General features: G+C 42.4%; 1 protein-coding gene across 1 annotated transcript; it reads left to right on the top strand.

Annotated features, from left to right (window-relative positions):
* The first annotated feature begins 82,821 nt into the window (after window positions 1-82,821).
* LOC126426874 (serine/threonine-protein phosphatase 6 regulatory ankyrin repeat subunit C-like) lies at window positions 82,822-143,541 on the top strand. The gene is made up of 6 exons (XM_050088917.1): window positions 82,822-82,910; window positions 95,966-96,095; window positions 96,219-96,266; window positions 118,545-118,794; window positions 123,872-123,970; window positions 143,007-143,541. The coding sequence occupies exons 2-6, from the start codon at window positions 96,008-96,010 to the stop codon at window positions 143,485-143,487; spliced, it is 966 nt and encodes a 321-aa protein (XP_049944874.1). The 5' UTR covers window positions 82,822-82,910; window positions 95,966-96,007; the 3' UTR covers window positions 143,488-143,541.
* The last annotated feature ends 638 nt before the right edge of the window (window positions 143,542-144,179 follow it).

The raw sequence follows: 144,179 nt of genomic DNA, 5'->3' as shown, positions 1-144,179 counted from the left end.
AGGATCTACTTTCTTCCTTTCTCCATACTCATTATACCCCACAATATCGTCTTTCTTTCTGCAGTAACATATAGTCATGTCACTTTGCTCGTCGGATTCATATTGCTCTTTACCAATAAGAGAGATAGCTACTGTTCTTCCCCGCGCCACAATGAGCGCTTCACTTCCAAAATTCACTTTTCCTTTCTACTTTTGTAAGATATCTGCTCCCCACCGGCAGTACCACGCTTAAGCCATTTACTATCAGAAAACTCTGGTCCAACTGTACATCACCAATCCTGACAGGCAGCATAATTTCATGTTTAACTACTTTCTTACTTTTCCCTGTGGCTACAATAATATTTATGCCATTCACTGGCATTATAACCACATCCTTACTAACAGTGAGAGCATTCACAAAACTCTGTGACACTGCTCATAAATCGGAACTATTATCCAGTAAACAGTTGTTACTAGTTTTAATGAGAAGATCCCAACATCTACCATAGACTGTCCTGAAGTTTTCTCTGTGACTTCAGAATGAAGTTCGTTTAACAAATCTTGCACTACATCACGCCTACTGAATCCTACACCTTCTTTGGAAATTACACACGTATTCAGGGAGTCTTCTTCCTCATTAAATGTGGCAGCATTAATTAGTCTGTCCACTACTGACAAATCGAAACACTTCTCCAAACACTCTCGTTCTTTAATAATAATATCGGATTCTGCAACCCTTCCTATTATAAAAATAGCCCCTGCTTCCTCCACTTATGTTCCTTCTTCGTCACTATTAGACACAACTCCTTCTAATCTACATAAAACTTTCTCTGCTCTTCTACGTAGATTCTTCCTCAGACACCTCTAATACCGTCCCCCCCGTGCTAATTCTACAGATCACTCTAGGCTCCTCCTCTGCATTGCAGTGCTCACTCACACTAACATCCTGTTCTGAATCGTTATCTTCTAATAGCTGTTCCTCATTTACGTGGTTCCTGAAATCGCTATTATGACCTTTTCTTTCGCAAAAATCTACTACACGTCCCGCAAAAACGCATATTTCAACAGTTGCCGTCTCCTCTGAAACATCTGTTCCTGCTAAACCAATGCCAAGATTTTAATCTGGTGGCTGCCTTACAAAACGTATTGCTAGTGGATTTAACGTGTGCTGCCGCAGCCTGCAATTGCTAGCACCAATACAGACTGACTTCCATTAGTTTTCCCCCCTCTCCTACGCGGTCGTAGGCACTGACATTTCTTTCGGCTGGCTGGCTACGCCACTCCACCCAGTCAGCTGACTGCTTCTATCTACATTCAACGTTTTGGTCTCTGCCATTATGTCTACTTCCAACAGGACCCCCTCGCCCGCAGTACGTGCCCCTGTAATTACTGGATCTTTGCACTCCTATTCTACCTACATGTGCCTCGGCTCTGTTTCCATTTTGGTTAACGGGAGGCCTGTAATCCCTCCTAACATTCTCCTCCTCCTCTAGAAGATTTTCTACCTTCTCAGTGTAATTAATAAATTTACCAATATCGTCCCTAGGTGCCGAGATTTTTTTATTACGCCAGTACAAAGGCAACTCAATCTCTACCCCCATAATTATCTGTTCTATCTCTCAAATAGGACAAAGTTGTAACCCATTTTTGCACAAATCTCTTATTAGTATCTTTCTTCGGATCATTTTTTTCACCTGACCAGAATTTGTTCAAAACTTCCCTCTGCTTCCGTTTTCCCTAATATTCCTCAAAAAATGCCAGTTTAAAATCCTCTATCCTATTTATCTACTATCCAATTCCCCCCCCCCCCCAACACACACACACACTCTAGCTTCACCCATCAAATATGACGCTATAAAGTCAATGTTTTGCTTATCATTCCATGATTTGGGCAAATCGTCCTCAAAATCATCCAAAAATTCTTCACAATGTACTTTTTTACTGGGATCAAATCGCAAAAAATTGGCGATGTGTCACATATGCAATTTCTGATGAATTCACAACACCATTAGATATTACATAGCCACTACTGTTAGTAGCACTTTGTTCTACTCTTTCCAGTCTACCATCATGGGTACGCAGTTGTTCAACTACATCTGTACTAAATTGAGTTATGTTTGTTTCCAGGTAACGAAATTTAGCAATGAATTGCACATTAAATTTCTCACACACATCCTTTCCTTCCTTGATTTCATTTCCCATTACCGTGTGACTATCCTCATATTGCTTTTCCACATTATTTACTTGTTGCTGCATTTTATTTAAATCTCCATTTACTTGTCCCGCTAAGTGTTTGCTGTCATCAGCACCTTGCTTAATCTAGATGTCAATTCATTTTTTACTGTTGCAACAGGATTATTACATTCTTGTTTTACTTTACTAGTTTCACTTTACACTCTGTCACTAAACAAGGTCATATCGTTTTTCCACGAATCTCTTAGAAATTTTGTTTTCGATCTTGGATTCTGTTTCTATTGACATGTTAGTAACCCCTTGATTAGCTTCAGACACCAATCCGTCAGCTTCAGTATACCACGCATTTGTTTCAGAACTTAAAGAATTCTTTATATCAGAACCCATTTCCTTCATTTTAATGTTAATGTCAGAGGTTAATGTAATTTTAATTCTGGAACACAATCCATTCATTTATAGTATTTATATCTCCCATAAGTTTCAAAATATTTGCAAACATTTCTGAAACGCTGTCTTTCTTCTCACAAGCTGGTGATATCCATAGGCCAGCTAGCAGTCGACTCTCCCGAGGTACATTCCTCTCTGCACACTCCCCTATTCGTGCGGGAACAGCTTATTTCTGATTTGCTGGCGAAACGACCAATCAGAACTTCCTTTCTGATCATTCTTGCAGCAAGTCTTGCCATGTCCAATAACTAATTTGATAGTAATTAATGTCAGCAAAACTTCAGTTTCTTGTATTATGTTTAATCCAAATAAGCAAAGTGCGAAGTATTCTTCAAATTGATAAATAGACTTACTCCGCCTCTAATTTCCATTGAGGCTGTTTTTATAGAAAAGCATGCTCACACAGACATACGTCACCTGAATCGTGGTGGCAACTTAACTTTCCCACGGTTCATTTGTACACGGTCTCACGTAAAAGATTACATTTTAATGTATGTGCCACATACTCTCTCTCAATTATTGTCACGCAGTCGGACTACAAAATATAATCAAATAATAATTTTGACCGAATTGTGTATCAAGTAATGCAAAGTGACTAGTTTTAAAAAGAAAATTCTAATTAATTGATTTTATGCACTGATAACTTTTCAATGGCTGATAATGAAAGTCGATGTGTTATATTTCCTAACCTTGTTTTAAAAAACAAGCATAGGTTTTAGGACTTTTAGGTAATTCTCTTTATCTCCGGAACTATAACAAATAAAAATCTGACATTTTGACGGCAGCACTCCATTAATAACAAAAGGCTGTGTACCAAATTTGAACAAAATCGGATAACAGCTAACATGGATTACTTAGATTCGTAGAGGGTATGAATCTTCGTATCGGCTGAATGTTACGCTATGCAGTTATCACGGGAGGCAGCGTCAGCTGTACTGTGAGCAGAGGAAAAAAAAACAGCCATCCTGCAGCCACTGTAGTAGACGGCTGCGTGCCTCACTGCACCGAGTGTTATCTCGTAATAACATGCTGCGTTACACTGTGACAAGCAATGATGGTTACTGCTAGTTTATTCGCAGTAATTTATGTTGTGCTCTTAGATTACTGTCTGACCACATACTCGCAAATCGCTACGTATTCGGTAAGAATGGAGACATATTTCTGACAAGAAAAAATATAAATATCGCTGTCATTTGTTTCACGCACAGCAATTTCATTTCTGAAACATACGGAAGTACTTAACTTTCACGAATAACGAAGTCTCAGACAGTGCTACAAACACGAAGAGGAAAGAAAATTATATTACCAAGTGGTATACGAATTTACGACCTTCAGCACTGCAGCTTAGCCGCTTTCTTTCTTTCTTTTCTTTTTTTTGTTGACCTCATATTGCTCGTTATTGATCGTTGCGTTTATTCGGTGCGGCCGGCCGCGGTGGTCGTGCGGTTCTAGGCGCTCCAGTCCGGAGCCGCGCTGCTGCTACGGTCGCAGGTTCGAATCCTGCCTCGGGCATGGATGTGTGTGATGTCCTTAGGTTAGTTAGGTTTAAGTAGTTCTAAGTTCTAGGGCACTGATGACCACAGAAGTTGAGTCCCATAGTGCTCAGAGCCATTTGAACCATTTTTTTATTCGGTGCGGGTGTCCCATGACACCCGTTCGCTCAGTTTACTATTTATTACAGAGGGCAGCTGACCCTCTGACCGAACACGCACAGCGAGCGTGCCGGCTGCCACACGGTTGCTGCTCTCCACAGCCAGACTGGACTTTTTTCTTGCTAATACTAATCGAGAGAGACGCAGGCTGACTTCGTTGCCGAATGATGCCAGCGTAAGCCCCACATTTAGGAAGGTTTCCACTATCAGGCTTTACAAAATTCTTTTCCACTGCTACTTAAAAGTCTTAAACGGCTTTCGTTAGTTGATAAGTAAACCATTTGCGGGAAAAAGTACGTGGAGTCATTAGTATTTCAGCTAACACTCATGTAACATACGTAAGCAGAGCCGATTTTTAAAATTAGATGATTTTTAAACCCTTGATTACGTAAAAATAACAGGTATTTTGTGAGAATATTAACGGAAAATGTTTTTTATATTACATTCACAGTAACAACAACACAACCCATATTCCTAAAAAAGGAAAAAAGTCTGTCATGAACTCACTTTCCACTCAGACGTGTCCTGGTGACTTTTCAGTAAAAAATCATCACTAAATCCGAAACTAAAACCACTGATTCTAGCTGTAAGCAAATCACACCGAACCTAACTACCTCTCGCTTCAGTTGCCCGAAAATCGACGGTAGGACTGATCGGTAACAGGTCTCTGAAGCTTACAGAATAGCAACTTCAAATAAAGAACAGAAAATGACGTCACTACCGAAGATAACTTACAGCACCGATCAGTGTGAACGATACAGAATAGGGCCAGTGGTACGGTGGTCTGTGAGAGTGAGATCAGTTACTTGGCCACTGGCCAAATAAAGACAGAATCTCACTACAAGCACGATAGAATAAGGAGCAGTTCTAATGTTCAACTGCTCTTAGGACTTTTCAATTCTCTCTCTGCTTGGACAGTGAAAATATACAGCTCACAAAGACGCCCTGGTACATCTACTCGATATTCGGTCGGATTCTAAGTGCCTCTCTGTTCTGCGTAAGACGGCACACACAGACACAGCACCTCTCTGCTCGCGGAGAAGGCTCAGATCCGACTTCCCTTTTACACAAAACTCACAGCTCCAGTGCTGCAAAAGAACAGCAGAAGGACCGCACTTTCCTGTCCTACCACAGGGCTTGTCTCTAAAAGAGTGCCCCTGAGTCATGCAGCCTTCAGCCAATCTGAGGTAGTCCACGTAGCAGTTGAGTAGAAGTTTCCAGCAAAGATCCCACTCCTGCCTAGTTTTACAGAAGAGCCAACGGCTGTGGTTACTTTCTTCCCTTTTTTCTTTTTTTTAAGCTGTGGATGTTGGTCTGCACTTGGGCTGGAGCGATTTCGTCCCAAGAGGCTTTGCTTCTCACTCCACATTCCACAAACTGTCACGGCCCAAGCCCATATAAGCGCCTACTGCTAAGAGACGGCTTTCAGCATGTTGGCCTGCGTCCACTGCTGTGCCACTGACTCTGGAACACGGCCGTCCCCACCAACGACACCTCACGGAGGAAGGCTGTGCCAGAACGTTCGATACCTGCCACGCACCGCGATGTGGCCCCCTAATTCGCAATTCCTGTCTTCATATCCTGGGGTTTTCCTAGCAAAAACACTGGGCCGTTTCTGACATCCAGTCATTTATTGAGCATGCAATACAGGTGATTGGTTCCGTCGGAGGTTCGAGTCCTCCCTCGGGCATGGGTGTGTGTGCTTGTCCATAGGATAATTTAGGTTACGTAGTGTGTAAGCTTAGGGACTGATGATGGCTAAAATGGCTCTGAGCACTATGGGACTTAACTACAGTGATCATCAGTCCCCTATAACTTAGAACTACTTAAACCTAACTAACCTAAGGACATCACAAACACCCATGCCCGAGGCAGGATCCTAACCTGCGACTGCAGTGGTTGCGTGGTTCCAGACTGTAGCGCCTAGAACCGCTCGGCCACTCTGGCCGGCAGGGACTGCTGACCTTAGCAGTTAAGTCCCATAAGATTTCACACACCTTTGAATATTTTTTTGATTGCCCACATATGTCAATGTTCTAAATAACTTGTACTCGATCTCCTACCGCAATTAAAATACAAGTGCTGTTCTAATTACTTTATGGAAGATGTCCATAAAATCCGACACCTTACGTCGTAGCCGCAGTTACTATCATGACAAAATGATCACAAATCCCAGTCTCTATACTGATGTTACCAATATGACCTGTCCTATTTGCTACTACAAGGTCTAAGATATTTGCATTGGGTGTATGCTGCCGATGTAGTTAAACACAGTTTTCGGAAAATGTTTTCAAACGTACTGCACAAGACTGTCTGTTTGCATCCCCTCCAATGAATCCTTAGACGTCGCAGTGTATACAAGTTAGGTTCAACTAGCCTTCATCCCCCAATACACCATTATCTTGTATTTACTCCCTTATGACCACAGACAACAGCGAAACTTTCACTCTGCAGTGGAGTGTGCACTGACATGTAGCTTCCTGGAAAATTAAAACTATGTGTCGCATAGAGACTAGAAATCGGTACCTGTGCGTTTCGCGGCCAAGTGCTCTCCAAACTGAGCTGCCCAAGCATGTCTCACGCCCCGCCCTCACAGCTTTACTTCCGCCAGTACCTCGTCTCCTACCTTCCAAACTACACAGAAGCTCTCCTCCGAAACTTGCAAGACTAGCACTTCTGGAAGAAACGATATTGCGGAGACGTGTCTTAGCAACAGTATGGGGGATATTTACAGAATAAAATTTTCACTTTTCAGCGGAGTGTGCACTGATTTGAAAATACTTGTCAGATTAAAATTGTGCGTCAGATCTAAACTACAGGTCGCGAACTCTGTTTGTCTCGTGGAAGTTTTCTACCAGCTGAGTTATGCGAGCACAGTACAAGACCTGCTTCACAGCTTTCCTTACGACACTGCCTCATATCCTCTTTCAAACTTCCGAGAAGCTGCCCTGCAAGACTTTCACTCTTGAATGCAAGTGGGTAGGAGACAAGGTACTGGCGGATGTAATGCTATGAGGATGGGACTTGAATCGTGCTTGGGTAGCTCAGATGCTACAACATTTGCCTGCCAAAGGGAAAGATACAAAAGTTCGTTTCAGTCTGGCCAACTTCCAATCTGCTATCAAGTTTCAGTATAAAGTATCTTTGCATGACTCTAGAACTGTCATAGAGGAATCAGTTGATTGTTAAAAAAAATGATGAGTTAACTAGTTGAACACGACCAAATAACTACATTGTCACACTCAATTTCAACCTCAAAAGAGAGAGAATTTATGTCATCTGCAATGAACACTCCCTCCTCTATGGCGTCTAATCTGTTTTTCCAATATATGACCCATGAGTTGCTAAATATCTCAGAGCTTTCTACTTGAGGTTTCAGCCACATCTCGATCGCGAGAATAGTTTGAGGCTGAGATCTTTCGTTGTGGACAGTAGATTCGAGTACTTTGATACAAATAGTTTGGTAACTTACTAATAAAATTTTAACACTCTGAGCGAGGTAGCGCAGTGGTTAGACACTGGACTCACATTCGGGAGGACGACGGTTCAATCCTGCGTCCGGCCATCCTCATTTAGGTTTTTCGTGATTTACCTAAATCACTCCAGGCAAATGCCGGGATGGTTCCTCTGAAAGGGCACGGCCGACTTCCTTCCCAATCTTTCCCTAATCCGATGAGACCGATGAGCACGTTGTCTGGTCTCCTTCCCCAAACAACCAACCAACCAAATCTGAGTGTCTTTTCTCTGAGCATGGTGTGAATTCGCCATATGCGTATAGGCTTTAGATTGTTTATGAGAGCACCTCCAACTACCATGTAGCTTAAATAAAAAAGCATGTGCGCCAGCTGGGGTGGCCGAGCGGTTCTAGGCGCTACAGTCTGGAACCGTGTGACCGCTACGGTCGCAGGTTCGAATCCTCCCTAGGGCATGGATGTGTGTGATGTCCTTAGGTTAGTTAGGTTTAAGTAGTGTGTAAGCTTAGGGACTGATGACCTTAGCAGTTAAGTCCCATAAGATTTCACACACATCTGAACATCTGAACCTAAGCTGTTAAGTCCCATAGGGCTCAGAGCCATTTTAACTATTTTGGAAAAAAACATGTGCACTCCACAAATACTCTGCTAACATAGAAGCTGCTTCCTCTGTGTAGTGCACTCCTGATCTGTCAACAGGAGTCCTACAGTTCCCCACCTCATTACACAGATCCAGATATCTGCAGCCAGTTGTGTCACAGAATCAATTAAGCCTTTGTGCAAGACCCTCCACTCGGCACCAAACCAAAGGGTCCCGATCAAATCTGCGAACTATGCTGTAAGTAGCGAGCTGTCCTTGCACACTGGGCACTAGGACTGCAACCTTCAACATCTCCACCAGCCGCCTGTACACTCTGTGGATGGCCTCAGAGGCCAAGCGACAGGCGTCGTTGGTGCCAATGTGAGCCATAACTTGCAGACGACGGCACCCAGCAAGCTCGATAGCTGCAGGCAAGGCCACCTCCACATCCAGGATGTGGCCCCCCACTGGTAAACTAGCCGATTGCACATCTAGTTTACACTAGAACCCCTCTAGCGGGTGACCTGCCCATGTGGCCCACAAGCGCATGCGCTGTTCGAGTGAGAACGCGAATGCGCTTTTTGAATGTCAGCAGAAGTTGCTGAAGAGAACCGGTGCTGATGGCAGCCGTGTGGGCATACGCACACCGGCCATGCGTCTGGTAGAGGCGCGTGGGCGCTCGCCTGCAGCCACGCGGATTTCACGCGCCTGCCCTCATTTGCACGTAACCGGCGCATCCGCAGTGTGCGCATGCACAGTGCACTTCGCTTACCACCAGCGCTCGGCGGAATTTACACGAATGACGAAGAACGAATTCAGATATAAGATATGACTCGTTATTATCGAACAACAAATATATTCTAAACATCATTCTCCTACACTAATAACAACATTTAGTCATTCTGTGTGAATAAAAGGTGGTAAGAATAATAATAAATCTGAAGTCCAGTTCCATTTATTGCCCCAGTGCTTGGCCATTTATTGTACAGATGTACTTTCTACTTCTTTTTAACTAGTTTTAGGAACAACTATTATTTTCAAACATGTCATCACAAGCTGTACTTGGTTTTCTAAGATTTGCCATTGTGACACTAAAGAAAATACTCTCTACATATGCAAAGAGGTTATTGATGCATTATGTCTCCTGATTTCGTCTTTATTTCATTATAATGATACATGTCCTGCACAACACAGTATTTGTCAGAGAAAATTGAGATATCATCTATTCTGCTGCAGCTTTTGGCAAATACTTCGATCTCGATCTGCTGCCACATCAGCTTCACTTCTCAAATTACACTCCAAATAAAATTTTCCTTTTATGTTGTGATATAATTCTAAACTTGTGATCAGATTTCTTTGACTTTTTTTAGGCTGTGTCTCTGATTCGTTGTAATCCTCCTTTGGTTATGGATAGCTATACAGATGAATTTCTTCTTTTTAAATCTTTGGTGAGAGCTTACTGCAATAAGTGCAGTTGGAACAACTATTCTTTTCAAGCATGTCTTCACAAGCCTTACTTGGTTTTCTAAGACGGAAAGGCGAGAAACGTCTTACAATCGTCTCTTGTTTCTCCCAAAAGTTTTGAACTTAACATAAATTTATGTACCGTGTTTGTCATATTTATTGATGATTTGTGCGAGAGATTTCTCATAACATCAACATGCTTGCATCAGCAGAAGCTATGACACCTCGATAGTGATGTCATTTAATATAAACTCGTGCCCAAAATTAAAGCAACAAACGATAATTGTGCAAGGTTGCACTTTTTTGCCACAAAACAGTATAAACAGGTGATAGTAAAGTATAAACAATGTAAATAACACAGAACGGAAACAACTGAAACATGCATAACGGTAGAGAAAAATGTTATTCGTTCTTTGAACGTAACGGATAAGCATAAACATTCAGACAAGTGGTTATTGCGCTCAGTACGGATGTTACCATCTCTGGCACCAATGCACGCCTGACAACGACGGAGCATGTTGTGAATGATGTCGTCACTCTCATGTCGGGCAGTAACGCCCAACCTTTCTGCAGAGATGCTCGCAGTGTGGGAGACAGTTTGGTGGATGTTGACTCCCTGGTGCAATCCAGTAATGCAAGTTCCGTGCGGTACTACAGGGGTAATGTCGTATCCTTACAGCCAAATAGCGGTCCTCTCTTCTGAAGTCACATGTGATCGGTCCCACCCTTGCCTTTGGGATAAAGTTCCGGTTTCTATGAACTATCATCACACAGGAGGAACATTAAGCCATCAGGCCAATTAAGTTTTCTACTGTGCCGATTCCTTGCTTTGTACGGCTCTCCACCGCAGAGGACCTGGTAGGCATCTTCTCCGTGCCATACTGCACCGTCTGTGACTGCATACACAGCGAGTGTAGATGTGGGACTACCCAGCAAACACCACCTGGTTTCATAGATGCTCTGACTTTATCGTTGAGATGGTTGCCTGTAGACCAGATATCTTCTATGAGCAACGCGATTGTGTGGACATCTGGTTGATAGTTTGTATGATTATATCGTGAATTAGACGCAGAATGGGGAAACTGCGCTTTGTTGATTTAATTTTGGACACCAATGTATTTAAATGATCACATGCTATACAACACTTATCAGCCGGCCGCGGTGGTCTAGTGGTTCAGGCGCTCAGTCCGGAACCGCTCGACTGCTACGGTCGCAGGTTCGAATCCTGCCTCGGGCATGGATGTGTGTGATGTCCTTAGGTTAGTTAGGTTTAAGTAGTTCTAAGTTCTAGGGGACTGATGACCACAGATGTTAAGTCCCATAGTGCTCAGAGCCATTTGAGCCAACACTTATCAGTTGTTTTAAGTTCAGTAGAAACTGCCGTTTTGTAAAAGAAACTGAGCGACACTGTCTCATTTTTAATTATTTTTGATCAGTAAAACAAAGTAATTGTACTTACGAAGTGGATACCCTTTGGGTTCTCTTTATGGAAGACAAGGTGACCTTGCACCACAGAGCCGCGGGTAAAGCGAGGGAATGTATAACTGATGGAAAACAAGTCATGGATGCGGGTGCGAGTCGAGATCTGATGTCATCGAGACATGTTGACAGTTCTGAATTCTGAAGTAACTCACCCAAGCTGATATTTAGAAATGGCAGCAACAGATGTGATGTGAAAAACTCGTCTCCGTTCTTGAAGTTGTGCAACGCCAGAGTTTCCGAACTTAAATTGATGGCAACGTTGTTTGCAGCTACCTGGGGCATAATGGCGGGGACACGAACATTAGTGGACTCCCACACTGAAACGTTGAGACGTCGTTCATCCTCTACCTCATCACAACGGCAGCAACTCATCACCTAGATGGGCCTATTTGAGCCCAGGAAAATCTTGTACTTATTAACAGCTTCAGAATTGTTGTAGGGAGCTCAGGTTTTAATTCAGAAAATGTGGTGCAGTTTGGAAAACAGAATAACATAAACTAATTGCTTTAAAATGTTATTTGCCTTAAAAAGTTCCAGGTTCTCCTATTCAGGTAAAAGTAGGTAACATGTTCGGGTGTATAAATGTTTTTTTTTTCCAGCGGTCTACAATCAGCACATTTTACTTATCATCATAAACATCGCGAGAATATGATTTTGAACGCTCCCTCAGAGCCAAAGAATTAATAACATATTCAGTGGTTTCTTTTATTATGCAAATTTTCTGAGAACATATTTCGGTTTGAGTAACGTCATTAGGTAGACTTTTCGAAAGTGATATTTGAGCCGATACGGCTCTTTAAATTGTGAATAGGGGAAACCAATGAAGTTGATGGCGGAAAACGTGTGTCTGACGGCAAAGTGGTCTGTATCGTAGTCCGAGGTCTACATTAGTATTGAATTGAACATTCCGGTTATAAGTTGGCGAAACCCACTAACGTGATGCCCAAAATTGTGCTTATGACGAGAGACGGGTTTGTAGCGTAGACTTAGGTATAGGTTAGTTTAGATTTCAACAGTTTCGTTGTGAAGTGCCGAAATTATAATATCCAGAAACCTACGTTATAGTGCAATGCAACAGTTTTCGTGTTGGCTGTCAAAGTATGTCATAGCGAAAATTTGTCTAAGGTGATATACTGACCTGTAAATAGCCCGATGTTTAGACTGGGTTGGAAGGCTACAGTTTGGTTGTGAGATACCGGAGCCAAATTTTTACAGCGTAAAAGGTGTCTGCTGAGTTTGACTGTTCTGTATCATAGGCCGAGGTTTAGATTCATTCGGATTGTAACAGTCTTTTTGTAAATTGGTGGAGACAGCGAATGTGATAGAAAAAATGTGTCTGTGCTGACAGGTTGCGTCGTAACCCGAAGTCTGGATTACGTTCAGATGAAACGGTTAGGTTGTGAGTACACGAACCTAACGAATGTGATAGCAAAAAAAAGCGTCTGTAGCATCAGACTGTTGTGTACCTCTGGCGTGCCACAGGGGAGTGTTATGGGACCATTGCTTTTCACAATATATATAAGTGACCTAGTAGTTAGTGTGGGAAGTTCCATGCGGCTTTTCGCGGATGATGCTGTAGTATACAGAGAAGTTGCAGCATTAGAAAATTGTAGCGAAATGCAGGAAGATTTAGAGCGGATAGGCACTTGGTGCAAGGAGTGGCAACTGACCCTTAACATAGACAAATGTAATGTATTGTGAATACATAGAAAGAAGGATCCTTTATTGTATGATTATATGATAGCGGAACAAACACTGGTAACAGCTAGTTCTGTAAAATATCTGGGAGTATGCGTGCGGAACGATTTGAAGTGAAATGATCATATAAAATTAATTGTTGGTAAGGCTGGTACCACGTTGAGATTCATTGGGAGAGTCCTTAGAAAATGTAGTCCATCAACAAAGGAGATGGCTTACAAAACACTCGTTCGACCTATACTTGAGTATTGCTCATCAGTGTGGGATCCGTACCAGATCGGGTTGACAGAGGAGATAGAGAAGATCCAAAGAAGAGCGGCGCGTTTCGTCACAGGGTTATTTGGTAACCGTGATAGCGTTACGGAGATGTTTAGCAAACTCAAGTGGCAGACTCTGCAAGAGAGGCACTCTGCATCGCAGTGTAGCTTGCTCGCCAGGTTTCGAGAGGGTGCGTTTCTGGATGAGGTATCGAATATATTGCTTCCCCCTACTTATACCTCCCGAGGAGATCACGAATGCAAAATTAGAGAGATTCGAGCGCACACGGAGGCTTTCAGACAGTCGTTCTTCCCGCGAACCATCCGCGACTGGAACAGAAAAGGGAGGTTATGACAGTGGCACGTAGAGTGCCGTCCGCCACACACCGTTGGGTGGCTTGCGGAGTATACATGTAGATGTAAATGTAGGGAACTAGATTAGATTGGAGAACTATAGTATGTTTCACTTAGTGGAGGCAATAGATTCGATAGGGAAATACGTGTCTGAGACGACAGATAGGATTTATTGCAACAAGAGGTCTACATATTGTTGCAATGCTACAGTTTGGTTGCGAGTTTGTGAAACCAAGAAATGTGATAGAGAAAAAGGTGACAGAGCTGTCTGCACCATAGGCCAGGATCCAATTTAGGCTGGAATGCGACAGACTGGTATGAAATGGCGAAATCAACGAATGTGATGCCAAGAAACGTGTCTGTGGAAACTGGTCTGCAGTTTAGCTCGAGGTCTAGGTTAGACTTGAATGCCACAGTATGGTTGTGAGATAGCGAATCCAAATAATGTGATAGGAAAAAAGTATCTCTGATGACAGACTGTGTTGGAGCGTGGCGCTAGGTCTAGGTCAAGTGAAAGGATGAGGAATGCTTGCTAGTTGGGTTAAAGCAAAGAATGTGATGGCGAAGAGCATATCTGTGTAACAGATTGATCTGTTTAGTCGAATTCACCAATTTGGTTTTGAGAGGGCGAAAACATTGATGAGATGCCGAAAAACATCTCTGTGGCAACTGAATGGTCTGTAACTTAGCACATGGTCCACGTAATGTTCAAATGCAACACTGCAGTTGTTAGTTGGTGTAGCCAATGAATGTATGACGAAAATCTTGTCTATGTAAACAAAGTGGTCTGTAGCACTTTGCAGGGACTATGTTGGATTGAATGCAACAGTCTGGTTGTGAGTTGGCGATAACAATTATGTGATACTGAGAAAAGTGTCTTAGGCGTATCACTGCCCAAGGTCTAGGTTAGCCTGTAATGCGACAGACTGGTTGTAAAACGGCGAAAGAACAAATGTACGGGTGAAAACATATTTGTGGCAAATGTCTGGTCTGTAGCATAGCCCGAGGTGTAGGTTGGGTTTGAATGGAATACCTCATTTGTGAGTAGGGAATTCAACGAATGTCACAGCGAAATACGGTTCTGTTGCCACGGTGTCTCCTGTATTGTAGCTGGAGTTCTAAATTAAATTAGACTGCAATAGTTTGGTCGTTAGCTGGCGAAGTTAAGGAATGTGATGGCTAAATATATGTCAGCGATGACAGCTTTGTATCATAGCCTGATGTCTATGTCATATTGGTATGCAACAGACTGGTTGTGGGATGGTGAAACCAACGAAGGTGAAGGCTAAAAACCTGTTGCTGTTGGTAGACTGGTTTGTATCGTAGACCGAGGTCTACATCAGTTCTGTTTTGGAGAGTATTAGGTTCATTGTGACTTGGCGTAGCCAATGTACGTGATAACGAAAAACTTGTCTGTGTTCTGACTCTTGTCTGTACCGTCGTCTGAGGTGTAATTTATGTCTTGTTGAGAGTTGGCGAAGCAGACGGATGTGTCTGTGGTGAGAGACTTGTCTGTAGCGTAGCCTATGGTGTAAGTCAGGCTGCAATGCAACAGTGTAGTTGCGAGTTAACGAAGCCTAGGAAATGTGGTAGCAAAAAACGTGGCTACAGTGACAGATTGGTCCCGTCGTGTACCTGCGTCTAGGTAAGGTTGAAATGCAACAGTCGGATTGTGAGATAGCAGAACCAATGGACGTGGTAGCGAAAGATGTGTGTCTGGTGACAGACTGGTATGCATCATAGCCCGAGGTCTACATCTGTTGTGGATGCAACAACCTTGTTGTGAGTTGGCCAATCCAATGCACTTGGTGGTTAAGGTCGTGTTGGCGGTGACAGACTGGTCTGTAGTGTTGATCGAACTTTAGAAACCTTGTGGTTGCATCAGTTACGTTGTGATTTGGCGAAGCCAAGGTATGTGAAAGCAATATCTTTTCTAAGGTGGCCCGTTTGACTTATGTCTTCAATGGAATGCAACAGTTTGTTTTTGAACTGGCGATGTCGACGCTGTGATGATGAAAAACGTGTCTTTGGTGACAAGACAGGTCATTATCGTAGTCCGATGTCTACGTTAGGTTGGAATGCCAGAGGTTAGTAGTGAGCAGAATGAATGTGATACCGATAAACGATAAATTGGTGTGCATCGTAGTGCGAGGTCCATATTAGGTTGCAAATGAGACTTTACGTAGTGAACTGGTGCAGTCAACCAATGTGTATAAGTCCTGTCGGCTGGTCCCGGCGGAGGTTCGAGTCTTTCCTCGGGCATGGGTGTGTGTGTTTGTCCTTAGGATAGTTTAGCTTAAGTTAGGTTAAGTAGTGTGTAAGCCTAGGGACTGATAACCTTAGCAGTTAAATCCCATAAGATTTCACACGCATTTGAACATTTGAACATGGTCTGTGTCGTTACCCGAAGTCTAAGTTAATTCTGAGTGCTAGAGTCTGAGTAGCGCGATTGGCGAATCCATAGCACATTATAGGAAAAAACCTCTCCGTCGTGGCAGTGTGATGTCCATCGTGCCTCGAGGTCTAGGTAAGGGTGAAATGCTACAGTTACGTTGCGAATGTGCGAAGTTAGCGAATGTTACAGAGGAAAACGTGTCTGCGGTGACAGACTGGTCTGTTTAATTTCCCGAGGTCCATGGTAATTCAGAATGCAAAGGTTTGGTAGTGGAATGGTGAATCTAACGAATGTGATAGTGAAAAATATATATTTCATGACAGAGATATCTGTTTCGTAGCTGCAGATCTACATTACTTTGGACTGCACAGTTTGGTTGTGAGTTTCCAAACTAAAGGTATGTGATGGCGGGAAACATGTCTGTGGTGACAGACTGGTCTGCATCGCAGCCTGAGATCTTGGTTAGGTTGAATTCAACAGGTTGGTTCTGATTACGCAAGGTCCACAAATATCACAGCAAAAAAAAAAAAAACGTGTCTCTAATTACAGACAGGTCTATCGTAGCGCGAGTTCTATATTACATTGGAAAGAAACAGGTATGTAGTGAGTTGGTGAAGTCAACGAATATGATAGTGCAAGACATGTCTGTAGTGAGAGACTCATCTGTACCATAGCTTGAGGTCAACGTTAGTTTGGAACTGAACAGTTTGGTTGCGAAATGGCGGAACGTAGGTATGTGACAGCGAAAAACATGTCACTGGTGAAAGATTGATGCTATCGTAGACCAAAGTGCGAGTCAAGTGGGAAGGAACTTGTTTACTTGACAAATCTAATGAATATTGTAGCGAAAGACCCGTCTGTGGTGACAGTCTGATATGTAGCTTAGCCCGAGGTATAAATTATCATAGATTGCCACAGTTTTGTTATGAAATAGCAAAACTGACAATACATTTGCGACAAAAGTATCTATGGTGATACACTGGTTTGTGGCGTAGCCCATGGTCTAGAACAAGTATAGGCATGCAATGGTTCGATTGAGAGTTTTCGAAGCGAATGAATTTCATAGCATAAAACTTGTCTGTAGTGGCAGACTGGTCTCTGTCGTAGCTAAGATCTAGGTTGAATTCAATACAACAGATCATTCTGAATTGGCGAAGCCAATGATTGTGACATTGAAAAACGTGTCTGTGGTAGCGCAGCTATTGCAGCATGAGGTCTGGGTTAGGTTGGACTGCGAAACTTTTGTTGTTACTTGTCAAAGCCAACGTATGTGATAGTCGAAGACTGATCTGCATTGCAGCCAAGGAGTACATTATGTCATAATGTAGCAGTTTGGTAGTGAGCTCACGAAGTCTACGGATGCGTTAGCAAAAAACGTGTCTTTTGTGACCAACTCTTCGTATCGTACCCCAATTTACGAATTCACGGATATGATGTGTAAAAAAAATCTGTGGTGACATTCTGGTCTGTATCGTAGTCTGAGGAGCAAGGTCTAGGTTAGGTTGGAATGCTACAGTTTGGTTGTAGGCTGGCAAAGACAAAAAATGGGCTAGGTTGACACAAGGGTCTCTCACGTGAACTGAGGTCTAAGTCTGGTTGGAGTGCATTAATCTGTCAAAAATGGTTCAAATCGTTCTAAGTACTAAGGGACTTAACAGCTGAGGTCATCAGTCCCCTAGACTTAGAACTACTTAACCCGAGGACGCCCAAGCTTTTTTTCTGACTTGGACGCCTAGGGGGGGGGGGGGGGGGGGGGGTTTGGCGAACCCATAGGTATTAAATAAGTTTACTGATGAAAAATTACAACTTTCAAAATGGTTTATGTATTTTAACTAAGACATCGGTTTATAAATGTTGTTAATTGTTATAAATATTGGATTGAGTGAATAAAAATTGACATATTACAATACAAAATACAGATGTGTTCATGAACAATAGACTACTCTGTGTCCTCAACTTCAAGGCAAGAGACACAATTCACAATTTTTTCTGAATGTGTGTTACATACATGTTTATGACACTGTCCACAATACTGTTTTGGTTTACTTAGATTGTTGTACTTCTGCTTCTTTGTTTTAGCTTCTCTTACACAAATATGGCACCGACCTTTCCTGCAGGAGGCTGACGTGCTTCTGTTGTTACTTCTTTGATTTTCTTTTGTAGAATAGCCTCCATTGATTGAAGAATCTGGTCAGATAACCCTCTTGTATTGGCACTTCTTTCTTCTACCTGCAATTTCACTAGTTCCCTCCCAGATTGCAGAAGATAAAGTTTTCATTTGTTGTGTTTCTTTTCAGTCCATCTTGGATGTTGCTGAATGAATATGATGGTTGCACTGAGAGCACAAATGTCGGTGAGAGAGTAAAATACAGATAGAGGCCATCTCTTTGTTCCCCTCTTCCACCTTTAGTGGAATTATAATAGCATTTATCTCGGTTTTATTCTTCTCTCCTCCAGCAGTGCCTTTATCTTGGTGCATTGTTGACAACATCAGTAAGTTTTTACTTGGTTTCGTTTTTGCTATGTAGGGCACCAAAGTTACTGGAGGCCTACCTGTTGATGGGTCTGTGAACAAGAACATTGATGAATATAGCTCTCGATATGACGTGTCCTTCATTATGTCTGGAATATGCTTCCTGTTTGACTGAAGAGTTCCTACTGTAGTAGCTTTGTAGTCTTTGTATAACTCTTCCGCCAAATCCATCGATGTGTAGTATCGGTCTGTAGTAATATTTCGACCAGTATTTGTCACAGGTACTACCAGACGTTTGACGACAGCTGCTGAACCCTGTTCTTCTTTCGAGAAATTCTGAACATTACCTGCATAGAGTTCCATATTCAAGACGTATCTGTCTACTGCATCAGACATCATGCGTATAAGGATGCCATACTTGGCAGGTTTATCCTTCGTAAATACTTTGAAGGGACAGTGCCCTCTAAACAAGCTGTGTGTCAATGGTGAGGTCGACCCCTGGTTTATACAGTAGTGGAAACCTATCATTCACTTTGTAGAACTTGTCTACTTCCCTTCTTAGCTGGCGGGTACTTTTGTCATCAAACCTTATGATTGCAATAAGTTCCTTGAAACGTTCTCTAGCCATAATACCATTGTAAACTGGCCGACCCATTAGATCTGATCAAAGATCGTCTACACTGACAGAATTGTCCTTATTTGCCCCCATAAGTGTCAGGATTCCTATAAAGGCATACAATTCTTTCTCATTAGTCAAAGTAACATTTCGCCTAACTGCCTCTTCATTTGAATGTTATACTATAACATCCATGATGTCAGGCATAAGAAGTAACTTCAAGGCTTCTCCAGGTGAATGGCAAACACCACCTGGAGTTACTCCTGCCTGCTGTCTTACTATATTAGCAACAGACCTCCGAGGAATTAAAGGCTGTGTGGATACTTACCTTCTGCCAGACTCAGCCACAATAACATCCTGGTGGTCACTGCTTGAAGCTGCGCTATCTTCATCTTCTCTAACATTCACATCACTTTTCCGATCTGAATCATACTCCATAACACCATCCTCATATTCACTTTCACTCCCCAAATCAGAATCGTCATCTAAAATTTGATTCAGAACACTTTCTAAAGACGAGTCACGTATTCTTTTAGTCATTTCTAAGTGTGGGTGTGAACAGAACTGCACTAACTAACTGCAAATTTACAAGATAAATAACAGCTGACTGACATCAACAATCACTTCCTCTGAAAGTAAACCGATTGTTGTGAATATCAAGAATACCAACCAACAAGAAACTAGCTTGCATTGTTGTAGAGATGAGAAATATGAAATCCTAGTAAGGGAAATTTTCTATAGCATGGAGGCCTAAGGGGGGAGGGGCGTTGTAGGACCCATAATAAGTCTATTTATTTTTTGAGTGGTGAGTCATAAAAAAAATAACGATTTTGTCCATCTCTACTGCTGACCAGTCGCCTCACATGTGTTTGTTCACATCAGCATCGTTCTTACGGTGAATACAGTATGGAGAAGCAGTAACGTACATGCTAAATATTTAAATCTAGTCACGTCAGTGTTCACTGGAGAATGAGGATATAACTCCCGAAGACCAACATCTTAGGTTACGTCCTATGACGCTTGCGCAGACATCAATGAATCGAAATAGTAAGTGTAATATGATGCAGTTCAATCAGAAATAACATCGCCAGGAGGCTGTGAACTGTCAGATGTCGTATCGGACGTAAAGAGAGACAGGTCAACACTACACTTTGCGCCCATGTCGTCTGAAGTCGCCGCTATACATTCTCCCAGCGTTCTGGACAGCTAAGGTGGCCAGCACGCGGTGTACAAGAGCCATGAGCGCTGAGGAGTGACCCATATTGTCTCAGGTTATCTAGTTAACCCTCCTCAAATACTGTGTTCGTTCATATCATATGATGTGTCTCTTAGACCCAATTTGCTCTTATCTCCTATCTTTTAATGACTCAGAATACACACAGGTTTTACATTGATTTAAGTTGTACATATAATGCAAGCAAAAACGTTTTGCTTTGGGTTTGAACAAATATTTGTTTGTTTTACTACTTCGTTGATGGTTCTTCAGAAGTGACAGGGCCAGTTCGCAGCTCGTAAAACGGTTTCCCGCGGTTCTGTTCCTAGATGTTTTGGTTGCTCTCCAATGAACTTCCTAATTTGAGGTGTAAGCTGTTCTTGCACGAGCTAGACTGAACACATTCATTCCGTATTTGCCAAGTTTGGAAGGAATATACATTTGAAACCTACATCGTCCTCGAAATTTTACAAGCATTTCATGTGCAGTCATATATTCTCTAATAGAATAACGTGCCATGGATTTTTCTGTGAATAAATCATAGATATTTCGTAAAGGGGCTAATTTATACCGTATTTCTCTGTCACACCTAGTTGACTTATTATCAAATCATAGACATAATACCAGAAGACTGAACCTCTGTAGAGTCATTGCAGTATAGAACATTTATGATTCTGTGTCACTTCTGCCCCAGAGTTCTTCTATATTTACCCTAAGCATCCTTGTATGTTTCACCCAAATACAGCAGACCAATATAAAATTGATTTCAACTCTCTCTGTCTCATGAATAAAGGACTGAGAAGAAGAATATTTAGAATTAGCCGAGATTAGACCTCCCATTGCTTCATCCAATATTTCAGCAGTGAAATACATCCGCCATATTTCTGTTTCCGACTGCGCGGTGTAGCCGCACGGTCTGACGTGCCTTGCCATGGTTATCGCGGCTGTTTCCGTCGGAGGTTCGAGACCACCTCGGGTGCGGCTGTGTGTGTTGTCCTTAGCGTAAATCAGATTAAGTAGTGTGTAAACCTAGGGATAGATCATCTCAACAGTTTGGTCCCATAGGCACTTATCACCACCACTGTTTCTGTCTTTTTTTTTCCTTCGCAAGTCCAGTCACACCTGAAATATGTCGTAAAATATTGTGTGACCTAGTCCGGAAATGAGGATTAGCAATATCTTTCATCCATTTAGCATGACAGTCCTTACCAAAAACCTATGTATTGTTATTCCGATTTGTATCGCTGTCTTCACTTTCCATATCGTGTGTACTATATAGTTCAGAGTCTGAGCTTACGCCTTCTTCACCTGATTCTTCACTAGCCATTTCATTTATCAATTTATAGTGCAGAGAAGTAACTTTCTCATCCATTTTAGCTCCCATCTAAAGTAAACAGGGTGATACAGTGTATTTAATATGTGCAAAAATCGTATTTATGTTTCAAAACAAGATATCAGAAGTGCTACTGTGGGTCCTGTAGACCCAAACAGTACTTACGTGCTTGCTACCGGCAGTTCTGTCAGAATCAGACACGTCAAATTCACTCCTCGCCAGTTGAATTCAACCCACATCGACAATCAAATTTCACAACGGTGGAAGATAAGAAGCTTTAGCAGATATCGGACGGTGATAGTGTTCTAAACCTAACGAAAACTGATCACCAACGTAGAGCTGTGTCTGGCAGACCCTACTATAGTAATGGAAGGTAAACATACATTTGGCTAGTCATGTGTGTCTACTGAGAATTAGTCCAAAGTACCGACCTGCGTGTTACACGAGCAACTGAAAACATTCCCTGCTTTAAATCATAAACTGAGATTTCACTGGGATGAAAGAAAAATGAAAAAATTAAAACTGCAGGCTTTCTTTATATATTCTTAAAATTTTGCAGTCATGATTTCTTCCCCTGTTTCGTGACTTACTCAACAGCGTCTTTTTATGATTTTCCTTTGTTGGTCGTAATTATCAGTTTTCTTCCTTAAATTATATCCTCATTCTGGCCTAATATTATTTCCAGCAGAATGGCAAACTATGAAGGACACACTTTCAATTTATTATGCTCCATCTTTACAACACAAAATTCGATACCAGACATACAGTTGTTGCCAAGCGTATTTAGTGCTGTTTTAAACCGTTAATTTGGTCCAAGGTCAGTGTTACTCAATATAGCTAATTCGCTGTCTGGGTACATTTTCTGGATCCCTGGCTAGCCAAAGCGAATTCGTGAACTGCGTTCATTTCCTGGATCCACTATCAGCCAAGTTTAAACAGTTGACCCCGACAGTTACATAGTTCCCTCAAACACGCTACAGCTTTCGTAGTTGAAATGCGATGTATTTTCATAATGGACAGCAAAATACTCGTCACATATTTGCTCATCATGTAATAATTTTTCTGAATTCCTTGCACTTTGTTTTTCATAAAGGAATGCGCGTCAGGGAGTGGACATTGATCTCGGCCTGTTAGCGACCACAAACTGTTTCTCAAATTCTGTTCATTCGACAAATCAAAACGGAAACGCTATAGATCAGACTGTCACCACAACTAAGATTTAAAGAGAGAGACACTAACAACTTCTCATCCAAAGTGACGTGTGATTCCATTTGTTATAACTGACGTCACATTTTAGTTTTCATCCACGCTGATTTCCACTGGGCTGATATGAGAATGGACTTGTATTGCTTACATAACGCTATTGTAATTTTAGACTTATTATCTACAGCAGTGGCTTCAGCTACTCTTGGGGCATTAAGAGTTAAATTAAACACCTAAATAAAGTTTGGAACGAAAATTGACGTAAAAATCATGGAGGAAGACAGCAACGAGACAAAAATACCGTTAAGAAGCTTCCTTGTTTCGACCTGACCTGTTTAGAGCCATTGTGCCCGCTTCCACGTGGCTAGAGATGTTTCACCGCACTCTGAGAATAATCAGCACCACGTCGCCCAGTCGACTATTTTGTTTTGATGAGGAGTGTTTTGTTCCTCTTCAGCTACTTGGAAGGAAGCGCAAAGTGTCAAAATGTCCGCAGCACACATAGCGTGCACAGTGAACTGGGGCGTTCGTCTCGATACTTGCAGCTTCAGAAATGATCTTTAAACGCAGCATTATTACCTGCAAGCTTATACACTAAACTAACACAAGCGCAGCCATCAGAAGATGGACATGACGGGCAATAGGAATAATGTCAAAAAAATGAAACTTCTGAAAAATATTTGTGGATGATCGCAGTCACCAAAATAGTTATTTGAATAAAGGGAATGGAGAGGACTTTCACTCTGCTGTGTAATGTACGCCGGTTTCAAACTCTCTGGGAGATTGATACTGCGTGTCGGACTGGGGCTGGAACTCGAATACTTAGCCTTTAGCGGGCAGAGATCTGCCGGCTGAGCTACGCAGCCACGATTCAGTAGGCGTCCTCAAGGCTTTACTTCCACCGCAACCTCTTCTGCTGCCTCGCAGACCTCACAGGGAAGCTCCTGCAAAGCTGTCGGGGACAGCACTCCTGGAAGAAAGGATACTGTGGCTTAGCCATAGCCCCGGGGATTACTTTGACAATGGATATCCACTTCGCGGTGGAGTGTGCTCGGCTTTGAAATACCTTGCATGTCTCGCGGACTGTTTCAGTTTGGTAGGAGATACAAAGGGGCACTTAGTGTGATTAACATATGGGATGGATAAAATATCGTCCATTTTTGAAATGACGAGACGTAAGGAATAACATATTTAACTGTTATGTGGAACCATGATATGTGCCAGCGAGATGATTGGGGCTGTGTGTTTCTAACAGTCTTTTCATAAATTCTAATTGGTATTTGTCAGTGTGCGCCGTCAGGGGTAGGGAACGCCCCACCTTGACTCAGCGCCTTCTTGGTTCCCATTGCACCTTTCCACCCGCAAGCACTGTAAGTCACGTTCATTTCGTAGTGTCGTGTCCGGGTCCTCTTCTCCCTCTATGTCCATCAGTGCTGCCAATGATTAGCAATTATATTACCCACCCACGATCGTCATATTACTCCATTTTACATCAAAATTCTATCTGTTTCAAAAATATTTCGCAGAAATGCTAACATACAAGAAAATGACCTTGGGTTACACGAAAAATTAAAAATTAAACATTTTACTTACCTAATCCTAGTTTCCTGGCTCTGAGCGATGCCAAACACTGCTTGGCATTATTTCTCTCTTCGATTCGAAAGAAACACATTCTCCTTCGCCTTCTGTCTCCTCTTTTGCAGCTATAAATGATACAATGGTTTCAGTTTTCAGTCTTTTCCTGTGAGCCCCTTTTAAGTTTTTAAAGGTACTAATTACTCGTTCTGCCGATGTACTGGAGAAAGGAAGACAGAAAAGAAGGGGGATTATTTTTCTGTAAATTTGAGAAATATAGGGTTTTGGCTGCTGATTTCGTATCAAAAAACGTTTTTCCAAACTACCGTCATAGGTTTAGATATATCTAATCTAAGTTTCTCATGCTCCAGCCTAACATGATTTTCCCACCCAGCATCCAGCTGCTAACAGTTGATTAATTTTTGCAGAACAGGAAACCCCTTTACGAAAGGGAGCAAGGATTTCACAGTGTAACATGGGGCTACGTTTGCTTCCACTATGGAAATTATTTCAAAAATGACATCTGAGAAGTCAAATCGTCTTTTGACCTGTCATACAAGCTCTCCATATAAATTCAAATACCTTTTGTAAAAGCTATTTATGTCCTGTTGCTGGTCTTCAGTGTTGGCTCTACGTCCATGAAATGCTTCCTCTGCAGTGATACCCAAGTATATCTTACCTAATCTAGCGCAGTGCTTATGATCTGTATGGTCTAAGAGAAAAATTGGAGTTGTCTTAATAACATCTAAATTAGTTCAATTAGAACAAAGATCTTTAAGCATTTGTGGTACTTCCGTTATCTTTTTATGAAGGAGAGAGACTTCACTTTGAAAAAATATATTGAGGTCTGTAAGTATGCCTAAGACATGAATACCAAATAAGCCAAAGTAAATGTGTTATCCATAGTTGAATGCATACTTTCTGTACCTGAAGATAATTTTTCCAAAACAAGATTTCTGAGGCCTACATGAAGTGCGTCATACTGTTCCAATACCCTACCCACACACGATCTGACAGGCAACTATCGAGTTTCGTAGGGGTATAGAACACTGTGTATTTCAGTACGAAAAAACACTTGAAATTCTTTAAATGTATCCTTCCTGCCAAAACATCTACTGAAATGGGAACTTAAGTTTCTCAGCAAATCCTTGACGCTTCTTGGAAGTTTTAAGCATACCTCTGAAGCACGAATATAAATCAAATCACATAAGCATTCAGTACGTGCTACATGCTGGAAGTCTCTTTTTAGACTTGTAAAAACTGAATAATGCTCTCCAACCATTAAATTGGCTGTGTCCGAGAGAAAACCAAAGAGATTATCAAGATTAATGCTCTCTGGTTTAAAAGAATCTTTCATTTCCTTGTATAAGGCGTCAGCAGTACCCGATGAAACTTCAAACTTATCAAAGAAATTAGTTTTAATCTGGCCTGAATTCTTATCAAAATGCACGATTGTTAATGCAAATTATTTATCAACAGTTAGACCAGTAGTTTCATCCATGATCAGTGAAGAAAACTTACCTGGATGTCTCAGCTTATCAAACAACGATCCTGAAAACGACTTCCCTAACACATTCTTAATAACGCTTGGATATCGTACACTTTACAGCAATCTTCTGAGCGATTGCTGAATCCTTGTATCCGAGGTGCAGAATGTTAAGTTATTGCCAGAGACAAGTGCTATCAATGTAATTTCTTCTCTATCTACGTCGTCGGCGTTGCTATTTAGTATTGAAGATATATAAGAAGTAGATTCAACAGTTTTCAGTTGATTAATATATTTGGAAAACTGTCATGCGTCTTAAAATTTCAGATTTATGTGCTGTTAAAACACTACCACATACCCTTTGTTTGTTGCTCTTCTGTGACCAACCAGTGCAAACGAGCACGCCTAACAAGGCGTCACAAAACCTGTTGATATCTGATTTGCTTGATTTCCCATTAGAAGAACACGATGTTGAGGTAGAGGTACCGTTATGGTCCTTCTCAATAAGCTCACATTGTAAATTAGGGATTTCAGGTAAGTTAGGTGAGACAGTAAATTCACGAGGAGTATGCAGATTGTCTACAGATTTTGCACTAACACTTTATATACGCCGGCCGAGTGGTTCTAGGCGCTACAGTCTCGAACCGCGTGACTGCTCTTGGATGTAGGTTCTACTTACTACGCCACTATAAATGAAACTTTAAGACATTTTGATGTATTAACAGCCATCAATGTTTTTCTTAATCATACTTTACCTACGTAATTTTCATTTCAAAATTCGTGTACGGTCACCGTCTTTTTCTAAGCGCTATTTGTGCTCTGATTGTCCTGCTGTACATACGTGCTTCATATGTGACTCTGCTTCCTGCTTCGTAGTGAAACACGCTGGCGGAACATCATTAATGGCTAGAAACAAGTTTTTCTTAATGTTTTTGTCAACATTACAGAGAAAAAAATCAGCGTTGACGTTTTGAGAGTAATATGATGTAGTAAATACACAGGACAATGTTGTACTATATTCATAGCGTAATCAGTAGCGGCATCAATTGGTAACGGAGGGGACTGATGGGCACCGGTTCGAAACCCGTTGCGATCTACGGTTCCTTGTTATTCGGTTTGAATACCTAAATTATTTAAATATGAAGTTTTCTCAAATACGTGGTAATTAATTCATGCTTAACCATCATTCTTCCAAGATAGACACATCTTCTAGTTTCTAATTATATGTCACACGCAGAATTCTAGTTATCGTTGCTAATACAAATTCTTAATTGTCAATATATTATAAAAGATAATTAAAGATTTTGAAGTTAAGAAAACATTACACAATTAAAGTTTTTGCAGAAAAATTAAATATCAAATAATCTTTGTCTGAATATGCGTCTTACTTTATAGTACAGAACTGGTCTCAGACGAGGCAGACGGCATGGAGCGCACAGTAAGAATGGTGCATTTCTACAGTTGTCACCTGAACGGTACAATCCGAACCTAACAGAATTGATCTGGAGCCTAGTTAAGGGTTATATCACGAGAAGCCGGCAGGAGTGGCCGTGCGGTTCGAGACACTACAGTCTGGAACAGCGTGACCACTACGATCGCAGGTCCGAATCCTGCCTCGGGCATGGATGTGTGTGATGTCCTTAGGTTAGTTACGTTTAAGTAGTTCTAAGTTCTAGGGGACTGATGACCTCAGAAGTTAAGACGCATAGTGCTCAGAGCCATTTTTCTATCACGAGAAATAACGAGACATTTAAGCTGCCAAACTTACTGGAACTAATGCACGAAGCTTTGTGACGCATCACTGTGAGCGATAGTGAAATGCAGAATGGCACGTCATAGAAGAGGAGGAGGAGGAGGAAATGTGGACTTTTTGGTATCTTGAGGTTCTATTGCTGATCACCTCGTTATCAACTTAGCAGCACTGAAATATACCGCATTCCTCGGAGTCCGATATGGAAGAAGTTCGGAAGCTTCAATTCAGCCCTGCATCGACTCGTGCTGCACCTTGTGTTTAGATTGCATTGGTTTTCCTTTTCTTCCCTTGACATTTTTTTAAATATGTTGTCTGTCATTAAGTGGCTGCTTGGTTGTCTTTTCCCTCTGCTATCGATATCTGCGTTTTTGCTTCCGGGAAACTGCTATGGAGGAAGCGAGATCTTAGACCAGTTGTAACCTCGTGTGGTGGCGCGCAAGTAGGGGGCTGCGTGCAGTGTGTGGTGGACACGGGAGGGCAGTGTGGCTCTCCAGCGCGAAGCAGGCGTGGTCGGCTGTACCGAGCCGCCACGTGGTGTGTGTCGGTTGTGTGTAACGAGCGGCTCGGGTCGGCGGAAGAGCTCCCCGCGTGTCGGTTGTATACAGAATCGCCCCACGAGTAGTTGCCGTTCATTTCGCCTTGGTGGGACGTTAGCAAGCGTCTTTAAATCCTCCGTTTCAACACTGGAGTTTAAAAGGAGACACCTAACGTGAAGGAGCGGTCACTACCCGTCGACGTTGCAGAGAAGACGTGAACTCCGGTGGCAGAGCGTGTTGTCGCGTGACCGTGGCGTGTCGGGTACGCTGGCGACGCGTGCGCAATCGGATGTGTCGATCCTTGCCATCGGAGGTCGTGTCCTGCCTGTTCGAGCATAATTGCAAGTTAAGTTCGTGGAATGTTTAATCATTAAGTAATGATTTTGTGTAACCAGCGTCTCTTCTGCCTTGTGGCCTCTGGCGACCGGGTTTCCTGTACCCGGCACCGTTGTAATTGAAGACAATGATCTTTCCACCTCCTCTCGTTACTGTCCGATGGGAGGTGTAGTTTTGGCAGTTTCATTGTTTCGCTATTCTGACGTGGGTTATGAGTAAATTCATGATTCTTGTTGGTTGATCATGTGGTCGCTCATTCAGGACTGTGCGGTGTAATGTTGCCTTGCACGAGGTTAGCTCTAATTCTGTCAGCAAGTTAAGCCATCTTATAACAAGTTTTCGCTGGCTAAAAGTCGGCGCAGTGACCCAGCCTAAGAGTGGCAATTGTGTTTACGGGCGTATTTAAATTGGTCAGTATTCTGCCTAGCCTGAGCATCCCCGAGTGGGTGATTTGTGGCCGCCTTACACGGGCCCGTCATATCTGTTACGTTCTAATGATATTCCAGGACACTTCAGTTTAAAATTTCTTTAAATTCCTCCAAGTTTGTAAATTCCTTTTATTGTCATTATTCGTGTGTTTGCTGAGACCTGTTTAAATTTTTTAATGGCGGTGTTGGTAGCTTCACTACCTCACCGTACTTTATTAACAAAATTCTGTATTTACTTTAGTAACCTGTGTAATAATGTTCTTTAAATCTTTTACATTCTTGTATTGCTATAAATTACTTTGATTGGCGTTAGCGACGTGTTTTAAAAGGTAGTTTATTGCCATGCTGCTAGCTTCTGTGTTTTTTTAAAAAAATTTTAAACTGTTGTATTGCTATGAATTACTCGATTGCCGTGATTCTTGATAATCAAAATATCCACGGGTGTGCTGCCGGTCTATAGTGTCCAACCGGCAGCACACCCGTGGATATTTTGATTACTTCATTGCCGTTAGCGGCGTGTTTAAAAGGCTGTTTGTTGCCGTACTGCTAGTTTCTGTAAGATACGAATAAAACATTTGTGAAAATCTCAACTCGACAGTAAACTACTTGAAATTTGGCGCCTTTCCCAACTTGTGGTGTGGCTTGTAGTAACGGTAACCACCGTGTGTCACCAATATTTAACTGCCAGGTGAAATCCTGGCATTGCGCTTTTACGCCGCACACAGCTCATGCTGGAAAATTACCCTTGTTAAAGTCAGGAACTTTCATAACTCCAGTTTTTAATTACAGTAGTGTGTTAGCTAAGATCGAGAGCATGTTATATTTTCGAGCAGATCACCTAAGAAGCGTATCACCTCAATTTTACCATTATTTCCTCCTGTTCAAAAAGTAAATGAGCTTCAAGGCTACATTGTTTCCAGCTCGTCTCTTTTTGCGTCTTTATTACAACGGTTCACTGGACTGCAGGTTTGTTGGACCAGCTCGCTGGCCAGTGCTGTCCAAGTTAAATGTGACAGTAAAGCTGTTGTTCCCTATTATCGCTGAGTCGATGTACGCGTAACGCACAGCACGAAACGTATCATGTAACTCTTCAGGCTTTCGTTGTCACTGAAGTTTTCTGTGTTATTAGGCCCCATCATATTTCATCTAACATAATCGACGATTCGACCCGCCAGCTGGCCTCTTCCTCAGGATCTCCTGGTGTCCACTACTGCTAGAACACTCTAGCAGTAGTGGACACCGGAAGCTCTTCATGAAGATCGCAACAGAGGGTTCGAAACGTCGATTATTTTAGAGGAAATGTAACACGACCTACTAAAACAGAAGATTTTAACTCCATAAAAGGTATCCTAATTGTCGTGGTTGAGTGTACTCGGGACAGCTTGGCTTCTGCTCCACGTGAACCGAATTCCAATGAGGTTCCAGCAAACACGGAAGAATAGATAGTTTAATGTTAACATGGGGTTTATTATTTTGGCGAATGGAGTATATCACAAGAATAACTAACTAATAGGTTTAAGAGTTATGACACTTACTAAATTTAACAGACAGCGATTTGCATACAACCAAAAATATTTGGTGTGAAAATTACGAAATTTTCCAGAATATAGACACCATTTCATTTTACTCTCTAAATATCCACCGACCACGGATTTACCCTACACTGGGTAATTACCCTCCAATTAGAAATATATCCGCAGAGAGGAGGCCCGCTTCCCCACTCCACTCCCCTCCCCTCCCCTCCCCTCACCGCCCCTCCCCTGCCCTCCCCTACATTACTGGGCTGGGTGCTCCGGCTTCTCAGGGAGCCATTTCACACCAGATGACGTATGAAGCGGGCCACTTCAGGACCGGACACAGCCACACACAGAGCGCCAATTGACGGCTCTGGAACGCTCGCACCAGCCTCTGTATTGTCAGCCGCCCAGGGCGGGCGGCCAGATGCGTATTTTGCTGGTCCCAGTGCACTGCGTTGCACACAGACTAGCAGTACCGCATTTGGCCGCTGTTACACTATCACATTTCTTTGTGAATGTTGATATGTCAAATATTTATGTGAAAGACATTTGATGGTGTAATATGGAACTTTGTCGAACCTTGCCTGTCGTCAAATAAATAAACTATGTGACCAAAACTATCCAGACACCCCCAAAAACATACGTTTTTCAAATTAGGTGTATCATGCTGCCACCTACTGCCAGGTACTCCATATCTGCGACCATTAGGCATCGTGAGAGAGCAGAATGGGGCGCTCTGCGGAACTCATGGACTTTGAACTTGGTCAGGTGATTGGGTGTCACTTGCGTCAAAAGTCTCTACGTGGGATACCACGCTTTTAAACATCGCTAGGTGCACTGTTTCCGATGTGATTGTGAAGCGGAAACGTGAAGTTACACCTACAGCACAAAAACATACAGGCTAGTGTCGTCTATAGACTGACAGGGACTGCCGACAGTTGAACAGGGTTGTAATGTGTAATTGGCAGACATCTATCCAGACCATCACACATGAATTCCAAGCTGCATCAGGATCCACTTTAAGTACGACAGTTAGGTATGAGGTGAGAAATCTTGGATATCGTTGCATCTTTCAACATGATCGAGCACCTGTTCATAATGTACGGCCTGCGGCAGAGTAGTTACACAATAACATACCTGTAATGGACTGGCCTGCACAGAGTCCTGACCTGAATCCTACAGAATACATTTGCGATGTTTTGGAATGCCGACTTCGTGCCAGGCCTCACCGACCGACATCGATACCTTTCCTCAGCGCAGCACTCCATGAAGAATGGGCTGCCATTCCATAAGAAACCTTCCAGCACCTGACTGAACGTATGCCTGCGAGAGTGGAAGCTGTCGTGAAGGCTAAGGGTGGGCCAACACCATATTGAATTCCAGTATTACCGATGGAGGGCGCCACGAACTTGTAAGTCATTTCAGCCAGGTGTCCGGATACTTTTGATCACATAATGTATGATCAAATGTACTGCCCCTCTGTAGATTTGGTCATGAAAGTCGTTTGTTTTCTGTTCGCTGCAATGTGAAGTGTAACCGCTTCGAGCGCTGGCGTCGCTACGGGTATTTGACGTCTCTGTAGTGTGTTTGTTTTTTTCTTTCAACACTTTTTTTTTAATAAACTTGCTTCGACTAGGATGGGGGGGGGGAGAGCAAAGGGCACAGTGCATGTTATTAGTTGTGAGTTGGTGGGTAGGTGGAATATGCTGCAGGCGACATATGCACACATCTGGAAACATCCAGGCAGCTTTTCAGTAAGTCGAGTTAGAGGGATGTTGTCACACTTTAAAATAAAAAGAAATTATGTCTTAGCTTTCGCTGGATGCCCCAAGTTGAAAAGTGCTTCACCTGTTTCGTAGTTTTTATTAATTTGGTGGTTGTTGGAAAATTAATAACATTAATTAAATTATTCAAATACTTCTAATTGCTCATACATTGTAACAAACATGTATCTACCTTTACATAGTCCCTTTTTAGTGCTTTATAAATCCCTTCACACCTTTCTGGAATTATTTTGGCAATGTCCAATGTGATATTCGAGTTCTGTGCCATAAACTAGAGTAGCTCTCTCCTGTATCCAGAAATCGCAGTGTCACAGTTTGCCTGTCTTCTGCACATTTAGGATTCCTCAAGAGAGTTTTCTCTCTTGCAATGTGAGAAGCCACTTTACTGATCAAATACTGAAATACACTCTTAAGTAATTTACATATTAAGCCTTGACTTCCTCTACTTGCACCTCTCGTAACGGATTTTTCCGAATGCTTTTACTATCGTAACACAATACGTAGGGCTTCATGCAAGTATGTTTCCTTTTTTCCGCCGCTTTTCTTCCAAATAGGCACAGTGTGTAATTGTGGTACTAGCAACTGCAACGTATTATAACAAGTTGTCCTCCATCATGAAATTTCACTAATAATATGAAGACAGTTTAATACCCCGTTTTAGCGCCCGTCAAAGATCATTGTCAAAGAAATTCGACGATTATTTGGTCATATTTCTCGCTCAAAGAAATATGATAGTGTAATACCGGCCTTAGGAAAGTAATGAGCATCTCGCAAAATATTTTCAGGACTTACTTCAGTCCTGGCCCACACGAGTGCTTTCATTTCGACTTATTACCTGGGCGTCGTCAGACGAAGTGTTTAAAAATACTGGGAAACTGAATCACAAATCAAATACACAACTACATGCAGTATAAAAAAACGTTACGTAGTAACTCATTAACTGCGCAGCCGCCCCCAAGATACACACACCTGTGAGTTGCTTGTTGGAAGTGGTAAACCACTCAGGAGGGGGAAACCATGGACGGGTTCCAGCCCTCGGTGTCTCTTTCCCCCCACTCAGGTGTGAAAGGTGGGCAGAATGACCTCTCAGATGTCTCCGTGTGTGCTGCGATCAGACTAATTCTACAAGGACAGGTTCCCCTCGGTCCGATCGACTTTTGGGACTATCTATACCGTGATGTACGTTAGGATACCAGGTATCACACACGGCAGCGATTCAGCCAGGTGGGCCCTTATTTGCGAGTTATTTCCGAGAAAAAAAGAAAAATTCGTAATTTCGCGTGATGCTCAATAGCACTGAAAAAGGAGCGTTAATGATGATGATGTTCGGTTTGAAGGACGCTCAACTTTGCATCCATCAGCACCCATACAAAGTCCCAATTTTTACACAATCCAGTCTAGTCACTAACACGAATGATGATGATGGAATGATAAGGACAATATAAACACGCATTCCCCGAGCAGAGAAAATGCGCAACTCGGTCGGGAATCGAACCTGGGTCCCGGTAGCAGCTAGACCACGAGCTGCGGACTCAGAAAAAGGTGCGTCGTATAGTCTGGTTGTATGGTGTAAGGGACAGGTTGTGTCTTCGAAACTGATCGAGCACATAAATTATTTTTTATTTTTTAACCTCCATGGAAATTACTTTCATCATTATTTATATCCCCCCATGAACCATGGACCTTGCCGTTGGTGGGGAGGCTTGCGTGCCTCAGCGATACAGATAGCCGTACCGTAGGTGCAACCACAACGGAGGGGTATCTGTTGAGAGGCCAGACAAACGTGTGGTTCCTGAAGAGGGGCAGCAGCCTTTTCAGTAGTTGCAAGGGCAACAGTCTGGATGATTGACTGATCTGGCCTTGTAACAATAACCAAAACGGCCTTGCTGTGCTGGTACTGCGAACGGCTGAAAGCAAGGGGAAACTACAGCCGTAATTTTTCCCGAGGGCATGCAGCTTTACTGTATGATTACATGATGATGGCGTCCTCTTGGGTAAAATATTCCGGAGGTAAAATAGTCCCCCATTCGGATCTCCGGGCGGGGACTACTCAAGAGGATGTCGTTATCAGGAAAAAGAAAACTGGCGTTCTACGGATCGGAGCGTGGAATGTCAGATCCCTTAATCGGGCAGGTAGGTTAGAAAATTTAAAAAGGGAAATGGATAGGTTGAAGTTAGATATAGTGGGAATTAGTGAAGTTCGGTGGCAGGAGGAACAAGACTTCTGGTCAGGTGACTACAGGGTTATAAACACAAAATCAAATAGGGGTAATGCAGGAGTAGGTTTAATAATGAATAGGAAAATAGGAATGAGGGTAAGCTACTACAAACAGCATAGTGAACGCATTATTGTGGCCAAGATAGATACGAAGCCCACACCTACTACAGTAGTACAAGTTTATATGCCAACTAGCTCTGCAGATGACGAAGAAATTGAAGAAATGTATGATGAAATAAAAGAAATTATTCAGATTGTGAAGGGAGACGAAAATTTAATAGTCATGGGTGACTGGAATTCGAGTGTAGGAAATGGGAGAGAAGGAAACATAGTAGGTGAATATGGATTGGGGGACAGAAATGAAAGAGGAAGCCGCCTGGTCGAATTTTGCACAGAGCACAACATGATCATAACTAACACTTGGTTTAAGAATCATGAAAGAAGGTTGTATACATGGAAGAACCCTGGAGATACTAAAAGGTATCAGATAGATTATATAATGGTAAGACAGAGATTTAGGAACCAGGTTTTAAATTGTAAGACATTTCCAGGGGCAGATGTGGACTCTGACCACAATCTATTGGTTATGACCTGTAGATTAAAACTGAAGAAACTGCAAAAAGGTGGGAATTTAAGAAGATGGGACCTGGATAAACTAAAAGAACCAGAGGTTGTACAGAGATTCAGGGAGAGCATAAGGGAGCAATTGACAGGGATGGGGGAAATAAATACAGTAGAAGAAGAATGGGTAGCTTTGAGGGATGAAGTAGTGAAGGCAGCAGAGGATCAAGTAGGTAAAAAGACGAGGGCTAGTAGAAATCCTTGGGTAACAGAAGAAATATTGAATTTACTTGATGAAAGGAGAAAATATAAAAATGCAGTAAGTGAAACAGGCAAAAAGGAATACAAACGTATCAAAAATGAGATCGACAGGAAGTGCAAAATGGCTAAGCAGGGATGGCTAGAGGACAAATGTAAGGATGTAGAGGCCTATCTCACTAGGGGTAAGATAGATACCGCCTATAGGAAAATTAAAGAGACCTTTGGAGATAAGAGAACGACTTGTATGAATATCAAGAGCTCAGATGGAAACCCAGTTCTAAGCAAAGAAGGGAAAGCAGAAAGGTGGAAGGAGTATATAGAGGGTCTATACAAGGGCGATGTACTTGAGGACAATATTATGGAAATGGAAGAGGATGTAGATGAAGATGAAATGGGAGATATGATACTGCGCGAAGAGTTTGACAGAGCACTGAAAGACCTGAGTCGAAACAAGGCCCCCGGAGTAGACAATATTCCATTGGAACTACTGACGGCCGTGGGAGAGCCAGTCCTGACAAAACTCTACCATCTGGTGAGCAAGATGTATGAAACAGGCGAAATACCCTCAGACTTCAAGAAGAATATAATAATTCCAATCCCAAAGAAAGCAGGTGTTGACAGATGTGAAAATTACCGAACTATCAGCTTAATAAGTCACAGCTGCAAAATACTAACACGAATTCTTTACAGACGAATGGAAAAACTAGTAGAAGCCAACCTCGGGGAAGATCAGTTTGGATTCCGTAGAAACACTGGAACACGTGAGGCAATACTGACCTTACGACTTATCTTAGAAGAAAGATTAAGGAAAGGCAAACCTACGTTTCTAGCATTTGTAGACTTAGAGAAAGCTTTTGACAATGTTGACTGGAATACTCTCTTTAAAATTCTAAAGGTGGCAGGGGTAAAATACAGGGAGCGAAAGGCTATTTACAATTTGTACAGAAACCAGATGGCAGTTATAAGAGTCGAGGGACATGAAAGGGAAGCAGTGGTTGGGAAGGGAGTAAGACAGGGTTGTAGCCTCTCCCCGATGTTGTTCAATCTGTATATTGAGCAAGCAGTAAAGGAAACAAAAGAAAAATTCGGAGTAGGTATTAAAGTTCATGGAGAAGAAATAAAAACTTTGAGGTTCGCCGATGACATTGTAATTCTGTCAGAGACAGCAAAGGACTTGGAAGAGCAGTTGAATGGAATGGACAGTGTCTTGAAAGGAGGATATAAGATGAACATCAACAAAAGCAAAACAAGGATAATGGAATGTAGTCTAATTAAGTCGGGTGATGCTGAGGGAATTAGATTAGGAAATGAGGCACTTAAAGTAGTAAAGGAGTTTTGCTATTTGGGGAGCAAAATAACTGATGATGGTCGAAGTAGAGAGGATATAAAATGTAGGCTGGCAATGGCAAGGAAAGCGTTTCTGAAGAAGAGAAATTTGTTAACATCCAGTGTTGATTTAAGTGTCAGGAAGTCATTTCTGAAAGTATTCGTATGGAGTGTAGCCATGTATGGAAGTGAAACATGGACGATAAATAGTTTGGACAAGAAGAGAATAGAAGCTTTTGAAATGTGGTGCTACAGAAGAATGCTGAAGATTAGATGGGTAGATCACATAACTAATGAGGAAGTATTGAATAGGATTGGGGAGAAGAGAAGTTTGTGGCACAACTTGACCAGAAGAAGGGATCGGTTGGTAGGACATGTTCTGAGGCATCAAGGGATCACCAGTTTGGTATTGGAGGGCAGCGTGGAGGGTAAAAATCGTAGAGGGAGACCAAGAGATGAATACACTAAGCAGATTCAGAAGGATGTAGGTTGCAGTAGGTACTGGGAGATGAAAAAGCTTGCACAGGATAGAGTAGCATGGAGAGCTGCATCAAACCAGTCTCAGTACTGAAGACCACAACAACAACAACATTATTTATATTCGGTTAATTGACTTAAATGTAGTTTTTTATTTCTATTCATTTGGCACATTATTTTCATCACTGTACGAACTTTCTCATTTGTTTCATTTTTTTTATATAGTTGTTTTTCCAATCGCATGTTATATGATTATGAATTTAATATTATTTATCTATCAGAATTCTGTATTATTTGAAACTTCCGATCAATTAGTTAAAAACCAAAAGCCGTCTGTCTATATTTGTGAAATGGAATGGAAAACGTATTTTTATTACCAAATGTGCATTTTTTTGCACAGTTATCGTCATATCAACATTTAAAACATGATACACTACCAACAAAATAGCTCAGATGGAAATTTATATGAAAAGTTTGTAAGTAAAATGAAATTCAAGCAAAATGAGAATCAGGTTTAGTGAACGCAATAATGTGGGCGAAAAACCAGGGTGACAAATCAAAAGAAACTAAATAGAAGTTAATACATAAAATTAATTAAAAACAGGAACAAAGACTTGAAGTGTAGAAAGAATGGTAGGAAGAAAAATTAGAGCAATCGAAGAAGTGGGTAATATGATGAAAACCATGTGACAAAGGAACATAATTAAAAAATACATTTAATTCAATTAACTGAATAAAAATAATGATTGACGAAACTTAGATAGAGATTTAAAAATAAGAAACAATTGTGTACCTGACAAGGCTCGAACCCAAAATCACCTGCATGCAATGCTGTTTGCCCTATTCATTACACTACGTGACCAGCCTAGAGGTTATCCCACTTCAACGTTACTGAATATCACACAATGTTCCGATTTAATTTCTTCGTCAATTTCTCGCAAACGAGGGCCCCCCTGGGTGAATGGCTGCACTGTGTGATACCTGGGATGTTAAGCTACTCCAGTTTCAAAAACTGGATCGTGCAGTTGGGGGCCTCTCCCAGTTCGCGATCTCTACGGGAGCGAAGAGCAGCCCTGGGATCCGCAGTTAGTGTGTTGCTGAACGAGCCGGTCTCCGCCTGACTCAAGCCTTCTGACATTCGGGGCTACTGTGGCACGGACCCATCTCCGCCAGTACTGTTCTCCTTTGTATACCTACACTATCTCGCGCTAGACCTTTTTCGAGTGGGTCACACATACTTTAGCAGTACTGCAGGATAGATCTCACGTGTACTTACCAAGCAGACTCCTTCCTGATACTCATTCTTTTTTTTAAATGTGTTAAATCTTATGGGACTCAACTGCTAAGGTCGTCAGTCCCTAAGGTTACACACTACTTAACCTAACTTATCCTAAGGACAAACACACAAACTCATGCCCCAGGGAGGACTCGAACCTCCGCCGGGACCAGCCGCAAAGTCCATGGCTGCAGCGTCTCTGATCGCTCGGCTAATCCTTGCGACTCATGCTCACTCTGTTTTCTCCATTTTCTGACATCGAACTGAACTCTGTCACTTGCTTTACTTACGCCTGATCTTATGTCTTAGACCTCGTGGCAACAAACAGACTTGAACTTATCTTACTTACTTATTTATTTATTTATATACACGTCAAGTTCCGTAGGGTCAAACAGAGGAGAAAATCTCCAAGGTCATGGAGCGTGTCAGTACATGAAATGGCAATATAGCATTGCTAACAGATAACAATAAAATCTTTATGAACCAAAAAAATGAAGCCATAAGTTTAAGTACACGCGATCAAAAATATAACATAAGAATCAGCTTAATTTTTCAATGAACGCCTCAAGAGAATAGAAGGAGTGACCCATGAGGAAACTCTTCAGTTTCGATTTTAAAGCGCGTGGATTACTGCTAAGATTTTTGTATTATAGTGGTAGCTTTTTGAAAATTGATGCAGCAGTATACTGCACACTTTACTGTACAAGAGTTAAGGAAGTCAGATCCAAATGGAGGTTGTATTTGTGCCGAGTGTTAACTGAATGAAAGCTGCTTATCTTGGGAATAAGCTAACATAGTTAACGAGAAATGACAGAAGGGAATATGTATATTGAGAGGCCAAAGTCAAAATACCAAGACTCGTGAACAGAGGTCGACAAGAGATTCGCGAACGTACACCACTTATTGCCCGAATCACCAGTTTCTGAGACAAAAATATCATTTTAGAATGAGAAGAATTACCCCAAAATATAATACTGTACGACATAAGGGAATGAAAATAAGCAAAGTAGACTATTTTTCGTATCGAAGGATCACTTACTTCAGACACTGTAAGAATAGTAAAAATGGTAGCATAAGTCTTTCAACAAGATCCTGAACGTGGACTTTCCACGACAGTTTACTATCTATCTGAACACCTAGAAATTTGAATTGTTCAGCTTCACTAATAATATGCCCATTATGACATTAAAACGACAGGTTTTGATGAATTGTATATTAGAAACTGTACAAACTGAGTCTTACTGTGATTTAGTTTATTTTCTACAAGACAAGAACTTCTGTCATGAACTGCACTATTTGAAACGAAGCCAATTTTGCACACTGTCCTTTACTATCTGGCTGGTGTCATTAGCAAACAGAAATATTTTAGAGTTACCAGTAATACTACACTCCTGGAAATTGAAATAAGAACACCGTGAATTCATTGTCCCAGGAAGGAGAAACTTTATTGACACATTCCTGGGGTCAGATACATCACATGATCACACTGACAGAACCACAGGCACATAGACACAGGCAACAGAGCATGCACAATGTCGGCACTAGTACAGTGTATATCCACCTTTCGCCGCAATGCAGGCTGCTATTCTCCCATGGAGACGATCGTAGAGATGCTGGATGTAGTCCTGTGGAACGGCTTGCCATGCCATTTCCACCTGGCGCCTCAGTTGGACCAGCGTTCGTGCTGGACGTGCAGACCGCGTGAGACGACGCTTCATCCAGTCCCAAACATGCTCAATGGGGGACAGATCCGGAGATCTTGCTGGCCAGGGTAGTTGACTTACACCTTCTAGAGCACGTTGGGTGGCACGGGATGCATGCGGACGTGCATTGTCCTGTTGGAACAGCAAGTTCCCTTGCCGGTCTAGGAATGGTAGAACGATGGGTTCGATGACGGTTTGGATGTACCGTGCACTATTCAGTGTCCCCTCGACGATCACCAGTGGTGTACGGCCAGTGTAGGAGATCGCTCCCCACACCATGATGCCGGGTGTTGGCCCTGTGTGCCTCGGTCGTATGCAGTCCTGATTGTGGCGCTCACCTGCACGGCGCCAAACACGCATACGACCATCATTGGCACCAAGGCAGAAGCGACTCTCATCGCTGAAGACGACACGTCTCCATTCGTCCCTCCATTCACGCCTGTCGCGACACCACTGGAGGCGGGCTGCACGATGTTGGGGCGTGAGCGGAAGACGGCCTAACGGTGTGCGGGACCGCAGCCCAGCTTCATGGAGACGGTTGCGAATGATCCTCGCCGATACCCCAGGGGCAACAGTGTCCCTAATTTGCTGGGAAGTGGCGGTGCGGTCCCCTACGGCACTGCGTAGGATCCTACGGTCTTGGCGTGCATCCGTGCGTCACTGCGGTCCGGTCCCAGGTCGACGGGCACGTGCACCTTCCGCCGACCACTGGCGACAACATCGATGTACTGTGGAGACCTCACGCCCCACGTGTTGAGCAATTCGGCGGTACGTCCACCCGGCCTCCCGCATGCCCACTATACGCCCTCGCTCAAAGTCCGTCAACTGCACATACGGTTCACGTCCACGCTGTCATGGCATACTACCAGTGTTAAAGACTGCGATGGAGCTCCGTATGCCACGGCAAACTGGCTGACACTGACGGCGGCGGTGCACAAATGCTGCGTAGCTAGCGCCATTCGACGGCCAACACCGCGGTTCCTGGTGTGTCCGCTGTGCCGTGCGTGTGATCATTGCTTGTACAGCCCTCTCGCAGTGTCCGGAGCAAGTATGGTGGGTCTGACACACCAGTATCAATGTGTTCTTTTTCCATTTCCAGGAGTGTAGATGGCATACGACCATAAGGAACAGGAGTGGCCCCCACACTGATCCCTGGGGCGCCCCCCCCCCCCCCTTGACTGTACCCCTCTCAGACCCCTCATCACAGTTATTCTCAGCACTGTGAATAATGGCCTTTTGTTCTCCGTTGCTAAGGTAAGAGGTGAGCCAGTTGTGAGCAACTCCCTGCATTCCGTAATGCTCCGACTTCTGCAACAATATTATGTGATCAACACAATCAAACGCTTTAGTTAAAAAAATGCCTAGCGTTCGAAAACTTTTGTTTAACCCATCCAGTACCTCACAGAGAAAAGAGAATATAGCATTTTCAGTTACTAAACGACTTCTAAAGCCGGACTGTATATTTGATAGCAAATTATGTGATATAAAAACATCAGTTGTACTTATATACACAGCCTTTTCAGTAACTTTAGCAAACATAGATGGCATAGAAATAGGTTTAAAATTGTCTATATAATCCCTTTCTCCCCTTTTATACAGCGGCTTTACTACTGAGTACTTTAAACGTTCAGGAAAGTGACCATACCTGAAGGTAAAATTACAAATATGGCCAAATACAGGGCTAACATGTGCAGCACAGTATTTTAATATTCTGCTAGGCACTACATCATATCTATGATAGTCCTTACTCTTCAGTGATTTAATTATTGACTAAATCTCCCCCTTGTCTGTATCACAGAAGACTATTTCAGACCTCAATCTCGGAATGGCATTAGATTCCCTGTTGAAACTAAATTTTCATTTAATTCACCGCCAATGCTCAGAAAAAATTTTGTACATGTATCTCATTTATGATTCACAGAAATATTTTTACTGCGCGCTGACTTTATATCGTCGACCTTGTGATGCCGACCAGACACTTCCATCACAATTGACCACATACTCTTTGCTTTCCTAATAACATTTTTAACCACCTTACAGTACAGTTTGCAATGGGCTACTGTAGCTTGATTGTGACTACTTCTGACATTCTGATATAGTTCCCGCTCTGTTCTACGTGATATCCTTATGCCAATAGTCAGCCACCCGGGCTGCGTTTGACTGCTTATGTCTTAGACATCTGGGCAACAAACAAACCTGAACTTACCGAATTAGTTAACGTAGAGAAAGGTAATAGTGATGATAAGTCTGTTACAGCATCTATGACGACGGGTCCTACAAGGAATGTTAAGAAAGGTAGGAAGATTTGCTTGGCAAGGATGACAGGATACAAATTTCACAATATCTCAGCAATCAGCATGAAATATTGGTGATGAGGACGAAGATGTGGAGAACAAATCGAATAATCCAAAGGCATCGTTCAATATGCGCTTGACAAGTATGTTCCGATTAAGGTTTTAAGGGATGGGAGAGATCCACCATGGTTTAATAGCCGTGTTAGAAAAGCACTAAGTAAACAAAGAGCACTTCAGCTCAGATTCAAGAGAAGTAAAAACCTAACTGGCAAGCAAAAGCTGAACAAAGCGACAGTGAGCCTATGGAGAGCAATGAGAGAAGCGCTCTCAAACTCGTTGTCAACAGATCTGAGTAAAAACCCTAAGAGATTTAGGTCGTATGTAAAATCAGCAAGTGGGTCAAAATCATCTATCCATTATCTCAGCGACCACACCGGCACCGAAACGGAAGATAACGGAGAGAAGGCCGAAACACTGAATTCGGTCATCCGAAGTTGTTTCAACGCGAAAGATCGTAACACTGCCTCTCCTTTCAATGGTCGCACGAACGTGGAAATAGCAGACATTGAGATAATCGATCGCAGAATTGAAAAGCAGCAACAACCGCTTAGCAGTGGAAAGGCGTTAGTACCAGATGAGATACCTACAAGATTCTACAGAGATTATGCGAAAGAACTTGCTTCCCTTCTAGCAGTAATTTATCGTAGATCGCTTGAGTAACGAAGGGTACCTAGCGACTGGAAGATAGCAAAAATCGCTCCCGTTTTTACGAAGGGCTATGGAACAGATCCACACGTTTATAGACCTATATAATTGAAGTCTATCTGTTGTAGAATTATGGAACATGTTTTATGCTCAAGAATTATGATGTTTATGGAAAATGAACATCTCCTCTTGATTCTGCTCAGAGATCCTACGAAACTCAGTTTTCTCTGTTCCTCCATAAGATTCCGAGCGCAGTGTACAACTTCAGTAAAGTATTTGACACTCTTCTTCACTGCCGTTTAAAGAAACAAATACGAGCTTACGGAGTTCGGAGAAGACCTGTGACTGGATTCAAGACTCCCTCACAGATAGACCTCAACACGTCGCTCTTCACGGAACGATATCGACAAATGTAAAAGTAATATCAGGACTACCACAGGGAAGGGTGATAGGACCGTTGCTGTTTATAATATATATAAATGATGTAGTAGAAACTGTCGGATGCTCTTTAAGGCTATTCACTGATGAGGCAGTTATCTGTACCAAAGTTGCAACGCCAGAAGGTGGAAGAATTTGCAGAACGACCTGCAGAGTGTTGATGAATGGAGCATGCTCTGGCAGTTGACCCTGAACGTAAATAAACGTAACATATTGCGCATAGGTAGGAAAAGTAATCTACTACTCTACAGCTACACTATTGATGACAAACAGCTGGAGACAGTGTCTGGGTAAAATATCTAGGCGTAACTATCTAGAGGGACTTTAAGTGGAAATGATCAAATAAAACAGATAGCGGGATAAGCAGGTACCAGACTCAGATTCATCGCAAGATTCTTAAGGAAATGTATCGCATCGACGAAAGAAGTGGCTTATAAGACGCTTGTTCGCCCGATTGTTGAGTATTGTAAATCTATCTCGGATACCTATCAGGTAGAACTGATAAAGTAAATAGAGAAGATCCAACGAAGAGCGGCGTTTTACGTCACGGGATCGTTTACCTGGCGGGAGAGCGTTACGGAGATAATAGACAAACTCCACGGGCAGACGTCACAAGAGAGAGATTTACTATAATTTTGGCACAGGACTTTTCAGGAGGAATCGGACAATATATTATTTCCCTCCACATACATCTCGCGTATTGACCACGAGGAGAAAATTCGAGACATTAGATCCAATACAGAGGCTTACTGATAATCATTCTTCCCACGCACTATTCGCGAGTGTAACACTCCGCCACACACCATCAGGTGGATTCGGAATATGATGTAGATGTAGATGTAGATTGCGCACGAGATGCAGCAGGTGTTATCATTTAAGCCTGCCAACCTTTGTCACACTTCAGGCAACTTCTGCTTTGGAAATATCGTGCTATTCATTAAACCAGAATACCAGGGGGTTAGCAGTGATGAAAATACTACTTATTGTCCATATACATTATGGTATGGAACATGAATTTGTAGGTGACACAAACCATGAATGTGGAGAGATTTGTAGGCCTTTACAATACTCATACTGCATGTGAAATCGCATCAGATGGATGTATGTGGAGAGGCCTGACTAACATATAGTGTCTGTAAAGGACAGCGGCCTTTTCAGTAATTACACAGGCAACAATCTGGATGATTCATTGATCTTACCTTGCTACATTACCCAACATGACCTTCCTATGTTACTACTGCCAACGTCACCAAGCAAGGGGAAATTACAGCAGTCATTTTTCGCAGGAACATGCTGCTCTACTGTTTGGTTAAATGATGATGGCATCCTCTTGGAAAAAGTATCACAGAGGCAAAGTAATTCCAAATTTAGATCTCTGGGCTAGGACTACTCAGAGGATAGAGTCATCAGAAAGAACAGAACTGGCATTCTAAATCGCAGAGTATGGAATGTTATATCCCTTATCTGGTTGGTGGCGTTATAGAATTATACTGATGGATGGGTTCAAGTTACACGTAGTGGCAGTTGTGAAGGATAATGGGAAGAAGATCAGGACTTTTGGTCAATGCAATAGAGGCTACCAACACAAAATCTAATAGGGAAATTGTGAAAAAAGTCTAATAAGGAATAAGAGAATTCAAACGTGGGAAGGCTACTATGAGCAAGGTAGTTCATGAATTATCGTGCACAAGATAGACACAAAGGCAACACCCACCACACTAGTACAACTTCAAATACCTGGTACCCCGCACTTGACAGAGAGAACTATGGGATGTACGTTCAGACAAAAGCAACTATTCAGAGACTGAACGGAGATGAAAACTTAACTGTGGAGAGAAACTTTATTGGGATATACTAAAAGAAAGAGAAGCGAAAGTAGCCGGCCGCGGTTCTAGGCGCTCAATCAGGAACCGCGCGACTGCTACGGTCGCAGGTTCGAATCCTGCCTCGGGCGTGGATGTGTGTGATGTCCTTCGGTTAGTTAGGTTTAAGTAGTTCTAAGTTCTAGGGGACTGATGACCACAGATGTTAAGTCCCATAGTGCTCAGAGCCACTTAGAAGCGAAAGTAGTAGGAGAAGATGGAACGGGGAAAGCGAATGAAGCTAGAAGCCAACTCGTCGAATTTTGCTCTGAGAGCAATTTAATCATTGGTAACAACTGATTTAACATTAATGAAAGAACGTTGTATGCGTTCAAGAGACCTGGAGGCACCTGAAGGTATCTGATGGATTACATAATGATAAGAGAGAAAAGTCGAAACCGGATTACAAATCTCAAAATATTTCTATGTTCGGGTGCCGACTGTAGCCTGTGGGCTTTCAATAAAAAATGAGGTGGTGTGGCCCTCAACTACGTACCCTCTGACTCAGTGTTGAAATATTAAACGTTTTGGCTGGCTTCGTTGTCTAGGGGGTGGGATACGTAGTTGCCGCATCACAAGCCAAATACTGCTGAGTCTACGGAATACAATATGAATATACACATGAATCGAATGGTCGAAGGTTCCCATCACTCGGCAATTGCGAATTTGGAACGTTATATAGACATTCATAAATGAAACACTGCAATTACATAAATTTTGCAGGTACTATTTTAACGACTTTAAATGATGAATACGATATCAGAAGTACCTTTAAGAATGCCCTTTGTTCTTGTAAAACACTTATTGGTGTCGACGGAGACTAGAAACGCGCAAATTAGTTCCTCCAAATTATCAATATCAGTAGCTTTTACATCATTACATCAATTCCCCTTTCTCTGTTCCTTTAAACAGAAATCATTTACCTCCGCAGATATATTTTTAATTTCAGCTGCTGGCGAGACCAATGCTAAGCCTCCCTTTGTAACACTGACGCTTTCTGCTGAAACACAATCACTCTCACTTCAGCTGGCGAGGCCAAAGCTGCGCCACCTCCACTAACATCGACGATTTTCGCCTACTCACAAACACTTGCTGCTACAACATCTTCCTTACTGCAATTGCCATTGTTTACTGTTACCTCTTCAGAACTCTCCACACAATTTGCTTCCACAAAATTCATGTCCTCTTTAACTTATTTTTGAACAACTGAATCTTCGCATTCATCTTATCCATTTTTTCCCCAAGATCTTTTTCCACTGATTCGATTTTAGATTTTACTATTACAGCTTTCTCTGTGATGTTCACCATATCCACTCAGACACATTTTAATTTATCGTCAACTATTTTTTCAAGGTTACCCATAATTTTTTCAACTTCCTCTTTCACAGCGGAACCTATTTCAGTTTCCGTTGTGCCCATATCAGTCCCAATTGTATCCATAACTGTGTGAATTGTACTGATATTATTTGCCATTGTATTCATATTATTTCCCAACCCATGGATCATAGCAATAGCTGAGACAACATATCTCCCCAACATTCATTCCCCTTCCCTGAATTCCTACTAGTTACACTTTCGCGGCCGGCCATTGTGGCAGAGCGGATCTAGTCCGGAACAGCGCTGCTGCTATGGTCGCAGGTTCGAATCCTGCCTGATGCATGGATGTGTGTGTTGTTCTTGGGTTAGTTAGGTTTAAGTAGTTTTATGTCCAGGGGACTGATGACCGCAGATGGTTCAGAGGCATTTTGAACCATACACTTTTGCGCTCTGATTTCTGACTAACCAGCTAACTTCCGGTTTCAGAATTGCGCATACTAGGTGACTGTTTTATATCCTTGAGATCTATAAGTGGAGCTTGAACTTCAAACACTATCCAAGTATTTGCACAGGCATTTATGTGATTTGAGATGGTTCATTCTGTCGTGGTGACCCGTCGGCTGTAGTGGAAGTCGACATTGAAGACTGTCCTGGAGTACCAGATGGCGCTGTCGTCGTACTGCTGTTGATCTGTGTCCTCCACTGGGAAAGTCGCCTGATGTAGCTGCTGCTGGTTGCCGCGTGTTCCAGCCATCTCCCATACTGCTCTCCACGAAACGCGCTAACCGTTACTGTTCCCTGCACTCAACTTGTTTAGGCTCTCAGCACCCACACAAATTGCCGTGATAGATTAGGACGCCTATGGATAGCATGTGTTAGTTGTGAAAATTACCGAGTAATTTCACTGTTTCCAGAAACCTATTTGCGGGAAGAACCGATCTCACGCTGTGTTTTGTGGGAGGTTCACTCTACAGAAATCTTTACTGGTTTTGCAAATGTTTTTAAACTTCGCATAGTAATCTGCATAGCAGAAAGCACGGGAATTACCACTTTGCAGGACACAAATCCTGGACGAGCCCCCAGTTGCTGGCTTCCTAATACAAAATGAGGTGGTGTGGCCCTCAACTACGTACACTCTGACTCTGAAATATTAAAAGTTTTGGCAGGTTTCGTTGTCTGGGGGCTGGGATACGTAGTTGCCGCATTACAAGCCAAATAATGATGAGTCGACAGTAGACAATATAAATATACACATGAATCGAATGGTCGAAGGTCCGTATCACTCGGCAATTCTGAATTTTGAACGTGATATTTACATTTATAAATTAAAGACTGCAATGAAATAAACTGCGCAGGTACTATTTTAACGACTTTAAATGATGGGTACGATAGCAGAAGGAACCTTAAGAATTCCCTTTATTACTGTAAAACACTTATTGGCGTCGATGGTCCAACCATTAAATAAAATATACGTTAAATAACAGGGAAACAACAGATTCCTACTTCACGTAATTAGTTATGAACAACAACATAGCTCACGAGATATTCACTTCTAAACGCATAGTCCGTCTTCACTGTGGATGGCACGGAAGTCTCACAAGTGCACAAGTCGTCACTACTAAACATTTCTCTCTCCCGGGACCACACGCAAACTGCTCCTCTCTGCACGTAGTTCCTGCGACCGACCGTCGCTGATTCCCATCCAGCACTCCCCTGTGTCGTGTCCAGCACTCCCTGTTCCTCCCCCACTTCCATACAGTCACACCATTAACGAGCGCTGTTATTGTCTAGAGTGATCCCTCCGTGTCTTCAAGCCAACGCCCACTCACAAACGTATTAAAATACGTACGAAATACTGGATTTAAATTTAAGTCTTGAAATTAAATAAATATTCCTAGGCTGGACCATAAACACACTCTAACACATATTATTTAATACATGAAAAATCAAATAAACATATATCAAAGGAATAGAAACAAAAGGTAGGCCAGTAGCAGAAGGTCTGTGTGCTTTCTAAAATACAGTAAATATTTAACCAATTTCCTTATGAATAGTATACATCGGATACAAACATAGACATAGATGAATAAATATGTTTATAAGCATGCTGCCACCGTTTTCTCATGTATATGTGGAGTACTTTTGGCCTGACGTGATCGATGGTAATCGGTTACACTGACCTTTAATAACTCATGTACTGTTCCAATTACATGCCTGTAATTTGGCACCAATTTAGGTTTACACTAACAGCTTTCCAAAGACACGTCGATAGACAAAATCGGATGAACTGTTTAGATTTTGGAAATTCGTCGCTGAGTGTTACTTCTATAATTTATTATCAGATACTAAACTTGAAGCTAATAAAGACATTGAAAATCTAATTACACCACCAGAATTGTCGTGCAAATGATGGTAATGTAGATGTTTCTTTTATAGGTATCATGATTCCTCTGACTACTATTAGTCTCTATATGAACTGTGAAATGTCCGCCCTTATGGTTTCACAAAGTCCGCCGTCTCTGGCACTCCCTGCATGTCTCCCTCATCGACACAGCCCCACCATCGAATTCCCAGCCATGCAGCTAATGGACCACGTGTTTCTGCCGTTGTGTGGCATCACAAGGTTGATAACGAGCTGTGGCTTGCCGAGCAGCCCCAGCGATGGCCGCCAGCTCTGAACAACTCGCCTGTTACCTCAGAAGTCACATTTTATCGGTTATGTATTGTAGATTAAAACTACGGAAAATGCTGGAAGATATGAATTTTTGGACGTGAGACCTGGATAAATTTAAGGAAACTATGGATGTTTTCGAAAGGGACCATTAAACCGCGGTTGGCTGCAGGTGAAGGAAGAAATTTTGTCATGCCAGACACGTTTGACCTTTATTTTATAAAAGGAGCGATCAGTGGCAAGGTCTGGAATTCTGCAGTGAGCGAAGTCACGCAGTTCTTACATGAAGGGACTCGCATTCAGGAACATATTGGTTCAAATCCCCATCTTCCTATGCCGACTTAGCTTTTTGTCATTTTTCCTAATCCGCTTTTGGCAAATACCAGGGTTGTTTCTTTGAAACAGCCCATTTTTTTTCTGCATCCCTTCGTAGACCGAGCTTGTGTTCCATCCCTAGTGACATTGTTTTCGACGGGACGTTAAACTCTAATCTTCGTTTCTCCTATATCTGTTACCTGGCTAACTTTGGTCAGCTCTGATCAACTGCTTGCAATAAGCGGACCAAAAGTGAACCAACCCATTACTGAATTGCTCAGTTTCTCTTAAACAAAGTATCCAGTTTCTTCTCTGAAAGATTAATAATGTGTTTGTGTGTACATCTACATCACATCTACTGATTTGAATCGCATTCGAATAATTCCTTCATGTTGCACACACTTTTTTGACTCTTTTTCCTTAGTGTCCGCCCCCCTCACCCCCCCCCCCCCCTCCCCCGTCAATGTCTCTGTAACAGTCATTTTCCCAGATGTTGAGTCCGCTGCTGTTGCCTAAATCTATCTAATCATCATTTTCCAATAATGAAATAACGCACGATTTGTACTTTACTTTAATCTGTTACAAGTCGAAGCCTTCTTTCTATTAAACTAATTTCTAAAATGAAGATTTTTGTAGTTTAACAGTAAGAGTCGGACGTTTAGTAAAATTAATGTATGAAGTTTCAGAAATTTGTACATCGTTCTAGGTAAAATATCTATAATAAACAGGAATACAGTAAAAGTAATTAAATGTTACGAAATGAATGACATAATACAGACTGACGAAATCGTCGTAATTTCTAAACGCTTACGTTCAAGCTGCGCGGTTGTCACGGGGCATGATGGGAATTAGTATGCCTATGCATGGTTAAGTATAGCGACGAATCCTACTTTCATTTTGTTGGGTTCGTCAATAAGCAAAATTGGCGCATTTGGGAGACTTAGAAACAGCATTTCCTGATAGAGAAGTTTCTTCACGCTCAGTGGGTGACTGTGTGGTGTGCAGTGTCCAGTCACAGAACAATCAGTGCGGTATTCCTTGATGGCACTGTGACTACCAGTATTGGAAGAAGGCGGGGTGCTACCTCAAAGTATCATTATCCAAGATGGCGGTGATGACGTCATCCATGACGGCGGCGATAACGTCGACCAAGACGGAGGCTGTGACGCCACTCACGGTTACGGATATTGGCGGGAAGTTTGATTTTTGGTGGGAAAGTACCACGTCCCCCTCCCTCAGAAAAATGGCGTGAAGTTCAAATTCCAACAGGATAGTGTACGACAAGACTCTTATCTCTATTAAAAAAAGAAAATGGCGTGAAAAAGGACTTGTCTTTATTATTTAACCAATATCAAGCAGGCGTGTACGCCACTGGGTCTGGACTCCAACTGGCTTAGTTCATATCGTCACCACCACGGGGCGGCTAAAGTGATGTCAGATGATGACACAAGACATCTGCTCTCTCTCTCTCTCTCATGAGCGTCATAACAGCTGCGTCAGTGGCCCACGACTGAGCGACCGCTGATGTCAGAGCCTCAAGCCCGCACCTTTATACTAGCACTGGACATAGTCTTCTGTAAATATGCTACTGAATTTACCTGAACACCAACATTGCCCATCTAGCCTATCAATTACATAAGTACTTAATTCCATTTCAGTTTTACTGGTGTTCAATAAGTGAAGTTACAATTTCAGAATTTAATGATCAAATTAGAAGTTCCACATTTTCCCACTATGAGCACAGTGTTCATTCTATGATCTAGCAGCCCCCACCCCTAGAATGCTGCACTCCTATTGGTTATTGCATTAGGCACATGATTCGACTTCATAGAACCTATTACTTGGAATCAAATAGTTAAAGTCTCCACCATGATCCTCAACTCAGCACCACGTCCGCTTACCGACCCACGTTGGCGTGCTAACGTGCGCTAACATGCACTAACATGCACTAACCTGTACAATCGTGTACTAACGTGCACAGTGCACGATGTCATACAAGATGATGGGGTGAAATGGCGGTAAAACAGACCTGAACACAAGTCTTTATTTTGCAGGTGGTGTCTCCACAATGAGATTTACCGTCCAACTGAACTACTACACATTACTGCCACCAGATCGTACTGTCATGCCTCCGCTAACCTAACCCCAGATGGTGGTCTGTAGGTGCGAGAATGGTGCCAAAATGACTCAGGCTGAGCTGGGCTGCTGGGGACGGGAAGGTTGGAGTGCACTCTGTTTATTTTCGAACATTTTACTTAGGGATGGAGTATATTTATCACACTGACGCAAAACACTCCCCATGTTACACTTGAGGTCACAATACACAGTCTGCAGACACGCAAAAAACTCCTAATTTCAGTACAGACCTGCAAACGGCTGCTAAATAATGCTTAACAGTGATGTGTAGACATGCTCAGTTCTCTTAGACTGTCCAAATAGCGCACAGCATAGCTTACAGCGAAATAATGCAATCAAAGCACACACGCAACCCAGACAAGTGACGCATGTGTCAGCTGTCAAACCACACATAGCTGTCTACAGAAATAACGCCGATACATCCCTTTTCATACTTAGAGAAATTTCTATCCAAATACATGTTCACCTAGACGCGGATGATGACACGATCGGACGGAGCAAAGACTCACATACAGAGTGCAGACGCTCCAAGGTTTTCCGTGCGCGCGTTCGGTTGACGCGGCCGACGCACGTGAAATTTGCATCTATAAACTTTCCCTTATACCGACGTCACAAAACTGCAAGGCGCAGACCACATACTCGGGACACCTCAGGCCAGCATTGTCTTTACCACAGATGGCAGAATGCTTCCATCTAACAGAATATATGTGACGTGTTCAGCTGTGTGTACCTGCCTCAGGATGGCTCACGCTGCATCTCCCAGCGAAAAGTCTGTGTGGTGGCTCACCATCTAACAACGTTCCCAATGTTATTCTTACTTCACATGGCTTTTTAAAGGAAAATAATAGCCAAGCCGACCTCTCGGGAATTGTATAGTGTCCCAGAAATATTTAACGGTAAGTATCTAGATGTCTCAAGTTGTATGCACGGAAATTCCTACTCTAACAGAACCTGTTTACTAAAGATAACATCCAATGCACTCATCCCAGCGCTCCTAACGTCTTACCCTTCCACATTTCAACACACGCAAACGTTCCCTCTGCTATGTACAGACCACTATATCCCAGAACAAGCGAGGTCAATGAATAGAGCATTCTAACTGGCTGTTATCGAATTTACACTCCAATTACTTATGCCGCCGGTATCGAAGCACCGTCCACCTATTCTTTCTGGGGCTTTCAGCAGTTATTTTACACAGATCGCTAAATTGCATTGATAGTTAAACAAGAAAAATTTTCACCACCTTATCAAATATGTACTAGACTCACCAGAATATTAAAAGCCAAGAATATATTTACCTCTCTAACTACAATTAAATATTACTATTTCTACTACAGTCTGACACCAATCAATGTACAGACAATCTCTGCTCTTGACGACTGTGCTGCAGTACGTATAGCGCATATAATTTTCCACTTAAACACTCTCACTCATACCCTCATCGTTATCATTGTGCTCAATCTACACTCCTGGAAATTGAAATAAGAAAACTGTGAATTCATTGTCCCAGGAAGGGGAAACTTTATTGACACATTCCTGGGGTCAGATACATCACATGATCACACTGATAGAACCACAGGTACATAGACACAGGCAACAGAGCATGCACAATGTCGGCACTAGTACAGTGTATATCCACCTTTCGCAGCAATGCAGGCTGCTATTCTCCCATGGAGACGATCGTAGAGATGCTGGATGTAGTCCTGTGGAACGGCTTGCCATGCCATTTCCACCTGGCGCCTCAGTTGGACCAGCGTTCGTGCTGGACGTGCAGACCGCGTGAGACGACGCTTCATCCAGTCCCAAACATGCTCAATGGGGGACAGATCCGGAGATCTTGCTGGCCAGGGTAGTTGACTTACACCTTCTAGAGCACGTTGGGTGGCACGGGATACATGCGGACGTGCATTGTCCTGTTGGAACAGCAAGTTCCCTTGCCGGTCAAGGAATGATAGAACGATGGGTTCGATGACGGTTTGGATGTACCGTGCACTATTCAATGTCCCCTCCACGATCACCAGTGGTGTACGGCCAGTGTAGGAGATCGCTCCCCACACCATGATGCCGGGTGTTGGCCCTGTGTGCCTCGGTCGTATGCAGTCCTGATTGTGGCGCTCACCTGCACGGCGCCAAACACGCATACGACCATCATTGGCACCAAGGCAGAAGCGACTCTCATCGCTGAAGACGACACGTCTCCATTCGTCCCTCCATTCACGCCTGTCGCGACACCACTGGAGGCGGGCTGCACGATGTTGGGGCGTGAGCGGAAGACGGCCTAACGGTGTGCGGGACCGTAGCCCAGCTTCATGGAGACGGTTGCGAATGGTCCTCGCCGATACCCCAGGAGCAACAGTGTCCCTAATTTGCTGGGAAGTGGCGGTGCGGTCCCCTACGGCACTGCGTAGAATCCTACGGTCTTGGCGTGCATCCGCGCATCGCTGCGGTCCGGCCCCAGGTCGACGGGCACGTGCACCTTCCGCCGACCACTGGCGACAACATCGATGTACTGTGGAGACCTCACGCCCCACGTGTTGAGCAATTCGGCGGTACGTCCACCCGGCCTCCCGCATGCCCACTATACGCCCTCGCTCAAAGTCCGTCAACTGCACATACGGTTCACGTCCACGCTGTCGCGGCATGCTACCAGTGTTAAAGACTGCTATGGAGCTCCGTATGCTACAGCAAACTGGCTGACACTGACGGCGGCGGTGCACAAATGCTGCGCAGCTAGCGCCATTCGACGGCCAACACCGCGGTTCCTGGTGTGTCCGCTGTGCCGTGCGTGTGATCATTGCTTGTACAGCCCTCTCGCAGTGTCCGGAGCAAGTATGGTGGGTCTGACACACCGGTGTCAATGTGTTCTTTTTTCCATTTCCAGGAGTGTATATGTCCCTCACAATAGCACACACAGTCATCCTCTCTAGTCGTGCCATAACATGAACCATACTAACTTTACAATGTAATGTATACACATTTTACACTATGTCGGCCACACTAACTTTACAATACAATATATACACATTTTTGACGAACAATGCATTTATCTTTTATATTTGCTATATATCACCATGCTCCGCAGTCCTAGGGAAGCACGGTCAGCCTTTTCTTTCCTTCTTCAGAAGCGACATTCATCGTTAATAAACTACTTTACACTGATCACTATTTTGCACCGACAACTAAACCTCCCAAAATTCTTTACAAATCATCAAATACATACCGGACTCGCAACAATATTTGAGCGCGAAACCGATCACCATCGCCGCAATATATCACCGAGTACCATGTCCATCTAGTAAACATACAGTTCATATCCCCCACCATACAAAATCACACGTTTTACATCAGCGGACCGAAGTCGCTCTCAGAACTGTGCTACAAATTCGTGATCGTTTCCCCTCTAAACAAACGCGTTACTTTCTCTGCTTCCTTGCCTGCTCACTTTTCTATGCACATCTCCAGACTCGGCGATTACAAGAAAACATGTCTTTTCGCCATAATATTATATCATTTCCGCTATACTTCTCCATATCAAGCACTAGGTGGCGTCCTACCGATTGCTAACGTAACATAATTCCCGACACATAGACTCGAAACCATTTCTCTACAAACAGGAAACTGTAGCTATGTGGAGCATTTCCACCAGCGAATACCGATGTCGCTGATATAACATACTCCAACTCATCCATATAATTTACAAGCCAACTAAGGTCCTTCCCATGTCTAGGGAACAAGGGAACAGGAAACGTATCTTCCACATGCGAAATGCACACAGCACAGTCGATCTTCTCTCAGCTAAATAAAGACGCGAAATGTGCAGCAGCAGTCAACCGAACAATTTACATGGGAGGGAATAACGGTCCAGCGCAAATGCACCTCCATACACAATCTTCTCAAATTTCCAATTGATCACGAAAGCCGCCAATCTTACGATCGCGATCTCTACTGAACGTCATTTTACCATTAGCAAAGTATCGTAAATACACCCAACTGAAGGCGGTGGTTCTGGAAATGGAAATATCTGTACCTGCCTTAAGACTGGACGTACTCTTCCCTTTGCTATCACAGTACACCAAGTCAAGTCCATACCTTCCCTACAACAGGGCATAGTCATTTCCTTTCCACAAACACATACTTTATTTACCTAATTCTCATATATGAACATATCACACCCACACCACTACAACTAAGTATAATAGTTCTTCAATAAATCATTGCCTACGATGTGAAATAATGCTGACCCAAAGTCAATGATGGGTTTGCCTGTCCCTTAGGTTCTTCTAGCGAGTCCTACCACAGTGTCATAGAAAGAGAGACGTAATCGAGCAGATGTTAAAGAAAAAACCCCATCCCAACAGCTACTGCATGTTACTCTCACAAGCACCCTTGGTTCTCCTGGTGCACACAAGTATCCATGTTAAAAGCTATACCCGCTTTACAAATGGTGATACGACATTACCTCTGAATGAGGTAGTTTTCTTTTTTCGGGACAAACACTATGACAGTGATAGTAGAAATATGTAAGTCCATGATGCAACCTCAGGATAAAAACAATGAACTTTCAAACTGATTCGGCTAAGGAACGTGGCATGTAAGACGTATTTGGGACTCCCTCCCACTGATACCAATTAGATAATTCTTTATTATTTGTAGTGCATTCTGTCTCGAGAACACATCTGAGTTTCCACGACACATCCGCTGAGTTATAGGCCATGACTCAATGAGAAACAACACAAACAGTAGTAGTGGATGATGTGCTGACTGAGGTCATAAGAAGAAAAATGTACACTCGCTTGTCAGATCTCTAGCGTCACGCTATATGTTACAAATTATGTCCCTCGTTTGGAATCAGATCTTTCCATTCAAGAACATAATTGCATAGGCTCAGTCACAAGTGAATCATATTTCAGGCACTCTCATTTCTCTAAACGAATTATCTTCCTCGAACCTAACAGCTACAGTAAAATTAAAACATATTTTTTAGTCACACCCTACACATACTGCAGCCGCATCCCTTTCTACAGCTTCGCGCAAGTCATCGCTCCAATTTAAGTCGAAACTAAGCAGAAGTCGGAGAAACACATATACAACACATTCAGCACTCCATGTAGAAACAGAACGACCACATTTACTGCAGCAGGAGCGTGTTTTGACCATTCGACGGAAAGGCGCGCCATGTCCTACGTCCCCAAACTAGTACTACAGATCCTCACCCATTCAAATCAATCAGCCAAACATCATATCATCATTATTCTCTACCCCCAACAAAGAAAAATTACGAACTACAAAAGCTCATCCTATTTACAAGCCACCTATCGACCAATGAGTGTGCCATTACGTGTAACAGCAGTGGTCCTCCACCACAGAGAAACACATCTCACAATATTTCCCCAGAATAGCGTAGCGTGCAGCCATCCAAACATTCCTAACGGTGTACCCACACCGTTGCATCAAACTGCTACTGCTACAGCTCTTGTCTCTACGACACGATCCTATTAAATATACAGGCACCGCAGAGACCACTTTAAACTTTGTTCAACTATACTCTAGAGCCAATGAACGTATGATATGCTCCCTCTGGTCCTGTTTAGTTATTTCAAATACCGTTTACTAACACTCTTTTGTTCAACACCAAACATTTCATTTTTTCTGCCACAACTTCGATGCCTGTGTTAGGCTCTAAACTGACATTAAGACACTCTGATCGACGGCCTCTCACAGAAAACTAGGCATCGCACGATGTAAATCATTTACTTACTGTAACTACGATAACAGGCGACACACGGTGTATGATTTTAAATAAAACACAATTACAATGTAAGGAAACTAGAAGACTTGGGCTGCATTGTGGGGAATTTCCAAACTGATGTTCGAAAGCTATTGACGACCTCTACATTTTTAACTCATCTGTCACAATGACAGAATAGAGATGACTCTGCATTCCATTCCTCATTCTGCACTCATGTACGTGATCACTGTTTCGCTGCCATCAACCCACAGAAGCTGTCACCCATGCACAAAACTCATTCCCCAGCTCAAACAACACTTGTCAGACAATCAGTGTATGATAACCAACAGCGCACGAATGCACGGATGGGATGGAAAAGACACCACCCATGTACTGTGTAATATTAATCAGCCAGTTGATAGTGCGAACAACTTTAACAATTTTACAGTAACACCGGCCAATCATGTTCAAAATGGTTCTGAGCACTATGGAACTTAACTTTTAAGGCCATCAGTCCCCTGGAACTTAGAACTACGTAAACCTAACTAACCTAAGGACATCACACACATCCATGCTCGAGGCATGATTCGAACCTGCGAGTGTAGCGGTCGCGCGATTCCAGACTGTAGCGCCTAGAACCACTCGGCCACCTCGGCCGGCGCCAATCATGTGAAAACATGTTTCCCAGATTTCAATATAACGGAAAAGTGATCCCTTCTCTACTTTGCTAGAATCATTGCGAACATGGATAGATCACTGCCCAGTATGCCTATTCACTGTTAATTCTCGAACACATAAATCATCAAAGTATACCAGTCAGCGCTCTAGATATTTCTGAGACCTCGACCATAGTATCTAATTTACGATCCATCTCTCAGTGTATGGGAGTCACATAGCATTCTCTCTGTCTTACGGTAATATTAGAGAGTGAAAGACCATCCTCACACTGTCATTGACCAACCGGCCATGCGGCACCATTACCGAAATAATCTGCAATCGATCAGAAGAAGAAGACCGCTAGTCGTCACATCTCGTGAATGAATCGAGCTTTCCGAGCCCTAACCCATCCAAGTGCACCAGTTTTCTCGAGGTGGGACCATGTCGACGAGCTTAGCACTTCTTATCGATGTATAGTAACAGATTTGAAAGTGCCTTAATGCAATAGCAGACAGTTAAGAAGAACAAGAATGTATTCATTTTCATATACGATGTAGTTTCTGACAAATGGAGTTGGACACATTTTTATGTAAATCATCCAAGCTATCAACTCTAAAGTATTATTCTAGAGTCTAGGATCGGTACCTGGAAGGTATTGGTAAGAGAGAGAACATAAACACACACACTCCTAAGGCTACAACGTTCTGCACTTAAAACGGGTCTATAATCTTAGATCGCCTACATTTCAGACCTGTCAGTCATATGGAATGTAGCGTAGTTAATATTGCTTTGTGAGAAATATATTTGACGCACATGACATACATCCTTCTTCCCCATTTCTCTACGATGAACTATCTTACCGAACCGTAAAACGAAAAACAAACTACTTCCGTAAAACGCTCGCTCTGCGTGATACAAGCTCAACATAGCTTTGTGGAGATGTATAACATCCACTGTTCACATCCGATCACAGTTCAAAAATTATACGATCCCTCCATACGCCTGTATAAAATGATCATTACCATTACCATTTCCTACATGGAAACAGATAAACGCATAGCTGCAACGTTCTACACGTGAAAACTACAAGTCATTCCGTCACTGACTCTGTACCACATCTGGCGGGCTATTGTGTACATCGGGATTGCAGCGCCTCACAAGCTCCTATCGCTAACTTTGTTATGATGCTGAAGTCTCGATTTTACACCCGAGGTGCGACAAGGGGGATCGCATAAATCAAAGTTCGTTTAGAGGACCGTGTCAAGTTCCATCACACATGATATGGAAGCCCTCTGATGACCGACAGGTTTAAAGTTAACGATCCCAAGTAGACAGTGCTTTAAACTGCATGCGGAACATACTGTACACGAATAGAACGCGGGCTATGTCACGTGACTGAGGCATCAGGACAGAACACTGGAAAAAAAATTTACCTCTGGCAACTTCTCCTTCTCAAGAATGAATCAGTCAACCATTAAATCAAACCTCATTACAGCTGTATCTCAATCGATCAACCCATCCACTCTGCGTTATCCTTTAGCGCAGATGCAAGTAAGTGTAGAGGTGAATAGTTCTCTGTCCTCCTGAAAAGCATTATATACAGTAGTCAACTTGCGTGTATCACTGGTACCTCAATAGACATACGATATAATTCTACATCAATTGAAAAAAAAAATTGACTGCCTCCCTGATTCCCTTCCTTCTGATGCCAACGTTTCCCTGGATTCCTCTTCTTGCCATATACTAGCTCCCATGTACAATTTGTTCGGCGCGAAGCAGAAGATACGCAAGTACTTCCTCAATTGCCCCACATTTCAGTGTATATTCGGTCAACTTATACCTATTCCCTCGTTATTTTTCGCAATTCTATCGATTTTAGGTTAGATTTATCGATGCGATCTTGACATAATATCTCCTTCTGTGTTCCAAAATTGATTGTTAATATAGCACAGCTGCCAACACCTCACCCAAATGCATTGATCGGGAGGTGTAATATAGCACTGTACTCGACTGTATCCCGTCACCGCCACATTTGGAGAGCGTTTACTCTGTTTTCAGTATGTCCGTGTAAATGCACGCCTCATGGACAGTTCCCAGGACCTAGCCCCTTGCGCTGGTGGACAAAACTCCGAACATAGAACATGTGTCCGGACGTAATGCAAACTCTATCGCAAATGTGGTGTGGTGTTGGTACACGTTAGCACTCCAACATGGGTCGGTAAGGGGATGTGGTGCTGGGTTGAGGATCGTGGTGGAGACTTTAACTATTTGATTCCAAGTTCAGGTTGGTGTGGCATTGGTGAAAATTGATTCCAAGTTCTAGGTTCTATGAAGTCTAATGACGTGACTAATACAGTAGCCAATAGGGGTGCAGCATTCTAGGGGTGAGGGGTGTTAGGTCATGAATCAGTATTGCGCTCATAGTGGGAAAATTTGGAACTTCTCATTTGATCACTGAATATTGAAATTGTAAATTCACTTATTAAATATGATTAAAATTGAAATGGAATTAAGTAGTTAGGTAATTGATAGGCTAGATGGACGATGTTGGTGTGACTTGTGTTCTGTTAAATTCCTTAGCATATTTACAGAACACTATGTCCAGAGCAAGTATAAAGGTGTGGGCTTGAGGCTGTGACGTCAGTGATCGCTCACTCGTGGCCCCCTGATGCAGCACGTGTCCTGTTATGACGATCGAGAGAGAGAGAGAGAGATAGCAGATGTGTCATCATCTGACGTCACAGTAGCCGCCCAGTGGTGGCGACGATAGGAACTAGGCCAGTTGGAGTCAAGCTCCAGTGGTGAACACACTGGGTGGAGCCATCATGAATAACAGTAGTCGCGTCATGATCTGACGTCAGGTGAGCGCCCTCTGGTGGCACCGATATGAACTAAGCCAGTTGGTCCAGACCCAGTGGCGAACACACCTGCTTGAAATTGGTTAAATAGTAAAGACAAGTCCTTCTTCACGCCACTTTCTTTGTTTAGTAGAGATAATAGTGGTGTGGTGCATTATCTTGTTGGAATTTGAACTTCGCGCCATTTTTCTGGGGGAGAACGGTGGCAATTTCCCATCAAAATTCAAAGTTCCCTCCAAAATTCGCCATCTTCATTGATGTCCCAACCGCCATCTTGAATGACGTCACACCGCCATCTTGGATGACGTCACCCCCCCCTTGTTCCAACGGTATGTGAAGGTTTTAGAAGATGATTTCATCCCCATTAACCAAAGTGATTCTGGTTTAGACAAGGTCTGGTTAATGTAAGACGGAGCTCGATCCCATCGAAGCAGGAGTGTGTTTGATGTCCTGGAGGAGCACTGTTTGGGAACGCATTCTGGCTCTGGAGTAGCCAGAGACCACTGGTATGGGTCTCAAATGGCCGCCATATACTCCAGATCAGAACACGTACGACTCCTTTCTTTGGGTCTATATTAAAAACAACAATAACCCCAAAACGATTGCTGAGCTGAAAACAGCCCTTCAGGACGTCGTCGACAGCATCGATATTCCAGTGCTTCAGTGGGTCATGAAGAATTTCACTATTCGGGGCACCACATCATCGCCAATGATGGCAGGCATATCGAACATGTCATAAACTAAATCCGAATACCTGTAGTTACGTTTACACGGTGAATAAAGTGTCTTCACGCAGTAGTTTGAGCTTATTCACGTTTTATTTTTTATTATTTTTCCCAGGTAGTTATGTAGTCCAATAACTCTCATCCAGTAGAATGAAATAAAATAAAATGCACTATGTGATCACAAGTATCTGGACACCCCTCACAAACATACGTTTTTCATATTACGTGCATTGTGCTGCTACCTACTGCCAGGTACTCCATAGAAGCAATCTCAGTAGTCATTAGACATAATGCTAGAGCAGAATGGGCGCTTTGCAGAACTCGCGGACTTCGAACAAGGTCGTGTGATTGAGTGTCACTTGTGTCATACGTCTGCACGCAAGATTTCCACACTCCTAAACATGCCGGGTCCACTGTTTCCGGTGTGATATTGAAGTGGAAACGCCAAGGGACACATACAGCACAAAAGCGTACAGGCCGACCTCATCTGACAGAGACTGCCGACAGTTGAAGAGGGTCGTAATGTGTGATAGGCAGACATCTATACAGACCACCGCACAGGAATTCCAAACTGCATCAGGATACACTGCAAGTACTATGACAGGCGGGAGCTGAGTAAACTTGGATTTCATGGTCATAAGCCACACGTCATGCCGGTAAATGCTAAACGAAGCCTATCTTATTACGAGGAGCGTAAAGATTGGACGAGTGTTCAGCGGAAAAACATTGCGTGGAGTGACGAATCACGGTACACAATTTGGCGATCCGATGACAGAGTGTGGGTATGGCGAATGCCCGGTGAACGTCATCTGTCAGCGTGTGTAGTGCCAACAGTAAAATTCGGAGGCGCTGGTGTTACGGTGGCGTCGTGGGTTTCATGGGGGTTCTTGCACTCCTTGTTGTTTTGCGAGGCACTAACACAGCACATCCGTACATTGATGTTTTAAACATCTTCTTGCTTCCCACTGTTGAAAAGCAATTCGAGGAAGCCGATTGCATCTTTCAACAAGGTCGAGCACCTGTTGATACTGCAAGGCCTGTGGGGGAGTGGTTACACAACAATAACATCCCTGTAATGGACTGGCCTGCACAGAGTCCTGACCTGAATCCTACAGAATACATTTGGGATGTTTTGGAACGCCACCTTCGTGCCAGGCCTCACCAACGGACATCAGTACCTCTGCACAGTGTTGCACTCCGTGAAGAATGGACTGCCATTCCGCAAGAAACTTTCCAGCACATGAATGAACGTATGTCAGCGAGAGTGGAAGCTGTCATCAGGGCTAAGGGTGGGCCAACACAATATTGAATTCCATCATTACCGATGGAGGGCACTACGAACTTGTAAGTCATTTTCAGCCAGGTGTCCGGATACTTTTGATCACATAGCGTATAACGATGTGAAGTAACACCAATATAACAAATATATCGTCAAATATAGAAATATAGTGTGTATTTTTTTCTCTTGCAGTGTCCCCTATCTTAGAAGAACGGTAATGAAATGATTTAGGGACATTTCGGAGTTAGTTTGAAAGCCGTCTGATAGCTTCGCTAGGGAGGAGTTGCTAGCGATGACGCAGGCCCCGCCTCCGTCAAAGCGGCGACGTCTGACGTCACACCGGCAAAGCGGATGCGACTGGTATGGCTTTGAGAGGCGGTGGTGGTTTCTGGCGACAGCATAGCGACTTAGCTTCCGATGGAGCAGCCCTTTCGTCTTCTAGTGTAGTCCTTTCATCTTTAACCTTTGTTGTCCTGCTGTCCTTAATTGCATGTAATACGAGGCTCATTCAATAATTAGAGAGACAAATTTTTCAGGGGAAAAAAGTGTTAGTAGGGAAAGCTTGGTTTTTTAATCGCTTTAAGTTAGCATCACTGGAGTGATCCCTGATCAGCTGACATGTCAACGTCGTTTTGTTTGTAACGTCAAAAATACATTTCCAGATGGCGAGTCCGCTTGAAACGTCCACATCAGTTGACCAACGTTCTGTTATTCGTTTTTTATTTGCTGAAGGTGAGAAACCAATGAATATATGCTGTAGAATGTCTAAAGTTTTTCGCGAAGGATGTCTGAATCGTGCAAATTTTTACAATTGGGTAGAGCAGTCTTAAAATCGTCGTGAATCAGTGACTGACGAATACCGTTCTGACCAACGAGTTGCAGTTTCAACTCTCTCACTTGAAAGTCTCATTGATGACATTATTCGTGGCGACCGCCGTGTGACTGTGGAAATGATAGTTGATATGGTTCAAGGTAGGAAACAATGTTGTGAGTGTGTACAGACCTAAAGGAACGTTGTGAAAGAGAAGGTGAGCACTTCCTCAACAAAATTTTAACTTGTGATGAGACATGGGTTCACTAATATGAGCCAGAATCATGAAGACGTGGACTGGAAGCCCACCAACTCAACTGACAAGAAAAAATTCAGAACCCAACCATCAGCAGGGAAAGTCATGTTGACAGTGTTTTGGCATGCTGAAGGTCCCGTTTTTTGTGAAAGCAGCGTACAATTAACATCCAGTACTACTAGGAATTGCTTTCATACAAGGGGAAGCCGGCCATGAAAGAGAGACGTCATGGATCTCAGAGGAGAGGTGTGATTCTCCAGCAAAACAACACATTTCTTCATATTACTCACTAACCCGTGAAAGTGCTGGGAAGTACTGCCTCATCCCCTTTACAGTCCTGATTTAGCTCCTAGTGACTGCCATTTGTTTGGTGAGCTGAAGGAGGCACTATGTGGGAAGAGGTTTCAGGACAACGAGGACGTGAAAAAGTTTTTGGGATATTGGGTCAAACATCAAGATATAGAGTTCTTTGCTGCCGGAATGAAAAAGTTTATAGTCAATTGGAACAAGTGCATAAATCTTCAGGGTGATTATGTTGAAAAGTAGAGAGTATTCTTTAGTAAAGATAAGTGCTTTTTTCTCCTACCAATTTGTCTCTTTAATTAGTGAATGACTCTCGTATTATGTTATTAATTGTCACATTAAGTCCCTTATATACAACTGGATAAGTGATTTTTTTGGCCTAGATGCTTCGCCTATCCTTCTTTAAAAGGCAGAGGGTGACAATTATTGAACTACACGAAGAAAAACGTAAATTAGTTACAAACCTCGACGTGCCCACGCTTTATACAGCATGTAAACGTCACAACAGATATTCAGAATTTAGGCTATCACATGTTCTATATGCCTGCCACCATGGTCGATGATATGGCGCAGAGGAATAGCGAAATTCTGCGTGATCCGCTGAAGTGTCGGAACATCGGTGCTGTCGATGACTCCCTGAATGGCCCTTTTTAGCCCAGCAATGGTTTTGGGGTTGTTGCTCTACAGCCTGTCTTTAATATAGCCCCACAAAGAGGAGTATCATGTGTTCAGATCCAGCGAATACGGCGACCATTCTAGGCCCATGCCAGTGGCCTCTAGGTACCCCAGAGCCAGAATGCGGTCCCCAAAATGCTCCTCCATTGTGTCAAACACTCTACTCCTTCGAAAGGGTCGAAGGTAGGTTAGAAAATCGGTAACCTACCCTACAATGCTTACAGGTTCAAAGAAATCTTTTGACTTTGTTGATTCAACTACGATCTCAGAGTTTTGAAGGTAGAAGGCGTTAAGTGCCTAGCGGAAATTTGTTTCCAGCATGTACACAGACCTGACTGCACTGAATAGTGTCTGTGGACACTAAAATGAACACGTAGCTGAGAAGAGAGTGAGATAGTGTTGAGAATACTCCCGAAGTCTATCTGAAGAGCGAGAAAGCTTTGAAAGAAACCAATAATCATTATGTTAAGGGGATTAAAGTATACTTTGAGGTTTCACAGTAACATTGTAATTATGTCTGTGATGCAGAAGAAGCAGAAGATTAACTGAATGGAATGGACACAGTTTTGAGGAGAGGTTACAAGATGAGAATCAATAAAAGAAATATAGGATATAGGAATGCTATCAACTAAATCAAGCCACCCTTAGGGAATTATGTTAGGAAATGAAACTCTAAAGGTTCTATATACCGTTTGCTATTTGAGCTTAAGAGTAACTTACGATGGCTGAAGTAGAGATGCTATAAATATAGAATGGAAATGACAAAAGAAGCATTTTTGGAAAACAACAATGTTTTTAATGTATAATACAAACTTAAGTGTTAGAAAATCCTTCATGAACATATTTTTCTGGAGTGCAGTCTTTTATGGAAGTATATCGTGGACGATGAGCAGTCAAGAAGAGAACAGAAGCTGTTGTAATCCAATGCTGGTGAACAGTACTGAAGATTACATGGATAGATCAGATGAGGATACAATAAAGTGAATTGCGAAAAAAAATTATAGCGCAACGTGACCAAATGAAGGGATCGGCTGGTAGGACACGGCCTGAGCCATCAAAAAATGGTCAGTATGGAAACAGACGGAAGTTTGGAACGGGAGGGACAGGATGGGGGGGGGGGGGGGGAGAGTAGTAAAATTGTAGCGTGTGAGAAAACATTGAATACAGTAAGCAGGTTGAAAGGGATGTAGCTTGCAGTAGTTATACAGGAGTGATGACGCTTGTCTAGAATAATGTGGTGATTTGCTGTAAAGCATTCTTCTGACCGAAGACTACAACACTTTTATTTTATTGTTTACTTATTTATTCGTGTTGTGTAGAACCAGTATACAACGAAGCTGTATGGATGTGGAACAAGTATACATGAGAACAGTAGTCTACTTATTGATGCTAATAGATACAAATTGCAATATGTGTAAAGGAACAAAATGCAATAACAATTGCAAGCTTAGGCACTTCCTAATGTAGAACAGAAGTATAACACAATACCATAATAAATTCCAATTGTTTCATATTAAGCTATAACTTTTCTAGAAATGAAGTACATTCTTGTTCTGACAAACACTATGTGATCAAATGTATCCAGACACCCCCAAAAACGTACGTTTTTCATATTAGATGCATTGTGCTGCCACGTACTGCCAGATACTCCATATCGGCGACGTTAGTGATCATTACACGTCGTCAGAGAGCAGAATGGGCGGCTCCACGGAAGTCTCGAACTGCGGACGTGGGCAGGTGATTTGATGTCACTTGTGGCATACGCCTGTACGCGAGATTTCCATACTCCTAAACATCTCTAGGTCCACTGTTTCCAATGTGATAGTGAAGTGAAAACTCGAAGGGACACGTACAGCACAAAAGCGTACAGGCCGACCTCGTCTGTTGACTGTCAGAGACCGCGACAGTTGAAGAGGGTTGTAAAGTGTGATAGGCAGACATCTATGCAGACCATCACACAGGGATTCCAAACTGCATCAGGATCCACTGCAAGTACTATGACAGTTAGGCGGGAGGTGAGAAAACGATTTTAATCACGGTACACAATATGGCGATCCAATGGCAGGGTGTGGGTAAGGCTAGTAATGCCTGGGTGAACGTCATCTGCCAGCGTGAGTAGTGTCAACAGTAAAATTCGGTTATGGTGTAGCCGGGTTTTTCATGGAGAGGACTTGCACCCCTTGTTGTTTTGCGTGGCACCATCACAGCAGAGGCCTACATTGATGTTGTAAGCGTCTTCTTGCTTCCCACTGTTGAAGAGCAATTCGGGGATGGCGATTGCATCTTCGTATACGATCGAGGACCTGTTGATAATGCACGGCCTGTGGTGTAGAGGTTACAATACACTTTATGTTTATTTTGATAATTACAGCATTGACATATGTCCTCCTGCACTTTGTGAATCGTTCAAATGGCTCTGAGCACTATGGGACAACATCTGAGGTCATCAGTCCCCTAGAACTTAGAATTGCTTAAACCTAACTAACCTAAGGACATCACATACATCCATGCCCGAGGCAGGATTCGAACCTGCGACCGTAGCGGTCACGCGGTTCCAGACTGAAGCGCCTAGAACCGCTCGGCCACATCGCCCGGCGCACGTTCTGAGACCCATGGAAATAACTGTACTGTTTTTTTTTTCTTTATTTTATTTAAAGTCAGGCCATTGCAGGCGAACCCTTCATAGAGATCATTGAACACCAAGTTGGCAGATGATGCAATGTCTCTCTCAGGTGTTTTTTCAACTAAAATACACTGCTGGAAATGGAAAAAAGAACACATTGACACCGGTGTGTCAGACCCACCATACTTGCTCCGGACACCGCGAGAGGGCTGTACAAGCAATCATCACACGCACGGCACAGCGGACACACCAGGAACCGCGGTGTTGGCCGTCGAATGGCGCTAGCTGCGCAGCATTTGTGCACCGCCGCCGTCAGTGTCAGCCAGTTTGCCGTGGCATACGGAGCTCCATCGCAGTCTTTAAGACTGGTAGCATGCCGCGACAGCGTGGACGTGAACCGCATGTGCAGTTGACGGACTTTGAGCGAGGGCGTATAGTGGGCATGCGGGAGGCCGGGTGGACGTACTGCCGAATTGCTCAACGGGATTTTAACGGAAGAGTTAGAAACGAAAAAATTATCTGCAAGATGGGTGCCGCGACTCTTGACGCTGGATCAATCACGCATGAGAATGGACATATCGGAACAAATTTTGGCCGGTTTTACGAGAAACGAACAAGATTTTTAGCGTCGGGTTGAGACCACAGATAAAATTTGGGTGCACTGCTATACCCTAGAGACCAAACAGCAGTCAAAGCAGTGGAAACATGTTGATTCTCTGCACGAAAGGAAGCAAAGACAATTCCTTCGGCGGGAAATGTCATGGCATCAGTGTTGTGGGATGCAAAGGGGATTCCGTTTGTAGATTATCTTCCCACTGATAAAACAATTAATGGAGAATACTATGCTAACCTCCTGCAACAAAAGATACGCGAAGAAAGGCCAAGTTTAGCAAGGATGAAAGTCATCTTCCATGAAGGCAACGCCCGCCTGGACACATATATGTCGCCATGGCCAAATTACACGAACTAAAGAACGAATTGTTGCCACACCCACCTTATTCACCTGATATGGCTCCGACAGACTTACATCTCTTCCCAAAACAAAATTTTTCTTGGTGTACGAAGATTCACTTTAAATGTAGAATTGATAGTCGGAGTGAACAACTACGAGTATTTTGCAGCCCTGGAGGAAACTCATTTTCGGGATGGGATCAAGGCACTCTAATACCTATGGACCAAGTGCTTTAATCTACAAGGAGAGCACATTGAAAAATAAAAAAAGTTTCACTGATGTGAGTGCTTTTTTTCAATTCCGTTCCGAGACCTTTTCAAACCACCGTTGTATACCACCGGCAAGCGCATAAGGTGACGTAAGACCAGTGATTTTTAAACGATTCTCACTGCAGGTATCGAAGACGAGAACCAATGACAGTCAGTTTCAAACCAAACAGGAATTTCTCCTGTCAGAGAATACAGAGCAGTAAGTTTCCGAGAGAATATTTCGGGTGTCTCGTGAAAGGACATTTCTCACAGGAAGACCTAAACCTGCGGGTCTCCAGTCCGCCAAACAACACAGAAAGTGGAGAGTAACAGGCTGGAGGCGTTTAGTGTGGTCCCCCGTGTCACGGTTTCGCCTCTTATCAAGCGAATGCGCGGCGCCAAGTGCAGCGATAGCGCAATGACGCGTCCAACTCGTCAAGTATGGGGCAAGCGGTAGGGGCTCGAGGTGTTTCTGCGATATTTCGGTGGTGTTTTTTCGTACTATTACTATAACCTTTTCATTCGAGTTAATGCTGACATGAACCAAGAAGTTGCCCAGGAATTTCACATTCTTTTGAATATTCGTCGTGAGAATATTGTGGACACACCGTCTTCCAAGATGACAGCCGTGTTCGCAGAGCTGCGTGGAACGTTCCTTGTTTGATGCGCACTCGGATATCCAATTCTACATCGACTGGCCCGCTAAATCGACAGATCTTAGTCCCATAACCTCGGGGATAATTTAGGACAGCGTGTGAAATGTAGCAATTAGGAGTCCTTCAGTTTTGTATGTATACAAATATACACTCAAGAGACGAAAGTCATGGCATACCTTCTTTTCCGGCATAGTGCGGCTACTCGATGTGGTATAGGCCCAACAAATCATTGGGCGTCTCCTGCAGCAATATTAAGCCATGCTGTCTCTATAGCAATCCATAGTTCCAAAAGTGTTTCCAGTGTAGGATTTTGTGCCCCAATTGACATCCGCAATACAGGACATAAATGTTTTGTGGCATTCATGCCGGGAGATATGGAGGGCCAAATAATTCCCTTCCTCACTTGAATTGTGCACAATGTTATTCACTCCAGTGACATGACGCACTGTCGCCCACAAAAATTCCATTGTTGTTCGGGGACAGAGAAGCCATGGATGGCTGCAAGTAGTCTTCAGATTTCTTTTTTGAGTCATCAGTCTTCTGCGTGTTTTGATGAGGCCAGCCACGAATTCCTCTGGCTTTTGCCCTCTACAGCTCCCACTAGCTCCCTGGTGTATTAACAAATGTCCTATCACCCTGCCCGTTTTCCACATATTCGTTTCCTCTCCGATTCTGCGCAGAACCTCCTCATTCCTTACCTTACCAATCCACCTAATTTTCAACGTTCGTCTGTAGTACCACATTTCAAATGCTTCGATTCTCTTGCGTTCCGGTTTTTCCATAGTCCATGTTTCACTTCCATACAACTCTGTGCTCCAAACGCACATTCTCAGAAATTTCTTCCTCAAATTAAGACTTATGTTTGATACTAGCAGAATTTCTTTCTCGCTGTTCTCATTTCTTGCTACTTCTCATTACCTCCGTCTTTCTTCTATTTACTCTCAATCCGTATTCTGTACGAATTGTTCATTCCATTCAGCAGATCATCTAATTCTTCCTCACTTTCACTCCCGACAGCAGTGTCATCAGCGAGCCATATCACTGATATCCATTCACCTTGAATTTTAATTCCACTCCTGAACCGGTCTTATATTTCCATCATTGCTTCTTAGGTGTAGAGATTGATATGTAGGGGCGAAAGACTACACCCCTGTCCTAAACCCATTTAAATACGAGCACTTCGTTCTGAGTCGTCCACTCTTATTATTCCCTCTTGGCTCTTTGGCATGTTGTGTATTACCCGTCTCTCCCTACAGCTTGCCCTATTTTCTTCGGAATATCGGACATTTTGCACCATTTTACATTGTCGAACACTTTTTCTAGGACGACAGATCCTATGAACGTGTCCTGATTTTTCTTTAATCTAGCTTCCATCGTCTAACACATCTTCAATTTTCTTTTCCATTCTTCTATATATTATTCTTGTCAGCAACTTGAATGCACGAGGTCCATGCTGACTGTGCGATGATTCTCGTACTTGTTATCTCTTGCATTCTTCGGAATTGTGTGGCTGATATTTTTCCGCATGTCAGATGGTTTGTCGCCATACTCACACATTTTACACACAACGTGAATAGTCGTTTTGTTACCACGTCCCCCAACTATTTTAGAAATACTCAGGGAATATTATCTATCCCTTCTGCCTTATTTGATCTTAGGTCCTCGAAAGTTCTCTTTTAATTCTGATACTGGATCCCCTATCTGTTCTAAATGGACTCCTGTTACTTCTTCTGTCACATCAGTCAAATCTTTCCCCCTGTAGAGGCCTTCACTGTACTCTTACCACCCATACGCTTTCTCGCCCGTATTTAACAGTTAAATTCGCGTAGCACTCATAATGTTACCTCCCATGCTTTTAGTTTCATCGAAGGTTACTTTCATTTTCCCATATGTTGAGTCAGTTCTTCCGACAATAGTTTCTTTATCGAGTTCTGCACGTTGTTCATGCAGCTATTTCGTCTTAGCTTCCTTGGATTTCATATTTATTTCATTTCTTAGCGACTTGTATTACTGTACTCCTGAATTTCTCTGAACATTTTTGTAGTTCCATCATTCATCGATCAACTGAAGCATTTCTTCCGTCACCCATGGTTACTTCGCAGTTACTTTTTTTGTACCAATGTTTTTCTTCTGAAGTTCTGAGATTGCCATTTTTAGAGATGCCCTTTCTTCTTCAGCTGTAGTGCCTACTGATCTACTCCTTATTGCTCTCTCTGTAGCCTTAGAGATCATCAAGCAGATCCCACTATTTCTTAGTACTTCTGTATTGCACTTCTTTGCGTACTGATTCTTCCTGACTAATCTCTTAAACTTCAGCCTACTCTTCATCACTACTACATTTTGATCTGAGTCTATGTCTATTCCTGGATACGCCTTACAATCCAGAATCTGATTTCGGCATCTCTGTCTGACCATGATGTAATCTAAGGGAAATCGTCCCGTATCACCCGACCTTTTCCAATTATACCTCCACCTCTTGTGATTCTTCAACGGAGCATTCGCTGTTGCTAGCTGAAATTTATTACAGACCTGAATTAGTCTTTCTCCTCTCTCATTCCTTGTCCCAAGCCCATATTCTCCTATAACATTTTCTTCTAGTCCTTCCCCTACAACTGCATTCCAGTCCCTTATGACTATTAGATTTTCATCTCCCCTTACGTGCAATGTACTTTCTCTATCTCTTCATCTTCGGCTCGCGACGTTGGCACGTAAATCTAAATTATCGTTGTTGGTGTTAGTTTACTTTCCATTCTGATAAGAACAACCCTATCTCTGAACTGTTTACATTGGCACACTCTCTGTCCTACCTTCCTATTCATGACGAATCCTAGTCCCATTCTACCATTTTCTGCTGCTGTTGACATTATCCTATAGTCACCTGATCAGAAATCCTTATCGCCTTTGTATTTCGCTTCATCGACCCCTACTATATCAAAATCGAGCGTTTATATTTCCCTTTTCAGATTTTATTGCTTCCCTAGCACGTTCCAGCTTCTGAGATTAGACGCCACAACTCGTAGAAGATTATTTAGTTGGTTATTGAATCTTTTTCTCATGGTCACGTCCCCTTTGGCAGCCGCCTCTTGGAGATCCGAATGAGGAACTATTCCGGAATCGTTTACCGATAGAGAGATCATGAGGATACTTTTTCAGTTATAAGCTACATGTATTGTAGATACACATTATGTGTCTTTAATGGAGTAGTTTCCATTGGCCTCTGCGTCCTCATGCCGTTGATAATTGCTGATTCTTCCATCTGCAGGGACAGTTTCCCACCCCAAGAACAAGAGGGTGCCCTGAACCTCTGTCTGCTGCTCCGCCATCTTTGACAAGGTCGTTGGCAGAATGAGGGTTACTTCCGATCCCAGAAGTTTTCGGCCGCCAATGCTGATTATTAATCAAAATTTCAGCAGTGAAGTGTTTAGAACCCGAGATCGAACATGTTAAGATTACTGGTCAAAGGAGCTACCCCTAGAAAGGCCTTCAGATAGCTGAACATAACGATGATCGGTTCAGTTGGACTAGAGAACCACGTCCGTTCCGTGTAAACATAGATCACATGGTAATGGAGCCACCACCAACTTGCACAGCGCCTTGTTGACAATTTGTGTCCATGTTTTCGTGGGGTTTGCGCCACACACAAACACTACCAGCAGCTCTTATCAGCTGAATCCGGAATTCATCCGACCAGACCACGGTTTTCCAGTCATCTAGGATCACGAGCCGAGGAGAGGCGCTGTAGGCGATGTCATGCTGTTACCAAAGGCACTCACGTCCGTCGTCTGATGCCATAGCCCATTAACTACTGACTTCACCCCACTGTCCTAGAGGAAACGTTCGTTGTACGCCCCACATTGATTTATACGGTTATTTCGTGAAGTGTTGCTTGTCTGGTGGCACTGACAACTCTACCCCAACACTGATGTTCTTGGTCGTTAAGTGAAGGCCGTCGGCTACTACCTTGCCAGTGGTGAAAGGGAATGTCTGAACTGTGGTATTCTCAGCAGACTCTTGAGACTGTGGACTTAGGAATATTGGATTCCCTAACGATTTCCAAAAAGGAATGTCCCGTGCGCCTGTCTCCAACTTCCATTCCTAATTCAAAGTCTGTTGACTCCCGTTCTCCGACTATAACCTGGTCAGGAAGTTTTTCGTATGAATCACCAGAGTACAATGACTGCTCCGCAAATGCAGTGCCGTTTTATACCTTGTGTACGTAAAAGTACTGCCATCTGTACATAGGCCTATCCCCAGCCCACGACTTTTGTCATGTCTCGTGTAATCGTGAGTTACCGGTTGACAATTATTGAACAATAGGAAAAAATCGTATATTAGTTAGAAACAACGGTGTGCACTCAGTATATTCAACATGTAAACGTCACCATAGATATTCGAATTTACCTTATGACATGCTCTTTATGCTGCCGTAATTTGCGATGATGTGGCGTAGACAAATAGCTAAATTCTGCATGACCCGCTGAAGTGTCGGAACATCGATGCTGTCGATCACCTACTGTATGGCTCTTTTGAGCTCAGCAGTGGTTTTGGGGTTATTGGTGTACACCTTGGCTTTAGTCCTTCAGTAGGGTGCGGTGTTTTTCGCAAAGAGATCGGCGCCGTGTATCAAATTGACTATATCGCTTATTCACGTGGTTAATTATTGAATTTCACTAACAAAACACACAATAAATTAAAAAATCTTCAAAGAAAGACAAAGAAGACATAAGAGCATAACAGCAATATAAATATTATTAACTAAGATTTTTTTTCGTCAGTTTTGGATTGTGGCACCAAATGATAACATTGCCTTCTTTCACTTGCTTCTTTATTACAATTCACTACTTAAACTCATTATAAATGACAAATATCTCTACAGAAAGGCAAAGATGACGTTATAGGACAATGAGAATGGTAACATTACTTATTCAGTTGTATCATCGTAACTTTTGGACTGCAGAAACACAAGAGGAATTTTACCAGTCAGAACGAAAAGGTTCAATGTGCATCAAGCAGATTGGCTTTTGACACATTTTGCAACGCTATTTTGTCGTGTTTTCTTCACTGCGCAGGAATTACACCTTTTCCTCTTGCTTGCAGTTTTTTTTCTCCTTTTGTGCTTCCGTCTTCTGCTTCACCTTCACACGTTGACCTATATTGTTGTGGCCTCAGTTGCAGATCCCTGTGGTGTTCAGACTTCTTCGAGCCAAGTGAGGTAGAACTAATGCATGAGACTGTTGTTTCAGGAATCCTTTTCTTATGATACAATTCTCATTGCTGCCATAGTAGATTACTTTTGCATTGATTCCATTCACATTGATCACTGAAAAAAAATATAACCATCGGCCAACGGCGCATGTTTCTTGCAACATTGTACAAAGTGGTCAGCTTATCCATAGTGTCAACTCCACCTTTGGCGCCATTAATAAATGTTACAATCGATGCCTTTAATTTATCTCCAGTGTCAGCACTTACTGATTTATCGTCATGCAAACTTGATCCTAGGATCAGATATTTCCCTTTTCTAGGAACGTAGGAAAGTAGAGTACATCCATTCTTGAAGCCAAAAAGTGAACTGTTGGCAACCGTTTGTTTACTAGTAGCAAACTCCGGAGGAATCTCACGCTTGTTTTCCTTCATAGTTCCAACAAAAGGAACAGTTTTCCTCCATAACTCTTCTGTCAAGCAAATACTAGTAAGTCAGTTTTCTGAGGTCACATTTCGACCTGACTGATAAATAGGTTCACATAGTCGCAGAACATCATCGGAATGTTTATTGCTTACGTGATATAATCCTTATGGTCGTAACCCAGAGTATATTTCCAAATCATACAGGTAAAATACTTGGGAATCCACAAAATCATATATCTTATTCCCATATTTATTTGGTTTGCTAGATATCACAGAATCCTTCCGGTTTCTCATGTACTGTAACATTTTCTCCGATAGGATCACTGTCAGTTCGATACAAATATAGAAAATATTTCCCAAATCGTTGCTATCTTGTCTAATCGTCTCCCTTCATCGAGAGTTACACGATTGTCAAATCTAAGACACCGCATAAAGAATTTGAAATGTTTTATGTTCATTACGATGCAAAATTTCTCAGTGACATCCCCATTACTTCTCCACAGATCCTCTAAGCGTTCTCTGTTGCTTTTGTTTACTCCACCTAGAAAGAAGAGACCGATGAAGGCTTTCAATTCAATTATGTCTATTTTTGTACGTCTCTTTCACGCTGGAATGAAGCTTTGACGCTCCCAATACACTGATTTGTACACAAAAATATAAGAGACAAAATTTTGTCATCTATAAGGCAATTCGAGAATTCCAAAGGTGTTATCGCTTCATTTGGTACACCTATATGTCCAGTAATTTCCGAATAATATTGAGAGCCCTGCGATGGTGGAGCTTCATTCCATTTTGTCTCTTTGTCCCTTCCAATATAGTAATGGCCGTTTTCCTCAAGTACTTCCTCATCTTCTTCACTGTCGTCTTCTTCTGTTTCTGAATCTTCCAGCCAGACTTCTATTACGTCATCACCATCTGTGTCCACTTCAAAATCCTCTTGAAATTCGTTAATATCCTCTTCGAATAGCATCTATTGGATCTGTGCAACATGATTTAGGTCCAGGAGTTTATATGTCTTACTGTAGCCTGAAATCACGAAACATATCCCACCTAAAATCATAACGTTCTATAAAAAACGCAATCGGGAGCGTCTTATCAACTTGAAACGTGATTATCAGACAACTTAAAATACGACTAAACGCTCCAAAAAGAATATAAGTGCATTTTACATTCTCAATTAGCTTTCTACTACTTACCTAGTTAGGTTGATAATCAAAGAAACTACCTGTTGAAATGTAATGGGAATGGGCGTGGTGTATCAAACTAAGCAATGAGCAAATATCTCGACAACACAGCAGTCACGTTGATACTGAAGCGTACAACAACGGATAACGTCTGGGGAAGGGAAGCCACTAGCGAGAAGGTGCCGGTGCTGCCAAATGCTGACAAATAATTTACAGAAACTATCGACGAGTATAAATTTTAACGGCCCGCCCGACGGAAGGTTAATGTAGCCACACGAAAGGGAGATGCATGTGTTCACACCCGGAGAATATGGCGGTCAGTCGATGACCATGCCAGTGGTCTCCGGGTACCCCAGAACCAAAATGCGGTCCCCAATGTGCTCCTCCAGGACATCACGCTCCTGCTTCCATGACGCCGAGATGCGTCTTACACGAACCACGTCTTGTCGAAATTAGGGTCACTTTGAACAATGGCGATGGAATCATCTTCCAGAACCTTCACTACCGTTCGATACTAACGATACCAGCAAGCAGTACCGCCTCTATCATTCCGTGACTGGACACTGCACACCACACAGCCACGCGTTTAGGGTGAAGAGACTTCTCGATCGCGAAACGCGGATTCTCAATCCCTCAAATGCGCCAATTTTGCATATTGACGAACTCTTCCAAATGAAAGTGGGCTTCGTCGCTAAACGAAACCAAAATGCGCATACTAATTCCCATCATGCCCTGCGGCTAACCGTGCATATTCAACGTCCTAACACAAACCGTTCAGAAGTTATGAAGATTTTATCTCACACAGTGCAATGATTGCCACCTCGAATATGGCTAATGTGAAGGACGTTGTTGTCTGTATGTTCCACGGAACAGAAGCCACAGACACGGGAAGAGACTGTCGACATTATAATGACCCTCCCTGGGCCACTAGAAAAATGAGCAAAAAGAACAGACAGTCAGGCAGCCTCGAAACTTTCCGTTGCGAATTTCATTGCTCTCGCTATTCCCTACTCTTACCGGGTCCTCTTTCCTTCATAATATTAAATGATTTATATAAATCTGTCCTTCGGTGTTACTTTTGAATATGAAAATTGAAACTGGTTTTTTCAAGAAAAATAATATGTTTAGTGCTGTGGATCTTAATTACTGTCTTCTTGGCTGGAAAAGAGTGCAATCAAGTAAACTCAAGGTTAAAGTTCTTCCTAGCATCCAGCGTAAGAAACAGTTTTTCAAGATCTGCGTCGTGATGTAGGTCTGAAAATTTCTTGACGCTGTTATTGAAGAGGAACTTAGACGGATACGATTCTGAACAACTGTGACAGTCTGTGTCGTTAGGGCAAGTTCCACAAATTTTCACTTTTCATTATAGAGAATCTTTTCATTCCAAAAGACCGTGTTATTAAACAGGAATCGCACAGTACTACCGAGCATTGAAAATCCTAAGTCTTCTGCTTGCATGCACTTCGTATCGTAATTACTATGAGAGGAAAGAGAGCACAGTATTCGGTTCAGAAAACAGAAAAAAATTATCTTTTAAGATAATAATTATTATTTAATACACTACTGGCCATTAAAATTGCTACACCAAGAAGAAATGCAGATGATAAACGGGTATTCAAGGGAAAGGTACATTATACTAGAACTGACGTGTGGTTACATTTTCACGCAATTTAGGTGCATAGATCCTGAGAAATCAGTACCCAGGACAACCACATCTGACTGTAATAACGGCCTTGATACGCCTGGGCATTGGGTCAAACAGTGCTTGGATGTCGTGTAGACCTGCCGATGCAGCTGCAACACGATACCAGAGTTCATCAAGAGTAGTGACGCTTATTGTTACGAGCCAGTTGCTCGGCCGCCATTGACCAGGTGTTTTCAATTGGTGAGAGATCTGGAGAATGTCCTGGACAGGGCAGCAGTCGAGCATTTTCTGTATCCAGAAAGGCCTGTATAGGACCTGCAACATGTAGTCGTGCATTATCCTGCTGAAATGTAGGGTTTCGCAGGGATCGAATGAAGGGTAGAGCCACGGGTCGTAACACATCTGAAATGTAACGTCCACTGTTCAAAGGGTCGTCAATGCGGTGACCGAGACGTGTAACCAATGGCACCCCATACCATCACGCCGGGCGATACGCCAGTATGGCGATGACGAATACACGCTTCCAATGTGCGTTCACCGCGATGTCGCCAAACACGGATGTGACCATCATGATGCTGTAAACAGAACCTGGATTCATCCGAAAAAATGACGTTTTGCTATTCGTGCACCCAGGTTCGTCGTTGAGTACACCATCGCAGGCGATCCTGTCTGTGATGCAGCGTCAAGGGTAACCGCAGCCACGGTCTCAGAGCTGATAGTCCATGCTGCTGCAAACGTCGTCGAACTGTTCGTGCAGATGGTTGTTGTCTTGCAAACGTCCCCATCTGTTGACTCAGGGATCGAGACGTGGCTGCACGATCCGTTACACCAGTGTAGATAACATGCCTGTCATCTCGACTGCTAGTGATACGAGGCTGTTGGGATCCAGCACGGCGTTCCGAATTACCCTCCTGAACCCACCAATTCCATATTCTGCGAACAGTCATTGGATCTCGACCAACGCGAGCAGGAATGTCGCGATACGATAAACCACAGTTGCGATAGGCTACAATCCGACCTTTATCAAAGTCGGAAACGAGATGGTACGCATTTCTCCTCCTTACACGAGGCATCACAACAACCTTTCACCAGGCAACGCCGGTCAACTGCTATTTGTGTATGAGAAATCGTTTGGAAACCTTCGTCATGTCAGCACGTTGTAGGTGTCGCCACCGGCGCCAACCTTGTGTGAGTGCTCTGAAAAGCTAATCATTTGTATATGACAGTATTTTCTTCCTGTCGGTTATATGTCGCGTCTGTAGCACGTCCTCTTCATGGTGTAGCAATTTTAATGGCCAGTAGTGTAGGAGCGTTCTTCTCAGTGCTCAACTATTACAATATATATTCAGCTTCTTACAAGAGCGTATATTGACAAAAATTAATATTTTCTGATATCTGGCAATGGGGGCTGTCGTTTCTTTTTCTAACAGTAGAAGTACACCTGATTTGAAAATACGTGCTTCGTTGTCAAGCCCACTATCAGGAAACAAAAATTGTTAGTTAAGTCACGCAGTCCACCAATTTGTTAAAAGTCACAGAACGCTAACAAGCCAACGATTTTAGTTACAATCTGCGCTCTCGCAGCTGAAAACGATAATACTGGTAATTTATAACTAGCGCAGAAAAACGAGAAATAGGTTCCTGCAGTGTTGCCAATGTATTATTAAGTATAATAAAATTCATTTCTGTTCAGCAATCACTAATTTTTCGAAATGTTAACTCGCAGTGCAGTGTTGCCAATGTATTATTAAGTATAATAAAATTCATTTCTGTTCAGCAACCACTAATTTTTCGAAATGTTAACTCGCAGTCAAACTATTACCACATGCAGAGTGGTAACGCAAGAACAATACGGTGGGGGTATCTCAGACATTATTATGTTGTAAACAATGTACAACAGGACTGATATTGAGTTACCGAGTGAGTAGATTGTTTCATGACCTCTAGTTCGCCTGAGTTTCACTGTATTTTCAGTGATTAGAAATTGGTGAAACTTATGTTGTGATGGATTACATAATGGATTTACCGCAGAAGAAGAAGAAGCAGTACGCTCAAAAATAACGGGGTGCGTGGGAAGCAGAACCTGAATTTGTTGGAGACTTATCCAAGGCAACATGTCAAGTACGTGCAACAGAGTTTTATGCTAAATTGTGTGATAGAAAGCATTCGAAAACTATTAAGCATAAACCAAAAATTGATTTAAAAAAAAAACACAAACCACCTTACCTGTGAAAATTGTTCCGAAAACTACTAGAAAACAGTTAGAATAGCAAGCAGAGCGGAAGGCGCTCTTTATTTATTGCTGAACATTGTTCTATTTCAGCTGTAGATCATTTTGGAATACTGTGCAAGAAGGTGTTTTCCGGTAATGAGGGCGCTAAAAACATGCAATTACATCGTACAAAGTGCACTAACATTATAACTGAAGTTTTGGCTCCATATTTTACACAATCATTGGTTGAAGATCTAGGTAACAAAAAATACAGTGTACTAATAGATAAACCCACAGAGGTATCAATATCTAAAATGCTAGGTATCATTATACGGTAGTATAGTCTAAACAACCAAACCATTAGATCAGCATTTCTCAAATTCGCTTTAGTAGAAACGGCAGATGCAAGAAATCGGGCTGCTGTTCTTGTGAATTCTATGAAAGATCTCAAACGTCCAATCGCTAATATGGTAGGAATTGGCACAGATAATGCTTCTGCAATGGTTGGAATAAACAATGGGCTTTTCGAACAACTCAAGAGAGAATATGGTTTGAAGCATTTGGTATTGATCCGTTGTATTTGTCACTCTCTTCAGCTTGCAGTTTCGCACGCCTCAGTGAATATCATACCTAGAAACATAGCGTTTCGTGTACGGGAAACCTATAATTGGTTCTCCATTTCACCCAAAAGACAAGAGGAGTATAAAAAGGTTTATGAGACAATAAATTGTGGAAAACAGTCACTAAAAATTTGGACGGTCTGTGCAACACGTTGGCTTTCAATTGAACCAGCAATACGAAGAATTCTGGAGCAGTGGGAAGAACTAAAGCTACATTGTTCACTTGCCATGGTTCAAGACAATTGTTACACTGCCAATCTTTTGTACAGGATGTATCGTGACGACTCAAATCATCCTTACATGTTTTACCTTAAACATGCTTTAAAAGACGTACAAACAGCAATAAAAGCTTTTGAAGGAGAATACAATGACCCCACTAAATTACTAGATACACTTGTATTTATCATGCAGTCACTCGGACAAAACATAGTTTTTCCAACTGCTGATTTGTTTACAACACCAGTTCCAAGCGAATTTATGTACACAAATCTGAACCTTGGCTTTATGTTTGAACAGAAATTGTCTGAGTCAAGTTTCTGAAGAAAATAAAGTTTATTTGGAGAAGAGATGCATTCAGTTTAGTCTGAAACTCATAAAAGAAAAGACTGCCAAGTATCGTTACGATCCTGAAAAAATTGTCAATGCTGAATGTTGAAGAAACACTATAAGTTAATAAAAATAATGCTGTAGCGGATATAGCCAAAGAATTGGGTTTTAGTGGCGATTTCATAGACGGTATGCTGCAAGAATGGCATAATATCAACTTCATTAGGTGGAATAACACTACTAACACTGTTGGAGTTTGGAGTGAGGTTTTGCAGTATAAAAATGCCGCAGGGGAGAATCCTTTTTCTCTGATTTCACAGCTAACAATGACTGCTCTATGCCTACCACATTCCAGTGCAGAAGTGGAAAGAATATTCAGTTCTAAGAACATTATAAAAACTAAACAACGTAGCAGATCACCGTTAAAGACAATTAACGCTTTGATCATATTGAGAGACCAGCTGAAGAAACAAAATAAATATTGTGCATCTTTTGACATACCGTCAGACGTATTGGAGCTTATTGGAACGAACAAAAGTTACTCTTTTGCGACTAAACCAGTCAAACTGCATCATCATCTTTTGAGCGACGTTCAATCCTCTACATCAACTACACTTCTGTCAGAGCATGAAACAGAAGAGTTGTAACCTAATTTGAGTTCTTGCTTTATTTGTTACAACTATAGTTGTATATTTCTAGTATATTTGACTACTGTGATTGAAGCAACAATTTATGTGTTGCGTCAATTATGATAACATGTTTAATTAAACGTTAGCGTATTTTATATGTATGTTGTTGCAAGCGATGCGTCATTTAATTAAGACAATATAGCAGTTACATGTGAGAATATTTATTAATATTTTATTACCCTGTCCCCTCCCCACTGGCTTAATGCACCATTCACAGCACGAAATTTTCAGTACACCCCTAGTGAAATCAGTTTTAGCGACTTTCTACCGACTTTTGATATTGAATCTAGCGACTTGGGTTTTTTAGAGTTGGCAACACTGGGTTCCTATACGAGTTGGTAAATGTGTATCTAGCTGTCTTAAACTCTGAGCATTTACATTCATATCGCAGTTTGCTTTACACCGAATGAAGTGATACTGTAACTTTATGTACACGACTTCTCCTATGAGTATTCCTCAGCGCGGCGTATGTATTTCAGAAGAGAGGACTGAAATGCACTAAAAATAAGTTCGTGGTGGGCAAGTCTGTGGCCGCCACGGAGTCGCATCGGCAGAGCCCGCCGGTTCACAATGCGGAGGAGAGCAATTGTAGTAATCATCAGCGTGGCCTTGGCGGCTGTGGTGTGAGGTGTTGCTCAAACGCCCGATGATGGAGTGGTTGTCGTCGGGGGGGGGGGGGGGGGGGGGGGGGTCGACGGCTGGAGCAGGGGGCTGGCAGCGGACGAAGGAGGCGGGGGCCGGCCCAGCCGTGGCCAGTGTACGGGGACAAAAGGCGGGAGTCGCGACCGGCCGCCACTGCGCTGGTTGCTGCATCGCGGGACGTCTCTGGTGAGTGACCACGTACTTCTCTCACCACCGTACGCTGAGATTGCCTCTCACTTCACTCGACTTAGTAGCCTCCTGTTTCCTGTTCTCTGTGGTACACACTCTTAAAAGCGGTGACAGTGAAACTGAGGAAATCCAAAGAAAGAACGGAGATTTTTTTCTGTTTTTCTTAACTTCTCTCCACGACCTGTAGCACTACAGCTCTTGTGTTTGATCTCTGTATCCTTTCACTTCTGGTCGGGCACTTTTAAAGCACAGTTTAAGTAATAGCACCACTAGCAATATTCACGTGTCGCATGTTTTTCGAACAGGTTTCTAGGCGAATGTTATTTTTGATGTAAGTTTGTGACATATGTAACGCTCTCGCGATGGCTAAATGTACCAGTCACGAACCTTGCTGCTCTTCTTTCGACCTTCTCAATCTCTTGAATCAGACACAACTGGTAAGGGTCCCATACAGACGAACAATAAGACCGGACGAACTAACGTATTGTAAGCTATTTCCTTTGTTGAAATACTGCATCGCTTCAGGATTCTGCCATGGAACCGCAATCTAGAGTTCGCCTTGCCAGTTACTTGTGTAATCTGATCATTTCATTTCAGATCATTTCGAATAGTCACACCCAGAAACTTGATGGATGTTACCGCTTCCAAAGACTGGGCATTTATTTTGTACTCGTACATTAATGAGGAATTTCGCGTTGTTATACATAGTAGGTTACACTTACTAATATTGAGAGATAACTACCAGTCATTACACCAAGCATTTATTTTCTGCAAATCCTCATTAATTTGTTCACAACTTTCGTGTTATACTATTTTTCTGTAGATTAGAGCATCATCGGCAAACAGTCTAATGCCGCTGTCAATCCAGTCAACCAGATCCTTTATGTAAATCGTAAAAAGCAGCGGACCTATTACGCTGCCCTGGGGCACACCTGATGTTATACTTGTTTCTGTTGAGGTCACCCGTTCAGGACGATATACTGCTACCAGTCCATTAGACAACTATCTATCCAACCGTATATGCCGTGGATAGGCCGTAAGCGCTCACTTTTTGGAGCAAGCGACAGTGCGGAACTGAGTCGAACGCCTTTCGAAATATGGCATCAATCTGAGAGCCGACATCTGAAGCCTGTTGTATATCATGCACAAAGAGTGCCAGGTGTGTCTCTCATGACCGCTGTTTCCTAAAACTGTGCTGGTTTCTGCAGATGAGCTTCTCAGAGTCTAGAAAGCACATTATGTCTGAACGCAAAATATGTTCATGATTCTACAACAAATCGATGTCAGTGAAACTGGTCGGTAATTATGTGTATCCGATTTTCTACCCTTTTTATTGATTGCTATGACCTGGGCCTTCTTCCAGTCCTGTGAGACGTTCCTCTGTTCCAATTATCTCTGATAGATTATGGATAAGAATGGTACTACTTTTATAGTATAGTCAATATATAATCTTACTTGGGTACCGTCTGGGCTAGATTCCTCCCTCACGTTTAAGGATCTTAACTGTTTTACAATCCCAGATACACTAAACACTGTGTCAACCATCCTTACGTTTGTTCGATTATTGAAAGGGGGTATGGTGCTGCAGTCCTCTGCTGTAAATGAGTTTTTGAAAGCTAGGTTTATAATTTCGGCCGTCTGTTTATCATCATCAGTTACACTACCCGCACTGTCAGCAAGAGAAGGTATTGAATTATTTGTAGCGCTCATAGATTTTACGTACGACCAAATTTTTTTTTTTTTTTTTAGAATTTCCAGTTGAAATATTGCTTTCAAATTCGTTAAAAGAATCTCTCATTGACCTTTAGACAACTGCTTTCATTTCGCATAATTTCTGTTAGTCAGCAGGGCAGTGACTAAGTTCAAAACGACTGTGCAAAATTCTCTTCTTTCTCAGCAACTTCCTAACTTGTTTGTTGTAGCAAGGTGGTTCCCAGTCAATGGATGCAAGATTAAAGTCTCCACCTGTAACTAAGGGATAATTTGGATATTTATTTCCTATGAACTCAAGACAACCAACTCAAAATTTATAGTACAATATTTATAGTAAATATTCCTTCATCATTCATTAAATATCCATGATTACTATGTTCACAAATACACTATTTCAAACCATTTGATAATCGGACCCAACTTGTTGCTGTATATAACGGGCCATACATAAAAATTGCTTGTCTTAATAAAATCCCAACTACTTAGTTTGCTTGTCGTTGTAATTTATTAACAGTAATATCAAATGTAGGAATAATTCAGAATGGTGTTCTTTGAAAAGGTGAAATATTACCTGAATAGCCAAAGATACATGTGGATCAAAATTTGCTTATTTTGTGTGATTCCAGTTAAAACTCAGCAGTCAATAGCATTATTATACTTATAAACATTTGGCATGCATTTTTCATCCCACAATAACTCATTATTTTGTATTTATTTCTAATAAGAAAGGCAATGTACTGTAATTTAGTCATAGCAAACCGCTTACAGAGAGAAAATTCCAAAACTGTACTGGTTAGTAGTTATTAATTTTGTATTTATTATCAGAAATCTTTTTTGTCATAGATGTGATAAATCTTTGCATCACCTAGCATAGCACTGAGTTTATCATTATTTACTATGGGACAGTATTAATTTTTTGTGGTAGATGGAGTGCAATATTGCCATAAACATCATCAGTGACATTATATTTATCACCGACTAATGACTGTGGTATACCAGTAATATTGTCATATAACTGTGAAAATTTCCTTAATTGGTCCTTATTAGTTTGTTTCAAAAAGTCCAGAAACTGTAGTTCATGTAGCATAGCCCTGATTACAGGTAAACCATCTGGAACACCTGGAAAAATTTATCGAAAATCACCACATAAGACACAGTTCAATCCTGCATCTGGCCATCCAGATTTAGGTTTTCCTTCATTTCCCTAAATCACTTCAGGCAAATGCTGGGATGGTTCCTTTGAAAGGGCATGGCTGACTTCCTTCCCCATCCGTCCCTAATCCGATGATACCAATGACCTCGCTGTTTGGTCTCTTCCCCCAAACTACCCAACCCAACCACATAAGACAATTGTTTTACCCTTAAAAGCTGTATGCTTATTACATACATCTGAACCACATCTCTAAATAATGCATTATAAGGTTCAATACTTGAAGTCAACACATGGAAACTTTACAATAAACATGAATTAATGTGTTGATCACAGTTACTGTTTGATATAGGATTGGGCACTGAATTTTCCAAATTTGTGGTAGATAGTTTAAATGCATTGTACTAGGTTCTACCTCCAGTTAGGAGAGCTGAAGCTATGCTACTTAAGGCTGTTGTGGTGCAAGGGAGATTCAGAAAATACAATTTAGGAATAATTTCAATTAGTGTGATAATTTTACCACAACCTGCAAGAGCTGTAGGCAAAACACATTTGATCCCGTGCCATGGAACTAAACTTCACAAATAATATGTTAAATTATAAAATGCTACCAACAGTTTTGTAAAGTTCACTGAATTGTAACTTTTTAAGGATCGGATCTCAAATATCTACATAAGGAAATTCTGATATTAAAGTACTAAAGCATTTGCTGCTACTTTCAGTGCAAGATTACACCAAATAAGAGATGTGTTTGCTTTGGTGATTTCAATTCCTTTTGATTCATTTAAACATTCATGCCAGTTTCATGCAAGTTATTGGATATACTACATACATTAGAATATTTAAACTTAACTCACGCCATCCACAAACCACAAGTAGCTATGATGGTTTTCGATGACTGGAGCCGCTAATATTCGGTCTAGTAGCTCCTTAACTGTCGTCACAAGGCTGAGTGCACCCCCAAAAAATGGCATCAGCGCATTTCAACCTAGATGGTCACCCATCCAAGTGCTGGCCACCCCTGACAGTGCTTAACTGTGGTGATCTGACGGGAACCGGTGTATCCACTGCAGTAAGGCTGTTGCCATGCTTCATACATGCAGTCAATAATTTTATCATCCTCATGTACTTTTTCCTTCCATTTGTTCTATATCAAACTGAACATAGTGCATAGGAATGTCTGTAAAACAGTGAACATTCGCTGGTGAATCAGTTCCATTAAATGCAAGGAATTATAATAATCTTTTTTCACATTTCAAGTGCATCCCATTCATGTCCTACTCGCAGATAAACATTTTGTCTATGTGGTAAATAAATAGCAAGCCAAATGATAGGGTGCAACTGAAAATGGAATGGAAATTCACAAATACTCCACACCACTTCAGTTGATCTGACATTACAGCAGTTCACAAAATCGCTCACTTCACCAATCTGAACTTCTTCATTTCTGTGTGTTCTTTCACTGCCTAATTCTATAGCTGCACTATCATACACTTTATGCACATATTTATAAATATATTTAACAATTTTACTTTAGTGCGAACTTCAGTATTCACACTGCAATCGAATTTGGCTAGTGAACGTGAATTACATGATACAATGTCACGATTATCAAGAGATTAACCTCGAAAATTAACGCTAACACCATTATCACACCATCTGTGCAGTGGATATCCATTAACTGATGGTCAAGTGATATCACAGAAATATTTAGGAAATTTTTTGTGCATTTGCCACCCCTCAAACAAATAGAACCTTTATTAAGTGCACCATATGGTCCATGCACCATATGTTTTCCAATATGTTTATATAGTTTACAGTGTGTTTGAATATCTGGAATTTCTGCAGGTATAACTTTATCAATATCGCCAAAGTCTACTATTATATCAATTTGATTAAAATACAGGCATGTGACAACCATCCATTTTTAATTCGCTTGTGTAAATGATGGTCTAAACTTTACAGAAAATATGTTTCATTAGTATTGCATCAATTAATTTTTAATTTAGCCTTAAATAATTGCACAACTTTTTAAAGAAATTAGCAGATTCATGTCAATCAATGATATAAATAGTTTCTGACCATTTGGGAAGGCAAGTCATTTTAGCAAATAATGAAAGTTTACCGAAATTTTGAACAATGGACATTGCACCAAAATAGTTGTGATAGGTATTTTTTGGAGAACCATTAAATAAAAAAGGCAAAATAACTCTTCTACCACTATTGATTGTCATTCAGATTTAGTTATATGTGATCACATAACTTATTATAAATTTTTTAGCTTAACACAATCATTTTGCCTTATGAAATGGAGTCTCTTACCTTCAATATATACATACATATCAACAATTCACTATTAAAGTAATTCTTGAGAGTAATGTGAAAGACAACATAGTAACTTCATTTCTAGGCTGTCTCACAGTGGACGTATTTGGGGTATTATGGAACTAATTAGTATACCATTCAGTGCCCCCATTACGAAATAATAATGGATGTACTAATGGATCCAGTGTGGCATCTAGAAATGAGATTGTTCAGACTTTACCAGTAGTGTTTTTTCTCTTTTTTTTCTTTTTCTTTTACAGTACACACAGTATTTCTTTCGAACAGTGGCTCACCATTTACTGTGGTAAAAACAGCAGTCACTTCAGTCTGAACCACGGCATTGCAACACCAGAGGTCCAAATTCTTATTAACTGTAATATTTACATCCACTGTTTCACCCCCTTTTGAGTCGTATTTCGAACAACCACTTACTACAGTGTGAGATCTATACACTCCCCAAATTTAAAGTTTCTATCCTTAGTGGTTTGGGCTGGGCAATGATGGGTCAGTGACTCACCCTATTTCACCCCCTTGTAGGTTAATTTCCGAAAAGAGTGAAACACGAATATTTGTGACTTCTGACTGAGAAGTCAAATACAACTTTTCACAGATTTAGCTTCGAAAATGACTGCATGGTGAAATATTTCCATAAAAACTTCCATCCTCTCTGTAGCGCCTATGGGTTGGTTCCTAGAACAATAAAACGATTTATTTGTTTCTAGCTGACCATCTAAATTCATGTTTCCGTAGATTTATCTTGAAAAAATTAATTGTAAAACACACCCTGCCGCCATTCGATTAGCAGCTGCCAGCAGCAAGTCGTACACTCTTTGCTCACTTAGTTCTATCATAGTTTAATTTTAAATTTATTTTCGTGTTTTTAGGTAGCTGCATAGTTTAATTCACAAATTGCGGGGGTATTATGGTATTTGAGAGTTCTAGCATAGCATTTTAGTACCTATATAGTGTAAATTCGCGTAGTCGTTTGTTCTGAACGGCTTGTGAGGTAAAAGAGAGTAGAAAATTGATAGAGACTGCGCCTGTTGTGTACGGATTCAGTGAGAATTGGCCACCGTCCGTAAACAGCTGGTAGCTGTGTTGGCCATGGTCGACAGGCTCCAGGCTGTTGCCCTGGGCCGAGGTGACATTGAGACACACGAGGTGAGAGCTTTGGCGCCTCTGGAACCTGTAGCATCCCCTGGGATCTGATGCCACTGCGCCCTCGGTTTCGGAAGTCCCTGCCGGTCGACACTTGCATGACGGTGATTGGCGAACCGTGGCGGGGTCACGATTTCCTGGGCGGAAGGCAAAAGTTGGTGCTGGCCACAAGGCTTTACCCTTACGCCTCTGTAACAGGTTTGAGGTACTGCCCACTGCTGAAAGTACTTCTGAGCCAGCAAGGTGCCCCTCCCCCCCTGTTGTAGCAGTGGCTGGTCTTCCTCAGAGGTCTGGACAAGCGCAGAGGGTGGGATTGCTTGTAATTGGGAGCTCCGATGTTAGGCAGGTGATGGATCCCCTTAGGGATATGGCAGCTAAGGACGGGAAGAAAACCACTGTGCACTCCGTGTGCATACTAGGGGGAGTCATCCTAGATGTGGAAAGGGTCCTACTGGATGCCATGAAGGGTACAGGGTGCAGCCAACTGCAGGTAGTGGCTCATGTCGGTACTAATGACGTGTGTCGCTGTGGAGCAGAACAGATTCTCTCTGGTTTCCAGCGGCTATCTGAGCTGGTGAAGACTGCCGGTCTTGATAAAGAGATGAAGGCTGAGCTCACCATCTGCAGCATCGTCGACAGGACTGATTGTGGACCTTTGGTACAGAGCCGAATGGAGGGTCTGAATCAGAGGCTCAGACGGTTCTGCGACCGTTTAGGGTGCAGATTCCTCGACTTGCGCCATAGGGTGGTGGGGTTTCGGTTTCCGCTAAACAGGTCAGGTGTCCACTACACACAAGAAGCAGCTACACGGGTAACGGGGCCTGTGTGGCGTGGACTGAGCGGTTTTTTAGGTTAGACGGTCTCAGGAAAGATCAGAAAGGGCTCCAGTCTCGAAGGATAAAGGGCAAAGAAACGACGAGAATCGACCAAGCAACAGTCGGTATTGTAGTTGTAAATTGTAGTAGCTGTGTTTGAAAAGTACCAGAGCTTCAAGCGCTGATAGAAAGTTGAAATCGTTGTAGGAACGGAAAGCTGGCTAAAGGCGGAGATAAATTCTGCCAAAATTTTTACAGAGGCGTAAACCTTGTTCAGAAAGGATGGATTAAATAAAGTAGGTGGTGGTGTGTTTGTGTCTGTAGGTAATAGTTTATCTGGTGGTGAAGATGAAATAGATAGTTCCTACAAGTTACTATGGTTCCAGGTTATACTCAACAGCCATACCAAAATAATAATTGGCTCCTTCTACTGACCCCCGACTCATATGATATAATAGCAGGACGGTTAAAAGAAAACTTGAATCTCATTACAAATAAGTACACGACTCATAGAGTTATAATTAATGGAAACTTCAATCTAACCTCGATTTGTTGGTGAAAATACATGTTCAAAGCCGGTGGTAGACAGAAAATATCTTCAGAAATTCTAGTAAACGCTTTCTCTGAGAATCAATTTGAACAATTAGTTCATGAGCTCACACGAATTCTAAATGGTTGCGGAAACACTCTTGAGCTCTTAACCACAAGTAATTCAGATGTATTCTAGAGCGTCATGACGGATACAGGGATTAATGGACACAAGATCATTGTAGCGAGGCTCAAAACCATATCACCCAAAACCACTAAAAATAAACGCAAAATATATCTATTTAAAAAAGGAGATAAAAATTCGCTTGATGGTTTCCTAAGAGAGAGTCTCCATTCCTTCCAAGCTAATTATGTAAGCGTAAACCAGATATGGCTCAAATTCAAAGATATAGTATCGACAGCAATAGATAGAGTCATACAGTATAATTTAATAAGAGACGGGACTGATCCACCATGGTACACATAACACGTCAGAACACTGTTGGAGATGTACCATAAAAAGCATGCCGAATTCAGAAGAACACAAAATCCCCAAGACTGGCTAAGTTTCACGGAAACTCGATATTTAGTGGGAACGTCAATGTGAGATGCTTTTCATAGTTTCCACAATGAAACATTGTCTCAAAATATGAAAGAAAATCCAAAGGGATTCTGGTCGTCTGTGAAGTACAACAGTGGCAAAAAGCAGTCAATACCGTCACTGTGCGATAGCGATAGAAATGTTACCAATGATGATGCCACCAAAGCGGAGTTACTAAATACAGTTTTCTTTAATTCCTTCACGGATGAAGATGAAGTTAAGATTCCAGAACAGCTGTTAGTATGAGTGACATAAAAGTAGATATCTTAGATGTAGCGAAATAACTCAAATCGCTTAGGAAAGGCAAGTCTTCCAGTCCAGCTGGTATACCAATCAGGTTCCTTTCAGACTATGCAGACACAATAGCGCCTTTCTTAGCAATCATATACAACCGTTCACTTGGCGAAAGGTCTGTTCCTAAAGACTGGAAAGTAGGACAGGTCACACCAATACTCAAGAAAGGAAATAGGAGTAACCCATTGAGTTAACGACCCTTATCACTGACCTCAATTTGCAGTAGGATTTAGGAGCATGCCTATACTGTACTCGAACATTGTGAATCACCTTGAAGAAAATGACTTAGTGATACATAACCAAAACGGATTCAGAATATATCGTTCTTGTGCAAAACAGCTAGTTCTTTATGCCCTGCCAGCCGGTGTGGCCGAGCGGTTCTAGGCGCTTCAGTCTGGAACCGCTCGACCGCTACGGTCGCAGGTTCGAATCCTGCCTCGGGCATGGATGTGTGTGATGTCCTTAGATTAGTTAGGTTTAAGTAGTTCTAAGTTACCTAGGGGAATGATGACCTCAGGAGTTAAGTCCCATAGTGCTCAGAGCCATTTGAACCATTTTCTTTATTCCCATGAAGTAATGAGTGCTGTCGACAAGGGATCTCAGATCGATTCCATATTCCTAGATTTCCAGGAGGCGTTCCTCACAATCGACTATTAATCAAATTGCGTGCATATGGAGTATCGACTCAGTTGTGTGACTGGATTCGTGATTTCCTCTCAGAGAGGTCACATTTCGTAGTGATACACCGCAAATCATCGAGTAGAACAGAAGTCATATCTGGCGTTCCGCAAGCTGGTGTCATAGACCCTCTGCTGTTCCTGATTTACATAAACGATCTAGGTGATAATCTGAGCACGCCCCTTAGATTGTTTGCAGGTGACACTGTAATTTACCGTCTAGTAAAATCATCAGACGATCAGTCCCAATTACAAAATGATCTACAGATGATTAGTAGCAATTGGCACTAAACAAAGAAAAGTGCGAGGTTATCTACGCGGGTACTAAAAGAAATCCGATAAATTTTCGGTATACGATGAATCGCACAAATCTAAGGGCTCTCTATTCGACTAAACACCTACGAATTACAATTACGAGCAATTTAAATTGGAAAGACCACATAGATAATATTGTGGGGAAGGCGAGACAAAGACTGCACTTTCTTGGCAGAACACTTAGAAGATGCGACAAACCCACAAAAGCGACAGTCTACATTAAACTGGTCCGCGCTCTGCTGGAATATTGCTGCGCGGTATAGGATCCTTACCTGGTAGGATTGACGGAGTACATCGAGAAAATGCAAAGAAGGGCAGCTCTTTTCATGTTATCGAGCAATAGGGGTGAGAGTGTCACTGATATGATACGCGAATTGGGGTGGCAGTCACTGAATCAAAGGCGGTTTTCTTTGCGGCGAGATCTATTTACGAAATTTTAATCACCAACTTTCTCTTCCGAATGCGAAAATGTTTTGTTGACACCCACCTACGTAGGGAGAAATGATCATCAAAATATAATAAGAGAACGGACAGATTTAGGTTTTCCTTTGTCCCACACGCCATTCGAGAGTGGAATGGTAGAGAAGTAGTATGAAAATGGTTCGATGAATCCTCTGCTAGGCTCTTAATTGTGAATTGCAGGGTAACCATGTAGATGAAGATGTAGGTGTTTATCCCCTGTATTTCCTAAAACACTGAAACACTTATTTGTAGCTAAGAAGTCAAATAACAATTTTCATAGACGTAACTTCAAAAATACTTTAGTAGTTCTTCAATAATGATTTATTTTCAAAAAATTATTCTCCCCACTATTTCATCATTATAGGGGATACATTTCCAAAATGCTCAAAGACACATTTCTTTATTTCTGTTTGAGACACCAAACACCAATTTTCGTAGGCCTAGTTTCAATAGTGCTTCGTAGCCACATATTTTCCAAAAACCATTCGTCCTCTACTTCACACCCTTAGACACGGATGCAACTGCGAACAAATTTCAAAACGCTTGTCTTTGTCGTCTTCATTGAGCTTCTGCAGTAATTCCAACTTAAGTGGGTTCATAGACAGCTTCTGTCGCAGGACTTTCCACGCTGTCATTGGAGCCGTTTCGAGTTCACGGGATGCACGACGCACCCATTTATTTGGACTCTTTATGAATGTCACTACACATTCACTTCACGCAAACTGGGACGTCCGCTTCGCTTTTCCGGGCACAAGCAACCCGTCGTAACGAATTTGTTGTGCCAATGGTAAATGGTCCTTTTTGTTGGTGGCTTCTTACCGTACTTGGTTCTAAACATCCGCTGAACAAAAGTAGCACACTTGTTTTTGTAGAGCTCCAACACACAAAAAGCTCGCTCCGCATCTGAATTCGCCATGTTTGAGACTAGCGCTAACTATCGGCAAATTATACATGAAAATAAACTTTCAAAGTATCTGTTCAAGATGAGATATGTATGATATTAGTAAAATGTTTGGTTATTGTGGGATAAATAATTCAAAGTGTGCCTGAACTTGGGTGGTGCAAATGGCTCTGAGCACTATGGGACTTAACTTCTGAGGTCATCAGTTCCCTAGAACTTAGACTACTTAAACCTAACTAACCTAAGGACATCACACACATCCATGCCCGAGGCAGGATTCGAACCTGCGACCGTAGCGGTCGCGCGGTTCCAGACTGTAGCGCCTAGAACCGATCGGCCACTCTGGGCGGCACCTTGAGTTGATGTACAACCTGTTTATATATACAATGTGTGATCAAAAGTATCCCGAAACCTGGCTGTAAAGCACATACTAGTTCGTGGAGCCCTGCAACGATAATGCTGGAATTGAATATGGTTTTGGCCCACACTTAGCCTTGAGTTTAGCTTCCACTCTCACGGGAACACGTTCAGTCAGTTGCTTGAAGGTTACTTGTGGAATGGCAGCCCATTCGTCACGGAGTGCTGCACTGAGGAGAGGTGTCGATGTCGGTCGGTGAGGCCTGGCACGAAGTAGCGTCCCTGAGCATCCCAAAGGTGTGCTATGGGATTCAGGTCAGGAGTCTGTGCAGACCAGTCCATTGCAGGGATGTTATTGTCGTGTACCCACTCCGCCATAGACCGTGCATTATGGTGCTCGGTCATGCTGAAAGAGTCGCCATCCCCAAATTGCTCTTCAACACTTGCAAACCAGAAGGTGCTTAGAAGTAGGCCAGTACTGTGATAGTGCCACGCAAAACAACAAAGGGGTGCAAGTCCCCTACATGAAAAATACGATCACACCATAACACCACCGCTTCAGAATCTTTCTGTTGGCACTAAATAGGCTGGCAGAGGTTCACCTGGCATTCGCCATTCCCACACCCTGTCTTCGATCGCCACATTGTGTATCGTGATTCGTCACTTCACACAACGTTTTTCCACTGTCCAGTCGTCCAATGTTCACGCTCCTTACACCTAGCGAGGCGTCGTTTGGTATTTACCGGCGTGATGTGTGGCCTACGAGCAGCCGCTCGGCCGTGAAATCCGCTTTCCCACCTCTTGCCTAACTGCCATAGTACTTGCAGTGGATCGTGATGCTGTTTGGAATGTTATGGCCCACATAGATGTCTGCCTATTACACATTACGGACCTCTTCAACGGTCGGTGGTCTCTGACAGTCAATAGACGACTTCGGCCTGTACGCTTTTGTCTTGTACATGTCCCTTCACGTTTCCCCTTCACTATCACATGGGAAACAGTGTACCTAGAGATGTTTAGGAGTGTGGAAATCTCGCTTAGAGTCGTATGGCAAAACTGATACCCAAGCACCTGACCACGTTCGAAGTCCGTGAGTTCTGCGGAGCGCCAAATTCTTCGCTCTCACGATGTACAAATGACTACTGTGGTCGCTATGGAGTACCTGGCTGTAGGTGGCAGCTCAATGCACCTAATACCAAAAACGAAAAACGTATGCTGTGTTTAGGAGATTGCAACAGTCATATTCGAGTCAGCACTCAGTAGTCGCTGTTATATTCCTAAGACCGTAGTTTCCGCCGTCACCACTGTTGGAGGTACCCACTGACCCGTCTTTGCCTCCGTAAGGCTCGTTTAGCCAGTAAAAGCTGACGTCTGGGGCACACACTCACACTCTCACCCCTCTCTCGCTTTACACGACACATCAGCTCTTAGTGTCATGCACTACAATTTCGTTCGTTAAAGCGAAGTTGATACTGATACCTCTAAAATCAAATAGACAGCACTTTCTCGTACTTGATCAGATGTAAACAGAATTACGATATCTTAGCGGTTTTTGAAATATTTTAAGGAATTAACTTAGCTGAATGAGCCAGTATATACATTTAACAGAACGAAGTGATATCAAGATGATGCTATCCACGATAGATTGGAACATTAATTTACACATTATAGATTGGAGCAACAAAATTAGTTTTGTATTATATTTACTTACAAAATCTTTCATTGTACAAGTGTCTGAAAATTTTATGATTTTTAGGAAGAAGTTCTTTACTTCGCCTAATTACTGCATCCCAGCATTATGTCGTGCAGAAGCTGCAGCTGGTTTATCTGCTTCTTTGTGGCGGTAGTCTTAGCTGCTGGCTCCAGTGACACAGATTCCATTACAGGTACAACTTTTACATTTTTTTAACTAAAATATGTATGGTATGATCATGAATAACTATTTTATAATCCGTAATGAAATACATGTTCTATTTTTCCATTGAGATTTGAATCAATTGCTTTTTCAGAATCCGATCCTGAAGTCACAGTCTACAGTTCAGAAAATGACAATCAAGGTAATATTTTATTTCATTAATCCTAGATACATCGAGAGAGGGTATATTAACTGGGGGTCGAATACGGCTCTGTACTTCCATTTAAAATTCCTGACACTCTAAGTACCGGGAAGGAGAGTTCTATTTAGGTATCATTGGTTTCGCCTGATGGGAGGATAAGTCGTTCCCAGCATGTACACGGGTCGTACAGGATCCTGGTTTACTGAAGCAGAACGTCAAGGCCGTACATTTGGTGCATGATGCGAGCCAAACACAAAAAAAAACAAGGCTCAGTTAACTTGAGCAGGACGTGAAACGGGCCTATTTGGAGCAGGAGAGGCACGACAGGACATTTTATTTTCCACTGTCTGTACTTTTATAAATACATTCATTAAAGTTTGTCAGCATGACCAGGAAGGATTCAGGATTCACATTCATAGCAGTGGAAGTTCCAAAACATAATAAAATATTTTTTTTTTTTTTTTTTTTTTTTGCATGCGAAGATTCATCATTTTTTCACTTTCTATTGGCTGCATTTGTTGCTATAGGTACATTTTTCTTCATAAGTGAGAGATTCTTCGATGAATTTTGCACAGCATACAAACCATATTTACAGGTGCATGAAACTCTAGAGGTTTCCAAATCTATTAAAAACTGTGGTAAAATCTGAGATAATTAACTATAAAATTTGAGGTTTTTTTTCTAAACATGAAGTTTAAAATGTAACAGCTCACTCATTTTTTCATAAATTAAGTAAATTGAAGAGTTTCGTTTACCTCGAAGTATAGTATGTATGCTGTCCAAAATTCATCAAGAATCTCTCCTACTTACGAAGGAAAGTGTACCTATAGCAACAAATGCAGCCAATAGTAAGTGAAGAACTGATGAAATATGAAATGCCAAAAAAAAAAATTGTTATGTTTTTGAACTTCCACTGGAATGAGCACGAATCCTGAATTTTTCCAGGTCATGCTGACAAACTTGTATGAATTTATTTGTAAAAGCATAGACAGTGGAAATTAAAATATCCTGTGGTGCCTCTCCTGCTCCAAGTCAGCCCGTTTGACGTCCTGCCCCACTTAATGGATACGTCTATATCTACATACCTACTCCGCAAACCACATTACGGTGAATGGCGGAGGTTACTTTATGCCACTACTAGTCACTACCACTTGCCAATAGAACGAGTGAAGAACGACCGTGTAAAGACCTCCGTATGAACCAAATTTCTCGCATTTTATCTTCATCATCTTTACGCGAAATTTATGGTCGTGTTACTGGAGTCGTTCTCACAATGAGAGCTAACATGGACATTAAGAAAATTTCACTTACTCTTCCGCAGCTTCTTCCTGTTCTGCTGCTGCTGCAGCTGGACAGCGCTGTACGTTCTCAGCTGGTGCTTCATGCTGCCTGAGTGAATGCAACTGATGCTGCAGAGATGCTGGGCCCAGCTTATATCCCTGATATGATCTGCTGTGGGTTCCTATCGGCTACTGCCAATTTCGAGCCCAATTTGTGGCATAATTGTGAATTCGACCAGTTGCTTGATCCTCTGGATCAAAGGCAGACATCTTGAGTGAGGTGGAAACTGCTGACTGTGATTTTCAAAAATGGCAAGCAGTTGTAACAACAGCAACATTCTGCATGACTTGCAGAATGCATCTTGGCAATATTCTGCAGCACAGCCTTTACCTGCTGGACAGTATTACTCTTCTTCTTCAGGCATTCATCCAGTACAACTCTTTTCCATTCTGCATGTAGCAGGCTATGGGCGCAATACTTGGCTGCGTGCTTTCCTGAAACATGGCTGTTAAACTCCTCCTGCTCAGGCACCAGCAGCTCTTAGATAGAAAAGGATAAGCAGTTGAGGCTCATCATTGTAATACAGGGTGGCCCATTGATAGTGACTGGGCAAAATATTTCACGAAATAAGCATTAAACTAGAAAACTACAAAGAACGAAACTCCTTTAGCTTGAGCGGGGAAACCAGATGGCGCTATGGTTGTCCCGCTAGATGGCGCTGCCATAGGTCAAACGGATGTCAACTGCGTTTTTTAAAATAGGAACCCCCATTTTTACTACATATTCGTGTAGTACATAAAGAAATATGAATGTTTTAGTTTGACCACTTTTTTCGCTTTGTGATAGATGGCGCTGTAATAGTCACAAACGTATAAGTACGTGGTATCACGTAACATTCCGCCAGTGCAAACGGTATATTTGCTTCGTGATACATTACCCGTGTTAAAATAGACCGTTTACCAATTGCGGAAAAGGTCGATATCGTATTGATGTATGGCTATTGTCATCAAAATGGCCAACTGGTGTTTGCTATGTATGCTGCTCGGTATCCTGGGCGACATCATCCAAGTTAGCCGGATAGTTACGTTATTTAAGGAAACAGGAAGTGTCCAGCCACATGTGGAACGTCAACCACAACCTGCAACAGTTGATGATTCCCAGGTCGGTGTTTTAGCTGCTGTCGCGGCTAATCCGCACATCAGTAGAAGACAAATTGCGCGAGAATCGCGAATCGCGAAAAACGTTGGTGTTGAGAATGCTAAAACATCGATTGCACCCGTACCATATTTCTATGCACCAGGAATTGTACGGCGACGACTTTGAACGTCATGTACAGTTGTGCCACTGGGAACAAGAGAAATTACGGGAGGATGACAAAATTTTTGCACGTGTTCTATTTAACGACGAAGCGTCATTCACCAACAGCGGTAACGCAAACCGGCATAATATGCACTATTGGGCAACGGAAAATCCACGATGGCTGCGAAAAGTGGAACATCAGCGACCTTGGCGGGTTAATGTATGGTGCGGCATTGTGGGAGGAAGGATAATTGGCCTCCATTTTATCGATGGCAATCTAAATGCTGGAATGTATACTGATTTCCTACGTAATGTTCTACCGATGTTACTACAAGATGTTTCACTGCGTGCCAGAATGGCGATGTAATTCCAACATGATGGATGTTTGGTACATAGCTCGCGTGCGGTTGAAGAGGTATTGCGTAGCATATTTTATGACAGGTGGATTGGTCGTCGAAGCACCATACCATAACCTGCACGTTCACCGGATCTGAAATCTTCGGATTTCTTTCTGTGGGGAAAGTTCAAGGAGGAGGAGGAGGATATTAGTGTTTAACGTCCCGTCGACAACGAGGTCATTATAGACGGAGCGCAAGCTCGGGTGAGGGAAGGATGGAGAAGGAAATCGGCCGTGCCCTTTCAAAGGAACCATCCCGGCATTTGCCTGAAGCGATTTAGGGAAATCACGGAAAACCTAAATCAGGATGGCCGGAGACGGGATTGAACCGTCGTCCTCCCGAATGCGAGTCCAGGGTGCTAACCACTGCGCCACCTCGCTGGGTGAAAGTTCAAGGATATTTGCTATCGTGATCCGCCAACAACGTCTGAGAACATGCGTCAGCGCATTGTCAATGCTTGTGTGAACATTACGGAAGGCGAACCTCTCGCTGTTGAGAGGAATGTCGTTACACGTATTGCCAGATGCACTGAGGTTGATGGACATCATTTTGAGCAATTATTGGATTAATGTGGTATTTACAGGTAATCACGCTGTAATAGCATGCGTTCTCAGAAATGATAAGATCATAAAGGTACATGTATCGCATTGGAACAACCGAAATAAAATGTTCAAACATACCTTCTTTCTGTATTGTAATTTAAAAAACCTGCCTGTTACCAACTGTTCGTGTGAAATTTTGAGCCATATGTTGGTGACTATTACAGCGCCATTTGTCGCGAAGCGAAAAAAGTAGTCCAACTAAAATATTCATATTTCTTTACGTACTACACGAATATGTAATAAAAAATGGGGGTTCCAATTTTTACAAAACGCAGTTGATATCCGGTTGACTATGGCAGCGGCATCTAGCGGACCAACCATAGCGCCATCTGGATTCCCCCTTCAAGCTAGACAAGTTTCGATCTTTGTAGTTTTTTCGTTTGGCGCTTATTTCGTGAGATATTTGGCCGGTCACTATCAATGGACCACCCTGTGTATTGCACATACAGATACGCTTCTACTGATACGACTGAACCTGCCACATCCATTTTGGATGACTGAATGCTTCACATGGAATATCTCAACAGTCTGCTCATGCAAATGAGCTCTATCATTTGAAACATCCACCTTGGCTCCACCCCACTATGCTGCCACATTCTGCTGAAGCGAATTCTTTTGCTCCTTCCTTCTACAGCCTAAGATTACCATAGTCTTCTCTCCCCTTTGTAGTGAACTGTGGCTACAGTCCTACCTCGAATGCCTACATGTAATACAGCTATTGAAAGCCACTCTGTCCTTCACATTGCTCATATTGATCAACCACATCATGATGCTTCCATAATGGCAGCTCACCAAAGACTGATCTTGTCTCACCAATTCTGTTCTCGTGAGTTGAGAGAAAAATATTCCACCCAGATTTGAATCTCCCACCAATTGATGGAGGAGGAGTTGGGGTGTGGCTTCAGAAAAGCCTTAGGGCAATGAAATTCCTACCATTTTTCTGAGTTTCCCGCCAACGTTCGAAGTTCTTACAGAAAGGGCAGGTGGAGATGGGCAAGGAGAGTGGGTGGGGATGCATGAGCCAGGTGGGGAAAACCAATGATGTTATCTGGGGATGGGAATGGGCGATATAGGTTATTAATAGATCAGTTTCATTGACTTAGATATCAGATTGATATGAAAGGTGTCCAACGCACCCCATCATCCCACTACTTACCATCACAAAAAATTTTACATTCGAAATCGCATCATGTGGAAGTGTTGTATTTCTTTTGGGTTGGTGGCCAAACAGCACATTTAATGTAGAACTTGCCACTGAATATGTCCCTGGGTCGTCACCACACACTATCAATAAGAATTCTGTTACAGGTAACGTACTCCATCCACCTCAACTTGTTGTAAGGAACGAATATAGTACAGTCCACAAGTATGCATTGTAAGGTATTCATCGTTCATTAAAAGATCTGAGGGGAAACGAGCAGCTCTTAGATTGCACATCCATCGATAAATCCGCGCAGTGTATTACAGACGAAATGATTCACAAAGTTTTCCTTACTTCCAAACAGAGTTACCAAAATCATCTGTGATTCAGTGGACATGGCATATTAGCAGCCAAAATCAACGATCTCAGTGCCAAGAATTTCATCACTCAAAACGAAATATCATAAAAAGTGGCAATGCATCAGTCTTTTTATACTGTAATGAATCAAGACTAGGTTGTCAAAGAGCCAACTGAATTCTTGATTTCGTTTGATTTGCTGGGAGTCCATTGCATCGGTAAACACTGGAATTCGTCCTCCCTATCGTTCTCCATAACCATTTTAGTAACGCCATCGGGCATCCTATGAAACAGACGAACAATATCGTTGAAGCTACAGTTCTAAATGGAAAATTTACAGGAGAATATTTGCTCTTGCCCCACAACCCAATGATTCAGGCAGATATGCCTTATAAAATTCTAACGTTTACTGTTCCCATTGCAAGTCACATTTGCAGTGGCCATCAACGAAGCTCAGGGGCAAATTTCGCAGATCCTTGCTTCTCACATGGATAGCTGTTTGTGGTCTGTTCACAGGTAGGAAAATATTCATGCACGCACCACACGGAAAACAAAAAATATTATGTCTCCGCAAATACTTCAATAAACATAATTTGAACACAAACACCTTCATTGTTTGAGTGGGACTACAGTGCATACTTGATATTCAGCATAACTCGAAAGTTCAACCTTAAGTAAGTAACGGGGCTACGAACCGTAATGCTTTGGAGGGTGCTTATCCAGTGATACATATGAAACGAAGGCAACTATGAGACAATATTATGAAACACGTATCTCTGAGCTCGTAGGAAGACAGGAACATTTAAGGGCCAAGCACCACAAAGCATGTCTACTAATATATATAGAAAGAGACATTTAAATCAATATACTTCACAAAACGCCAAAATAACTTCGTTTGTGAGTGTAATTAAGAGACATAAAAACTTGAATAAACTAAACATATCTGATAAACACTACAGTGCCGGACAAGTATAGGTAATTATATTAAGCATTAATTAAGGTGACAGAAAACTGCTAACTAGAGAAATGTTTTATTTATACAGCTAACATGGCTGTCTCCACTCAGGAATTTAGGCCAGGTATTATACAGATATCCTGAAGAAATTCAAAAATTACATACAACAGTGAAACGTTCGTATATAAAATACCGCACCCAAGCAATTTCTCGATTCTGCTGACCGCACAGATCACACATCACTGGAGCAGAACAACAGGCTGTGGGAAAATGGGAAAGGGTGTTACACTTTTTTCTCTCTAGAATAAATGGATTTGTAGTCCCATGACAGATTTGAACTGAAAGGAAAATAATTCCCCATCCATATCTGTCGAGGAACCAAATCGTTATGGCATGGAACAGGACGACCTGCCCGAGATTCTTGGTCGGAGACAGCCTTTACGCTTTTCTGTGTTGACATACTTGAATGCCCTACATTCATAGCAGCTGCGGGTCGTTATTTAACAAATTTTTCACTTATCTACGGCCTATTTACCATTTACCTGTCTGACTAATTACATCAGGGGCGAATTTATTTGTTTTATTTTAGAAGCGCACTGAGAGAACCTGAGTTGAAGTGTCATCACCATACAGAAAACGAGAGCCATTGTAACTTCGTTTAGTTTACTCCAGCTCTTCTTGTTGCATAGTAGCAGACTGGTCCCGAAAATTCGTGGCGGAGGAGGAAGTGGTTCAGTATCTTTTCTCTTCAGTAAGAATTCTGTAGTAACCATGAGGAAGTCCTGATTCTAAATCCTCAGGACTTATAAGTTTATTTGTTTGGAATGAGATGAGGGTCGGCAGAAATTTGTTTGTTTTGACAGTGCATTAGAGCACTGTAATTTGTAGTTTAATTATACTTTCTCTCTTCTTTATTTCACTGACAAGAAAAAAGTGTGAATGCATGTAGTTAATTGCCATAATGCGACCATTAACTAGGTACGTCGGTGTACTGTTTTTCAACAGAAAACCAAACTGAAATTAGGCACTCAGTGTTAGTCTGAAAAATCTGTATCAACATAGACACTAATATTAAACCTAATTTTACTGTTGTGGAGTTTGAAGAGATACTTTCTTTACACACTAAGTAACGTTAACAGAGTATTATAAGAGGCCGGCGCAGTTTTGACACTGTGCAGTAGTTTTTCTCAGAAGTTCCTATTAGGCGGTCGTTAGCTCATGGCGGTGTAAGTACAAATCTGTTGATACACTGAAGAGCCAAAGAAATGGGGACACCTGCCTAATATCGTGTAGGGGCCCCGCGAGCACGCAAACCTACGTCTGAAGTAGTGCTGGAGAAAACTGACAATGAATCCTGCGGGGCTGTCAATAGATCCGTAAGAGTACGTGGGGGGAGGGGGGATGGAGATTTCTTCTGAACAGCACGTATATGCACAATGATGTTCATGTCTGGAGCCTTTGGTGGCGAGAGGAAATGTTTAAACTCAGAAGAGTGTTCCTTTAACCACTCTGTAGCTATTTTGTACGTGTGGGGTGTTGCGTTGTCCTGCTGGAATTCCCCAAGTCCATAGGAGTGCACATTGGAAGCGAATGGATTCAGGTTCTCGGACAGGAATCCTACGTACGTGTCACCTGTCGGAGTCGTATCTAGAGGTATCGGGGGTTCCACATCACTCCAACTGCACACGCCCCACACCGTTACAGAGCCTCTACCAGCTTGAACAGCCCCTGCTGACATGCAGGATTCATTGACAGATAGACTGCATACCCATACACGCCCGTCCGCTAGATACAATTTGAAACGAGACTCGTCTGACCAGGCAATATGTTTCATCAACAGCCCAATATCGGTGTTAATAGGCCCAGGCGAGGCATAAAACTTTGTGTCGTTCAATCATCAAGGGCTTACGAGTGGGCCTTCGGCTCTGAAGATATCGGTGATGTTTCGTTAAACGGTTCACATTCAAATCTGCAGCAGTTTGCGGAAGGGTTTCACTTCTGTCACGTTGAACGAGTCTCTTCTGTCTTCGTTGGTCCCATTCTTGAAGGATCTCTTTCCGGCCTCGGCGATATCGGAGATTTGATGTTCTACCGGATTTCTGACATTCACGGTACACTCTTGAAATGGTTGCACGGGAAAATCCACACCTCGTCGCTGCCTCGGAGATGCTGTGTCCCATCGTTCGTGCACCGACTATAACAATAAGTTCAAACTCACTTAAATCTTGACAACCTGCCATTGTAGCAGCAGTAGCCGATCTAATAACAGCGGCAGACACTTGTTGCCTTCTATAGGCAGCGCCATATCCTGCCAGTTTTCGTATCTCTGTATTTGAATAAGCATGCCTACACCAGTTTCTTTGGCGCTTTGGTGTATTTTCCGTTGTGATTGTTGACTACGCAGAACAGTAACAAAATCTTCAAATGGCTCTAAGCATTGTGGGACTTAATATCTGAGCTCATCAGTCCGCTAGACGTAGAACTACTTAGACCTAACTAACCTAAGAACATTACGCACATCCATTCCTGAGGCAGGATTAGAACCTGTGACCGTAGCAGGCGCGCGGTTCCGGACTGAAGCGCCTAGAACCGCTCGGCCACAGTGACCGGCTCAGAGCACCAAAGACTGCCATGTTGTGTAATTGGTTTATGATGCGAAACAGTGCACATAAACATAGTTCCAGCTGTCAAAGGTGTAAATTACATGTGCTGATAAAATACCACTGGTGGCAATGATGTAGTAAGAAGAAAAGCATTAAGCAGGGAGGCAGTGTGGCATACAATGAACAGCCGTGTGACTGTTAGAGACACGTAGATCACCAATGTTCACATGACATGGCTGAGAAATTTTGAGAGTTGTAAAGGAAACTGCGAAGGGGTAAAGTGTGGTATTTGCTAACTCTTTTCTTCTACAGTAAATGTAGGGACTTTTTCTTCATTGGCGCTCAATTCTAATCTCAAAATTTCGGGTCTCTCTGGCTTCTTCCACATTTGCTTTCGGAGTTGCTGCAGATAATGAAATGTGTGACGAGGGCCTCCCGTCGGGTAGACCGTTCGCCTGGTGCAGGTCTTTCGATTTGTCGCCACTTCGGCGACCTGCACGTTGATGGGGATGAAATGATGATGATTAGGACAACACAACACCCAGTCCCTGAGCGGAGAAAATCTCCGACCTAGCCGGGAATCAAACCCAGGCCCTTAGGATTGACAGTCCATAGCGCCGACCACTCAGCTACTGGGGGTGGACACTGCCGATACATTTTATAGTTTTAGCTGCATACTTCAGTCGTAGTCTTTCTCTGGCCCTTTTTACATTGATGTGTCCGTTTATTACTGCTTTTAATAGCACCTTACCTGTCAATAGACATACAGTCATCTTTTTGTTTTATAACAGTATCCTCTTTTTTGTAATTTGCTACTTTATAAATCAATTTTATTTTCAGTGTTCACCTGTAACACCTCCCCTCGAAAAATTTCTCTTCGTTCCCCAGTCTACAAAGTCTCACTGTCATACAAAGCCACAATCTTCATATATGTGTACAGGAAACTTTTCCTGATTTGTGACCTGTTACTTTTAGAGGTTAATATCGTTTTCCTGAAGGGACTTTTTCCTTGGACAGTTCTGTTCGTTATTTCTTCTTTGCTTCTTTTACCTCTAGCAGTCTTCTTTCCTAAGTAAGTGAGTCAATTTGTTGCATTTGTTTATCACATATATATACCCAGACACCCGTTTGTCGTCATTTGTCACAATCCATCACCTTTGATTTAGATAAATTTTTTTCGTGTTACACTTTTTCGTCATAACTTTATCAATATAATAAGAGTCGAGATCTTGTTCACTTTCAGGTAAAACAGCAGAGGCATCAGCCCATTTATTCTTTCCTCCAGTATCACTAGAGGTAAAGGTGGATAAATGGGCCCCCACTTTGTTTTTTTTATATAACACCTTTTATTTTTAGTACAATCACCTGAAATTAACATAAAACATTTCTCTAGTATGTCCTGCAAATAGTTACGACATGTTTTGGTTCAACTTTTTAATATTTAAAACAAAATTTTACTTTTCCTGATAGTCTGCATTTTGTTGCGTCAAGAATTTGTGATGGTAATATGGGCCCCAAGGTAGTTTGAAATAAAAAGAAACAAAAACTTGAAAAAATAATTTTATTTAACTTTTGTGTATAATGAAAGAAACGTTCACTCTGAACATTGTTAATCAGTCTACTGGTGGGATGATTTTCACAGCCTATGTCTAGTCTATTCACAATAGTCACACTCATAAGCATCTTTTTACACGTTACAAGTGATCCTCTTTCAGCTACAGATAATGCACCAACCTGGCTTTTTCCCCTCAGGCCGATGATACGAGAAATTTTTCTTTGAACGACAGTAAGACCTGAATCGTCTGCCGGCCGCAGTGCTCGAGCGGTTCTAGGCGCTACAGTCTGGAACCGCGCGACCGCTATGGTCGCAGGTTCGAATCCTGCCTCGGGCATGGGTGTGTGTGATGTCCTTAGGTTGGTTAGGTATAAGTAGTTCTAAGCTCTAGGGGACTGATGATCTCAGCAGTTAAGTCCCATAGTGCTCAGAGACATTTTTTGACTCGTCTACATTAAAAACTCTGTCCGCAGGATCTTTGTAGTTACTGAACGCAGCTTCAAGTAAACTGAAGAAATTGTCGACAGCTTGTTTTTAAACCCATTAGCACGTGAATCGAAGTTGCAGATGGCTTCAAAATAGACAGAATATTTTTGTGCCATGACATAAAATGGTCAAACCAAGTTCGACCAGAAACTTCGCCCTTTACAAATGGACGAGGGATTTTATTTCTTGTGCAAAGCTGGTAGGCCATGCGCCTGACGTCATTTCTGGTAAGGCTGTAGAATTTGGGTTCCATAATGAGAAGATATTTAACCAGTGCGTCCTCAAGTCCCTGTGGTGAAAACCGGTGGACGGCCCAGTTTAATATTAACTATTTCTTCGACCGGTTTATCGATTCGTGAAAGCCTTTGGAGCGTACAACGAGGGACAGAGTACACTTTAACCGCTTTTTTAAACCCTATTTTTTTCTCTTTAATAGCTACAATAGCATTTGACATATTTGCTTTGTCCCACGATTGCCGTTTCGATTTTTTGATGGTAGAAGATGTCTTCGAGGCATCTGAAACATAAAGAGTAGCAATATTTGTAAATGGTCCCATAAAATCTGATTGATTTTATGGGGCTCATAATACCGGCAGCAAAAGGGGCCCATATATCCACCCTCGACATCTTGGGAAAAACGATTTTGTCTACGGTTAGTTTGGTTTGCAACCGACGTCAATTAATGTAAAACGGCATCCTAACAACAAGCCAAATACGTGCCTTACCTTAGTTTTAGTAATAACATGTTAGAAATTTGAGTTTTATTCAAATAAACACCAACCTTTCAAACTTTTGATGACAGCGAAAAAATTCACAGCACAACTAACTCACAAACCATGACAGCTACCGCGTCTGCACACTCTGCAGTGAAGTTTGGCAACTAGTTCATGTGCTCTCCACTAGAATTAGTGGCCTGTACTTACAAATGTGTAGGGGGCCCATAATACCAGCAGAGGCCCATTTTTCCACCTTTGCCTCTACATCTACTGTACCTCTACCATTATCTCACATTTTTAAGTGACTGCTCTGTCTATAGGTTAAAAATAACAGTTGATAGTGCATACTCTTGGTGGCCTCGCTTCTGACTATGTGCCTCCACATGCATAGAGCAACCATCAGTAACTACCGTTTATACAAGAGTCACCAATCTCTGTATTTATTTCCTAGTTTATTCAGTAACTCAAAATTTACTTTGCCATTTTATGTTATAAAGTACTTCCTGTACTTCTACAAACCATGAACCATGTACCTTACTGTTGGTGGGGAGGTTAGTTTCAGTAGTTGCAGGGGCAAGGGTCTGGATGATTGACTGATCTGGCCTTGTAACACCAACCAAAACGGCCTTGCTGTACTGTTACTGCGAATGGCCGAAAGCAAGGGGAAATTACAGCCATAATTTTTCCCGAGGGCGTGCAGTTGTACTGTATGGTTGAATGGTGACGCCTTCCGTAGGAATGATGCCGTACATAGGAATTAAAATCCATGGAGAAGAAATAAAAACTTTGAGGTTTGCCGACGACAGTGTAATTCTGCCAGAGACAGCAAAGGTCCTGGAAGAGCAACTGAAAAGAATGGACAGTGTCATAAAAGTCTAATCAACAAAAGGAAAACGAGGGTAATGGTATGTATTCGAATTAAATCAGGATCGCAGAGGGAATTAGATTAGGAAATGTGACACATAAAGTAGTAAATGAGTTTTGCTATTTTAGGAGCAAAATAAATGATGATGGTCGAAGTAGAGAGGATATAAAACGTAGACTGGCTATGGCAAGGAAAGCGTTTCTAAGGAAGAGAAATTTGTTAACATGGAATTCAGATTTAAGTGTCAGGAAGTCCTTTCTGAAACTACTTGCACAGAGTGTAGCCATGTATGGAAGTGAAACATGGACGATAAACAGCTTAGACAAGAAGACCACAGAAACCTTTCAAAAACGGTGCTACAGGAGAATGGTGAAGATTAGATGGGTACATCATGTAACTAATGAGGCGGGACTGAATAGAATTGGGGAAAAGGGGGATTTGAGGCACAACTTGACTAGAAGAAAGGATCAGTTGGTAGGACACGTTCTAAGGCGTGAAGTGACCTTCAGTTTAGTATTGGAGGTACGTGTGGAGGGTAAAAAATTGTAGAGGGAGACCAAGAAATGAATACACTGAGCACATTCAGAGGGATGTAGGTCGCAGTAGTTATTCAGAGATGAAGAGGCCTGCACAGGATAGGGTAGCAAAGAGAGCTGCATGAAACCAGTCTCTGAAATGAAGGCCACAACAGCAGCAACGAGTATTAATGGCAATATTTCTCCTCTGATTCATTTGTTTGTAGGAAAGGCAAATTAATTTTCTAATGACATGGCGCCAATTGTTCGAGGTAATTAGGTGTTGCATTCTGTGAAGGGTTCAGAACTAAGCTATGAGTTCGATAGTTCTCGCATTTTGAGACATTTCCCTTTTTTGGGATGAACATTATCAGATTGTAACAGTACTGTACAAATGTTGAATTGGTCACTTACTTAAATGGCATCAGGTGGTTAACGAATAACGTTATTATTATGCGTTTCACGATAACCATCATCAGGTATCAGATACATCGAGTTGTACAGGTGAACAGAAATTATATGTTACATACGTTAACTGTCAGAAGCAGTCTGCCTCCGACAGTTACGTACTGGAATTTTCATACAATCTCACTTCTTCTGTACAACTCGATGCATGTGAATTATGGAGAAACGTGTAATATTAACGTCATTCATTCAACACGTGTTGACGTTACACTAACAAGAGGAGGTATAGACTTTGGGATCACAGATTTACTTCAAATTTTGTACACGTTTAGTAGGGCATTAAAACAACGTAATGTGCGAATAGTGACATGCACTACTTTGGCAAGTCCGAGAAAATCGCAAGAGAAATTTTACGCGTCAGTTATGTAACTGATATACCTGTGCGTAGGTACTGAAAGTTAGGGTTCATGGCGGACAGGTGGTTAGCATTCGAGCTCCGTAAGACGACCGTATAAAAGGCGACGGCTGGACTCCCGCTCAAACTGAATTTATAACCTACGTTTGTTTAATCACGGGTCATGTTTTCTAATTTATATGACATCTCAGAGGTAATATAATTAAAAAACCACATGAACTTATATGAAGCTTTAGTGAATTTCATGTGGTTGGACTATAATATTTTAAACTAAATTTAGTTATTAGAACGAACATATTTATAACTGTCGGCAAATACATGGGGAAACGCTTAGAGCTTTCTTGAAAATGTATGGCTGCCGTGATTTGCGGAATCAGTTATACATTCAATCCGGTGCGCTACCCGAAACTACTTTGCACCTTGACGCTTCGAGTTGCAGACACAGAGGCAGGCCCCATTTGGCAGATTACCTACGTAGCGGTGAGATGTTGCTAATGTAGCAAGAACGAGTAGTGCGGGTGCAAATTTTTTGAATGTCACAGAATTTACGTTTGTGTTGCAAAAGTGAAGATTTGAGTGGGAGGTGAACCGTTGCCTCAGGCACGTTCGCATTACGAAACTTGAAAGATCACCACTTTTTCTTTTTACTATCAGAGTGACTTGCTACTATCATGAAACCTCAAAAGACCATAGTCAAATCACCATGTGATATAAGCTACAAATGGGAGAAAACATTAATTATCATAACAAGACAATAATAAAAGGAGAAAGGACAAATAAACGAGAACATAGCCCAAAAACCACCACCAATGCCACACGATATGTATAAACAACTTTATTGTCGCTATGCTTATTTAGTTTTCTTAATTTTTATTTATTATGTATATACGCTCGTGTGTGTGTATATATATACTTCATCTATACACGTTTTACAATAGAAATGGTGCGATACTGAGTCAAAACACTAAAGAAAACGAGCAGGTAAGCTAGGAGAGAACAAACCGAAGCAAATCAGATGGGAAACATACATAACAAAGAAAACACCTATCATCAGAAAAATGAAATTAAGCAACACCTTGCCTGCGGAAAAGCAAATTCAACATGTTGGCGAAGAGGTCTCAATATCCAGGCATTCGCATACATGTCCAATAGGCCGAGACAATCTACTGCATTAAGTTCATGTGATCTTCCTCTTCATCATCTACAACATATTGAGCGAAGTGTCCCAGCAACCACATAATTGTATGGGTTTTCTACCGTGGAAAAGAGGAAGAATCTGGTCGCAATATGATGTCCGTAGTGTATCAAGTCTCAGAAGATCGAACACGGAAAGCTAATTGTCTCTTAAACCAAGTTCAGTTTGCCATATGACCTCCACAAGTAGAGCGATGTCGTACCGTACCTGTTGACGTACAACGACTACATAGATCCGTGTCGCTACACCTGATACGGGAAGTCGCTCGTTCGTTGGCATCAAGTTATTTACCACCTTATACCAAGAGAACGCTACCCGCATCGGCAACATCGGAAGACTGATACTGCACCAGACTGTCACCCAGCTTGTTTGCGGCGATCGTCTTTTAACGAGGTTCGGGCAAGAGACTGCTTTCCAACGAGTCTGTAGGAATTTCGTAGTGAGGATGGGTCTCCATAAAATGTCATCCCCTAAACAGCTACCGCAAGATAGAAGTCACGAACGTGTTTTAACTTATAATGTATGCGACCAACATCAATAGGGGATTCAAGAACAGCAGGACGGACGCAGAGAAATGAAAGAGACGTGAATGTTTGAGTTTCTTGAGTTATCAAAACAGTACGTCGCACATATAGCATCTGCATCTTCCTTCGTATGTCAGCCAGCCCAACGACCAAAGGAACGAGGCTTCGTGACCACCTCATACCGTAAGCGAAAGATATGTCTTGTCAATTGCTGTAGTTTCTTCGCCATCATCGAGGTAACCGGATAAACTTGGGCTTCGAAATAAGCTTTGCATAGCACATATGTATCGAGTACTCGGGATTTCTGGAGCAGAGTAAGAGAACGCCTTTCATGTTCTACAGTCATGCTCATAAATTAAGGATAATTGTAGAATGTGGTGCCACACAACGTGGCACAAACAAAACTGGCGCTAAGTGAATAGGCACATAGGGAGCACGCACGACACAGATCTGTAAGTCCGCGGTATTGGTGATAAGTTGAAAAAACCGTCCCGAAATACATGTGCTATAAAACGCCACTGTTTCCTGTGCATGTTCCCCGACATCAGTTTGGGATATGATCACCACGCACACGTACACAGGTCGCACAACGGGTTGGCATACTCTGGATCAGGTGGTAGAGCAGCTGCTGGGGTATAGCCTCCAATTTTTGCACCAGTGCCTATCGGAGCTCCTGAAGTGTCGTAGGAGTTTGAAGACGTGCAGCGACACGTCGACCGAGAGCATCCCAGATCTGCTCGATGGAGTTTAGGTGTGCAGAACCGGCAGCGCACTCGATTCGCCTGATATCTTCTGTTTCAAGGTACTCCTTCACGATGGCAGCTCGGTGGGGTCTTGCATTATCATCCATCAGGAGGAAGGTAGGACCCACTGCACCCTTGAAAAGGCAGACGTACTGGTGCAAAATGACGCCCCGATACACCTGACCTGTTGCAGTTTCTTTGTCAAAGACATGCAAGGGTATACGTGCACCAATCATAGTCCCACCCCACACCATCAAACCACGACCTCCATACATGTACCTTCCAAGGACATTAAGGGATTCCTGGTTCACGCTAGATGAAAACCCGACGAGAATCACTGTTCAGACTATATCTGGACTCGTCCATGTACATAACCTGGGACCACTGTTCCAATGTCCATGTTCTGTGTTCTCGACACCAGGCTTTCCCTGCTCTCCTGCGACCAGGGTCAGTGGAATGCACCTTGCAGCTCTCTGAGCGAATAAACTGTGTCTGTTCAGTCGTCTGTAGACTGTGTGTCTGGAGACAACTGTTCCAGTGGCCGCAGTGAGATCCCAAACGAGGCTACCTGCAGTACTCTGTGGCCGTCTGCGGGCACTGATGGTGAGATATTGGCCTTCTTGTGGTGTTGTGCACTGTGGACGTCCCGTACTGTAGCGCCTGGAGACGTTTCCTGTCAGCTGGAATCGTTGCCATAATCTTGAGATCACTCTTTGTGGCACTCAGAGGGCCTGTGCTACGACCTGCTGTGTTTGACCAGCCTCCAGTCGCCCTAGTATCGTACCCCTCATAACGTCATTAATATGTATTCTTCGAGCCATTTTCAGCTCCCAGTCATCATTAGCACGTCTGAAAACATTTGCACACTTACTCGCTGCACCGTACTCTGACATGCGCCAACACACCTCTGCACATGTGGACTGCTGCCAGCAATACCGTGCGACGAACGCAGGTCAAATGCACCGCATGGTCATACCTCGAGGTGATATGAACCCGCAGACTGCCCACCAGAGCATTGTTTCACCATGTATCAACATTATCCTTAATTTACGATCATGAGTGTAGTATCGCTCTCTGATTTTTTTCCGCAACAGACTTCCAGTTGAGCGTCGCCATATTGAGTGGGCAACGATCAGTTATGATACCGAGTGACGCATGCCAATCCACCATAGTAGCCCACGGAGTCATCCAAACCTCGCAAAGCCTGCAATTACCTTCACTGAGTAGTGCACCTGAACTCCGACAATAATCATCGACTACAACTTTCAGTCGAGGTATCTCTGCAGAATATCGGTGCCGAACCATCAGGTCATCCGCGTATGCACGAACCACCTGACCACCACGAACTCTTAACGTCCGGCACCCACGCACAGATACATCAGTTACATTATAGACGCGTAAAACTTTTCTTGCGATTTTCTCTGAATTACCACGGCAGTGCACTTTACTACTTGCACATTACGCTTTTCTAATGGCCAGCTAAAGTGTACAGAGTTTGAAGTAAATCCGTAATCCCAACGTCACGGACTCCCCTTGTAAGTAACCTTCTCATCAATGTGCAGTGCTGCTCCAGTTTTTTAATCCGGCCACATGCTTCCTGTACGACTTCTTGTCGCATGTCGCGGATTACAAGGTCTCTGTGAAATCTGTGGGCAGTTTTCGCTGTTGCCGTACACTGGCCAAAAATAAACAAATAAAAATTAATACTTCCACTTAGATGTTCCAAAGTCGCTCAAGATTTATTGTTGCAACAGTGCATATGGCGCACATGAAGTGATTACAGATGAGTAGCACAAGCGGTTCTGAAGTGCGATGTATCGACCGATGCTGAAACACCAGCCTTAGTGCGTGACGTAGTCTCCATGGGCGTCAATGCAGGCTCTCACTCTACCATCCAGTCGATCGTACAGGTGACGAACACTGTACTGCGATATGCTATGCCACGCATGCTCAGCATGTTGACGTATTTCTGTGAGAGTTGTTGGTTAACGAGTCTCACGAGTGAAATCTCGTCCCACCATATCCCACACGTGGTCGATTGGAGTCAAGGCCAGAGATCGTGCTGGTCAGGGGAGTTGCCGCACGTCTTGCAGGGCACACGGGCAGAGTGTGGGCGAGCATTATCCTGTTGAATCAACACATCACATTCCTATCGCAAGAATGGCAAATGAACATATATAACAACACTCTGCACATACCGAGCGCTGTTTAGCGTAGCCTCCAGAATTACAGCCTGTCTCAACCCCACAACATGACGCCCTAGGTGTGTCCAGTGTGTATTGGACAAATGCACTCTGAGGGACAGCGACGACAGAGACTAAGTCGTATGCACAAACGACCATCACAGGGTGCTGGAAGAACCCTGTTTCATCGCTAGAACCCATGGCGCCCCATTCCATCTTCCGACGGCACCGATATATACGTGCGCGTCGATGCTGTGGCGTGAGTGGAAGACACGCTAGACGTGTGCGTGTCTGTAGTCCCACTGCTATATAACCAGTCAGGAACAGTTCGGGATCAACAAGTCTGGACTCACAAGCCCTCCTATCTGGGTTGTGGCAGCTGTATGGTCTGCCACTGGTGCCCTTACAGTACGATGATACTGGCGAGCTCCTGAGCTGCGACGACAGCCGAAACCTCCTCCAAAGGTATGATAATATTTCCATGACCACTGGTACCGGCACCGCTGTACAAATGACATACCGTATGCAACTTGTGCCGCAATTCTCCGAAAGGACCGTCGCGCCAGTCGGAAGGCCACATGGATTCCGCAAACAGAGATTTTGCGAAACTCAGCTAGCTCTGTTCCTCCATGTGATCCACAGTGCAGTGGACAACGGTGCTGAGGTTGATGCCGTATTCCTTGATCACAGTAAGGCATTTCACACCGTCCCGTACTGCCGTTTAATTAGAAAGATATGTGCTTATGGAGTATCGGAGGAGACTTGCGATTGGATTCATCACTTTCTTGCAGACAGAACTCAGTATGTCGGTCTTAATGGAAAAATATCGATAGTTTTAAAGGTAATATGCGAAGTACCACAGGGATGTGTTGATGTTTACAATATATATATATATATATATATATATATATATATATATATATATATATATATATGATCTAGGAGAAAGTGTCGGCTGCTCTTTGAGGTTTTCACTGATGATGCAGTTGTCTATACCGAAGTAGCAAGGCCGGAGGATAGTAAAATTTGGCATGACGACCTGCAGAGAATTGATTGTTGGTGCAAGCTCTGGCAGTTGACCCTGAATGTAAATAAATATAACATATTGTGCATACATAGAAAAAGAAATCAACTACTGTACAACTACACTATTGACGACAAACAGCTGGAGACAGCGTCTGCCGTAAACTATCTAGGCGTAGTAGCTATTCAGAGCGACGTTAAGTGGCATGACCATATAAAACAGATAGTGGGAAAAGCAGACAGCAGACTCAGAATCGCCGGAAGAATATTAAGGAAATGTAATTCATCGAAGAAAGAAGTGGCTTAAAGGCGCTTTTTCCCCCGATTCTTAAGAAGTGTTCATCTATCTGGGATCCCTATCAGGTAGAGGAGATAGAGAACATCGAAGGAAAAGCGGCACGTTTCGTCACGGCATCGTTTAGCTGGCCTGAGAGCGTTAAGGAGGTGCTAAACAAATTCCGCTTGCAGACGTTACAACAGAGGCGTCGTGCATTACGAAGAGATTTACTATTAAAATTTCGGAAGAGCACTTTTCAGGGGGAGTCGGACAACATATTACTTCCCAACACACACATCTCGCTTATTGACCACGAGGACAAAATTCGAGAGATTAGGGCCACGCGCTATTCGCGAGTGGAACAGGGTTGGAGGGATCAGGTAGTGGTACCGAAAGTACTCTCCGCCACACATTAGGTGGCTTGCGGAGTATGATGGAGATGCAGATGAATTTGACCCCGATAAAACTCGCTCAGTAGCTTGTATGAAGCATAGGAAGCACGTGTGGGTCTCCGTGGCATGGTTGCCTGCTCGCTTCACACGTCTGCATCACACTGAGCCTTCCTCCTGTGAGCATCCCCTGTTAAAGGGTACACACACGTGCCACTCTGATAGCTATGCATCTCTGCTATATGTTTGCGGACGACACTGAAACCATTATCAGACATTTTCCACCCTCTAGGTTGCAAATCTCGACATCAGCACAAAACTGACGTCGTCTTTCGAGGTGCGTTACTTTTTTTTGCTGCCAGTGTTTTTGATACATTCATTTCCTCATTTACGGGAAGTTTGGCTGTTACATTCCCTTTCCCTGGGCTTCGTCACTTCTCAGGAATTTTACATTTAGTTGCAGAATTAAATAGTGGTGTAACATCTGATTTAAGGGCTCAAACTGACCCTCTAATGTATGCGTTGTAGACACTGAGTATAAAAGGAACTGGGAATACCTTCAGTAATAACTGGCCCTTATAACTGAGATATTATATGAAAGACAATTGTCGAAATTAAAACTGTGTGCTGGACCGAGACTCGAACTCTGGAACATCGCCTTTCACAGGCAAATTATCATGTGAGATATCCAAGCTCGACTCACGATCCATCCTCATAGCTTTACAACCGCCAGTACCTCGTCTCATACCTTCCAAACTTCACAGAAGCTCTTCTGCGAATCTTTGTAGAATTAGCACTTATGGAAGAAAGGATATTGCGGAGACATGGCTTAGCCAAAGCCTGGGGGATGTGTCCAGAATGAGATTTTCACACTGCAGCGGTAGAGCACTTGCGTGCTAAAGTCAGAGGTCCCGAGTTAGAGTCTCGGACTGGGACGCAGTTTTAATCTGCCATTCTCAGTACTGTGCCGGATTTGAATTTTAGGTGACTTCCTGCGCAAATACACTGAAGCACCAAAGAAACTGGTATAGGCATGGGTATTCAAATACAGAGATATATAAACAAGCAGAATACGGTGCTGCGGTGGACAACGCCTATATAAGAGAAGTGCCTGGTGCAGTTCTTAGATCGGTTACTGCTGCCGCAATGGTAGGTTATCAAGATTTAAGTGAGTTTCAGCGTCTTGGTATAGCCAGGGAACGAGCAATGGGACACAGCATCACCGAGGTAGCGATGAAGTGGGGATTTTCCCGTAGGACCATTTTGACACCGGTGCAGCCAGAAGAAGATCCTGCAAGAATGGGATCAACGACGAAAAAAGAATTGATCAGCGCGACAGAAGTGCAAACCTTCCGGAAATTGCAGCAGATTTCAAAACTGGGTGATCAACAGGTGTCAGTTTATGAACCATTCTACGAAACATCATCTATATGGGCCCAAGGCCCACTCGCGTACCCATGATGACAAAGCTTTACGGCTCGCCTGAGCTCGTCAACACCGACACTGCACTTTTGATGACTGGAAACGTGTTGCTTGATCGGACTAGTCTCTAATTGTATCCAGCAGACGGACACGTCCAGGTATGGAGACAAGCTCATGAATCCATGGACCCTGCATGTCAGCAGGGAACTGCTCCAGCTGGTGGCGGCTCTGTAATGGTGTGCGGTGTGTGCAGTTGAAGTGATGTGGGTCCCCTGATATGTCTAGATACAACTCTGACAGGTGACAATACGTAAGCATCCTGTCTGATCACGTGCATCCATTCATGTCCATTGCGCATTGCGGCGGACTTGGGCTATTCCAGTAGGACCATGCGACACACCACACGTCCAGAATTGCTACAGAGTGTGTCCAGGAACACTCTTCTGAGTTTAAACACTTCCGCCGGCCATCAGATGTGAACATTATTGAGCATATCTGGTATGCCTTGAAACAAACTGTTCAGAAGAGATCTCCACCCCGTCGTACTCTTACGGATTTATGGACAGCCGCGAAGGATTCATGGTGTCAGTTTTCTGCAGTACTACTTAAGACATTAGTCGAGTCCATACCACGTCCTGTTGCTGCACTTTTGCTGGGGCCGTACGCGATAATATTCAGGTGTACCAGTTTCTTTGTATCATCTCGATTTAGTTCTTTTTTGTTCAGATTAAGAAGAAATTCCATAAGTGATAGCATTAAAGATATGGATCTATTCAACCTTGGCATGAATTCTACGCAGTAAGGATATCGTTTTGCTGGGACAGACTTACGATGGACAACATTTCCCAGCTTTTGCTTGACACAGACGTGCTTGTGGCTGATACAAGTATGGGGGCCGCAGAGGCTTGCTGAGTGGGGCCGTGTTCCAGAGCTGTCCACAGTGGAGCCGGCGTGCGAGCAGCTCGCGGCTGAGCAGCTGTCCGTTGAGACGGCGGCCGCCACCGCCGTGTCCGCCATGCGGCACTCCTGCACCGGCCTCACGCGGGCCGCCGTCGCCTTCATAAGCGCCCGCTTCCTCAGGGTGATGGCCACGGAGGGCTGGGTTGACGCTGCAAGCAGCTACCCGCGCACTTTTGTAGAGTTAGTTCGCCTGCTTGCAGAGGCTCAAGCAGACACCAGGTAAGCACGAGAGAGGCAACTCGTCTGTGTTGTACACTTCTACATGTGTGTATGTGTGTGTGAATTGACAACTCCATAATTTCTGTCACTCAGTTACATTAGATATACCCACGCGAGGAAATACACCATCATTTACGTTCGCTTTATGATATTCAAACAACTTACGGGAATTCATTCAGGTAATACTTACAGCTACCACCGATATTTCGGCAGGTGCGCACCCCGCCATTTTCAAGGCAGAAACTATAACGGACAGGAGATGTACAAACAAATTTAAAACCTCCGTTCTTGGGGTAATTCAGGAAAGATAACACACATACACACTGAACACTAGTGCCTTCAAAGACGACCAAAGTAAGAGGTATCAGTAGTGAAAGACTACGTGTTATCATGTGAGGTAAATTTGAGTCTGTTCCTCTCTTTTTGGGAAGGGAGAGAGCAGGATTCCAAGCAGATTATAAACAAAAACCTACATCCCTGTTTACAACGTTGCTCGCTAATTTAATCTCAACTCCTTCCCTAATAACACCATCCCAATAGCTGGACCTTGCATGCCAATATCTTGGTATTTTTATATAACATAGGGTGACCAGCATCCAAACACTGTACGGCAGTAGGAGATCTACTTGGCTGCTGTAATTGTGTGTGCTGTTTATGCTCAGTACATCGGTCCTCCACGATCCTGATAGTCTGACCAATATGTCATGCCACACCTACAAGGAATTCGATATACACTCGCCTTATGCTAACCAAGATCATCCTTAACAGAACCTAAAACCACTCTGATTTTAGATGGAGGCCGGAAAATATATTTCACATCGTATTTCCGTAAAATACGACTGATTCTGTTGGAAGTGCTTGGTACTTAAGGCGAAAAGGCAGTAGACTCAGGTGTCAACACAGTATTATCATCAATCACCCAATGCACAGTTGGTCGATAGTGCAACGCACCTTCAATCTGTCTTTCACTATAACCATTTTGACGAAATGTAACTTCACGATGGTCCAGATCAGCTGGCAAAGTCTCAGTGTCGGAAATAACACGTGTCCTGTGTACCAAGGCACGGAGTACCCCTTCACGCTGAGCAGTATGGTGAGAACTATCAGCCTGTAAATACAAGTCAGTGTGAGTACGTTTCCGGTAAACTGCGTGTCGCAATGGTCCATTAGCCTTCCTCCTAACCAAAACGTCAAGAAAGGGAAGGAAACCATCATCTCCCACCTCCATAGGAAAACGAATTTTTTGGTGGATCCAGTTCACATGATATAAATTAGAGTGCTTTTCTGTTCTGTTAAGGATGATCTTGGTTTGCATAAGGTGCATATATATCGCATTCCTTGTAGCTGTGGCTTTGCGTACATTGGTCGGGCTATCAGGAGCGTGGAGGACAGATGCACTGAGCATAAACGGCACACTATTACAGCAGCCAGGTAGATCTGCTATTGCCGAACATTGTTTGGATACTGGTCACCCTATGTTATATAGCGAGATATTGAGATGCACGTCCAGCTATTGGGACGATGTTATTCAGGAGGCTGTTGAGATTGAATTAGTGAGCAACCTTGTAAACAGGTGTGTGGAGGTTTTTGTTTAAACTCTGCTTCGAATTCTGCTCTCTCCTTGTCAAAAAAACAGAGCAACACTTGTTAGTTTGTAGTCTTTCACTATCGATATCTCTCACTTTGGTGACCTTTGGTGGCACTAGTGTTCAGTGTGTGTGTGTTATCTTTCCTGAATTACTCCTAGAACGGAGGTTTTAAATTTGTCTGTACACCGCCTGCCCGTTACCAGTTTGTGCCTTGAAAATGGCGGGATGTACTCCCGCCGAAATATCGCTGTAAATATTACCTGCCTTATTTTCTGTAAGGTGTTCTAAAATTGCATACAGTAGAAGAAACTCAAGTCTCACACTTTCTGATAGTGCGCGATGCTTTCATTCGCTTCTTATGAATTTAATAATTAGCAGTAGATTGTGCAACTAATAATATGAGTTTTAAGTATGCAAGAAATTTAGCCTGAGATACAATACATCGCATAAATATCATATGAATTCTTTTACTAGAAAAGCTGAGATAATTTTAAGCTATGCAAGGATCAATAAAATACATGGCATCGATTATCTCCATAAAAAAAGGTAATGTTGGAGGAGGCTGACTCGTTATAAGCAGCAGCATGAAAGTAAGGTAATTCTAAATGTAAATAATAGTTTCTAGGTATGGCAAGGTCATGAGCTTACGAACATTAATCTATTCAAATTGAAAAGTATTGCAATCGAGATAATCTTGTCAATACTGCATTTAATAGCCTGCATGTTACAATACTAATCTACTTCAGACCAGTAATTTGTAAGTGAAATAGATTTAGAATTAGTAGAATAAAAAATCAGTTACAAGTGACAACATTTTGTAATAGAAACTATGGGCTACTTACAAAAATTTTGATTATATCAAAGTCTGAAAGAACAGACACGTTGGATTCATATAACTGACGCGCCTTGCTGGGCAATGGATCCACCTTCTTCAGTGCAGATGCATGAATACATCGAATCTCCTGTGGAAATCTCAGAGTAGCCGACCGTGGTGACCAAGCGGTTAAAGGCGCTACAGTCTGGAACCGCGCGGCCGCTACGGTCGCAGGTTCGAATCCTGCCTCGGGCATGGATGTGTGTGATGTCCTTAGGTTAGTTAGGTTTAAGTAGTTCTAAGTTCTAGGGGACTGATGACCTTAGAAGTTAAGTCCCATTGTGCTCAGAGCCATTTGAACCGATCTCAGAGTAGAGAACACGGAGTCAGTGGGAAGGGACTGCAGGCAGGCGGCGCGCTCTGGGAACCTGGATCGGCTGTGAGGCGTGCCGAGGTAGCCAGCGCAGCCGTGGTAGCTGTGACCTGGGCGCCGCAGTGGTTGACGCACTTGCCTAGTAAGCAGGAGATCACGGGTTCGAATCCCAGTCCTGTACACATTTTCACTTTTCGCCACTCATTCCGCATAATGTCTTGCTTCAACTGGCACCAGTGATCCCTTCACTTACATAAAAACTTCCTGTTTCAAGATCGCAAAAACTGTTAAGAGATTAAACAAACTGAATTCATTTGGAAATATCCCATGTGCCATCTAAGAAGAACATCTTTTACAAGGTACAATATCGTGCATGATAGATGAGGTGTACCGTAACTGCCCATACGTTACATAACTCTGTTTGAAAATGTACTGAATTTAATTCGTCATAAAACTCTGTAAATGAGGAATTCACAAAATTCCCCCAAAACTTTAGTAGCATTAAAATGTACAGAACTGCTGTAATTTACAAACATTGTACAAAACACAATCTCACGTCTCACAAAATGAAAAAGAGTAGAAGATTCTGGGACCAGCTTAGGTTTATAGAGTGCGTTGCGTCACGTGAATGAAAAACTTTCACTAGATTGTAACGCCCGATCAGGAAATGATGCACATTCCGAAGTACGCGGGTCATTCAATAATTAAAGAGACATATTGGTCTAGGGAAGAAACTGTTGGTGGGACAAGTTTGTTACTTTTATGGTTTGAAATTGCCATCACTGGAACGAGCCCTTTTCAGGCTGATGTATCAGCATTGTTTTGTTTATAGCATCAAAAATACAATTCAAGATGGCGAGTGCGTTTGAAACGTCCCCACTAGTTGAACAATGTTCTCTTATTCGGTTTTTACTTGCCGAAGGCGAGAAACCAGTGAATATACACTGTAGAATGTCTAAAGTTCATGGTGAAGGTTGCATGAATGGTGCAAAGTTTTACAAGAGGGTAGAGCAGTTCAAAAATGGTCACAACTCAGAGACTGACGAACACTGTTCTGGCCGACAAGATGCAGTTTCAACTCCCTCACTTGAAAGTCGAATTTATGACATTATTCGTGCCGACCGCCGTGTGACTGTGGAAATGGTGGTTCATAAGGTTCAAGTTAGTACTGGTATAGCTGATAACATTATCTGTAACTAGGTGTTAGCACCTCGAAACATGTGCAAGATGGGTCCCAAAGCACTTGACGTGGCTACGCAAGGAAACAACACTGAGAGCGTGCACAGAGTTAAAGGAACGTTGTGAAAGAGAAGGTGAGCATTTCCTCAACGAAATTTTAACTTGTGATGAAACTTGGGTTCAGTATTATGAACCAGACTCAAAGAGACAAAGCATGGAGTGGAAGCACACCAACTCACCTGTCAAGAAAAAATTGAAAACCCAAGCATCAGCAGGAAAAGTCATGTTGACAGTGTTTTGGGATGCTGAAGGTCCAGTTTTTTGTGATCTCGAAGAGCAGCGTACAATGAACAGAAAGTACAACTCTGATTTGCTTTTAAACAAGGTGAAGCCAGCCATGAGACAGAGATGGCGTGGATCTCAGAGGAGAGGTGTGATTCTCCAGCAAGACAACGCACTTCCTCATATTGCTGAACTAACCCGTGAAACCATCGACAAAATGGACTGGGAAGTACTGCCTCATCCCCCTTACAGTCCTCATTTGGCACCTCATGTTTTGCATTTGTTTCCTGCACTGAAGGACGTATTACGTGGGAACAGATTCCAGGACAATGAGGACGTGAAAGAGTTTGTGAGAAATTGGTTCAAACGTCAAGATAAAGAGTTCTTTGCAGCTGGAATAGAAAAGCTTGTAGCCCGTTGGAACAAGTACTCAAATGTTGAAGAGGATTATGTTGAAAAGCAGAAACAGTATTGTTTTGTAAGAATAAACGCTATTTTCCCAAGACCAGTTTGTCTTTTATGTACTGAATGGCCCTTAGCATTGTCCTCCAGGTACATCAGTTACAGTTACCTTTCATTTGCGCTGTATTTTATACAAACTGCTGTTAGGCATACTTCAGCTACAGGTCGGGGAAACTCAGGATAAGCAATGCATAAAGCGATTAACTCATTGGCGACTCATTCGTCTTAGTGAACCAACTATTTGTCCTTGGGAGTGAATGCTCTATTTATTGTGTGTCGGCAATACCTCAGTAGAACTGGCTGTAGTAAGCCGCCATCCGCCCTCCGTGCGATCACACATTCCCCACACTGTGTCTCTCTCTTTCTGTCTCTGTGCAGTGTACCAGCCGCTGCAGACACCGGGAACACCTCTGCTGCACCACACGCTGGTCTTCACTCCAGTGCCCCACCTCATGTCGCCAATGTTTCCTGCGTCTGGTGAGTTCCACCTTTACATTTGCACATCTCTCCACGTTCACACACTACAAATTATGATACAAAAATCGTATGGATCCTAATTTTATTTTTATAAAACGCTGCGGCTCTGGTGGTTAACGGTAACTATATTTCATTCAGTCTCTACATGTTTCTCGGGGTACATACGTATAATAAAGCTCACTCTCCATATTTAATGTCTTGCATCAGATTTTACACATATTTATATGGTATGACAATATGGATCATGTTCTGTCCAGAACACATGTATTTCACTCCATTCAGTAATATTTGTATGTCAAAATTCTTTTCCGAGAGTTTTTTTTACGTATTGATGTGCTGGATACAGTTTGTACTTTCATTACTGGTTATACAGGATGATTCACAAAGATATGAAAATATTTTAAAATGTTATTCTGCAAGTAAAACTAAAGAAAAAAGTTTATATAGACATAGGTCAGCAAATGTTTAGTTACGGAGTTACAGCTAATAAGAGATTTTGCCTGAAATGTAGCAACTTTGCTGATATGAAGCCATCGCAAAACTGTATGAGGTTAAAGTAAAACACTGTTTCCTTTTATTTGGTTGTTACTGACTGTTGAATCTAATAAAACATGTCCCAGTCGTGTATCTGCAGTAGTTTTCCAGAAGATCCATAGAAGTAAAAACATAGTTTCATAAAATTTTAAATTTATTGACTACTTGGCTCATTTTTTTTTTAATTCCAGACAATTGCATAAAGATTTAAACAAAAGTTGTAGAGAATTTAATTTTGGGAAAATGATGGGAATAACGTTAACTGAAACTGTAAGAATGTGCCAGATAATATGCTTCTGTTAATACCATAGCAGACGGGAATTCTGGTTTCACTTAAACACACCATTGTTATTATGTTCTTTCACTCCACAATACACAAAACTAACTCGTATCAAGGTTAGGAAATGACTGAAACAACTCACTAAGGTTTGCCAACATTGACGTAACTTTTCTACATTCTTAATGGAAAGTAAACAAATTTATTTGTTTAATAATCTTTGCTTCTCAGGATGTGCTGGAAAACTAATGCAGATACGCATCTGGGACATGTTTTATTAGATTCCCCAGATCAATTACAAAAAAAATGGAAATCGTAATTTACTTCAGCCTCATACAGTTTTGCCATGGAGTCATATTAGCGAAGTTGCTAAAGTCTTTTATTACCCGTAACTCTGTAATTAAAAATTTGCGGACCTACATTTATATCAACTTTTTTCTTTAGTTTTAATTGTAGAATAACATATTAAAATATTTGCATATCTTCGTGAATCACCCTGTGTATGTTCCAAATTCATCCTCTAGGGACTGGATGGGGAAGTGGGGTTTCGGTGCATTGCAGTTGCTGCAGTGAGAATAACTTGTGGGAGTTTGAATTTATGGTGGTCTTCAGCAGGAAAAGAACGAAGAGTCAAGACCAAGGGAAGCAAGTAGAATTACAAAAATAATTTCCTTCTAAAATTCTGGGTAGCACTTGTTCTGGAGTGTATGCTTAAAAGTGAACTGGGTTACACAAAAAGAGAAGCACGCTGAAGGGGTGGTGGACATAACAAAATGAAACTTCATGGCCTGAGACAATATATGATGTTATTTCATTTCCTCAAAACTTAGCTGTTTGAACCCACTTCCCAGTATCATGTCGTACCCATACTTGCCTTGATGTATGAAGTAATTCTGTTGGGAAGGACGTCCTAAAGCCATTATAACTTCTTGTGAGTAAGCTGTCCCAAAACTGTTGTAACTCCACCTAGACATCCTGGATACTGACATGGAGGATGGAGTGCCATTCATGTTTCACCACAGTCAGACCTGAGTATTGACTATCTTTCTGACCGAAGGAGCTTTTCAGCATCACACAGACAATTTATTGACATGTCCTATGTGTGGCCAAGCATTTTCATATTGGTAAATTGTGTCATGTCAATGTTACTTCGCCACTAGGTTTCTCTCCACAACATTATTTGTTTATGGTTCACTTCAATTTTTGTAGTTCTTTTTTGCTCTAAAATTTTTGTATATTGTTACTATAGCCATCAGATATTGTTGCCACCGGATCAGATTTTCTGTATTTTGGCTTTTGTATAGTGTGAACCACTAAATTTGTTTTTCATGATCATTCTTGAACTTTACAGAAACTGGATCACTGTGTTATTTCATCCTAATCATACACCTTCCTTCTTGGTGTGATTAATCTGAGTATCCTGTTTTACAGACTTATGAAGTGCCAAGTTAATATAAAGAGGTACCATTTAAATTGTTTTTGTGTATATTATGAAAAAGTTTTCTTAACTATTGCAAAGTGTTATAGTAAAAGTTTGCTTGTGTAAACTTCAATCAGAGTAAAGCCAAATTACTAGGATTTCTTAAATGATATACAGAGTTTGTTCAAAGAATAATAGCTTTTGAAAGTAAATTCCAGCAAGAAAGAGGTATTCTTGAGATGATATGTTCAGTATAAAAAGTGTGTGTTTTAGTATGTAAGTATTTTAGTATTTATGTTTGTTGATAATAAAAAATGCTTTTCTAAAGTTACACCCCTCCTGCCCAATTTCTTTTTATCATCCTTCAAGTTATCTACTGGACTTTTCCTCTTTTAAAAACTTAATATATATATGGGTGTAGTACAGGATTATTTACGTGCAGTAATATTTATTTGAACTTAAACTGTAGCAAGAAAGTAGGCAAAATTCATACTTCTGCTTTTCCTGTTCTTCACTTTTTCATTGACTGTATAATCTGGCGACCATTCGTAAAGTGAGGTTAACTAGTCATGGAGGTTAGCTGAACCACTCTACTAAAAATTAATAAGGAGGGGTATTTTAGTCTAAGGAAAATTTGGTTATCTAAAGTTGGCAGCCCTCCATCACTTCATGTGATATTTTGGCGCCTGAAGCTGGTTACTGCAGTGTTATTAACCATAGCTGTGTTTTCAAGATTCGAGGTAAATATATTGCTATTGGTGTTTTTCTTCTGCCTGCAGTCACTGAGTATCAAGTTGGTGATAATTTCATTTAAAAGTATTTTTTAAAGGCTTCATTACATATCTTATTTCCAAATGTTCTTTTGGTTGACGTTATGCTGTTGCACAATACATTTCATGAGCGTATGTGGGATTAAGTGCCAACACATTTTGGGGTTAACTTCTCAGTAGTCCAGTTAACCCCACTGAAAACTTGCCTTATAATTACCCTTATACTTACTACTGTAAATAAACAGAAGCTTTATTGAGCATAATATTTACACATTCTGTGAATTACATGGTTCATAATGCCAAGAATAAGGCAGCAAACTACCAGTCACAGAGATTATGCACCAGAACTGCTGAAAGACGCAGTCAGTCAACATATCCATGAGCAAGTGTCTTTTGGGAAAATTAGAAAGTAGTGAGGGTGTTCTTAGATCAACCCTTAAACGATTCATATGAAAGGCTGTTCGTCTATGAGTTGACAACATAAATTTTAGGCCATCACATAAACATCTACAAATTTTCACAGAGGAGGAGGAAAAAACACTTGCTGACTATATTACTACTGCATGCAACATCCATTATGGCTTAACCACAAAAACTGCAAGGATTCTTGCTTATGAATATGCTAAGAGGAATGTCAAATCTGTACCACAGAACTGGGGAAGAGAGAAAGTTACAGAACTGTAATGGCTCAGGGCATTTATGAAACGAAACAGACTTTCATTACTCACACCATAATAGACAAGTATATCATGTGCCACTAGCTTCACAGAGGCAAATGTGAAAGTGTTATTTGACAATCTGATATGCCTTAAAGCAAACTACAGGTTTGAACCACAAGATATATAAAATCTGGATCAGAGGTAACCACTGTGCAGAAAGTATTGGCACAAATTTGGTGCAGAGCAGTTGGACAAGCTACATCTGCTAAAAGAGGATCACTTGTGACAATGGTTGCAATAATCAGTGCTTATGGAACAGCTGTCCCACCATTCCTTGTGTTTCCTAGGGTACATTTTAAAGATCACATGCTGCATAATGTCCCACCAGGCTCTGGGGATAGGGCCACTGCCCCAGGCTGGATGAACAGTGAACTATTTTTATCAGTCATGCAGCACTTTGTAAAACATGAAAGGCCTGCAAAGGAACATCCTAACCTCATGATTCTTGACAGTCATGAAAGCCACACAAGCATAGCAGCAATACCATGTGCAAAAGAATTTGGCTTACTTTGCCTGCTCGCATGATCCATAAGCTCCAACCTCTGTATGTGGGAGTTTTTGCATCTTTCAAGAAGTTCTATAATACAGCATGTTGTGACCTTATGGCACATACAGGGAGATCTATCACAATCTATGATGTTGCTGGACTGGTTGACAGAGCTTTTCCCTTGCGTTCACCAGCCGAAATATATGCAGTGGTTTTGGGGCGTGTGGTATTGAACCAGTAAACAGTAACTTTCTCGATCTGACGACTATGTCCCAACTTATTTAACCAATCAGCCTTGGCGCACTGAATCTAACCAGAGAAATGATATGCCATCTACTTCCACTGTTGCTGACAAGACCATAACTACAGATTTAAATATTCCTCAGCCTTCTAAAGAAGTCAAGATGAATGGCAAAAGAACTGAACCAATCTCTCCAGAAGACATTCAGCCTCATCCAAAAGTCCCTCTTCCAAGAAGAAAACAAACCGAGAAATCAAAACCATTGATTGTCAGACACCCCAATAGAAGAACATTCTTGAAGATCAAGTTAAATTAAAAGAAGAAAAGAAAATGAAGAAATCTAATAGGATGATAAGAAAGAAGTTTGATCAGAATAAGAGACCAAAGAGTAAGCTCTTTGAGTTGGAAGAATCTGAAGCGTCAGCAAGATCTCTTCTCTATGATGACTCTTCTTCAGCAGTGAGTCTGTCTTCAGATAAAGACAGTATGGTGTATTCTCTAGGAAGCTTTGTGATTGTGAAAGTATATGATAAAGACTTTACTACTTTCAGACATTACGTTGCTAAGGTTCTTAAAGTCCTAAAAGATGGAGCTGATGTGTAATTTTACAAAAGCTTAACTGGAACAATGAAATTCGTGACAACAGATGAAAGACTGTCTGTACCAGAGACTGATGTTGTACTGAAATTACCTAATCCATTTCAATTAAAATCTGCTCGATATGCAAATATGTGTTCCTTCAATTGTGATTTGTGTAACTTCACATTGTATTAGTTGTTTATCAGTCTTTTGTTGACTGTTTTGAGTATATAACTAATTGTTTGCATTTCTTTCTCCTGTATTACATAGTATGAAGCACTGTCTAACGTTATATGTATTGTGTTTTTCAGTGAATACCAATAAATGTCAATCGTCCAGTTAACTGCACTGAATGACTCAGGTAACCTCCTCCAGGGGTTAAGTGGACTACTTGCAACTATGTTACATTTTGGTCTCTGATTTTTAAAATATTTTGATTGGGCTCTTAATATTTTTTAAAAAAATATTAGTGTGCTAAATGTTTACTTATTGTGTAAAATATACATACAAAAATTTAAAATGTTGAAAGTAGTCCAGTTAACTTAACTTCATCATGTTTTAAACCACAAAATGAAATTGGAACTGAGTTGTCCTAGCTTAAGTATAATATTATTCATTCTGCGTTTCTACTGAACCGCTGGGTAAGATCTTAGGAAAAGAGTTGTATAGTCTGATTTACTTTTCAATTAGCACAACACACGGTAAAAACTTGTAAACATGGTAACTCTATTGATTAGCTTACCTTATTAACAGGACTACCCTCCCACAGTGTACTTTATTTGGAAACTAAACTACATTTTAGTAAGAGGGTTGTACGTGGCTTTTCCTGTGACAGGACTATTTGTTCTGTGGGGGTATAGTATATGTGGCAACATAGAGATAGGGCTTTGTGTTACTGAGGTAAAAAAATACTAAATTACAATAGTAGTGTTACAGTTAAGACTCCAGCACTATGTGCTACAGCAGGATGTCCGTGGCTTACCGTTTTGCCATTGAGGATCTCTCCACCACTACCTACTGTGACCTGACATCAAAACAGATGGCAGCCATACGATGACAACAGAAATGACACCGCTGTGCCTGTCGAAAACATGCGAATTCTGCCCATCTTGCCGTCATGCCCTCTGACAATGGTCTTCTGTGGAACTGAAAAATGGCATCGACTGTTGCGGCACCAGCAGCCTATGCTTCAGGTCACAGCACCACTTCAGTTGCAGTCCTTTGTACAGTGCCGTTAGATGTGGCCACACTCTCCTCATGGTTCCTCGAGGTAGCAAAATTTGTCTGAACACATTGGAGTGGCCGGTCTGCTAGCAAACCTAGAGAGATAACATAAACAGCTCATTAGAAGTAAACTGTATATGTGTCCATCACACACTACAGAAAAGAGAAATGCCAAACATACTCTATGGACCATGCTAGTTCTCTGTTCTCTGAATGTGACTAACCTTAACTTTATCATGTGTAATCGTGGTAGAAATCATACATTAGTATTAGTTACCCAACTGTCAGTTATGGTAGCAGTAGTAGCAGTAGCAGCAACAGCAGCAGTAGTAGTTGCTGAAGAAAATTCAAGATGGTAGTAACAGCAATAGGGTATTTTTATAGTATGATGGTAACATCGTTTACTATTTCAGTAGTAGTATAAGCAGTCGTTACAGTGCTGATAGCAGTTGGTATAAAGAAAACTGTAAAATTTGGCAAAATAATTCGAAATAACTAAAAGCTATTGACTTTTTCTGTATATCTAAAGGAATAAAAAAGGGTGAGAGGAAATATAGGCCATAGAAAAACCACATGTCAAGCAGCAGATGTGTAGCATCTAAATGTTGCAGGCATAATGGCACAAAGAAGTAAGAATAATAAAAAAAGTTGTATGATTGATATTCTGAACTCATTTTAATTCTCAGAGTAGAAAAAGTGAGTACACATGAAAGATTATCATGAAAAGTTACTTACATGAAGTACTCGGTTATTGGCTTTAAGAAAGAGGAAGATGATAAATATACACTGAACCGTCAAAGAAACTGATATAGGCATTTGTAATCAAATACAGAGATACATAAACAGGCAGCATACAGCACAGGAATTGGCAACGCCTATATAAGACACAAGTGCCTCGCGCAATTGTTAGATCGGTTACTATTGCTACAATGGCAGGTTATCGAGATTTAAGAGAGTTTGAACGAGATGTTATGGTTCGCGCGCGAGCGATGTGACACAGTATCTCCGTCGTAGCGATGAAGTGGGCAATTTCCCCTTACGACCGCTCCACAACTGCGCCGAGAATATCAGAAATCTGACAAAATACCAACTCTCTGACATAGCTGCGGCTGGAAAAGATCCTGCAAGAATGGGACCAACGACAACTGAAGAGGATCGTTCAAAATGACAGGAGTGCAACCCTTCCGCAAATTGCTCAGATTCTAACGCTGGGCCATCAACAAGTGTCAGTGTGCGAACCATACAACGAGACATCATCCGTATGGGCTTTCAGACCCGAAGGCCCACTAATGCACTCTTGATGACTGCACGACACAAGGCTTTACGCCTCGCCTGGGTCCGTCAATGCTGACATTGGACTGTTCACTACTGGAAATATGTTGTCTGGTCGGACGAAAGTCGTTTCAAATTGTATCAAGCGGTTGGACGTGAAGGGTATGGAGAGAACCTCATGAATCCATGGACCCTGAATATCAGCAGGTGACTGTTCAAGCTGTTGGAGGCTCTGTTATGGTGTGTGGAGTGAGCAGTTTGAGTGATATGGGACCTCTGATACGTCTAGGTAAGACTCTAACAGGTGACACGTATGTAAACATCCTGTCAGATCACCTGCATCCATTCATATCCATTGTTCATTCCAACGGACTTGGGCAAATCCAGGAGGACAGTGCGACACCTTGCACGTCTAGAATTGCTACAGAGTGTCTCCAGAAACACTCTTCTCAGTTTAAACAGTTCCACTGTCCACCAAACTCGCTAGACGCGAACATTATTGAGCATATATGAGATCCCTTGCAATGTGCGGTTCAGAAGAGACCACCCCTCGTACTCTTACGGATTTATGTACAGACCTGCAGGATTCATGTTGTCAATTCCCCGCAGCACAACGTCAGACATTAGTCGAGTCCATGCAACGTCATGTTTGTGCGATATTTCTGCATGCTCGCTGGGGCCCTAGACGAACTTAGGCAGAATTATCAGTTTCTTTGCCTCTTCAGTGTATAAATGAATAGATAACCCTCTGAACAACGATATGGATAAGAGAGACATTTGATTTTAGTCCATCACTTGGTCTTGGCTGGCAGGCATAGATATGAATGGGTTACGACGAGGTCGATGGTGATCTTCCATTCGGTTGTTCAGATGTGGTCTACAGGATTGTCGATAATCAGTATGTTCCCATGCAACTAAACATTGGGCCACTGTAATATATGAATGCAGCAAAATGTGATTATTGCACAGTTCAACCAACCAGCGAAATGGAGACCCAGAATGAGGTCACTTAGAAATCGATAGCTGCTTATAATGCTTCAGCATGCGTACAAAGCATCTCTGCAGCCTTAAAACTGATCACTGAACATCTGAGTCTGCTCACGGCCCTTATACAGTCTACGAGGCCTGGTAACAATACTCAACACGATCAACACTAATGGGCTTTTGTATCCGCTCTCCCAGTCACAGAGCAACAGTTGTGCTCGAATGAGGTGTACCTTAACAGAGCTACAACGAAATCTGGCGGTGTCATCTGCGTGTTCGAAATTCTGACTTGTAAGAACAAACTGGCTGTTGCAGTCGATTTCTACATCTTTCTTTGGCTCCATAGGAAATTTAATAGCACATCTTTCATTCCCCATTTATTTCTCTCCATTCACGATGCATATGCAAACTGTGCTTATCTATTTGAAAAATCAGTAATTGTCTTCTATTATTACCACATTTGCTTTATATTATAGAACAATTAAAACCATGTTGCAATTTGAAGAGATCATATGTATTCGCTGTCTGCCCACTTCATCGTGTAATGGAAAACTTCTTACTGCAGACAGTTGTTACTGGACAGTGCCCGAAAGGCACTTGGTGGAAAACTCATGGAATTGTAACGCTTAGATACAGCTGTAAGCTCATATAATTTAATTGCTAGGTTTTGTACATCTATTTGTAGTATGCAATGATCAATTTTTGCACTGTATCATATGTAAATTACGACTTTGACAAGTAGCAGCGATTGGTATAACGGAAACGTTGTCTTGGCTAGCTCTAGTCTGACTCTGTGCTGGAGTGATGTGTAGCCTTCAGGTGGCCCCCACTGTGGACGGACACAGAGGTCGCTTCCTTTTGTGGTGCGGCATCCGCATGGCCCAGTGGTGACTCCCACACAGCTACTGTGCTGTTTGTCGTGTATCCACTGGCCGACGTGACACACAGGAGTGTGGAAACTGACGCTGTCGCCATTATGGTCCCAGGGCAGAACCAGTTCCAGCCCCTGTGTGCTCTCATGGCACGGGAGCGTTGCTGGCATTGGGCAAGCAAAAGTTTCAGGAAGAGACATTGCAAATGCTAACAGCTTCGCACAACTTAGTATCACTGGTGTAATGCAACCTTTCCTATATTTATTTCCAGTTTTTCGTATTTTGAGTTGATTTAGATGTTATTATTCGAGACAAAAGGCACGAAATAACACAAAGAAATTTTTTTAGCACTGATGTTTACCATCTGTGCTTCCTAAAGTCTGGTTCCTGATCCCTAACATACACGCTACAAAATCTGATGATCACTGAACCACGTTAAGTCCACTAAATGGTTTTTCCATTCCAACTTCTGTGTGATTTACCTTCTTATATATTGAAAACATATGGTCCAATAGTTTTGGTATCACTCCAGCCCCTTGCATGCACCTTTCACATGTGATTTATTTGGTACAGACTATTGTTTCCTGTGCTGAGCTGCTGGTAAGATGAAGCCATGAAATTGTGTAAACTGATTAGCTCAGTTGTAAGTCATCCATCTTACTGAACCCCCTACTATCGTTGTCAGTGTGTGTTCTACTATTCATGTGTAGGATCCATCTCCAGTAAGCTGCCCTCTATTCTCCATGTGATACACACTCCCAGGCAGGGACTCTCTGCAACTCCCAGTCACTGGAGACGGCAGCACTACCCCCACCTCTCAGCCCCACAGAGACCATGGCGGCTTCCTGTCACAGGTGGCACAGGTGGTCTCCCCACGACCCCCCAGACCAGTCCCCAATCTGAGTGCGCCGCTGTCTCTCCACTACCATCACATCACGTGCGCATTGTCAGCCTTCACAGTGCAACCTGTGCGGCATTAACCAAGTGTTTTTCTCACAAAGTCTAATGCCACTTTGTCGCGTTTTTGATAAAGCTGGAGTTATGATTCTCATCGTTAGAGTAGGCAAGGAGAAAAGTGATTACGCACATTCTTCAATGCTTTCGGTGTGTCTTACATTCACTTCAGAACACAAGTGAGTCAATCAGTGCAGTTACACAGGAAAGCTGCTATGAAACTAAATTTCCTCTCCAATGATAGTGAAAGTACTTGTGTGTTGGAGGGCATTTTTGTTTTCAATTATAGTTTTCTATCTTCCAAATTAATCTACAGGGAATAGAGTTGGAACACGGTTTTTACGCATTGCATCCCCACGAAACTTTGACATTATGGGAACAAATGTATGTTAAAATAAGTCCATGGCTATTCACGAAAGGAAATGTTGAAGGAATAATGAGAGTGTAAATACAAAGAAAGCAACATACCACAGTGTAATTAAGATATGCCATATTGTGCTGCATGTGTCTTTAACTGCGTGTATTTTGCATACTTTCCTTTAAATCATGCTTTCAGACACTTCCATGTTGTACCGTACATGTATGTATATCTCCTGCTTATCACAAGCAGTTGCCCCACAGGGAGTGAGATAATGGCACTAATGGGAGGGCAGAGTCAGTGGAAAGCGCTGGCCTACCATACTATAGGAGATGTATGTGAGGTCCTCTGTTGGTAGTGTTCAGAAATCTTTCATTGAAAGATCAGACTCAATGGATATTGGAGTCTGGCCAGTCACGCTCAGAATGCCTGACAGTTAAGGCAGCTGCTCGTCATAATGGGGAAGTCCAGGCAGTCCTATTGTGGTTGTCGGTCAATGGAGACGTTTGCGTCAATATGCATCTGACCAGTTGTAAACACCCCCTACAGCTGAGGGGCTTTCACAGATGTCCTGACTACAGTTCCTTTATTCATTGCACAGCAGTTTCTACGTAAATACATCCTAATGATGACTTACCTTTTTTTTTTTTAAATCAATGTGGTGGACACCAATATTTGCCTTATGAATAATACATCAATCTTACAGTGAATATCGGATCCCAACATCACGTCATCGCCAATGCTGTTCATCTTAATATTACAGAAAATGCATTGGGTACCAGGCCCAGAACTGACAACACTGATGGTAATCAACATGCCTGGTGAATTGAACAATTAAGTACCGCATAATACTGTAGTCTCTGATACTACTTTGGTCAGGGGGTAATATGGGATCTAAATAAATGTTTTTACTTTAATAAGTGCATAGTAAGATATGTTTGACTGGATTTAAAAAAAAAAACAAAAAAAAACGTAGTCTCTCCTATGCAGTGATTCAAGGAATTCTAGTCTTGGTTACATAATTCCATCAACCATGTGTGGCTAGCCGATCTCATGTACTTGTACATTTAAAAGCCTCATGAGGATAGATAGGCACATATCACACCAGATAGATATGGAAGAGACAGAACGGAACAGGACGCTGCCAGGTATTCGTTAAAGTGGGCACATGGAGACAGTGTGAACTATTTGCCACAAGAGAAGTTGCATGATACAACAAACAAGAAGGAAATATAATGGAAGAGATTAAAGAGATGCAACATCGCGAGGAATACTTCACAAAAAGTCATGAAAGCGGTCAACGAAAGAAAACAAAGAGTTATATTTACCTGAAACACAATAATCAATGTTAAACTCGACTTCAGTCAGAAATTAGACATGACAACGGAAGCACTTTACACCACAAGAACACCATACAAAAAATAAAGAAAACTTCCAGGAAGCAACCACAACAGGTCACCAAAAAGCGAAAAAACCATGAGCAGATTACCCCGAGGAGAAAATATGAGTTACAACAGAAAATAAAACTAACTGGCACAGCAGTTTACAAAAGGAGCGATAAATTCGTTGGCAATAAGGCTAAGAAAATCATTTTGGAAAACATAGCTCAGTAGTTTGAAAATGGAATGAAAAATTGGTTGGCAATGAGTCATGGAATATCAGTTTGGATAGTAGGAGATATGTTGAGGAAGAGTATGTAGGAATGATGCCTTGAAGAATAATTCTGTACAGCAAAAATAATGTCAAGATCTTCGTCCCTGGTGGGCGGTAGAGTGTCGTGTGGACCATTAGAACATCTTACAGGCGTTGGAAGACTAAAACAAAGTGTTTTAAAAATAAAACCTATCCAATCGTAAGTAAAAATACAAACACTGAAAAAGAATGTTTGCACAAGAAAGCGAAGCTCCGTGTTCTGACCTTGATGGACAAATCGGAGGAGTGTGGTGTCAGCGCAACGGTCTACAGCTGTTGCCGGCTCCCTAGACGTCAGAGCCTGTATGTCTCAGTCAGTTGCCTCATGGCATGGCCGCGCTGTTTGAGGCGCCACGAACAGATAATGCGGCCCCTCACTCCAGAGGTTCGAGTCCACTCTAGGGCATGGGTGTGTGTTGCTCTTAGCATAAGTTTAAGGAGAGTGTACGTCTAGGGACCGATGACCTCCACAGTTTGATCCCTTAGGGATTCACACACACACACACACACACACACACACACACACACACACACACACACACACATAGTTAGTTGGCATCATGAGGCTGACTGCATTTCATCCCAGGGCTCTCAGCAAGGGAATATCCTGGGCAGTACCAGAAATCAACCCCATGTCTTCTACGTACCTCCAGATATGGTGACCACTCAGCTATGTTGGCAGACATGTTTACACATAAACATTATATACAATTTCCTTACAAGAAGAAGCCAATAAGAACCAAATACTTGGTCATTGCACGGCAAGTAACCTAGCTGACGTGGGTGAGAAGGAAATTTCGTTATAGATGGAATAAACTGTAATACATCAACAGTTTTGAAAGATGGAACAGGCTTAGTGGCATGGCTGCAGAATCTGTTATTAGTTAAAAAAATTTCACACTCGTCTATAGAAAATAGAATAAGTGGAAATACACAGCTAATATCTTTGACCCAGCTCTGTCATTAGGGCAACATTTAAACGGCGTGATACTCAAAGAGATACAGATGCCAAACCTTAATGTTAATGAGATAAAATCTTCGGATATACACAATGTTTGAATTTCATTGTACTTGTACAACAGCCCACAGCAGGATTATACGGAAAAAAATGGAAATGAGCGTCTAGCATTGTTGGCTGGGAGGCCTCATCCAGGGAAGACCAGTCTTCAATGCAAGTCTTAATTCAGTCGACGCCATATTGGGCGACATGTGCACCGGTGATGAGGATGAAATGATGATGAGGACAACACAACACCTAGTCCATGAGCGAAGAAAATCTCCAACCCAGCCGGGAATCGAACGCCAGCCTGCTGCATCGGAGGGAAGCATGTTACCATCCAGCTAAGCAGGCGGACTTATAGAGAATATAGACACTTACTGATGAGACCGCGATGTTGAATGTTTCCTGTTCGCGTTGCAGGAAGTCACGTGGCAAAGAAAGTAAATTATTGGAGGAGAGACGAATAGGGAAGAATTTAGTGACATTGCAGGCGCAAGTTGGTAATGTGATCTATATAGGTGATTTTAACAAAGGGCAGTTTGTGATGGCCCTGCGTCTGGTAACGAGTGTCTCAGAAATGGCGAAGCTTGTTACTCACTACTATCGATAGTACTTATAGAGATTGGTTGAAGTACTGTAGAGTAAACGACAAGGTGTTGGGCATCGATGACCCATCTTAGAAAGTGGAGGTACCTGGCTTGCCCGCTCCGTAAAGTTGGATAGGTATCGACCTGTGGCAGATCTGTCAAAATAGATCAATTCTGTTGTGGGGACAAGTGGTTTCGAGCTCACCTTTCTGCATACACTGTTGAACTTGCGGCTCCATAGCAGACGAATCCTGGATATTCCCACGCTCACACAGTGGCGTCGTCAGTTGCGGTTGCAATGCACACAGGGTCACTAAGATGGGACCACAGATCAATGGACACGTGCCGTCTGCCGTCTGGTCGGTGAATCACGTTTCATGTTACACTAGGTCGATAGTCGTGCCCATATGCACTGTCATACAGGTGAACAGTTACATGAGACAACACCGCACCATGAATTCGAGATGGTGGGGGCAATATTAAGCTCTGGTGGACATTCACTTAGGCTTTTGTGGCACCAGAGGTAGTAATCAAAGGATGCGTAGCAGCTGCAGACTGCATGAACATTGTGACACCTTAACTTTTCACGGCGAATTGAATGTTCAAGTAACTTACGGGTTTGCTTCCAGGTGACATCGTCGAACACCGCCGATATTTCGACAGGAGCACACCCTACCATTCTCAAGGCTGGGCAGGATATGCATTCTATGATGCTTCGTGTTTTTCGCAAAGGCGATTGAATCTCGCAGTAGAGCAACAGCCCATATCATAACTGTGGTGCAGTAATTTGAGGAGCATGATAGTGGACTGACACATATATACTGACCGCGAAATTAATCAATCTGAACCTTGTGGAACACATGTGGGATATTACTGGACGCCAGCTCCACATTCACAAACTGCTGGCCCACAGATGAAGCGAATTCTTTAATCTGCACATAGACATGGCTGCTCTCATCACGTATTGATCGACCTCCAACGACGAAAAAGATACCATGGCACAAGGATGTACTGAATGAAAACATCTCTGTTTCACGAGATCGTTTTAACGTAGCATTGTGGAAATGATGACAAACTGTTAACACAGGAACCGCATTGTCATGAAAGATGACAGAAAAACACGAATGAATGTTATTCTATGTGCCTCCATGACATGTACAAACAATGAAATAACAAACTAATTATTTTTGAAGACTAAGTGGACAATTTCTATTACCAATATATCACCATTAATATTAGAAACGAGGCAAGCAGCTGTGAGAAAGAATGACAGTGAAGACCAAACATCAGCATTACAGATTAGATTGGAGACTAAAATGGCAGTGCAGGCACCAACAGAACTGTTAACGCGTGAGGACGGAATGAAACTCAGATCTTGGGAGAAATTATGTACAAGATTCTTTAGGCATCACACCACCCCAGATGTGAATCCAGAGACAACTAGTGTGCTGGCGTAAGCTGGCGCCAGCGCTCCACGTGGCACAGAGGTTGCAAGAAGATCTATAATAGATACTGGAGAAAGTGTGCCTATCAGGAGAGAGGCCAAAGACAAACGCGCTAGAAACGCGCCGCCAACGCCGTGTAGACCATCAGTATTTAGATCGCCGCCAGGGACCGAAGGGCCAGTCAGTCAGTTGTCCAATGAGTCAACGAATCGACCCTTCAGTCACAGCGAAGTACCACAGTATTGTACGTAATGGACTGGTACTTCAACATGAGTGTGGCCAATGTGAACTGTTACAGAAGAGCTTATACCACAACACCTGGACTATCTGAAGTTAAGTAACTTCTTGTTCCTGTGAATATAGAACCCCGTTAATACATGTATGCAGTTTGTGAGGATACCGACCAGCAAACAAGGTCCTCTGCTTGCTTCCCATGGTACGAGCCTACACAGAAAACGAGGCGACACAAAAAGTAGAGCATCTGGAGGATATCGTTGCAGATGAAATTACTGTGGCGGATAACGAGAGTGGACTACTCGATTTTGCCAAATATCATCAACGATAAACAAGAGAACATTCATAGAATACTTTTGGACTTTTTTGAGCAGTTGTCCGCGAAAATTGGCACATAGTTTTTTCACATGCACGAGCTTTTAATCAAACCAGTAATTCTTACGATTTTATTGACAGGCTGATGGTGCTCTCCCAAAAGAAGTAAAATGGATCATCACCTCAATATTCTATATTGATACTATTACTCAATTCTGACTACAAAATCGACATTCTTACAAAACAGTGCACTAAAATTGCTTCTGAAAGGGAATCTAACCCCATAGAAACACTGTGCTACAGCAGTTAAAAGCAGGTCATATCCATTGCGGAATGTACAAATACATTCTGAATCTCACCTCAATCTACAAATCACAAGTAGCATATTTTGCTTGGATTTTGACAACTTGAATGATTTATTTAATGTTTTAGTTACTATGGCTATGAGAAAAATGAGATTTAGTGAACAGGTGACAAATATGATGTAGGTTGCTATAATACTGTAAATTAAAAGCCTGATTCGTCAAATACGGCTGCTGTCAGCAACATCACACGCAAATGATGTGGAAACACTTCTCTAAACACTTAAAACACTTGAGATTTCCAGCATGAGGACGATATCTCAGGAATGAAATCAGTTTGCGGACCTACAAGTAGGAAGATCTGCGTGAAATGAAATAAGTTTTAAGTAGATACGTCTAAGTGACAAGGGAGGGGGGGGGGGCGGGAGTAATTGTAAAAACAATGTCAGGTCATCATCTCATGAAACTAACATAAACATGAAGTTGAATAAATTGGGGAGAACATCCTATTGGGATGTCCATAAGTTGCCAAGCTGAGAAACATGGTCTCAGTTAATTGGGAGCAAAAATATAAGGTATTGCTATTGCTTGGCACGATGAAGGACTACGACACGATAATTTCGGACAATGCAAATCAGTAACCTTTATAAATCCACACATCATGCATAAAATAAATTATTTAGCAGCAGTCCCTCCACTGTCCACAGCATGTGCTAACAGAAGAAAGGCTGTGGTGTTTCAGTTCCCGAAGGCTGCATTTAGTACCACATTGATACTGAGCACACAAATGCTGGTGGCAGTCACAAACGCTGGAACTCTATCAGTGGCGCTGAATATCACTGAGGTGAAGAAATCACAGCAAAACAACCACAGTGCTATACAGAAATATCTTTCATTTTAACTGTAACTCCCCAATAAAGATAATACAGTTTTTCAGAAACTCGTCCACCCAGAACATCTGTTGAATTGGAGTATGGGGATCTCGTGATTGTGAGGCAGCCAACTCATCAGGTTCCAGTAACTGCAGAGTAATAATGGGAGCACATTGTAGACTAAATCTGATCATAGTCAGTTTGCATCTGGTTACCATCCCAACAGCAGGAGTCATAGATAAAACGGCTGCACGTGAACCATACTAACTGCTCCTTATTACAATGCCCGATTGGACAGCTTGGGGTCTGCATCATATTTGTAGGGTATTTTTGAATTTGTGGATATGACTTTTACCTTTATCAGTGGTATTTCAAAAAAAAAAAGGAGTACCGTTTGCTGGTATTCCATCATATACCGTTAGTCCCTGTGAACCGCTGCACACACCATAGGCAGGCAAAAGCACACAGCCTCCACTGGGGGCACACCTAGTAAAGGACTGTGGAGATCAAAACCACTTCCAGGCTGTTGGCCACTGTAGTCGTTCACAAATAACTTACCCTGTATCGTAATTCGACAGGAAAGAGTCAAGAAGCGTTACACAGATTCGTCACAATATTAACAGCCATTCCAAGTATAAGAACTGTATGATTTTCTGTCGAAACAACTACATCAGGAACATCACATAAATGTAGTATTCATAGAACAGGAAAGCGGGGGGGGGGGGGACTGATTGATGGATACTGGATTTCTCAGCTGTAACAGCTGTAATATGTCATGTGGTAGGATAATAACATGAATTTGTTCCTTATCACCTTTAGATTAAAAACAAATTGCTACGTCTTATTCAGAAGGAGATGCAAGACAAAGTTTGTAGTATCAGATTGTGGTTATTATCTGTGAGGCTCATTATGGTAAATCCGATACGCGCAAATGACATGGTGCTTTTCTGAGGACTTAGATCAATGGTAAGAAGTCTACAGCGTGTTCAGGAGGCCAAGATTTCCTTGGAGCAGAGCTTCGAATCGTGATCTGGCAAGTGCTACAAACATAAATATGCTATTATAACCTGCAGATTTTGTTGTTGCCTACAGACAGATAGCACTGCAAGAATTTATATTCAAATTGTGTGTTTGTGTGTGTGTGTGTGTGTGTGTGTGTGTGTGTGTGTGTGTGTGTGTGTGTGCGTGTGTGTGTGTAATAGATAGTATCTGTGAGTGCTCTTATTTTGCAAGCACTTTGTTTGTTAAGTGACCACTTGTGCATACCTATGTGCCAACAAAGTCTTTCTTTATAGGGGCAGAGCAGAAAAGTTACTTTCACTGCTGTATCTGAAATATTTCGACCAAACAGTTTTCTCATAAAAAGTAGCTTTCTCTGTTTGATTAAGCTGTTTCAGGATATTTGGGAATAACTCTGCTGATTTTTTCTCTATAACAGGAAATATTCCTTAAATATCAAGGGATGTGATTAGCTTTTTGTGCTGCGTTTCCTTATGGCAGAAGGCATTAGTGCACACAGAACACTACTAGTGGCAGCATGACGTAGCTCTTTCAGTCAAGGGCCGTGACTGCTTAACACTAGCATCTGGTTTTGAAGTAAGTTAGTGTAGGGAATGAATGTGAGAAAATGTAGCGACTGAACTTCTTGAGAGATGCGGTGTGGGAAATATAATTAGGAGCGAATGAAGGATTTGAGAAGACGATACTGCTGTGGTTATGTATCTTAAACTACCAAGACTTTAGGCTACTCTGGGCTGTAGAAGGGAGAGAATTGTAGATTCATTGGTTTTCACTGCATGGATGTGTTTTCAGAGGTCACAGTCCTGCTCCTGCGATTGTTTTCTTCATGATGTCTTCGTGTTTCTAGTAATGTATGAGAATATCTCTGTGTTTTGCAGGAGCCTTCGTGGAGAGGAGAAGGACCAGAGACTGATTCAGGCAGCTAAGGAGGGGGCAGTGGAGGAGCTACTGATGCTGCTCAGGGCTAAAGCAGATCTGGGGGCGACGGACGAGAACAACAAGACAGCGCTCCACTGGGCGGCCGCAGGGGGCCACACAGTGGCAGTGAGGTGTCTGCTAATGGCAGGTGCTGACGTGGGTGCGAGGGACAACTCGCTGCAGACTCCCCTGCATGGGGCTGCACTGAACGGCCACGCGGCTCTTGTGCAGCTGCTGGTGGCGTCCTCTGCCGATCCCAACGCCAGGGATGAGGATGGGTGGACGCCGCTGCACTCTGCGGCATTCACAGGACAGGCAGAGGCGGTGACAGAACTGCTTGAGGCAGGGGCCAACAAGAGGGTCGTGGATAACATCGGCAAAACCCCGCAGGACATTGCCAGACAGTACAACCACCAGCAGCTGATAGACGTGCTATCATAAAGCTAGCAGCCTCACAAATGTCTGTGAAATAAAATAAATGAAGATTTTTGACAATACCCTTCATTTGTCTTAGAATAATGCAAACAAAGAAACTGCAGTCGTCCTCTGTATCCATATTTATGCAACATTCGTAACTACTGTAGGGACATCAAAAGAATAATGATAGAGGGAGACATACACTGGTCAACCAGAACACTCTAACCACCAACCTACAACCAATATAAACACAACAAAGCGGCAGCAGCGCCACATGGCGACGAATGGCTGCCAGTCATGCACTTGCACAGTGCTCCTAGTATCAGTGTGCACGCTGTCTGCGTGTTGAATCTGTCTGAGTTTGATCGAGGGTAGTTTGTGATTGCCCAGAGGTTCAGCTCGAGCATTTCGGAAACTGCACAACTTGTCTGAGGAGTGCTGTGGCGAGTGTCTTCATCATGTGATGAAGCGAATGTGAAGCTACGTCCAGGCGTCCTGGAGTTGGGCAGCCACCTCTCATCACAGGTGAATGTCGTCGGCTGTGTAGACTCGTAAACCAGGACAAGCGGCGATCTGTGGGCAGAGTACAAGTGGGTCTGAACACACAGTGCACCAAACACTGCTAACAATGAGCCTCTGTAGCCTACAACCCATGCATGTGCCAATGTTATCACCACAAAATCGGCAACTGTGACTGAAATGAGCATGTGACCATT

Source organism: Schistocerca serialis, chromosome 11 (genome assembly GCF_023864345.2).
Source record: "Schistocerca serialis cubense isolate TAMUIC-IGC-003099 chromosome 11, iqSchSeri2.2, whole genome shotgun sequence".
Taxonomy (NCBI): Eukaryota; Metazoa; Arthropoda; class Insecta; order Orthoptera; family Acrididae; genus Schistocerca; species Schistocerca serialis.
This window is presented reverse-complemented; position numbering and strand designations above follow the sequence as displayed.

Coding starts and splice junctions, on each gene's coding strand:
- LOC126426874 (XM_050088917.1), top strand. CDS start 96,008: ATGTCGTGCAGAAGCTGCAGCTGGTTTATCTGCTTCTTTGTGGCGGTA. Junction 96,267..118,544: donor TTCAGAAAATGACAATCAAG/GTAATATTTTAT, acceptor GCCGTGTTCCAG/AGCTGTCCACAGTGGAGCCG. Junction 123,971..143,006: donor GCCAATGTTTCCTGCGTCTG/GTGAGTTCCACC, acceptor TGTGTTTTGCAG/GAGCCTTCGTGGAGAGGAGA.